Source organism: Hesperophylax consimilis, chromosome 5, assembly GCF_061612785.1.
Source record: "Hesperophylax consimilis isolate HC1 chromosome 5, BYU_Hcon_1.0, whole genome shotgun sequence".
In the NCBI taxonomy this organism is placed as follows: Eukaryota; Metazoa; Arthropoda; class Insecta; order Trichoptera; family Limnephilidae; genus Hesperophylax; species Hesperophylax consimilis.
The window spans coordinates 29065309-29188152 of record NC_142840.1 but is presented as its reverse complement, the minus strand read 5'-3'; the positions used below and the strand labels follow the sequence as shown (position 1 = coordinate 29188152).

Genomic DNA, 122844 nt, shown 5'->3' with positions numbered 1-122844 from the left:
GGTGTGAAATGACCTACTCGCTTTTGTAATTTCGAGTATTTTACTGTGAGAATTTAACATAAGATAAGATGTATAGGGGTAAGTATACGCATCTACAAAACTGTGCACGCTTACCTTAAAAAACAGATGAATGAATGAGAACTTACTAAAAATTGTCATGGATCCCACCGTTCTGACAAAATTAGTTATTCAATAGCACCAGTCGGTAAGAGAGGCGAAAAAAATAAGAAAACGGTGATAAAAAGTTATAAGACTGGCAATTTTTATTTTCTACGTAGTACTAAACTGTACACCAACTGGATGTAAGGTAACCGAAAGCACTTAGAATTGAGGAATAAGCGCGGGCGAATCGTGCACGAATTTGTCGCATACATCGCTGCGTATACTTTCCCACTGCGTACGGTTACCCCACGTTACGCCAGTGTACTATTTCACTTCAAAAGCATAGTGATAGATTATTTCTGGAAACTGGAGATTAGGGTAATGTGCTGTAGAAATTTCTAACATTTGGAATAATGGGCAGGAGAGTAAAATTATAAACGGATAAAACACAACTATAATATTATATCTTTTAATAATTTTGGCAAAATCTGAAATAGATGACTATACAAAAAAAAATTACCTTAGAATAAAGTAAAAATAACAACTAAGCTCTAAAATTCTAGATTAGCAGTCAGCCAGAAAGAAAACAAATTTAGAAAGCTAATTAAAATCTTATGCATTCATTATATAAACACCTAATATCGGAACTGTATATTATATAAACACCTAATGTCGGCACTGTATATTAAATAAACACCTAATATCGACACTGTATTATATAAACACCTAATATCGGCACTGTATATTATATAAACACCTAATATCGGCACTGTATATTATATAAAAATCTAATATCGGCACTGTATTATATAAACACCTAATATCGGCAGTGCATATTATATAAACACCTAATATCGGCACTGTATTATATAAACACCTAATGTCGACACTGTATTATATAAACACCTAATATCGGCACTGTATATTTTATAAACACCTAATATCGGCACTGTATTATATAAACACCTAATGTCGACACTGTATTATATAAACACCTAATATCGGCACTGTATATTTTATAAACACCTAATATCGGCACTGTATACACTATATAAAAATCTAATATCGGCACTATATTATTTAAACACCTAATATCGGCACTATATTATATAAACACCTAATATCGGCACTTTATTATATAAACACCTAATATCGGCACTGTATAATATATAAACACCTAATATCGGCACTGTATTATATAAACACCTAATGTCGGCACTGTATATTATATAAACACCTAATATCGGCAATGTATATTATATAAAAATCTAATATCGGCACTGTATTATATAAACACCTAATATCGGCACTGTATATTATATAAACACCTAATATCGGCACTGTATATTATATAAACACCTAATATCGGCACTGTATATTATATAAAAATCTAATATCGGCACTGTATTATATAAACACCTAATATCGGCACTGTATATAATATAAAAATCTAATATCGGAACTGTATTATATAAAAACCTAATATCGGCAGTGAATATTATATAAACACCTAATATCGGCAGTGTATATTATATAAACACCTAATATCGGCACTGTATATTTTTGAATCTGGTAAAAACACCATTTTATAAAATAATATGTCATATTACTAAATATTCGATAATTTAAAAATTATACGAATTTCTGGTTATAAAAACGCACGATTTAGGTTCTAATATGATGAATAAAATTCTGGAAAAATATTCTCGTTTTCGGGATGAGTAACAAAATTATGGACTTGGAAACGATATGAAATGAAACGATTATAATGCCTAAATCAGGAGTACTCATGTCCCGGTGTGATTGGCACATGGTGTATTGTAGATTGAGAACTTTGAGAAGAAGAAGGTTACTCCGGTAAATTTACTCAAATGCCTTATATAATTAATAGAAGTTACCATAATGTTATTGCTATTCGAGCTTCCTTTTAACGTTCAATAGCTTTTGTAACGTTAACTCATTTTTGAGATATGCTAAGAAATTGCGTTGGCACAATAATTGTTTATTAATTATTACCTAACGATTTGTCTTGTAAATAATGACAAAAACGAATGAAAATGTCATGTATCATTGTGATTAAGTACCTACTATTAAGTAATAACACAATGTTAATGTTTAATTACTCAAGTCCAATACATTATTCCATTAATTTAGAAAATAGTCACGAAGCAACCATAAATTTGTTGATTTTACTCATCTTGATTGTTATTCAGAAAATATTTCTATTTGAGAACATAACAAAGTGAAGGACCAGTTGAAACATAATTTTTGTAAACAAACTGTCAACAAACAACTGTGGATAGAAAACTGTCGGAGTAGCTTTTTATGTCCGAACGGATAGGTACATCTCGGTTATGATAACAAATTACGGCGTAAATAATACGGTAGCTTCTATGAACATTGAGTTAATACTTTAATCGCTATTTTTAATTTAATTAGTAAGTTTTTTGAATAAATTTTACGTAATTGGGCCCCTAGTTTACACATCACAGTTTTAACATCGGTAGAAAAATATATATGGACACAAATGACACATATATATGGACACACATATATATATGAACACATATTTATGGACACATATTTATGGACATATATATATTCATCTACGCATATATATTGACACATACATATGGACACACATATATGTTTAATTGTTAAAACTCCCGAGCATGGTCACAATGCCAAGGAACGAACAATAATTTACGGCGACTAAATCCTCTTAAATTTTTTTGTTCGTTGTTGATCTAAAATCGTACTTTATCGATTTGGTTATGCTAGTTTTCTAGAGAAGACTTCTTCTTTTAGTATATTAGAAGTGAAAAAAACTAAATTTTATTAACGTGAAATAATTGTGTTTGAGGTGTTCTCGATGGTACATACAAATTAAGAGAAAATTTTACTTCCTCGTGAATAACGATTAAAGATTAGATAACGATTTTCGAAAGTGAATGATAAGGATAAAATATATGTTTAAGGCAATGCACTTCGTCGTGTAATATTTTAAATCGAGCCGCCATCAATAACACTCCTTACGTAGATGGCGATAAGGCTTAAATTCCCGCTTAACACCATCCAGAAGCGAGAAAAAAATATGGCAAAAAAGTGCCTTTTATTTTATTTTGTGGATGTTCAGGAATAAATATTAAATTTTTTTCCGATCATTTTATAAATAACTTAATTTGCCAGATTATACGAGGACAATAAAACCATAACCGAAAATGGGTTCGTAAGTAGAAAATTTTGAACTTTAAATCTTATAATATTTTTTTTCTGGGCTTATAAAAAGACTTAGGGTAAAAAATACTCGATTATTTCAAAGGCCAAGAGTAATTATTTTAAAGCATCTGAAACATTTCAAAAACACATGATTTTGCATTGCTACGTAGTGCATCGCCTTAATGTTTTTTTATAAAAGAAAGACAAAGATTCCCAATAATTACAAAATCTCCTACTACCACCACAGTACGTGGAAAATGTTGATCGTCATGGGGGAGTCAACCGAGGAACTGAAGTCACGACTCATGACGCCTAGGTGGGACTCGATGACGCGATGCTAACTTAGCCACTGGCTAGACAATTAGTTTAATTACCGCACAAAAGTCAAATCCCGGAACCAGTGACACTTGGGGTAGGTATGTCGTTGGCTAGAGGAAGGGAAGGAGTTAGTTGATGGGAAAAATGAATATTGCTGTTTTATTCAAAATCTCTTTAGATAATTTGTAATCCGGTTAAAAACGGGACTGTAGGCCGTTTTTTGTTAAACTTTTAGTAAATTTGTAATAAAATCGGAACACAATTTCATCCAACTGCGTTTGTCTTAGGACGAGTTGTTTCGGAGAATTTGAACAATTCATCAAATTTCAACGTTCATTTTCAAGTTCTGTGAAAGATTTTTTAAAGTTCTGTTTTAATTTCAGTTTTGTCAAGCACCTAGCCTATGATGATATAATAACAGAACTTGAATAGGACTTTCACAGAACCCGGAAATGAACGTAGAAATTTGATGAATTATTCAAATTCTCCGAAACAACTCGTCCTTAATAATATACAATGAAAATGTTAGGAATTTTATGAACACGTGTTCCCATATCGTGAATATTCATTGGCATTTTAAGCACAAGGGCACCAGGGTAACTGTAGAGATTTTTCAGGTGGGAGTTTATTGAAAGACATCACTATCTCACATTTTAATCAGATGCCCGATTTGAGCAGCAAACTCTGTAATCAAATGCCCGCCCGCTAATTTATTAGCAAATCTGTGCAAAACGTGCACTGCGACACAATTATTGAATGTTTACATTTTGGTTTGCACAATTTCAATATGCTACTTAAATAAAATGCATAATTTTAAAAAGGAGGTAAGTAGGATTCTAAATAACACGTGATTTACACTGGGCATTGACATTAATGCGTCACCTGCAGCAACTCGTGTGAATTGGACTCTTTTCCGGATAAGGTTTCAAACCGTTCCTGCTTGCTAAGGACATTTTTATGGGTTTGAATCTGACCCGAATTTCATTTCAGTTACCAGGTTTTTGTTTTATCTTTCCGGGTCGGAAAACATACTTAGTGTCCCATAGTACCTATTCTAATTAAATGTTAACTAGCTAACTATACATCAATTCTATGGATTAGTAGGCATGGAGGATTGACCGCCTCTCTTGGTATATGTTCATTTCTCCATTTATGTATTGTGGTGTAAAAAATATTTATATTCTAACCTCTCGAGAATTTCGGAGAGTATGTCGAGAATGCATAAAAATTTGCGGTTTTTAAATTAGGGCAACTAATGCTTAATTTGAATCATGATCGTTGTTTTCCTACACTGCTGGATTTTAAAGGTTCACGATTATCATGAAGGAATTGTTCGTAACATGATGGAGTTTTTCAAAGAAGGGGAGGTTCTTGGGAATAATAATATAATAATATTTCAAGTAAATTTTGACGTGAAAAGCTCAGTGCAAGTTGTAAAATACAGTGAAAATACTGTGGATCTTCTATCTTTAAATAATTTTTTTACTTGATCAAAAATGCCAAAAAATGAATAATGTTGTAGCATTTTGGTAGAAATGTTATTTATATGTCGGTAAAAAATAATGACATCAATAAATGTACATTGCTTAAAGCAAAAGCATATTTAGATTTTTTTTAATTGTTAAAAAATATTTAAGAATGGACGCACTAAACGAATGTGCGTATTGTGGAGGAAAATAATAAAACAATATGTAATAGAAAATTGGCTTCATGGATAAACTTTCAGTACCCCGAAAACAGGTTGGCAGAGAAAGGATTTCAAGAGGATTCTAAACAGAGCTCAAAGCGACCACGACCATAGAGTTCCTCAGTTATCCTCGATATATTATTATGACCTCATTTTACCGAATACCGACTTTATTTTATTCTTACATCAAGCCTGACAAAAATTATTCCAATAAAAAAATGTAAGATGCGTGATCATATATCATTTAGTCCACTACTAGAAATTTATAACCGCACTCGAAACGCGAGAATGGTTTCCCTTGAGTTGCATCAGCAGATGAGTTCGCAAATCGCAAATCACAGTCTAAATGCAGGGAGCTACGTCCCCACCCGGTTGGGCAGCGTTGCGAGGCGGGTTAAGGTAGGGGCTTTAGGAAGGGATACAAGGGATTAATGCGGGTTTCGAAGTGGACTGGATTGTACGAAGGAGGAAAACTAGATTTAAGAAACTTAAGATTAGAACTATAAACTAAAATTTAAGCTCCACTTGGAACAAAAGAACGTTTTCAGCAGATCAATCCGCCACTGGACTTCTGAATGCATAATTCTGGAAACAAAACTGCGTTTAAATTAATTCAATCTTTGTGCGAGTCCCCAAATTTGACAAAAACTACGACTTTTGCAACACATAGTTTGCCTCACTTTATATATCTGCACTTCAAATGCGATAATGTTTTTATTAAATTCGTCAGCAGATGAATCCACAACTGGAATTTTATCGTTACATTTTGAACACAAAACTGGTTTTAACTTAATAGTAAATTCTTGTTCCCAAATTTAATTAAAACCACATCCAGAACACGAAAATGTTTTCCTCATTCTCCAACTAGAATTTTAAAACTACACTTCAAATACGAAAATGGTTTCCATCTTAGATGGGTCCACAGATGAATCCACATCTCTATTTTTTATATCTAAGTGAGTCCCTGCTTAGTTAACATTACATTACTCATGATTTATAAGAACACATTTAATTTATTTTGAGTTAAATCATAAGAAACTTAAATTACATTAAAAGGGGATGTTGGATCGCCTATTTATTCGGGCCTTTTTTTATTTTATTTTTATAGTTAATACTTCACAAGAGTCCCAACTGCTCCCGTCTGGAGCCAGTGAGACTATGGCATCCCCAATTGGGGGATGTTGTGAGGCTGAAGGTAGGTGGGGAAGGGAAAGAGGAAGGTGGGGAAGTACCTGGCTATTCAGATCTAGTCACTAAACACGGCTAAAGCCATTTGGAGCAACGTTTCAATTCTGAATGGTGGTCTTACACCAGGGCGATACTGGTAGTATCTTCCACTCTGGAACGTGCCGCAATTATACTATATATTATTTTAATTAATTAATTGTGAAATAACACAAATTAATCAAATAAAATTTATTTGCGCACGCCGGGTTCGAACCCGTGACCTTCGGAATGGCAGTCCAATGCGTTACCACTGGACTATGCCGGCCGTCATAGTCCAGTGGTAACGGGTCTAACTGCTTTCTAGTGACGTAGTAGCATACGTAAACATATGTTGTACTTCTCTCTGGGTTTTGTAATAATATCTTTAAAATGTATCTGAAACAAAGCGTTCTCGCGTTCTGAAAGTATTTTTTTATATAACTACTTGTTTTTGCAGTTTTTGCAAAGTATTCGCGGGTCACACCAAAAAGCCTCGCGGGCCGCAAGTTGCCAACCCCTACAGAATGCACTCTTCTTATATAAACATAAACGTAATGCAGCCTGCAAACAACTTTTGAAGTTACAGTATAAGTACAGGTAGGTACTGTACCGAGTACATATCGCAGTACCCGAGTCTTGTGCAAAACTCAAACTCGCCCGCGCGATCTGCCTGACTTCCCTCCCTCTCCACTCGTGGTCGCGAATGATAATGATTTCTCCTTCATTCCATCTGTCACCCCACGGTGGGCGGCATCGCAGTATCGCGACCGGTGCCGGCTAAAGCGTGCGAAATAATCCGCTTCCAAACAACACTTTTCAAACTTCGAACATCGGTCACTTTCGCAGCTTTATCCTGAGAATCATTTTTATATTCTAGGAACACAATTTAAATTTCAATAGATCATTTTAACAATGCTTTCGAACTAGAATTTCGAATGTCGGTCACTTTTCATAATTATCTGCTGTGGATCATTTGAAGGAGTATAATTCAAATTTGGAACGACGTCGGTCTTATTTCCCAAGTTTCTGCATAGGATCGATCATTGATTTATAATTCTTGAAGAATCACGATTCGAACTAAACGTCGCGTCGCGCGTCCGTTACTTTTTACAGTTTTCTCTTAAGGATCTCATTTACAATCAATCATTTGAAGGAATACTACGTTCGTCTTTTATAATGTGAAAATCTGAATAAAACAACTAAATTTGAATGAAACATGAATTAATTTGTCATTTGCATCGCGATCGCAAATTCAGCATCGAATTCTAAATACAAAGTTATTTAAAATATAAATTAAAGTGTTCTTTTTATTTCAACACGATGTTATTCTCTTAATCAACGAACGTTCTTCTTTTATCTGAACGCATTATCTTCACAGTTCTTAAAATACATTAATGCATTAGTACTGTGCAATTTGTGCAGGTTGAAACACGCACCTGAACCAGTACAAAATTTTAGATAAATAAAAACGAAATAATAACGAAAACCTTAGCAACTTCTGTTCTCCTGGTAGTGGATAAGTGTAAAAAGCAATTTGAAAGTACTATAACCATATTATTGAAAAAAAAGCTTCTTATATAAATTAAACATTCTAATTGAAAGTAATCTGTGAAACTCTGTGACATTTTCTCTGAAAGAAGTGATATTTTTAATTCAAAATGAATCCAGTTTTATTGTTTTTCTTAAAATGCATCATCTACGTTTTCTCGTTGATCTACAGCTTTGGGTTTTGCTGTTGGCTTGGTTTCTATACTTTGAGTCATCCGAAAAGGAAGTATTGGAGGATCAAGTCGCGGGATAAGCCTCCGCAGTGCTTGCAAGATCCTTCCTGGGGCACCCATGGATATGTTCAGCTACAGGTAACACTGATTAAAACTTTCGTAATTATTCAGACTAAAAATAAATAAATAGGTAATCTATGTATCGTTTTTTCGACTTTCAGCATTATTCATAATTTTATAAAATTAACAAAGATTTTTTAAATTTTTTTATGAATAGATGAATTTTCAAAGATACATTGATGGAAATGATGTTGCGTGGTAAAAATAGTTCCATTGATTTAGAAACTACGATTTGAAAGTGAAAATAATAATTTTTATTAATTTTTATTTTTATTTTTATTTAGTACAATATTTTTTACATTTCAAGTTTTCCAGTAATGTAGGTAATGTAATAATTATTTTTAATTAATTAAAAATTAATTACATTTTAGTAAAATTAATTGCATTTTAGTAAAGTTAATCACATTTTAGTAAAATTAATTACATTTTAGTAAAATTAATTACATTTTAGTAAAATTATTATAATTTATTTTCTTACGAATACGGCGCTATATATACAATTCTTCCAACTATTATTAAGGTGGTCGATAGTATCATGGTTAGAACGCTCGGCTAGTAGTCGGTCATGTCGGTTTTGAAACTCGCAAAATGTGCAGGCATACCAGCAATTCATAACAACTATGCATACATACTAATACACATATTAATGCTTTAAATTGTTGGATTCTAGATAACACTTTGACTAGTTAGTGGTGCAAATTTTTTAAGCTTTAACAAAACCCACGAATTAAAATAAAAAAAAAAAACAACAAAAATCACATAAAATTTGCGCTTACTCTCAATTAAAAACTAATTTATAAAACACCTTCAAAGGACATAAGCCAGTCCAACGACATCTACAATATAAAATATTAACTATACATCTTCTAGATTCTATCATACGCTACTTATCATAATAATAACAGATATTTAAAAAAATCAAATACCATAATTGTGGATCTTATCTTACTAGAAAACTTCAAACTTATACATATAAGTAATGAAAAAAATAAATTTCATCACCAAAACACGTAGTTTGTAATTAAATTTCTAAAATTAAAATTTAAAAAAAAACATTCTGAAGAAAAGTAAACATTACGCTGATCTGACTAAGCAAAATAATAACATAAGGTTCTATTAACCTCATTAAATAAGTGTGTCACATACTAACATGTTTCTATTTTTCAAGGTTTATCAAATATTTGTATTTTTCAAATATTCTTTGTGAACAAATCCCTTTATTATCTGTATACACACCTACACCTAAACAAACGAACTTATATTTTCTTGTGAATGCTTATGTTTTTTTTTAACTATTACATTACCTACATGCTTCTAATAAAATGGTTTTATTTTTTTTAAATAAAAAAAATATTTGCTTAATAAATAGTTGGCATTTGTTTTTCTCCAATGAGAAAATTATTTAATAGTAAGAAAGAACTATAGTATAGTTCTTTTTAAAAAGTCCTACTGAGTCTGAGACTAATTTTCTTTGAAATTATTTTTTTTAAATCATATGAAGCAGGTACTAGAACTATGATGTTATATTATAATTTAAAACTAAATAAGAACTTAGCAAAAAAATTGTTTTCCTTTTAACATTGTTTCAATGAAAGTTAACGGATATAAGTTCAGTTAACGTTTATGTTTGCCTTCCGAAACATGTCGATTAATTTGATTAAATAGTTTAGTGTAAACAAAGTATTTTATTTTCATGTAGTTAACACATTTATTTCACGTTTATTTCAAAACAAAAGTTGAGTATGAATATAAAATACAAGAAGCACTTCACATGAAAATAATTGATTATGAACGAGACTCGAACTCTGGACCTTACTCCATCCGGGAGTAACGTATTTTATTTTTTAATGTCTTCAAAATTAATAAACTTATTTTATCTACATAATATCCATAACTGGTATTTTTTTCTAAAATATGCATGGTACATGCCCTTTCGACTTATAGATTTATCAAATGTTATATATTTCGTACTGTATTTTAATACAGTTGGTTGGACTCTAATCATGCAGTTTGATACATTAACGAGAAACCACTTGTCCATAATACTAATCATTTATATCTACGATAAATAAGATGACAACAGTCTTATCGACTTCATAACTGCACGTAGTGCGTTTAATGTTATTTTAAATGGCAACGAAACCTGAATTAATATCAATAATACCTGTCGTGGATCTTTTCCAGCTTCTGTGGACTTATCTCATCAAAATCTAATTACTGGAATAATGATTCATAAACCAATTTGTATTTTCGATAAAATTGCAACTGCATAGCGTCAACGAATAAAATATTTATTTTTTTATTGTTTACGTCATATTTGATTCGCTCCAAAATAACTTTGATAGAAATTCGAAGGTCATTTCACAATTCATTCATTTAAATAATATATATTATACTTGCGGCACGTTCCAGAGTGGAAGATACTCTCAGTATCTCCCTGGTGTAAGACCACCATTCAGTATTGAAACGTTGCTTGAAATTGCTTTAGCCTTGTTTGGTGACCAGATATGAATAGCCAGGTACTCCCCCACCTTCCTCTTTCCCATCTCCTTCCACTCCCCTCTACATTCACTCTCGCAACATATCTCAATTGGAAATGCCTTAGTCTCATTGGCTCCAGACGGTTGGGAGCAATTGAAACTCGGTCTGGGTGCGGTATTCTAGTGCTTGAAACCCTAATAATAATAAAACTTATTAAACTTATTTCCTTTTGACGTAGATTTTTTTTAACATGAGTATCGCAATAATAGTCATAATTGTCTGGAACCGGTGAGACTGTAGTGAAGATAGTGGGGAGGGGAAGGAGATGGGAAACAGGAAGGTGGTAAAATATCTGACTATTTAGATCTGGTCGCCAAACACGGCTAAAGCCATTTCAAGCAACGTTTCGATTCTGAATGATGGTCGTACATCAGGTCGATACTAAAAGTATACTCTACTCTGCAACGTTCCAAGCGTGTAGCTATTCCTACTACATATAATTTCGAATGAATAAATACGAAACAAAAACTAAATCTAATAAATTTTACATCAAATATGTAATATTTATTCAAACTATATGAAAATTGGCGTGAATTGTTCATGTTTTCACTATTACGATCAACGCGATTTGCAATATAATTGGGGTCGATTGTTGGAGTTTTCACGATTACGATCAACGCGATTTGAAATTAAATTTGGAGTCAATTGTTCAAGTTTTATGATTAACGCGATTTGCAAAATAATGGACGTGAATTGTTCAAGTTTTCACGATTACGATCAACGCGATTTGCATTCAAATCTGGAGTCAATTTTTCAAGTTTTACGATCAACGCTATTTGCAATATAATTAGAGTCAATTCTTCAAGTTTTCACGTGTAATCGTAAGATCAACGTGATTTGCAATATTTTCCAAACCAACTTGTATAATAAGGTTTGAACCACTTATGTACATCTTAAGAAATACATTTACGTGGTTCAAACGCGCCTCGTTTATTTTATTTATTGTTAGAATTCGTTGATAACGAACGTCTGAAATTTATGCTGAAACCATTGATAATCGTTTTTTTAAATAAAAATATTTATTATGCAAACGTCAGAAGCGATTGCCTGCGGTTTTTTTCTTGATTTGCACGTTCCGTCTGCTTAAACGTAGTACGTGTTAAATCCACTTAAAGGTCCGTACAGTTAATTGTTTTTTTTATTGATCGCATTTATATCGGTTTACGTGTGTATTCAGAGAAAAAATAATTCGTTCGGTCGTAATCTCCTTCTTTGGTCGCCTGAAAAGTTAACTGTGTCATGCTGAAGGTAATCTATTAGTCGTCCACGTGTTTCACGCATTATAACCGCGAGATTTTCAAGAATTTTAAATTTACCTTGAATAACATGATAATTATCAATAATCATTTATTTTATGTACATGTTAGCAAATAATGACCGGGTATTTATAGTTTATAGTATAGGAAATATGAGGACATGATATATATTATATTGATTAAATATTCTAAGAATAGAATACATACTGCTTGATTGTGGCGATTTTTCGATAGTAACATATATATATATATATATATATATATATATATATATATATATATATATATATATATATATATATATTACACATTAATAAATCCCTTCCTAGAGCCCATACCTTTTTTTATTATTTTTATTATAGATAATAGAAAATTACATTTTTCACTTATTTAACTAAAAATAACAAATACATCACACATAAATATATTACACAACGATATTATTCACTTTCATTGTTTTGTTGATTGAGCATAAAACTGAACAATTTTTTTTTAAATCTACCTAGACTTTTTTCATTTATAATTTCGTCTGGGAGGCAATTATATATGTTGCTCCCCTCGTAACCAATGGATTGCTTGCCATAATTAGTATGTATGGTGTTTAAATGTATTTTATCGTGTTGCCGTGTAAAGTGTGTGTGTACTTGGGACGTTTTAATGAGTTCTGTATTTGTATGTATGAGTTTAATATTTTTAATTTTTAATATTTTTAACCCACCACACCACGCTGCCCAACCAGGTTGCGACATAGTTCCCCTGCTTTTACACTGTGCAGGCAGGGGCGGTTCAGATTAAATAAATATATATATATTTTATATTTATTTAATCTGAACCGCCCCTGCCTGCACAGTGTAAAAGCAGAGGAGCTATGTCACCACCTGGTTGAACAGCGTGGTGTGGTGGGTTAAGGCAAGGGCTGTAAGAAAGGATTTATTAATGCGGGTCTTGAAGAGGCCCGGATTACATGAAGGAAGAAAAATTAATGAACACTTGAAAAATTAATTAAAAAAATTATGGTTTTATATTTATTTCAAGTAATTTTTAACATATTATTCACTTATTACAAAAATCTTTATACATTTAACGTTGAAATGGAATGAAAAGAATGTAATAAAATTTAAGGTAGCGCAACTCATATACGAAGAAAACTTATAGATAAAAAAATATTGCTAATTTACTAAAAGTCTCTTCAAATTATTCGTAAGCCAGTTAAAATGGGATTGCAAGCCATTAACGAATGAATTTATAAATATCCTGATAAACTTTTATTAAAATACCAATGTTTTGTCAGATGTAATGTGACTAAACATTGTACGTGTTAAAAAAAAGCGTAACATTTTCGCATTTTGTCACTATATATATTATTAAGAAAACGCAGGTACATGAAAACGTGTTCCGATATTATTACGAATTTTCAACAAGTTTTTCAGGAAGGCATTTCTTAGTGTTCTCAGAGTACCGGAGTAAAGAGTACCTGTACCTGTAAAAGCATTATTATAATGAGATGGTAAAGATCAAATTAATGTATGAAGCAAATTATTAAATATATTCCCTTGTTTCTTTGAGTTCCTCACAAAGAGTCCCAACTGCTCCTAACTGCTTGAAGGCAGTGAGACTATGGCATCCCCAACGAGTGTGATGGTAGCTATAAGAAGTCGGGGACGTATCTAGAAATTCAGATATGGTCAACAAAGCAATCACGGCTAAAGCCATTTCACGCAACGCGTTAAGTTTCCATTTTGAAAACCTTTCACCAAAGCAACACTAAGAGTATTTTCCGATCTGGAATATGTCGCAAATGTATAAAATATTTTTATTTTTCCAATAACTCAATGAGTAAAACTTAAAATTGTAATATTTAATCATTGAATATAAGGCTAAGCTAAGGACCTGGGTTCAATTCCTGTGTTGAGAATCGTAATACTGCTCTTCATGAATAAATTGTGAAATAACAGAGTTAATCAAATAAAATTTACTTGGGCACGACGGTATTTAAACCCGTGACCTCCGGATTCATACCCGAGGATCGTAATTAGTCAACCACATTTTCTAATCATCTACAAACTGGAGTTTAGATAAAGAGCATACCTGCCTACAAATAAGTGAAATGAAATAATTATAAGCAATAATTATTACCCGGAAACACCCATACAAATTGAAAAAATATTCCGAAAAAAAAAATTCCGCCGACGGGATTTGATCCCGCCGCCTTCTGACTACCGGTTAGCTGCGCTATGAAATGTTAGAAATCGCAGAAATGTGGAGAAAACGTTTGTTACCTGTCCACCCAGTTCAGCTTGTTTAGTTAGTGTCTTGTTTTACTGATAAAGAACTTTCAGAGGTGGTAAATAGAAAGGTGAAAATACTCACTACTTTTTCACGTAGATACAGAAACGATTAATACTATTTTTGAAGATGTTTATCATAGTAGAATCAGCACGGTCGAAAATAAATAAACCATTGCATAAAGAAAAAAAAACAAAGCCATTTTTCTATAGTGATAATGATTTTTAGTTTGACTCAAGAACTGCATCGACAACTCTATTAACTTCGCCAAGTGCAGATCGGGTAGGACCGACATGTATTTCGTGTATTAATTGCAGTGATATCAATAAGTTTAATTAATAAGTAATATCATCCGATTTCAGAGAAATTCGTATGTGCGCGTGGATATACGTGATTGCCACCAAAAGTTCATAGTATATATAAATATAAGTATATATTCATCGATAACCAGTTTATTTGCCGACGAGTTTTAGCACGATTGGATGTCGGGCAGTGCATTAATTTTTACTTCCAAGATTTGCATTTATTCATTCATTCATTACCGAACACAAAAGTGAAATTCAAATAGATTTATCTAAAAATGTTTGAGATTAGGAATAATTTAATAAGGATGTAGAAACTTTTAATCAACAAGTTAGAATAGTTTTTCCTATTTTCATTTTAGTTTATTTAGGAAACACAGTTGTACATGATAATTAATGTTACATTTAGGAAGTTCAATTTAAAATAAATCAGTTAAGTTCCATTTGCATTATTTTTTTGGTTTCAGATTAGGTTAGATTAGGTTACAGACAGTTTTTATTTAGAGTAAAAAAAATGAATGAAAGAATAATAAAAAAACATTGTTTTGGTTTAAGTATATTGTAAGGTTAACTTCATTTTGAAAATAGGATATCGTATATTTTGGGCGAATTTCGATTTGAAATGTTGTATGTAAAATAAGGTATTGGATCTGGTATTGCGTTCAGGACAAGGAGCTGCAAAATTTTCTAATGAAGCTGGTGAGTCAATAAGGTAGTTCACGTTCTTATTTAGAAAAGGTACGTAAAAATTGTTTCTTCATTTGTAAAGATTAATAGGGTTACGCTGATGTTTTTCAAAGAGATGGGATAGATGTTTCAATACATGCATATTTTCAATTCGGTTAATATGAGTTTGGTATTGAGGATTCCAAACGATAGATGCAAATTTGATACGAGATCTTACGTATGCCATACTTAGTAGTTCAAGTGTAAAAGGTTTATTGCCATATATAGTATTTCAAGTGTAAAAGGTTGAAAGAATGAAGAATTGAACGAATTCATAACGATACTAACTTTTTGCTTAAAAATTGCTAGAATATCTCTGAAGACCTGATTACATTATGTGGTCGAAGAGTTTTGTAAAATGCTTCAAAAGTAGGCAATTTTTTTGTTTGTTTGTTTATGAATATCCATCGTAACACTATGATTAAGCTTACAGTAAAAAAGTTGTTAGTTGTTACAGGTATCTTCAGATATTTCTTTAACTCGTGACAGGCCAAGATGCCAAACAAAATGTGTGTAACCAAGTGGGTCTTCCAAACACCTCATGCATTTCTCTGTCTTATGGTGTTTTAAACTATACAAATCCCAATTATTCAGTCAATTATTATTGGTAACTTATTTCAAGTATTTAAGCTAATATAAGGAGGATAGTAATTTAGGGTACTACCTAATCCCCCACTTGGCTGCGGGATAGTATAGATACAATATTCAAGTCTTTGGAGTCTGCATGACATAATATAACAGTGGTATAATATTTTTCTTTATAAATCAATTTAACTAAATTTGTAAGAAGAAAAATAAAACCTAATGAAAAAATCACCCATTATTTAAAAAATCAATTAAATATGTGTGGGTCCGAATACATTACATTTGTATAGTTCATCTGTCAAGTTATATTTGACTCCAAGTATGCTGCGTATGTTTTTTTATCATGTGTTCAATCACCTCATTATTATGTGATTTCCATCATTCCAAGGGCAATAAACCACGTAAACATACAGCCATATTTTAAATATAATATCGGCTACTCAGAATGTTTATTCCAATATTGCCATTCAAAAAAATACATATTGATAAATTATTCAAATTTATGTTTTTCTTCTGTGGCCCAAATTATAAAAATATCATTTCTATGTTTCACGTGTCAGACTCAACTCAGACATATGATCTTTATCCACTCACAATGCTATTCTTTTACAATATCTAGACAACAAAGAAACATTATTTCTTATTTTATTATGTTTTAAAAAATTAATAGTGTGCATAGTTATTTATTATTTATAATATTCTAATACAATCATCTTATTGTATTATAAGAATAACAAGTTGCCAATCATCAGAGACACGTGGATGTAGAATAAGTTACTACCCATTTTTTTTTCATATTCTATAAATGAAAAGTCGGATTACTTGTTTCTACATTAAATATAATTTTTTTTCACTATATGTATAATAATACCAACTGATAGATCCAACATCGAAATCTCTTGTAGTGTTTGGCAAGTTGCATAAATTTGATACCCGCTCGATCTCTGGACATATTTTTGTAATAAATTGGTACAAACAATTATTTATTTATAAATAGGATCCTACAATTATTTATTAATAAATAGGTACCTACAATTATTTATTTTCAAGATTTAGTAGTACGTAAAAACTGTTTTTTTTTTTTCAAAAAAATTAGAAAGGTAAATACATTTGTATCGTATTATTTCACACGGAGAAAAATGAGTCCCTGATGAAATTAAAACGGATGTCCCTTGTGAAGTTGACTGATTGAATTTATTCTTTTTTTTCAGAGAAGAAAGAATTTATTGTTGTCAATGTCTATGATTGTATCGAAACTTAAATATCTTTCCTGTTCAGGCCCTACTATGGGACAAAATATTGATTCAGCATATATCTCACTCCGAGTATAAGAGGATAGTGGAACATGAGGGTTCAACTCAGGTTCACAAAGAATGCAGGCATGCTTGTTCCAAAACCTAATAATAAATGCGGTCAGTGAACCCTAGAGTATAACAGCCTTACAGAAGCTGGGTGTACCATACAGGGCCCGCAGATACTTTAATAGTTCACAGCTGATGACTCTGCAGACTGTAAAAATTGCAAGTGCGCCACACTATTGAGTTTTGCAGACACATCAGGTCCGGAATCCCAAAATACCTGAAACCCTTGACTCTGTGCAGAAACGGGCGGTCGTTAAATAGATTCCTCTATCTTAACATTGCAATTTTTAGAGCACAGGCTGTCCTTGTTCTACCGGTATTAGAATGGAAGATGTTCCGAGGAACTAATGTCATTGATCCCTTCGGCACCGGTGCATAATCGGGAAATACGCCAAAAGCGCGCCCAAAATTTGTACACGTTTGACATTTGTCACATGAGAACGGGTCGCTTCTACGACTCGTTCTTGAGTTCAATAGCTCGGGTGTGGAACGATTTGCCGGCCTTTGTGTTTCCTCCCTTCTTCAACATGGGTCTCTTCCAGACCATGATAGATGACAAAGCTCCTAAGGGAAATCATTATCCTCAGGACTCCTGTGTGGAGTTATTGTAGATAATTATATTAAGTAAATTAATTAGGGAATTTGAGACATTTATTTATTAAAGGGTTTTTTAGTGATTGGGGCGTAGAATTTATATGTATTGTGATTGAAATGTATTGTAGATAATATGATATCAATATTTGTGCAAATCGAACAAAAATATATAACTGATAACATTACTAATCCAATAACCCTGCAAAACTAGAAAATTACTGATAATGCTCCTAAAAATAATAAATTAATAAAAAATAAATAAAAATTCCATTGAAATTAGTTGAATAAAAAAATGATTTTTTCAGTCACAATGTTTACCTACAATCATAAAGGAGATGAAGAAAATGCACAAAGGTCATCAAGTCTCACACCTTTGCACTGTTTTCTCTGGCTGTAGGAGCAAAGATTTACTTGTAATATATACATCACCGAGTACTGATTACAGATGGAACCATGCAATAATACAGGCGCCAGAACCACAAAAGAGAAAATGATCGCACGTGCGGTTCATTATACTACCTACATAAACAACTCATGATGAAAGAACCACTGGAACCACATCTTATTAACATTTTGATATAAGTACCTACGTAAAACGTATATAATATAATACATTAACTTTATTTAGCAAGTAGCCGAAGTTACCGATGTTGCTCGAGTTCTATTTAGAGTTTTTCTAAATAGAACCCGAGCAACACCGGTAACTTCAGCTAATTACAAACTTTATTTAGTAAGTAGCTGAAGTTACCGGTGTTGCTCGGGTTCTATTTAGAGTTTTTCAAAATCAGATATCGAAAGTAATTTTCCTCTTATGTTGCATCAAGAAGTATCAAAATTCTGCTTTAAGCTGTGGAAAATTCAAAAGGAGTGGTTTTTCGAAATATTTTGGAAAATCTCATAAAAAAAGCTGTTATCAAAATATGTAGGTACTTAAATGTACAGCATTGATCCCTTGAATTACTGAAACTCAGCGAACACGAGCGAAAATGTGACTCATTAAAAATAGTAAATCGGCAAAGTTTTCAGTTTTTCGGGACCTCTTCAAGTCTTGTTTCAAAAATAAGACGAAGCTTAATGCTAAATCACTATTTTGATTAATCTCTACAACAAATTGGTGTACATTATGAATACCAAAAAATATGCTTTAGATAAATTGAAGGTTTTCCTATCGTTTCGTTTGAGTAGAATACAAATAAAATAATAAATTACTCAGTAAAAATATAAATGGAAACTACTAAAAAATATTTTTATCAACAGAAATGTATGAACGCGTAAAGGATACAACTTTTAAAAATACAATATTAGAGCTAAGATTATCTGCGACAGTTTCACTTGATTAAATTTTTTGCTTTTTTGTAAAATTATTTACAAAATAAGTAAAAACCAGTTTTTTGCTTGAAATCGAACGTTTCTAGACTCCGATTGTCTCCGAATGCCTATTACCTATAATATAAGGTATACCAAGAATATACACATTTTTGGCTTATAGCTTCCTCTTGATGTTTGTCATAACGTTGTTCAACCAGGTGGCTTTGTTTTTAGATTTAGTTTTTTAGCAATGTTTCTAGCATTTACAGTAATTACATTAGCTATCTAATTACTAAATGTAATTACTGTTTTTCATTTTTTTTATTTGAAAAATTACTTTATCTTTGCCATAATTTGTTTTGGCTATTTCAAGTTAACTGGCGAAAAGTTAAGTTATAAAAAAATTATTTTGTGTGTACATATTTTCACTGTTGTGCTGTGTCTTATTTTATGTTGTCTTTGATCTATGCAACAAACTAATCACAAGCAGTATGGAATTGCATAATTTATTATCATAATAGACATTATAATAATGGTAAATACTAGTTAGAAGGGTTGTGCCACGCAAGGTAAGAAGTGTGTTAACTTGAGGATTTTTTTCATTTATTTATGTATTTTTTAATTATAAGCAATAATTAGTCATCCGAAATACTAATACAAATTGAAAATATCTCCCGAGTACAATAAATGCCGCCAACAGGAATTGAACCCGTGCCTTCTGATGTCCGGTCAGGTGCTCTGTATCCATTGAGCTATGTCGGCTTATTTCCAACCCGCCAAATGATTCAATATGTACTAGTACCTCAATCAACAATTACTGCTTATTATATTTTTTCACCTGTAAACAACCAACTTTTTTTTTGTAGGAAAGGCTTTGTTAGTGCTAAATTTCTCACTAGATGGCGTCCAGACATATGATATCTTCATTTATTGGTGAAATACTTTTGACTTGTCAATTATTATTATTATTTTTTTTTAATGATAAACTAACGTTTATAAGACAAGGTTTTATGCATAGCATAAAGGATATCAAATAATTATAAGCAATAATTAACGGGTTCAATTCCCGTTGACGTTGGAGATATTTTCAATTTGTATTAGTATTTCGGATGACTAATTATTGATTATAATTATTTGTTATCCTTTATGCTATGCATAAAACCTTGTCTTATAAACGTTGGTTTATCATTATAAAAAAAAATAATATGTATTTTTTGTTTACGCTAATTTTCAAATTTCTTCGATTTATTCTAAATTATGCATCGTGTCAAAATTATACCACTTATATCTCTATGTCAAGCCCTATGGGCGTAAAATGAATAAAGTAAAATATGTATTTAGTATTTTAAAGAAAATAATATAGATCTTAATAATGGATTTCCGGTAATGTGTGCATAAAAAAGTGGGCAAGCGAGAAGGTATATTTGCACAGTTAATAAAATAGAATGAATGCGCGTCTCGACCTCTTTTCTACATTGTCTTTTCCCCCACAAACATCTGAATAAAACCTACCCACATCGCCTCTTTTTCAATACATGCGTTACAAATGTCAGATATGAACAGAAAAAACTACTAATATATGATATGCACATGAGGCGTATTGACCTTTCAGGCCTCTGGCATATCGATCGTTATATTTTTTAATAAATTATATGCACATAAAGCGTATTAACCCTTCAAGCCTCTGGCATATTGACCGTTATATTTCTTAATATATGATATGCACATGAAGCTTATTTATCCTTCAGGCCTATGGCATATTGACCAATATATTTCTTAATATATGACATGCACATGAAGCTTATTAAACCTTCAGACCTCTAACATATTGACCGTTATGTTTCTTAATATATGACATGCACATGAAGCGTATTAACCCTTCAGGCCTCTGGCATGTCGACCGTTATATTTCATAATATATGATATGCACATGAAGCGTTTTAACCTTTCAGGCCTCTGGCATATCGACCGTTATATTTCTTAATATATGATATGCACATGAAGCGTATTAACCCTTCAAGCCTCTGGCACATTGACCGTTATATTTCATAATATATGATATGCACATGAAGTGTTTTAACCTTTCAGGCCTCTGGCATATCGACCGTTATATTTCTTAATAAATGATATGCACATAAAGCGTATTAACCCTTCAAGCCTCTGGCACATTGACCGTAATATTTCTTAAAGATGCTGTCAGAAATTAGGAGAATTTGTGTGTATTTTTGCTTTTCAATAAAATCCAAATAAATGGAATATGTCTGATCTCATCCTAAAATTAAAAACTGTTTTTGAAAGTTGGTAAAATAATCTTTCAAAATTTATTATAAAAATAAACATTTAATTTTTATAATTTTATTATTCTATATTTTAGATCAAACACAAAAAACTTTGAAAAATGGTTCACCATACGTTATGTAGTCTAAACACTGAAATGAAATAACTGACAATGAAAAAAAACATTTTATTAGTGAGGTGTCATGAAAAACATTATTGCTACCCAACTTTCTTGTAAACTGTGAACAAAATGTCTAATACCCAAACACGTAGCAATAAATCAAACCTTGATAAAGAGGACAAACAAACTATGGATAAAATTTTTGATTACATCGACAAAAAGTTTGATTCTTTAAAAAAGGATATAATTCAAAAAATTGAATGTCAGAATACGGAATCTATAAAAAGTATTGAGTACATAAGTGCTCAATATGACGAAATTATTAAAAAATTGGATACAAATAACAACCAAAATAAATCAATCCAAAACGAACTTGAAAATATAAAAAAAGAGCAAGTGGGAAAAAACGCTACAATAAAAAAAATGGAACTAAGACTAGATGAAATTGAATATACATCAAATCTGCACTACCTAGAAATTGCAGGAATTCCACAAAAAAATGGTGAACAACTGGAGGAAATTATAAAAAAAGTCGCATCTGCAGCTGGAGTTCAAATCAAACACGCTGATATAAACAATGTGACCAGAACTACAGACCGAAGACTTAATGCTCCGCCAAAAATCCTAGTAAAATTTACAGAAATTAAACTAAAAGAAATCCTTCTATCTAAAAAAAGAGAAATGGACCTTAATTTACTAAAGGATTTGACAAACGAAAAAGTGTACATAGGTGAAGTAATAAGTCCCTACAAAAAAGAGTTGCTTTGGAAAGCAAAGCAACTAGCCAAAGAAAAAAATTATGAATTTGTTTGGATCAAAAATGGGAAAATAATGGTTCGTAAAGGTCATGATCAAAAAATTTTGTACGTAAATCATCTGGACGACCTCGATAAATTAATATAACAAATCACTTACTTGAACACACCAAACTGAAATACCTACTGAGAACATGGATAAGGAAACAATAACTACAAACAAACCAGATGAACTGCTAACTCTTAAAAACAATTTTAATATATTAAATAAAAATATACGAAGTATCAACAAAAACTTCGATGAACTTCAAATACTAATTAAGAATCTAAAAATTAATCTTGATATAATTATCCTCACTGAGTGCTGGATAAAGGATAAATATTCACCCTTACATATTAATAATTACACCTCATATGCAACCAATTTGAATTACACAAAAAATGATGGTGTGATAGTGTACATTAAAGATGACACTAAAACTGAAGTCAATGAAATAAAATTCCCAAATGCAAACTGTTTGAAAATCAAAGTGGGTGATGAAACCACTATATTAGCTCTGTATCGATCACCAGCTACAACTAATATTAATCAGTTTCTTGAAACGCTTTCTAATGAACTCAATCTTCTAAAAAACAAAAAAAATGTCTTCCTCATCGGAGATATAAATATTGACATACTAGAAAACGGTCATCCAAATAGAACTGATTATCTGCAAACACTGGCCGCCCACGGACTTGAAAGTTTGATAAATAAACCTACGCGTGTTACAAATGACAGCAAATCTTGCATCGATCACATATTCAGTAAGACTGTTAAACCAACCAACTCTATCATTTTCACCTCTACTATAACCGACCACTATACAACAATTTTATCTATTACAAAAAAGAAAATACAAAGATCGCAGCCCTACCCAATTATCGTGCAGAAGACAGAAACCATATGGAATGAAGTAAAACAACAATTACTAAATACAAACTGGATAAACCTACTGGAGAACCTTGATACAAATAGTGCCTGGAGTAAATTCATTGAATATATAACTCATACCATCATGTCAAATACCAAATCAATAGAAAAAAAGATTTCACATAAAAATCAACATCTTAAACCATGGATAACCCAAAGCGTTATAAATTGCATTAGAAAAAGAGATGAACTACACAGGAAAGTTAGTTTAAATCCTTGTGATATTTTTATACAACGATATTATAAAAGATACAGAAATATTTGCAAAAATGTTGTGCGCAATGTCAAAGAAAATTATTATAAGAAAAAAATAGACGAATGTAACAATGACTCACGCAAATTATGGAAGATCATTAATGAAATTACAAGTGCAAAATCATCCCATAACAAAAGCATAGATGAACTAACAATTGAAAATACCCAAATCTCTTTCGAAAAGCATCCGGACAAAATTCTCGAATACGTAAACGAATTTTTTACAAATATAGGGTCAAAATTGGCAAAGCAAATCAGACATCCAAAAACTAGCATTTTACCAGAAGAAAAGGAAAGTATGAACCAGATAGATAAATTAAAGTTAACTAATGTAACCAATACTGAAATCAGAAACGCAATTGTATCCCTCAATGTTAATAAATCATCGGGAAATGATATAATCTCAAATAAAACAATAAAACAACTCCAAAATGAACTGACCTTCCCTTTGACATACTTGGTCAATCTGTCTATATCTACAAATGTATTCCCCTCATGCCTTAAAAAAGCAACAGTTATACCTATACATAAAAGTGGTAACAAAAAGGATATATATAACTACCGACCCATAAGTCTCTTAAGCTCCTTTTCAAAAATCTTGGAAACTGTAATGAAGAAGCAAATTGTTCATTTTCTTGAACAAAACAAATTATTATCACCATTCCAATATGGCTTTAGGGAAAATCTAAGCACCAATGATGCCATAGAAAATCTAACAAGCATAGCCATAAAAAACATAGATGAAGGGAAAAAGTGTTTGGCTTTATTCATAGATCTTCAAAAAGCTTTTGACACAATAGACCATAAAATATTACTAACTAAGCTAAAAAAAATAGGAATGGCCGAAACAACAATGAACTTATTAGAGTCATATATAACAGGGCGAGAACAACAAGTACAAATTGGCAAACAAAAGAGCAAACTACTATCTTTAAACTATGGCGTCCCTCAAGGAAGTGTACTGGGACCGATCCTATTCATTATCTATATCAACGATTTAACTAACCTTACCATTAAAGGAAACATAATCAGTTTTGCTGATGATACTGTTTTATTATTTCAAGAAGAAAATTGGACGGATACATTTAATGAGGCTGAAAAGGGGCTTAGTGCACTTCAAAATTGGCTTAAAATCAACTCGCTTACCCTTAATATAAGCAAAACAAAATATATAACATTTTCAATAAACGCAAGGAGCCAACCAATAAAATCACTAGAACTAAAACTACACGAATGCCATGGAAATAATATACAATGTTACTGCCCCGTCATCGAAAAAACACAAAACATAAAATATCTCGGAGTAATAATCGACGAAAATCTTAGATGGGACCTACACATCAAAGGTATTACGGAAAAACTCACAAGCCTTATATATTTCTTTAAAAATCTAAGAAACGTATTAAATAAAAAGGATATGAAAAAGGTCTACTACGCATTATGTCATTCTCGAATTGAATATGGAATCATAGGATGGGGATCTGCTACACATACGTACCTACACAACCTGAATACGATTCAAAAAGGAATCATAAAGACCATATTGAAAGTACCAATTAGAACGCCTTCAATTGAAATATTCAATTCCTTTGACGTACCAAATGTACAGCAAATATATGCCAAAAATATATTATTGAAGCTCTTCAAAAATAACAAATCCTCTACTAGACTGTGTATGCATAACACTAGATCGAACAAAAATGATATAAAAAATATTCCAAGTTATAAAACCACATTCGGACAAAGAAACTATACATACTTTGCAACAAAACTCCATAACATCCTTCCCCAAGACATAAAACTAATAAAAAATCCTAATGAATACAAATCATTAATAAAAATATGGCTGAAAGAGGTCAATGAAAAAACCCTAATGAAAACACTAAAAACGATATAGAAGACACTAAAAACGACATAGAAGACAAATAAACCATATTTAAATAACTTTAGTCCGCCTCGGCACAGGACCCCCTAGTGAGGAGGACTAAGAAATACAATATTTTATACTTAATTTCACCATTATATTTTGTATGTAACAATTATTTTATATAGTCGCTAAAATAAAAAAAAATTAAAAAAAAAACCTCAAATTTTGTTGTTTCATATAAAAATAATTAATTAAAAATTAACAGAGTTTCATATTTCTTTCTGAAATTGCGGTAGGCACCTTTGGTTTAATATAGGTGTACATTTTAATTATTCTGTGGTTTACTTTTGAATATAAAGCTTGGTGTTTTTTCTTTCTAACACTGTTTAGTTCATATTTCTAACTATGCTGGTAAGGGAGACGCAATGATTTCTCAAAGACCATATAAAAAGAATCACTCTGCAGGTAATATCTGTTTTTTCCCAAGGCAGAACAATTTGGCCCAAGGGATAAACGAGATTAGCTTTTTTGTTTTACTTAATTAATGTTTTAATCTATTTCAGTGGGCAAATATGATTACATATTTTAAAATGTGTACTTTCAAAAACGCTTTTATCAGAAAGCACAGAGTGATTTTCTCATTTGTCAGATGTATAATTTATATAACACAGAGTGGAAGATATTGCCAGTATCGCCCTGGTGAAAAAACCCCATTCAGAATCAAAACATGGCTTGAAATGCCTAGTTTGACGATTTAAAAAGCCAGGTATTCTTCAACCTCTTTCTTCTCCATCTCATTCCCCTCTCTATTCTCTTCAGCATCATTACATACTGAAGTTGAGGATGCCATAGTCTCACTGGTTCTGGACAATTGGGACTCCTATGAAATGTTTACGTAATATAAAATTGATTACCTATATCAGCCAACCGTAGCGCAGTTGTATGCCGATAATATCGTTTGTTATCCAGTTTGAATAAGTTATGTAATGTAATGTAAATAGATGACCCGATGACAAGAAGACGTAGAGAAGTCGATCCTAAAAACTTTTGACTACACAGATGTTGTTATTGTTCGATGATTTACATTAGTTACCTAATCTCTTCAAATCATTGGTAATTCAAATTTTTAAAACGGGATGGAGGCCGTTTCCTGATTAACTTTTATTCATTTAATATATAAAGACGAAATGGGAAAATAAGAGGTTTTTCATGAACACGTGTTCACCGACATCGTATTTCAGTATTCGTCATATACTGAAAGTTTAACAGGAAACCTGTTGATTAATTCATTAAGACCTGCAACCTAGTTTTTAATATATTCACAATACTAACGTTTTTCCGTGTAGTTGACCGTGTACATGATCAGACATTGTAAGCGTAGGTATGCAAATACACGTTTACCTGCAAATTATCTTCTTATTTTTGAATTAAACCACACAGACGGACAATGGGGTGATCACGCATATATTTTAAATGAAAATATATTACCTTTATGTGAAATCAAACCAAATGTGCATAGTTATATAACCACCCTGTGCTGCAACACCACCACAGCCCAACAATTTTATAAATATAGTGAAGTGAAATGGTTTAATAAATTACCTCTAGATGTAATAATAATTAAAATTACAAAAAATTGAAATTCAAAAACACCATTAAAAATATAATTCAGTAGTATTTCTTTAATTATTACACTTTTAAAATAATATCATAATTCTCTAAAATAATATTAGTTATACTTTTTTCTGCTTTCTTCTTTTTTTTCTATTATTTTTTTTCAACGATTCTTTGTAATTTATTTTTTATTTTTCTTTATAAAATAATAACATAGATAAAATAGTAATGAATAACGTCTCTCCACATTTTTAACGCGAGAGTTTGCTCAAAAAAAGGTGTGTTACTTTACTATTTCTGATATTTAAAGTTAAAAAAAAACTTTGTAATTTGTATACATTATATCTGTACCTATTTAAAACATTAAGGAAAATTTAAAAATTAAAAAAAAAAAAAAAAAAAAAAAAAACATTTAAAGATTTTATAAGGACAGAAAAATTGGTTTATGGAAATTTCCAAAACAGCTTTCAATTTGAACTTTTTAAAAACTAGTGTAAGCTATAGGTACCCGTGACGTCACGAGTCACACATGGGTACAATAAATTCATAATTCTAATGGCAGTTACACGTATTACCGCGCCATATCTTTGGTCGCGCCGGTCATTTTGTGAACCGTGTTCCGAATTTCCGCCACATATCTTCGCTTCGGTATCATTCGTTTTTTTTTCAAAATTCAAAAAGTTTCATTCTTAGCATGTTCTAATTAATCTGAAATTTGGTAAATAACATGAAATTTCTTTGAATGACTCAATCTCATTCAAAATATACCTATCTTACATTATCAAGTTACCAGTGATTGTACACCAGGGTAATTAATACCTTAATCAATGTTTTCAAGAATTCTTCCCACGAAGCAGACGCCACGTGTAAAAGCCTCTACTCACAATCCGATTTGCAGGACAACTTGCAGGACAGCACGCTGGGGTTCTGCAAATTGGATGGTGCGTTGGTAAAACCGCCAGTCGAATTAATATTATTCCCTTTGTCGGACTGTCAGAAAATTATAAAAATAATTCCGTTGGCCGTTCAACATGTTATCATGCAAGTTATTCTGCAAATCTGTTCACGAGTATGGCACTTAAACTGGCCAATAGTTGGTTCAGTATTTACGATTAACACAAGAGACTAATAAAGGCACGAGATTGCCAAAGTCAGTCTCTCTTGCAAATTTTAACTTGCAGTTACTTTAAAGTAATTAAAACTGCCGTAGCGTTTTTTTGGCTTTTAATACGAAGGTTAAGGATTTGATTCAAGTGGAATGCACATTATTTAGACTGATTGTTCAAATATTATTCGACGTCATGTCAGTATTACGATGTTATTATTTGTAAAGTTTAATATGACTATACAGCTGTGAAGAATAATTGATTAATACGTAAATCATTGTTATAAAAATAAACAATATTACCTTCCATCAATTTCTGAAAGCAGCCTTTTGTTGGCAAGAGTCCGACGTAATAAATTATGCGACATACCTAATTATTATAATGGCCGTTAGGACAAACAGAATGATTAAATCACACCATTATATCGTGTCAAACGATTTCCATGATAATAGAATGACTGCACCTTTAAAAATCATTACAATGTTGATCGTTATTAACTACTAAATATAAAAATAGTAATAATATCACTGTTTTCGATTGAAAGTTACAAAATATATCATATGATGTTAATTCTTCAAGCTTGGTAACCGTAAATTGTTAATGATTAGAATCAACTTAAGCATAAAACTTAAAATTGGATTTTGAAAATACCCAACCAAACTGAGTAATGTTTTTTTGATCAAAGGACATAGCATATATCTAGTACGGACACTTCTTATTCTATTTATTTGTGTTTTGAGTTAGGCCTTTAAGGAAATCGATAACGGATGATTTTAGAAGAAACTTTGTCAATTATTTGTGAGTTTATGATAATTATTTAAAAAAATAATTTACTCCTACCTATTATGTAAATATAATGAAATGTTAAATTAAAACGAAAAAAATTCAATTAAAAGGCTTAAATTTAAATTACAAATGGGAAAATTCACATTGCAACACAAATTTTTATTTAACAAGCAATAATTATTCGCCTGAAACACTCATCCACATTGAAAATCTCCTGATAAAAGATACATGACGTCGAGTCCCGTTGGCGTCATGTATCTTTTATCAGGAGATTTTTCAATGTGGATGAGTGTTTCAGGCGAATAATTATTGCTTGTAAAATAATTGTTACCCTTTGTGCTATGCATAAAAAAATCTTGTCTTAAAAACATTAGTTTACCAAAAAAATAATAACAAATTTTTAGTTTATAATTTTAAATTACAAATGACCGATTCACATTGGAACATAAATTTTTCGTAAATACTTTCAAATTACAAATAACTGATTCACATTGGAATACAATTTTTTCGAATATATATTTAAATTACAAATAACCGATTCACATTGGAACACAAATTTTTCAAATCAATTGTAACCTTGTTCCCTATTGCAATATTTTTTGCAGGATATTCGCCTCCACTACGTCGAGAACGGAGACAGCACCAAACCTTTGATGCTGTTCGTCCACGGATTTCCTGAATTCTGGTACTCCTGGCGATACCAACTGCGAGAATTCTCTAAGGACTATTGGTAAGTTAAGATAATTACATAGATGTCACTAATTATTATTAACATAAAAATTTCTGTTGTCGGTGCCTGGGTAAGTGATGTAATGACATTCTGCATACTTATTCAAGTTTGATGAGCTTTTAATTTTCAAAATTGGAACTGATAAGTATAAAGTAAGTAGTATCACCCAAGCGTAAAGTAGGTACCAAAATTATTGTATTAATTAAAAATTCTCCAAAAGATGTTTTGATGAATTTACGTTACTTAGATACGTTACTTTACAACGCGCGTGGTTTCTCTGAACTAGGTCAAGTGGACATACTTAACGGCCGTTCATAGCTATTTAATTCGAACACATATATTATTTGAAAGGCTATCTTTTACATAAGCGGTGCTACATCTTTTTATTCGATTAGTAAGAATATAATGTGTCTTGTATTTTCATAAAGTCATTGGACAGATGTCGTAATTTTTCAAGCTTACTAACATTCGATAAGTAAATTTCTTTTGAAAGGCAATGATCCTGAGGCAAATATTATTTTTATTAATACTCTCACTTACTTAATGAATCAATTAAAATTTTCTTGGATTTGATCCCGTGACCTCCGGCTTGCTAGACGAGAACCTTACGAATCCTACAATTATAATATCCCGTGTTTTTTCACGTGTCCGAGCTAGTATTTTGAATTATTTCAACAATGCGATAAAACACATTTTGTATTAAAACCATTCATTAAAAATAAAATAATTTTTCACCATTCTTGAGATTAAGTTTTAAAAGGTGTTCACCGCCCAACTTAATGCACCAATTACGAATTAAAAAAAGATCTTCTTTTAATCGTCATTATCTACTAGTGTCAAATTATATTTTCTTTTTAAATTACGTAGGTGACCGAATAATTTTCTTGATAAAATAATTACCTAAATGACATTTCAACCCAATTGCTTACTTGATAACCCCGTGATCTATACAAAATAAATATTAAATAAATACTTATATTTGCGTACAACACCATTGTACCTACCTGCTATCTAGCAATGGTATTCAGCGAGTTTGTTTACAAATTTAAAAATTTTCACGATGTTTCAGAAAAAATATTATTCGAAAAGTGACTAAAAATGGAGTATGTGCTTCTTTCATAATAATTTCTGCCAAAACCACACATCGAGGTTTTGCTACCTTCATAATAATTCCTGCCAAAACCACACCTCGAGTTTTTCTTCTATCATAATAATTTCTGCCAAAACCACACCTCGAGTTTCTGCTTCTTCCATAATGATTTCTGCCAATGACAAATACAAAATTACAACCACATAAGGAGCACTATCCTGCATCTTACAAACATGCTCTATCGACGATTTCGCTATTTGGAAACACTTACAAGTGTGAACAGTTTTTTAGTCGAATGAAGCATATTATATCTCAAATGAGTACACGAATCACTTGGAAAGACAGAGCATTTCAAAAATTGTTTGCGTGTAGCAACATCATCAAACGTTATCAACATTGATGCACTTACTTTAGACAAACAAAATCAGACGTTTCAATAAAATTTATTATATTTTGTTTATTTTTTATTATTATTATGTTTAGATTGCTTAATTAATTACTCTAATCTAATAAATATGTTTGATTATCATTTTTGTTATAAATATCTTATTAAATAAACAATTTATTTCTTGTTTGCTTTGAATAATAAAAGTTTTTTTTGTACAGCCCGGTAGGAAATATCATTTCAAAATCTGGCCCGGCTGCTGAAAAGGTTGACCACCCATGAAGTAGAACTTGATCATTTCGGAGTTACCCGCTATTCGATAGTACCTACCTTATTCTTTCCTACTTATTACGCAGTATTTTCAGTAAACTATATGAAAATTCATTATTTGCCACATAATACAATTATTGCGTTGTGTAAATTGAATACGTCAAGTTGTGAACAAAAAATTATTTAATCTAAAACGATATAATCTTAATAACGTTATTATGGTACTTTTGGATACTTGTGAATCAGACTTATATATATAAACACACAGAACTCAGAATTTGTCCCGTCAAAGATAAATGTTACTACGAAAAAAACAAAATTCATAGAAACCGAGGCGAATTCATGTTATCTTTTTTTGTATCTATATCTGTGCAGACAGGTCTACCGAATAGTAAATTGATAAATACTATATAAATAATACATTCTGGAAAAGCTAGGAGCAAGTGGATGTGTTTATGTAGTAAGGAAATTCATTAGTTTAAACTGAATCTGTTTAAACTAATAACAAGTCATATGCCCTGATTATGGACAGTACAATGCTCTCCAAAATGATGGCTAAAGAAGGGCACGGCAGAATACCTCAAAATAAATCACGATAATACTTTTGACCTTGTACATCTCAAATCATATCTAATAACAAGTAGTCCAATGAAGCGATATCAACAGTCCATAGTAGAATTCTGGAACAACACCTAATACAGCAATTCAAAAAGATAATAATACAACAATACAATATTACAATAAAACAATAAAGAACAATGCAATAATACAATACATTAATTCATTATTAAAATAATACAACAATATTTTTTTTCCGGGTTAAATCTTCCCCACAGGAAAAACTAAACCCTTCCACACACTTTTCCACAAACGATCATGTAGTCAATCCACATTATGCAAGTGCATTATATATGCATAATTAATACAAAACAATACAAGATCAACAACACGTCAACTCACCAGAGATCAAATGGGAAAATAATTCACCGACTCCAGATATTTTCATATCAGAGGGTTCGGCTCGGTAGAACTCCTAACTGGACCTATAAATCCTTCTGATCACTCAATATGAATATTTTAAAAATCTTTCGTAATCATGCATGTATTTAATTAGACGGATTTTTGCTTTTTTATATATAAATTCTTTGATAGATCTAATACGCCTAAATTTTGGATAAGAGAGCTAGGTATAATGCTAGTAGCCGAAATAACAAATGGTAATATTGTTATCGTCTGAGAATGCCAAATTCTTTTTATCTCATTTCCTAAATCTGTGTTTTTATTTTATTTTTTTATTATTATTATTATTTATTCGACAATTTGTAGAGCGCCGCTTTTGTGAGGGCACCTCAGGGGCGCTTTACAGTTGATGCAGGTATTACAAAAAATATAGATTTACAAAAATAAAGTGAAGTTAAGTTAAGTAAAATGAAGTGCAGGAACAGGTGACACGAAGATAAAAGGTGGAAGCAAAAATCCTAGGTGGTGAAGAAACTGAAACAGCTGCTGCAGCGAGAGAGTCCACCGCGTCCACTAATAGTGCCAGCAAGAGGTTCGTCATCCGTCCAGGTATGTGTATGCTGCTAATAAAGAGCTGACACAATATCCTCACATAAATACCAGACCTTAGCAGCACCGCTGTGGCGTTCGAAGAAGATAGGAGATGGAGACTCTGCAGCAAGAATCCTAAGTTGTGAAGAAACTGGACCAGCTGCTGCAGCGAAAGAGTCCACCGCATCCACCAATAGTGCCAGCACGAGGTTCATCATCCGTCCAGGTATGTGTCTGCTGCTAATAAAGTGCTGACACAATATCCTCACGTAGATAACAGAACAGAACAGATATTGTTTAGTGAGTCGGGTAGCGCACATGATTTTGTTGATAACATTAAATAAAAATTAATAAAAAAATAAAATAAAAAAAACCTTGGCAGCATCGCTGTGACATTCGGCCAGTCCATCATTCATCTCCATATAATCCTGTTCCTGGTGATTGTTGAAGTGGTACATTGTACCCGCAATAAAAAGCGACGGTCGGGATAGTAAATTACCCTGGGCTTAGCGAAACACTTGCTAGGGCCTTCAGAGTTTCCGAGAATTCCGTTGAAAACATCTGCGGTACAGTTACCGATCCTCATCTCACGTTCCGTTCATCGGGAGCAAATTTAGAATATTTTTGAAAAAATTTTTCAATTATTCACTTTTAACACACTATACTCAAATCACATTACTATAAAGTTTTAATAACTGGTTGTTAAGTTTATTTAAGATGTTGATTAATTATTGATTTTTCAAATAATTTCAAAGGGATGTTGTCACATTTCCCTTGAAAAATGCCCTGTTCTCTTTTTTTGGTCCCACTTCTTTACTACGTGACGCCATTGTGGGTTTTCGTGTTTAACTAAAAAATAAATAAAATGACATCAGTATTACATAACTTTCGGAGAAAAAGATGACATGCTTGTAGTGCATTGTAAAAAATCTGTAATGCCATTAAGGATCTGATTCGGGCTAATTCATTAGTAACATAAAAATAAAGTAAAATACTAAAGAAAGACCTATTATTTTTTGTACTAAAAAACTTAAAAGTAGGTACTCAGACAAAAACCAGTGGTCAGCACGGTTGGTAATTTTGTTCGATACCCATAATTAAACATAAAGCGAAAAATAGAATTCTACAAAATTAAAGCCAAATATCAGAGATTAATTTAAAAACATAAAAGCTGGGTTTTCTTACCTTCACTGCACTTTAAAAAGTAGATAGGAGTCGGTATTGTATTAGACAGGATACTCGGTTATAGCAACTTGTATTCTTATCCATGTGTATTTATCAGCTTAACGTTGTGATTATTTGTATTAACACGTATATAGTATAGCAGAAATTGTCACGATAGTTTGATCAATGTACTGAGATACCTCCATAAATGAGATATGATACGAACGACGCACGTTGGAATGTCATTTTGGTGGTTTTATGTACACTAAAAGAAAAAATATGTGGAAATGCTTTGCGGGCCACAAGTAGACACCCCGTGGGTCACGGGTTGGCAACCCCTGTTCTAGTTGATACCTAACCTACACACCCTCACCAATTAATTGGTCATACCAAAACCACTTCGATCGCCAGCACCGAGTCGCTTATCATAGAGGAAAGTCGCGCAAGTCGTTCAAGGTAAGAACAGTTACATGTTTTCAACATGATTTAATTAATATTCATCACTTTATGTGGTGGTATTTTGTTCTTAATACGGTATAATGCTGTTACAATAAATTTATGAAGATGCATATTGTAGTGCTTCCAACATGCTAATTCAACTCAACAGGATTCACAACTCCGGAAATTAATTCCCGCCATACTCCAGATTCCTGCATCTAAGAACACTGGAGAAAATTTTTGGTCCATTCAATCTCGAGTAATGTTACTGACCATTATTGACCACCAGAAGTCTTTTAATATTCAAGATTATACAGGATGTATGGAATCGAACTCCCCATATTCCTGAATAAAATATATTATTATTACTTCGACCTATCAATGTCTTCAAGCAGTCAAAAAAGAATTCAAACTTTGTGAAATGGATTTATTTATTTATATATATATTTTTACGAATATTCGATTTTTTCACCGGTACAGTGGTGATCGTACGCCATTGACCCTAGTATGAACAAGTAACTGAATCACGTCTGTTTTTAGATGCCACGAAAATACACAAGGAATAATGAAAGAATATAATCTTTGGAGGACTTAAAAATGCTAAGAACAAGTCATCCCTTAAAAAAATTAAAAGACTGTTCAGTAATCATACAAGTATAAAAGTGGGTAGCTTGATAATACAGCACGAATGTCGTAATAATTTTTTTGTAAGCTAGAGTGGTAAGATAGAAAAATACGACATTGATGTTGTTGTTGTAGCTGAAAATGATGAAGCAGCCCCAAATTGAAAATCTCCATACAAAAAATAGATATTAAAAAAATATTTTTTTCATCCACAACATCATCATATTTTTCATATTTACCACGGAACGCCACAGACACAGAACAATTATCCCATTTGCCAAAAACAACTTTCAAAAACGAAAAACATAGCAGGAAATCTGCTCTATGGGTATATTTGTAATATTTTCAGAACACGTTATCGTTCACTAGTACCCCTTGCGCTTCGTATAATTCCGAACGGCTAGCATTTTGGTTTTTATTTTTTATTATTTTACTACTCTGTGTTATTTTATTTCAAAGAGAACAAACCAAAGATTGATTTATTTCTTTGATTTATCATGCTGATTTAAGGACGTGAAATGAAATAAGGCCACTGAAGAAGGACAACGCCAATACACAAAAACAGTTTAATCGACAAAGAAATGCAACATATAATTCACTGCCGGAAACTATAAAGTCTGCACCAATCAGTAGATTGAAGCTGAATTGTAGGAGCCATGTTAATTAAATAAAAATGTAATAAATATTAAAACCGTAATAATGTTTGTATGAAAGTTATAATATTATTATACATCTATAAACATAGATGTACAAATGGCTAAAACAATAAGTTTTTATTAATACGTTATGTTCTTCAGCTTTTTGTTTATTTTCCTTAGGTGTTCGCCACTACACTAATTTTCTCTATATAATCGATACGGGAATCAGTAGAAAGTTTTAGAAAATATTTAGTTCAGCAAAAAGTCTGGTTATTATGTAAACCAGACTACTAGCAGTACTAGCCACAAGTTATTTTCCGAAAGGCACTTGTTTCCTTATATTCCTTCCTGTTTTACCGGTGTCATAAATCTGTTGCGAAGGTTTAACATTCTAGTTATTATCGCTACAATATGTTGCCGCCCGTTACGCCGAAGATTCTAGCGGTCGCCCAGTACCTGTAGGAATAGCGCTATAGTTTCTAGTACCGTCCGGCGTAAGTGTCCAGTAGGTTCTACGACGGCCTAGGACCCGTAGCGCTTGTACTGTTTACTAAGTAGTACCCGACACCACTACAAATCGAAATTACCCAAATAACAGCAGGTGTATTTTTTATCAATCCATACATTATGATTTCAGTAGAAAGAAGGTGCCTACAAACTTTGTATTATTTTTTTTTCAATGTTAGAGTTTTTACGTCGGATGGACTAACTTGTCAGTCGTATATTCACAGTATACATTGACATGAACTCTGGTAGCACTGCGAGATGGGTTTAGGAGTGGCTTTAAGGGGAGATATGCTGATGCAAGTCTTAAAGGAGCACGGAAAAGAGGGCGGAAAAAAATAATACCGGTAGCTCATTCTAGTGACCGACCGAAAGAAGATTGTCAGTCGAAACCGATTTTCGGCTTCTGTTTTAAGTAACATAAAATTGTTCCCCCACATTTCCACAACTAAGGTCCAATTCTAAAAAAAATGTATCTGATGGCCTGGTATTTTATGAACGCAATGGCTTACAACTATGTTATGAATTTTGGGATTAATAAAAATAAAATAACAAAAAAGTCGATAGAGGGATACCAAAAATTCATTCTGAATTTACTCAAAACAATATCAGGAATCAGTGATTAAATAAGTAAAGGTCGTCCCATTCTGTATGTGAGCCAGTATTTCTCACTTCCTCATACTGCCTACAACATCTGTGAATGTCAACATCTGATGTTGCTTCAGAGCAGGCTCAAGTAAAATACCAGTAAAACTTTTTTTTTAATATATAATTTTTTTATGATTTCAGGGCTGTGGCGATTGACATGCGAGGATACGGAGATTCGGACAAACCAGAGAAGAAATCGCATTACAAAATGCACATTTTGATTGAAGACATTCGACAAGTCGTGTTGGCTTTAGGTACGTCCTTTAAAACAGATCTTTATATGCTAGAATTATGTGATTTTATCATCTGATCAGCAATGGTTCGTTTAACCGCTATTTGATAATATAATTAATGATTTAACGCGTGGGTTTCCATTTATTTCCATAAAATAATAATATTATCAGCCAGAAGGCATAATTAATTATCTTGCTAAAAGGAAAAATATGTGTGAGAATTTCAATACCGATTATAAATTGAGTTACAGGTAAGTACCTGTGCTTACTATAGCCTCGGTAATTAAATTTATACACATCATGAGTTATTGATTTTAAATTTGAAAAAAAAATATTGTTTGCTGTATTTCTAAATACAATTATATTTTTGGAGGAAATAATATACAAAAATAACAAAGTCTCGTTAATTTGATTTGGATGTCAGGTTCACCCACACAATTATTTTTTTCTGGGTAGATTAATTTTGAATCTAATTATTTGCTTGGGTGACATGGGATTATGAGGTAAATTTATTTACATGCTTTACGGGCCCGGAAATAACTGAACTGATTTCTTAATTTATAAATAATACAAGTGGAAACATAACGATAATAGAAGTACAATAAATGTAAAAGTAGTAGTAAAATAGAAAAATCACGAAATCTATTTAAAATTTTTAAAAAAAGAAAGGAATTTCAAATACAGAATTATTAATAAATACAAATAAAATAGTTTTCTGATTATAGGTAGGTGCCTATCTACTTCACCGCTTGTTGGAACAATCAGTTCATGTTTCCAAAAACGTTTTGAGCAATCGCTTGACATAATGTGCCAAATTTATAGAACCTTAGATTATGGGATAAACGGTGAAATCTATGTGGATTCATTAACTTTAAACCGCACTAAGCAGTTTTATGCATTTCAATATCAATATTTTGAGGAATGGTATTAATTAAATAATATGGTAAATACATATATGACACCAATCGCTAAAAAATGTTCTACAATAAAGGGAAATATCGACATATAATGGTTACCATCTTCCGCCAGATTCAAGCTAAATAGTTTTTTCGAAATTCCAGTGTTTTGAGATAGTTTTCAGGTTGATAAGTAGAATTGTTTGCATGGAAAAAATATAATCCTACCATGGAAAAAAGTAATGGCATAAAAAAAATGCTATTTATTTTTTGTACAGGGTTTTCCAATAAGATGTCTTATTTTGATATTCAATCGTAAAAGATCAATGGTTTCGTTGCTTCTGTGGCACCTAGCGCCGTCTTGTTGAAATTAAACGTTGTCCAGATCAATACCATCCAATTCCGGCTATGAAAATCATTAATCATCTCTCGATAGCGCAATCCATTCACCGTAACTGTTGCTCCAGCCTCATTTTCGAAAAAGTAAGGTCCAATGACTCCGCCGAACCATAAACTGCACCAAACAGTCACACGTTGAGGATAGAGAGGTTTTTCAACAATAACTCTTGGGTTTTCCGAGCCCCAGATGCGATAATTTTGCTTGTTGACGAAGCCATCGAGGTGGAAATGGGCCTCATCACTCAAGATGATTTGCATTTGATTCACTCAAGTGAATTTAAATAATTTCAATGCGTTGTTGAAGCGTGTATCGTTCCATTTTTATTAATGGAACGATACTTTTTCTACTTGTCAAATGTCAAAAAATAACAGCTTCAAAAGTAACATCTACTGAAATAGCGGGCTATTCAAAATAACACCTCTTATTGGAAAACCCTGTACTTGTACTATCATATAGAATCACCTCCCGAAGTTTTTTTTTTTTTTTTTTTTTTTTTACAGTAATACCGCACAAGAGTCCCAACTGCTCCCGTCAGGAGCCAGTGAGACTATGGCATCCCCAATTGGGGTATGTTGTGAGGCTGAGGGTATTGGGGAGGGGAGGGAGATGGGGAAGAGGAAGGTGGGGAAGTACCTGGCTATTCAGATCTGGTCACCAAACACGGCTAAAGCCATTTCAAGCAACGTTTCAATTCTGAATGGTGGTCTTACACCAGGGCGATACTGGTAGTATCTTCCACTCTGGAACGTGCCGCAAATATACTATATATTATTTTTAATTAATTAATTGTGAAATAACACAAATTAATCAAATAAAATTTATTTGCGCACGCCGGGTTCGAACCCGCGACCTTCGGATCTGTAGTCAAAAGCGTATACCACTAGACCACGCCGGCTCACTGGACACCCTGTAAATTATGGTAATGGAAGAAACATAAATAGTTACTAACGTATTTTATACTGGTGCAACCATCGACTATCAAAGTCATTGAATTGATATATCGATTCAACAGAACAAAGTGTTATTTGATTTTAATCGTGCAACTTTGAAAACCGTTTTTTTATATTCTTTATTAAACACGCTAAACTGCTAAAGCAGTGATGATAGTATAATCGTTGATCGAAGGAAGTTGGAGAAGAAAATAAATATGTTTATGTTAAGTTTTTTTAAATGTAGTGTGGGATACACAGCAATTAAAGTAAAAAGTTTCCTTTTGTTATTAGACGTTTCAAGTCCATTATTCATCCCTTACAGTTGATTATGATCAGAGATGTGCTTTATTTCAAATAAATCCATTTCAAATGGAAATGCAAAATGCAAAATGGGTATTTTCCATTTTGCATTTTAAATGCTTTTCTAAAAACCATTTTGCATTTTGCATTTTAAATGCTTTTCTCAATGCATTTTCCATTTTAAATGCTTTTTTGCAACATTCTTCGTACTATCTCCACTCATCTTTTTTTCATAAGCCCCAAATATCAATCGGTCCTCAACCTCGATATGAGAGATAATTTACATTTGTCAAGTTGCTCCCTGGTAGGAGCCCTGGCAATTGAGTGATACCAATAATATGTTATGTACAAACATAGAAAGCAAGACCGATATTAAGTACCTAGGCATAACAATAGACCAGCGTTTAAAATGGTCCCAACATATAAATATTCTGAACGACAGAATAAGGAAACTAACATATATACTTAGATGTTTAAGAGAAATATTATATTTTAAACGAAAAATTACTTAGAACCACATACTTCGCTTTTTGTCAATCAATTATACAATACGGCATTATAGGCTGGGGCGGTACATATAAAAATCAAACACAAACAATTTACATATCACAAAAACTAATAATAAAAACCATATTAAAAAAAACCCTATTCATATTCGTCCGAACTTTTATTCAAATAATTTAAGGTCATAAAATTAAGTGCATTATATTTCTACCATGCAACATTACAAATTTATAAAAACAATATTAAAAATAAAATTGCACCCTTTAAAAATAACAGAAATCTTAGATAAACGTCAACACTTCCTACTCCTAAATGTAAAAAAACAATAGGAAAATTCAACCATGAATATCTCGGAGTTAAATTTTTTAACTCATTACCAGAAAAAATTAGAAACATGAATGCAAATATAAACGAATTCAAAAGCAACCTTAAAACGTATTCCGAACAGTTGAACTGAATCATATCAAATATAAACCAATATAACAACACCCCCCATACACACAAGCCCTGCTTATTTATGGGGGTACATCAAATACTTATATTATATTATGTAATTAATAACTGTACTATATTGTGTAATGTAATTCGTGTATCTTTTTTTACTAATAAAAAAAAATAGACGAAAAATAAAAAACCATTACAAAAAATACTGATTCAAATACTGAACATGGCCATGACGCTGTAATATTAACTACTACGTTTCTATGTTTTTACGTTGGCAACATTAGTCCCGCACAAATTTTTTGTTGTCTCATAATCTGTAGTCGTGGTGTTTTTGTATTTACCATCATGTAATATGTTTGTTCTACATTGATATCCATTATTAAATGACAAAATTGTTTAAAAATTATATAATTATTTTAATTGTTTGACCTCAGAAACCATTGAATTTTGCATTTGAAATGCTTTTCTAAAAACCATTTTGGATTTTGCATTTTTAAATGGAAAAGTTTTGACCCATATCCATTTTGCATTTCAAATGGTTTTGGGTACCCATTTTGAACATCTCTGATTATGATGTATAGTTACCAGTTAAATTGTTTATATTTAATATTACGAGGAAATGAAATGATATTTTTGTGATATAAATAAAACTTTCTCGTTAGTCGCAAGTACCTACTAACTGTAGTAATTAGTTGCCTCGGGCGTCTGGTTGGGCCTTTATTTTTAGGCGTGGGTAGCGATTTTTATTTATAAATAAATACAATAAATGTTTTACAGTAAAAGATATCAATTTGTTTATCAACAAAATATAACAGTATCAACAAAAAATGTTATTGAAATACGTACGTTTTGTACCTCCATACTAAATATAATTATTAAAAACCTTCTATGTGTGAGGAAAATTGATTTTTGAAGGGCTTGCTTGTAATTAAGCTTAAGGCTATCATAACAGTCAATGGTAAGTACAGTATCTAGTCCCAGGGACAGGTCTTACGCACGTCACTGGCGATCGTTCTGTTCCTTCTCACACGTCTTATATGAAATCGAAAAAGACAGAAGATAATAGAACAATGACGACGCGTACTAACTCTTAGTAACCAACACACTAAATATTATGTACCTACATCAGGATTCATAATTAAAAAACACCAATTATTATTGCATTTATATCAGTGTAATTTTAAAGATTACAGTAAAATTCTCTGAAATGGGGTCATGATAAAAAATGCATGTCAATAATAAATTCAATTCCAATATCGATATATCGGGGTTCATAAAAAAAACATAAAGTCTTAGTATGTTGGTACATATATTATGTTGATAGGTGACCGGATAAATCATCAAAATGATAATTCATCACATCTTTAAAAAGTTATATACAGTCATGAAAAGTGATGAAACAAAAAACTTTATTAACTGGGTTAAGTAGGTTAGGTTATGTTAGGTTAGGTTAGGTAAGGTTAGGTTTAAAAAAAAATCCATCGTTTCTAATGACTTTATATCACTTGTAAAAGTTTGTTGAATTGTCACTGTGTTGAGTTATCATGGAACCGTGTTGATAATATTATACTTGCGAGGAAAAAACTATGAACTTATCGATTTTTAATGGTATGACCGGTTAAGTTCACTCATCTGCTTGTCCTCCATCATTGCACAAGCATACAGCAATACTGAACATAAAGTGTAAATTATTTGTAATTTTTCTCTTCAAGGACGAGAAAAGTTTGTTCTGGTGGGCCACGACTGGGGAGGTCTTATCGCCTGGAACTTCCTGGACTTCCACTCTGATATGGTGGAGAAGTTCATCATCATGAACTGTCCCTACCACAAGGACTGGATGAAGGCTCTGGTGCTTTATCCTAAACAATTTATCAAATCTTGGTAAGAATCTTTAAACTGTGTACATAATGGTCATATTATTTCTACTTCCTTTGCATCATTTCAAACTTTACCTGCATTTCCAATGCCAAGTCTTTTTCCCATTTTTACACTGATTTATAGAAGAGTCAACTGCGGCTGATTGCAGCTGTTTATTATTATTCCCCGCACATATTGGTGGTCTTTTGGCGCGATTCAATGATTGCCATAGACCCGGTATATCAGTTGATTTAAATCTAGGCTTGGTTGGAATGTCGAGCTTAACGTTGGAATGTCGGAAGCCTATATATCAGTAATGTTACACGTTTTGTCTTTGATTTGAATGGCGATGCACTACGTCGTGTAATATTTTAAATTGAGCCGCTATCAATAACAACCCTTACGTAGATGGCGATAAGTTTTAAATTCCCCCTTAACACCATCCGCCTGTTTTGATTTATGCAAGAAAAAAACATGGCCAAAGAGTGCCTTTTATTTTATTTTGTGGATGTTCAGGCATAAATATTTAATTTTTTTTCGATCATTTTATAAATAACTTAATTTGCCACATTATACAATAAAATCATAACCGAAAATGGGTTCGTAAGTAGGAGATTTTGAACTTTAAAGTAGTTTTCATAGGGCTTATGCATTATTTTTTTCCGGGATTATAAAAAGACTTATCTAAAAAATGCTCGATTATTTCAAAGGCCAAGATGTATGCTACTCGCAGTATTTAATTAAAGCATCTGAAACATTTCTAGGCGACCAAATTTTCAAACCAAAAACACATGATTTTGAATTACTACGTATGGCATCGCCTTAATTGTTCTATGTAAAACCAAATTACTGTATACATAAGATGTAAATCTGTGCTCTCTACTGCCATCGGGAGATCGAGAGCTTTCAAAACGTCAAATTTTTAGGCGGGATTAATTTGCGAATGAATTTAAATAGTGTCTGATTGCTGGAATAAATGCACTATTCATAAAAAGATGACGAACACACCGCTGAAAACACCGTCAGAACGTTGAAAAAGTCATTTTACTATAAGTTACTAGACTATTTGTCTATTTTAGACCCCGGCCCGGATGAAATCACAAACTTTGCTCTTAAAGCCCTCCCCCAAAAAGGCATCCTAGCCATAGTCAACCTTATAAATACAGCTTTCAGACTGCGCTATTTCCCCAAAAGTTGGAAACACGCGCACGTCATAGTACTCCCCAAACCGGGCAAAGATCCACTTTTCTGCGAAAACCACCGTCCAATCAGCCTCCTCTCCAACATTGGGAAAATTTATGAAAAAATCCTCCTCACTAGGCTCATCAAGCACATTAACGAAAAATCCACACTACCCGACGAACAGCACGGGTTCAGAGCCCAGCACTCAACCCTCCACCAACTACTACGGGTCACCGAGCAAGTCATCGGTGGCTTCAACTCCAATAGATCTACAGGCGCCTTTTTCCTGGATATAGCCAAAGCCTTCGATACAGTATGGATAAACGGCCTACTTCTCAAACTCCACCAAACAGATATAGATCCCCAACTGCTTGGTGTATTAAAATCATTTCTTCGGCACCGCACTTTTCAAGTGCGATACCGCGATGCAATCTCATCCCCACGTTTCATGACAGCAGGAGTACCCCAAGGCTCCTTGCTGTCCCCCACCCTCTTCAACATTTACACTCATGATATCCCCCTCCCAGACAACCCAAACTCAAAAGTAATGCTCTACGCCGACGATTCAACCCTCATGGTTACCCACGGTTCGCCCAGGATGGTTACACATCGCCTTCAGCAAGACGTAAACAGACTCCAAGAGTGGTATGACCGCTGGCGCATAGACGTCAATCCCTCAAAGAGCGTAGCCGTCTACTTCTCCAGAAGTGGACGAACTACAGCTCAGCGAGGGACCATCACGATGTACGGCCAAGTCATACCATGGCAAAAGACCGCCAAATATCTTGGAGTCACACTAGACAGGAGATTAACTTGGTCACCCCACATCAAAAACACTTTAACAAAAGCCCGGCAAACCGCCGGCGCTTTATCACCACTACTACACAAAAACTCAAAAACTTCACTATCCAATAAACTCCTCATATACAAATCCCAAATCCGCCCCATCATTACCTACGCTAGCCCTATATGGGCCAGCGGAAACACAAAGCGACTCGAGCAATTCCAGAATGCCTCACTCAGACGGTACACCAAAAGCCCTTGGTTCGTACGTAACAGCATAATTAATAAAGGCTCGAATATCCCCCCACTCCGCAAACACATGGTGGATTTAGCCATACCATTTTATAAAAAATTAACCTCCCATCCGAACCCTAGCATCTCGTGCCTAGGTAAACCTAGCCCCTACGAAAACCCTTCCTACCCCCACCCAGTATCCATCATTTACCCACCCTAATGCTGGCTCTAAAAAAAGAAAATTCAAGTACAACCGATACAAAAATATAGTATTCGATTAGTTAAATCTTAAACTAATACCGACAAAAAACTCAGTCAAAAATACAAAAATATAGTATAAAATACAAAAAAGCATAGTATTTTAAAGCCCCCAAGTTGTCAAGGCAGCCCAAGCATTAGGGCAGAAAAAAACCATCCCCCAGGTGACTTACCCTCAGGTCGCGAGACAAAGTCCTTGATTGGACTACACCTCGCAAAAGTGTGACAATATGATATAGTAGTCTATTTTAGATTGATTATCATCTTATAAAATCAACATCCCTCATCGTTCGATGAATACAATAGTCCATAATGATAAAATTGGACAATTTACATGTATTCCGGTTAGATGGAAGTACCTACTTAATTACGTAAACGTCATACGTATTTGACATTTGTTACTGCTAACGCCTCGGCGTATAAAATAGGAACTATTCTGGGCCTTACCAAGGCTCAAGATGCCGATTTAGGCCGCTTTAATGAGGAATGTGACACACTCAGGGCCTGTGTCATCTTTGGGGATGTTGTGTGGAGGGTCTTTTTAAGTAAATGAAGGTGAGGAAGTTCTGAGAAGGAAAAAGGGATTAGGGGTGGGTAGGAATCTGGAGTCGCAGAAGTGACGTATGAATCCATCCCTTCCACTGGGATGCAAGACGATTGGTCGAGAGAGTCCAGCTGAAGAAGTCAAAAAATTTCTCCCTCAAACGGCCTCAACCGATCCCACCCGTCACGTAGTTGGTGGGCAGATGCATCAGCCGTCAATACCATGACAAACCTCACTTCATGAACCCGGGCACTTTTGGCGACCTATGGCAAAGGTGTTGGTTATCCAATAAATGGTTCCCGTGGCGGCGGTACCCACACCCCCCTGCCAAATTTAATGTTCACTGCATTAAAATTGTGTAGTTATTACTACACACTTCAGATTCAAGAACAATCAAAATAATATTCCTACAGAATAATAAAATTGTGTTGATTCTATCAAACCGACCTGTAATACCTATTTATACTGTGGAAAAAGGGAAACTGATCTAAATGTGACACCTGCCATAAGCGTTCCGTTATAAATACCAACAACTTTTATGAAAAAATCGTTAAATATACATCGATCCTATTAAAAATATATGTTTTAAACTTTTCTTCATTCTTTTTTACAGAATTATTAATTTAGACTTCAAAATTTCCCACTATTTTATCAAAACTTGTTGAACGGCAACACATATCTTGTCAATTGAATATTATGCACTATTTGAAAAGGATTTTGACTTCACCGAGATAAGGTCAGAAAGCGAAATGTGTGAAAATAATAATAATGATTGATTTATAATAGAGCAATTATTTAGCTATTATAAAACTAATGAACTCATGACCCAGTAGTCTATTACCAGCTTATTGTTTATTTATCTAACACTGAATAATTATTATTGGCATTATGCAAAGTAATTAAAACAAGAGCACTTGACTCGTACTAGTAGTGGATTTCTTTTGTTCTATATCTTGAAATGTTGACATAACAATTTTACTATCGAGGTGTACCACAAGGATCTTAAATCAATTATATTAAAAAACTTCAAAATTTTTGTTGGACTTGACCAATTTTTAATTACATTTTTCTATGAATGTATTATAGACCTATGACTTTTTTTGAAGGTCGAGTGTGCGAAATTACAACAATCTCGGAATAAAATTGTAGATTTACTTAGCCCACCACAGACACTATTATACTAATTAGAAAATGTTTAATAAAGTCCTCAGTAGCGTCAAAAGATATTTACCAGAATTCCTAGTTTGGTGCTGGGTGTAATTAATTAAATAATTATGTTTGATGAGAATTTCTAAATTGGCTTAAGAAACATTGACTAGCAATCTAAAGGTCGCAGGTTCAAATTCCGGCACGAGCAAGGAAATTTTATTCGATGAATTTGCATTATATCACAATTTATTATTTTAAAATAATATGTATCACTAGCTGACGTGTACTTGGCGTTGCTGGGGGTTATCCTTAGGCGATAGATAGATACCGTTGCGGACTTTTCTGTTGGCGTTTTAAAGATGTACAATTCCGTAGTACATTATTTTGATGTATCTCATAATGTTTAGTTTTATTTCCTAATTAAATTAAAAATTAACTTACACCGATTTAGGAAATTAAATTTAAAGCATTTGGCATTCTCAGACTATAAAAATATTACCATTTGTTTTTTCGGCTACTGGCATTATACCTAGCTATCTCATTCAAAATTTAGGCGTATTAGATCTGTCATTCATGTAGGATTACGAAAGATTTTTTAAATATTTATATTGAGGGATCAGTAGGATTTATAGGTCCAAATAGAAGTTTTACTAAGTCGGTGAATTATTTTCCCATTTAATCCCTGGTGATTTGACTTGTTGTTGTTGTTTTTGTATTATTTTGTATTTATTATGCTTATATAATGCACTTGCGTAATGTGGATTGACTAGATGATCATTTGTGGAAAAGTGTGTGGAAGGGTTTAGTTTTTCCTGTGGGGAAGATTTATCCCGGACATAGACAGACAAAGACGGAAAAAAACCCTCCGGAAAAAATTCTCTAAATGATAGTGAAGACCCTATCAAAATCCGTTGCATTGCTTAGAAGAACTAACACTGTCTCTTTTGTTTATAGGTTTATTGTTTATTGTTTATTGTGGTATTTTAAGTAGGTACATAGTTATCTATGTCCTAATACAATCCTTATATACATATAAATATACATATAATTATGGTAACACATTTAAAATGAATCAATCACATATTTTCTTAATTTAATTTTAAATGTTTTTATGTTTTCTTCTGATTTTATTTGTTCTGGTAGCTTTCCAAATATCTTCAACGCTCCGTACATCAATGACTTTTGACTCTGTGTTTTTTTCCTGAAGGGGAGTCTCAATTCATTTCTTTTCCTTGTCTCATGTGTGTGTTTGTTCTGCAGTTTATCAATTTTTCTTAGGAATTCATTAGACGTATGGCCATTGATTGTCTTGTAGATTAAAAATATGGTATTAAAGTAAATAATTTGTTTAAATGACAAGATATTTAACTCCTTCAACATGTTCTTAATTTTTGTGTATCTATTTTTCTTCAATATGGTTCTCATTGCTCTATTTTGTAGAATTGTCATTTGTTTCATTAAACCGTCGCTGGATAAGAATAGAATGCTGCTACAGTAATTTATGTGTGGTACAATAATTGCGTTGTACACATTTTTACTGGAAACTGTGTTAAGGAATCTTCTTATTCTTCCCAACAGTGAGATTTTTTTGGCAATCTTTTTAATAATTTGTTTTGTATTTTGAGCAAAAGTTAATTTGGAGTCAATTATTACCCCCAAATATTTCATTTCAAATACTTCTTTCAATACTTCACCGTCTATCAATATGTCTTTTTTTGTTTGCGTTACTAGTTTTCCAATGTTCATGAATTTTGTTTTGTTTACAATCAATTTAAGTTTATTTTTCTTCAGCCATATTGATATATTATGTAGGTCTTCATTTAGATGGTTCATTATGAGTTCATAATCTTCTCCTGTTATATAAATCAGTGCATCGTCTCCAAATAATCTTATTTTACAATGTTTCAATACTTTTACCATATCATTAATGTACATTATAAAAAGAATAGGTCCGAGAACCGACCCTTATGGTACTCCCAATGTAATCTTTACTGGTTCGGATATTGTCTCACCCACTTTTGTGGTTTGATATCTATTACTTAAATAATCCTTGAACCATTTCAATGCCTTTCCTTTTATTCCATTTTTAGATAGTTTTTTAATAATTATATCTCTATCTATCGTTTCAAAAGCTCTCTGAAAGTCCAGGAAAACCGCGATCACATATTTATTTTTATGTTTCCAGTCCTCCAGAACTAGATTGAGAGCCATTTCACAAGATTGGTTATTTCTAAATCCACACTTTTCTTCACATAATATATTCCATTTTTCTATAAAATCAACAAGTTGTTTTTTTATTATATGTTCAAGTATTTGTTCATACTTAGGGAGCGTGTTAACTGGTCTATATTCTTCACATTTTTTTGTATTTTTTATTTTCGGTATTGGGATGACTCTTGATATTTTCCATGATTGAGGGAACTTTCCTAAGGTGATAGATTCATTTATAAAATTAAGTAAGTAATTCTCAATGATTGGTAATGATTGAATTATTAATTGTATTGCTATTCCATCAGGACTGGGTTTTGATTTCATTTGTTTCAGAATAACTTTTAATTCCTCCTTTGTTATTTTTTTGATTTCCAATTCTATATTTCTTTCTTCAATTTCATCATGAACACTATAAACAATTTTCGGAATACTCTCGTTAATATTTTCAATACTTTTTATAAAATAATTGTTGAATTTATTGGCTATATTTAACCCATCTGTTCCAGGGGGGAATATTATGTCTTCATATGCAATACTGTTATTTTCAGTAACGATTTTATTATTTTCCACATTTTCTTCGGATCTCTCCTTTCTTCCTCTATTTTAGTTCTGTAGTATTCTTTTTTTACACTTTTCAATAGAGTGGTATACCTGTTTCTATAGAGATGAAGTTTTCCCAGTTGTCCGAGCTCCTCGTTATTTTTGCTATTTTATACAATCACAATACTTAGTTTGTTTTTCTGGTACAATTTTATCAATTGAATATTTTATATTTTTTATGCGTGTTTCTACCTTCATATCAAAATCTAATTCCATTATTCCATTCCAATTTTGTGCTCTGATTTGTAATCTAAGTTCTTCTTCGTCATATTTTGCATAGTTCCTGTAAACTATGATTTTTATAAAATGTTTTTCCGTATTTCTATTTTGCTCTATAATTTGAATTATGGAGTGATCTGTGATTCTGGGTGAATCTAAAAGATTTACCTGTAGTTCAAATACATTTGTTATCACCAGATCAATTAATGTACTTGATGTCAGAGTCACTCTAGTGGGATCTTTTACCAGTTGTTTCATCCCATTGAACTCAATGATATTTTTTAGTTTTTTTGTATAAGTGTCTGCATTTTTATTCATGTTTATATTGAAATCTCCTACTATAATATTCGGTTGTCTTTCTTTGATGTTCTCTGAACACCATTTTTCGAAGTACGTTAAGAAATCCTTCATACTCGAATTAGGTGAACGGTATACAATACAGTAGACCCCTTTTTTTAGCCACTTTTTACTTTTATCGCCAACATCCACGCTGTTTTATCGTGTTGTTTATTGGTTATTATTTCAAATTTTATATTTTGTTTGATTAATAGAATTACTCCACCCGTATGTCTGCTATATGAGTTACATCTTATAGTATTGTACTGCGGAATATTGATTTCATTATCTTCTATGTCTTCTGTGACATGTGTTTCACTTAACATAACCATTTGTGGCTTTCTCTCCTCTAATAATATTTGGAGCTCTTAATGGTGTGATATAAGGCTTTGTATGTTTAGGTATAAGATCTGTTCCTTCAGCCTAAAAAATCGATTTATAGGTAAGCAATATTACAATAGGTAGGTACCTGTCTATCATTCAGATTACTGAAAATTTGTAATAGAGATACCGACGTTATTATTTATGCTATGGATTTATGCAAAGTGTCATTGTGTAATGAGGGTATTGTAAAAAAATGTTTACTGCTAAGTTATGATAAATAAATCTTCGACTTCGTGTTTTTTGGCCAACTAGAGTTCAGGCGAAGAATTTTGATATATCACGTGATCAAGTCAGTGCCATCGCTCAACACTGTTTGCAAATCGGCGATTATTTTTGATACTTGTTGTTACTGCTGATTTTTGTGCTGCTTTATTGCAAGCATATTAAATGTATAAGTTATGATTATGTGAGTTAAATAATTCAATTTACTTTGCGACATCTGCATTAACATCAAACCAGTAGATATAGCATAAAAGAAATCAGCGAGTTCTTGTGGATTTATTTATTTTTAAATTCTGTATATGTTTAATAACGTTTTACTTTTTTTAATATTGTATAGTTCTTTATTTGTACCAAGAAATTATGTCTCTGTTTCAGGTACTGTTTCTTTTTCCAAATGCCGTATTTGCCGGAACTGGCTCTCTACATGAATGATTTCAAGAAGTTTGACATCGTCGTCAACCAAAGTCACGACCCTTCCAACAAAACAGTTACAGAAGAAGACGTGGAGGCATTCAAATACATATTTTCGAGACCAGGTAGGCAATATTTTAGTAACAATATTTAATCAGAAAACATCAGATACCTACTATTTAAAAATCGTATTAATAATATAATAATTATTATTATTACCTCTATTAACGTACTCATTTGGCATAATTAAATGGTCTAATACAGATTTTTACATAGATACATTAATTAGAACTACTCTAACAAAGTTTAATTGCCATCATCCAAATTCAGCTATAGAACGAATTAATTTACCTAGAAATTTAGGAGGGAGAGGTATAGTCAAAATAACTTCTTTAAAACATAATCAGGTAGAAATGCTAAGAACTTTTTCCCATAGTAAAGCTCATAGCTCAGAAATGCACTAAATAATTTGCAAGGCAGATAGAAATATTACACCTTTAAATTTATACGATGAAAATGCCAAAATTTTTATAAATCCCAACCAGGAATTATTCGGTTTCTGGTCAAATAAAACTATTCACGCAAAACACTTATCTCAACCAAACATATGTTGACAAATTTTCGTCAAACAAATGGTTGAGTATTGGAGAGTTGAGCGCAGAAATAGAAGGATTTATGCTTGCCATTCAGGATAGAATCATTAATACTCAAAATTATAGGATGCATATATATAATCAAAAAATACAAATCAAATTGATGATTTATGTAGAAAATGTTTGGCTTTTCCGGAAACTTTAGAACATATTATATCGGGATGTTCTATATTAGCACCGTTCAAGTATACATTTAGGCACAATCAAGCTTTAAAAATAATTCACCAAAGTTTGGTAGTTAAAAGTAACTTGATTACTGCCGTAATATAATACCATATTATGAATACGAACCAAATTCATTTTTAGAAAACGAATTTTATAAAATATATTATGATAAAACTATACTAACGGACCGAACGATTAGTCATAATAGACCCGTTATAGTTTTACATGACAAAATTTAAAAAATAACTTATATCATTGATGTCGCTATTCCAAATTCCTGTAACATTTAAAAATCTGTTAATGAAAAAATAAGAAAATACACAGATTTAGGAAATGAGATAAAAAGAATTTGGCATTCTCAGACTATAAAAATATTACCATTTGTTATTTCGGCTACTGGCGTTATACCTAACTCTCTTATCCAAAATTTAGGCGTATTATATCTATCAAAAAAAAAATAAAATAAAATAAACCAAATTTCTAACGACGTTGTAAGGAAACATAGTTTTTTTAACGACTCAAGACCCTCAAATATTCCTGCATATGGGGTAAGCAAGCAATATGCAAATACTTACATAGTTAGTTTAATATTACAGACACCACAATCAGAAAATAGAAGAGTAACAAGAGATAATGTAAAAGACAAAGAAATGAGATCTAAAATCATATCTAAGTATACAAGGTTATGAACTTGTATCATCGCGTACCCAAGCAACCTAAAACTAAAGCGCTTTCGGCGGGAAGTCTCATTGAGAATGAACTCGGCGGCCAGGCAGACCTCAAGCGAGAACTTAGAACATGGGCGATTCAAAACGCTTTTGAATAGTGATATTAAGTCATGAAAAGTGGTGAAAAATACAGGTAAAAAATGTTGGGTTTTTAGGCCAGTAAATTTTCATCACTTTTAATGATTTTATATCACTTTTCAAAGGTGTGCTTAATTGCATTGTCCTGAGTTCCCAGGGCACCATTATACATATACATACATATCTAGGCTTCAAACCCTACATTACGGTAACTTGGAAACAAACCACAAACAGTGAGTTTGGTTTGCGAATTGAAATAGGAGAAAATATATCCATACACGGTGCCCGGAAACGCGTAGCACAAGCGGGAAATTGGTGGGAGTCGATTTTGGTGTATAAGTTTTTTTATTAGAAAAAAATCTGCTGCCAGTGGGATCATGTCAGCTGTTTAATTTCTGTTAAAATGCGTTGAAGCGTAGACCCGGCTCCAAAGGTTTTTTTAACCCTTTAGATGCCGAAAACTTTCACCATCCCCTGATTATTAAAAAAATGTACCTGCTAATAATTATTTTGTAATTTTTCAGGATCATTGACCCAAGCCGTAAACTACTACAGAATCAACTGCGGCGTCCTTTACCTGGGGAAATCGCCGGAAAAGTATCCACCGGGACTGCTGCTCTTCGGTGAACTGGACGATTATCTGGGAGTGGAGTTCATGGACATGGCCAAAAGGTCTATCGGCAATCTGCAGACCTTCAGTTTGAAGGACGCCAATCACTTCGTTCAGCAGGACCATCCCCATAAAGTCAACAGCGTCATGAGGGCCTTCCTGGAAGGACGAAATCTCAACGAGACACATGCGATAGTTTAAAATATGCCTCAACAAACGTAAAGTCGACCCCAGCAGAAAGCCGTCGAGTCGCGTCGTAATTCATCGATAAATAATGTTTTTCATGCAAAATTCGTCTATAATTTTCTTCCTTTTCACACACATTGCATGGAAATGAAAAAGAGAGAAAAAATTCTATACGAAGAGATTGTCGAATTTTTCCATTAAAAAAAATCCTACGCATAGATATTGAAAAACGTTCCTTGGTGTTCCAAGTTACGTAAAATATTTTACACAGAAGTCTCGTAGAAAATATTGTTGCAGTACTTACCCTGAAAGGAAGGGGTGATTTTTTAAGTAGTACCTACCTGCTAATCTTCATTCAAATACTTTTGTAGGTAGGCACTAAATTCTTCTAAATTTCACAGTGCAAAAATGAAGACTGGCAAATATTGCAAAGCACTAACTCATGCATTTTCTTACTAATATTTTGTTATTTTAAAGTAGATACCTATACGAGTAGTTGGTATTGGTAAAGCTACGCTTCTTAAAGTTTTAATATTACCTTATAAAACTGTGATACATCTGTTTTTTTTAAATTTATGGTATACAATCACATACCTTTAACAACTTAATAAATTACATGTGGTGGTACGTATGGATGCAGCTAAAATGGCATATAAATATGTATTACAAAAAATAGGTTAAAGGTTATATTATTATGTATACAATATAATTAGTGATTAACTAAAATAACGTAATTAAAAGTGACAAAAATATTGCGGTAAAATTACCTAGCTTTGAAATAACGATGGTTTTTATCAGGGTTATTTTGTGGTTATCTGAAATAATATGCATTCCTGATATTAGAAATCAATATTTTTGTGTCAATCAATATTCTCAAAATACTCACATTTTTTATCACAATATATTTCATTAATAATAATATTTGGATAATTTATATAGCGCCGTTTTCGTGAAAAATCACCTCAAGGGCGCTGTACACAGAGGCGGATTTGCCCTTAGGCCTATGTAGGCCCGGGCCTAGGGCGGCCAGATATTAGGGGCGGCCAATCGTGACAAAAAAGTCACAGATGATAACAAGAAATTACTTCCTAAGTACCTAAATATTTCGATAAAAGTTGTCAATCAAGTAAATTCATTATGTAGTCTATAGTCTATATCAGGGGTCTCCAAACAACGGCCCGCCAATGTCATCAATCCGGCCTGCGACAATCGACAATTATACAGTAATTGAACTAGCGAATTTAGCAAGTGTATTTTTTTACATTAATTCCACACAGGAGGCTTTGAGGAAAATATTTTCCCTCACGACCTATGTCATCTTAGGTGATGCTGTGTGGAGGGTCTTTTTAAGGGAGGAAGGATAGGAAGTTCTGAAAAGGAAAATGTATGAGGGGTGGGTAGGAATCTGGGGATTAGTGTGTCCAGGAGTGACATACGTATGAATACATCCCTCCAACTGCGGTGCAAGGCGATGGGTCAAGATAGTCCGGCTGGAAAGGTCAAAAGGCCTCCCTCACCCAGTCTCTCTCGATCCGGCCCGCCACGCAGCAGGTGGGCAGACGTATCCGCCGCCAAGACCTGGACAAATCTCACCCCATGAACCATGAATGATAATGGCAGGAAAATTAAAACGGTTTTGACCCTAGGAACTTAGGTACTGAAAAGTTTGGATACTCCTGGTCAATATGATGGGTACTGAGAAAGGGGCGGCTACATGCTCTGGGGCCTAGGGCGGCCAAGACTGCAAATCCGCCTCTGGCTGTACAAATATATTAATTAGTCCTAGGTCGTCTATCATAATGCTGGGTTCTAACCATTTCATAGAACAGTTCATTGAGTCCATTCAACTTTGGGTTTATATCGCGTTATAACGTCTGTTCTAGGTCAGTGGTCCCAAACCCACGGGACGCGGACCGGTACCGGTCCGTGGATCAAATGGTACCGGGCCGTCCGAGGCCCTTCTTAAAAATTAAAATTACGTAAAAAAAATCGAACATACCCAGTAAAAATTTAAATAATTATCGACAAAATATAATAATTCACTTAACAACCCCTTCAAGTTTCCACCGACACAATACCTTCGAAGTAAAAAAACAAGACAGGGCTTCTATCAGTGATGCCATACCGCTAAAATTAAAAACTGTAGATTTGAATGAAAAAAATCGGTAGATCTGAGACAAAAATCGGTAGCTCGTCAAAATATTTTTAAGAGCTAGATTAGAGATGATATACCAAGAATTTTAGAATCCAGAATAATTCCCCATATATATTAAAATCCATAGGAAGAGGAGAGGTAGTTAGAGAATTACGGAAAAAAATTCCCCACATCTGTTCAAAACCATGGGAGGGGGATAGCTGGAGAGAATTTTGGAGATTTATTGCTTGTCCAAATGCAAGTGGAATCGTTTTATTGAGAATACGTGACATGCTCACACGTGTGTGATTGTATTAGTGAACTTTTCCCGTTTTTCAACAAAATACTTCTATTGCGACCAAAGAGATTTTATTATTATGTTTATAATTATTTTAATAAATTCTTAAATGTATAGTGAGGGATTAGACAAAATCTGAATCATGTATTTACAGTATTTTAAGAGATACTTACGTATTTTTGTGTAACTGTTTTTTTTAAAGGCATGTTTAAATACAATTAAATTAAAATTATTAAATGTAAACAATCAACGCCCCCCCCCCCCCCCCCTCAGCGGGCCGTGGTAAAATGTTCAAACATTGACAGGTGCGCGGCGGTAAAAAGGTTGGGGACCACTGAACTAGATAATAGAATAGATCAGTGGTATACCAGCTTTATAAATAAAAACCTACTTTTGTTTACAACATCTAAAACCAAAATCGAAGATTTAAACGATAAACATTTGTAATATTTATTATTATCCAACCTAAGTATAATTATTGCACATAATATTATTATTTCTAAGTACAATTATTTGCATTCTACTAACATTTATAAACAATTGGTTGTCTAAAGGAAATCAATAAATTGATATAAAAAACTGGGCTTATTTTTATTTTTACTAGACACGTAGATAAGTACTTTAAGTACCTACCACCTACCTTAAAACCAAAACCCAAATGAAAATAACGGGATATACGAGTATACTATAGCCCAATCCTAACGAGAAACTATTTTTACTTCGCCATAACCAATATTATCTACATAAGCGATACCCCAAACTAAAAAAAAGTTTGTTCATCTATAATGCTGCGTTCAGACCTAATCTATTCTATGAAAATCTATGGTCATTTTATAGAACGAAAGTCTGATTAACTTTGAATTCATATTCAATAGAAAAGTCTGTTCTAACGGATCAATTTCATAATATATCAAATACTATTTAAATCAAGAGTGCCCGACTAAGGTAAAAATTATCCTAAGGTGGTAAGCGGTCTTAAGGCGAAATAGGTAGACTTGACCTGAAATTTGGCATTTTTGAGGCCACTTTTAGACGTATGGACACTTTTCTAGAAAAAAACACAAATTGATTTCGAAATATCGTTATTTTATCTTGTAAAGTAAGATGTAAAATTTTGAAAAATAATATTATTTTCATATCATAATAAAGTGTTACCGTTGGACGATGCGCAGATTTGTTGCATTTTCAAAGGTGAAGTTGTATTATACAACAAATATTTCAAATCATATAATAATACAGTATAAACAATCAATAAATTATCTATCATAAGTATGTACAAGAATTTTGTTTTTATTTCAAATAAAATTACTAATAAATAAATCCGAGCACGCGTTTTGTAACGAAAATCCCTCAATTGGACTATTTATTTATGGTCTTACAAATTGGTATAGTTCAGATTTTATTAGAAAAATAATTTACCAAGACATTATTGAAACATTAGAAATAATTTATGACCAAAAAATATATTCTTAAAGTATATAATAGTAATTAATTTCGATTCGCGTTTGTTGTTTGTGATTACCCCAGCGCAAGCCGAAATTTTATCATTCCCCGCTGCGACAGGGCGGTGAGCGGATGTCTATCAGTGTTGCCAATTCAGCTCCTTTAGAGCTAGATCTGGCTCTAAATCGACGTCGTCAGCTCCAAAAAAAGTCTTTTAGCTTCTTAGCTCGTTTTTCAGATTTTTCAGCTCTTATTCACGTGAAATAATATTAAAAAAACATTATGTTTGCAATAATATTCCAAAATAACGAGAACTTCCCAAAAGAAGAGATTCCCCGAACTCCTGCACAAGTAAACAGTTACTAAAAATAGCGCCGTTTACACGCACACTTCGGAGCGACCGAGTCCCGCGACACTTCAGGCCGCCGCGCAAGTCTCACAGTGAACTGCGCTGTAAACCTATCGATCTTAAATTTCTTTCGATCGAAAATTATGAAGTTTTACGGAAAATAGATCAGTTGCCAGTTTCGAACACTTTAAAACAGCTGAAAGAAAGCATCGCACCTCTGATGAACGGAATGGGCATTTCTGCAGACATCATTGCAAAAGCCGAAGTCCAATGGTTCAAGATCTCTCTAATACCCTGGAGAAGCACATCAGGCACAGTCAAGTATTGGGCTGAGGTTCTAAAGTATTGTGATGCCGCTGATGAAAATCCTTTCCACGAAATCAGCTCTTTCGCAGTTTCGGTACTTGCTCTGCCGTGGTCAAACGGAGAAGTGGAACGAGTTTTTAGCCAGTTAAATATAGTCAAAAATAAAACTAGAAATAGACTTGGCAATGACATGGTTAATTCGATTTTAACAATTCGATCGGGGCTCAGGCGACACAACAAATGTTGCAAGGATTATGAACTTCCCTCAGAAGTTCAAAAAAAATTGGAACAATGGCTGTATATGAAAAAAATCCTGATGAAGCCGGTCCTAGCAGTGCGATGGTACAGGAACTGGAACCGGATGACTGCTTAGATTTTTTAGAGGACTAGTCGCTGACTAACAAAAAAAATATAAAAAAACAATAAAAATATCCTGAAGACTTCGATATTATCAAAAATAATTCTGTTTTGAAAATTATAAAAACAAACAAGTGTATTGTTGAATGTTTGTTATGAGTTGTTCAAAAGCAGCCTCTGCAGTCCGCCCCCGCATTTTTCTTCTCTGAAATTCTCTAACAACCCCCCCCCATGCTTTAGGTCACTTTCAAAATTTTAGCTCCTTTTTGGCTCTTTTTTGGGTTTCGCCTAGCTCTACTTTAAAATTCGACTTGGCAACACTGATGTCTATTTCACGCCAGTCTACTTGATAACATTTTAAAGAAATTCCTCGCTTAAAAATGAGGAGGAAAATACCCTCGAAAAAAAGTTTTATTAGATAGCACAAATTACGACATCAAAAACGTACGTGGGAGATATATTTTCAGAAAAAACAAAGGTTAGTGATATTTAATTATCCGTGTACATTGTACGTACTTATATGCTACAGAGTCGTTCGAAATAATCAGTCAGAATAAGCACATATTTTTTATAACATTTGGCGATAGGAAAAGAATCAACTATGGACAGGAGTTTATGTCTGTCATCGTTTTTTCATGTATAAATGTTAAAACTTATGCCAAAGTACGTGAAACTGTTTGTGATTGGTAGTCAAAAGGTGACACGAACCAAATGAATTTCGATTCGTGATGTGCGAGTCAAATCATTTTATTGTCCATAATTTCTATTTTATTGTCCAATTCACTATTACATTGGTATAATTCAACATATTTAATATTTTTTGTGTTACTTTTTGTCAGTTTCATAATGTCATATTGTAAATTGAGCTTCTTGTTTTAGGAAAAAAAAACAAGGTTATTTTTGACATACTAACCTATGATTTTTCAATCGAAATTTATTCGTGAATTTTATAACATTTCGAAAATTAGACGAGTCAGGTCGCTCCGTTAATCATGAAAACAAATACATGAAAGCGATACAATATTATGCAATCGCATAACTACATATATGTAGGTAGGTACCGTAGAAAATAGTTGGAAATAAAACCTAGTTTTAATATATATACTACTTCAGTTGTAAGGAATAAACCCTCTTTTCAATGTCATACATATCAAATCAAGTAATACTTTAAAGATAAGTATTAGAAATAAAACTTACCGGTAATACCTTTCGGACAAACGAATAAATAAGTAAAACAAAAGATTTAAAAAAAAATACAAACTAAACAAATATTTGAATTTTTTTAAATGTATATTCATATACCTACATATTTTATATCTACCATGTCAGCAAACTGCATTTGAATTTATTTATGTTTACGCACTCCGACGTATAATTTGCAAATATGTATGTAACTACTTATTAAGAAGAAAGCTACAACCAAGAATTTAACAACAATAATTGTTATTTCATCGGAACCATACTGTAGTTTTCACAGCCGCGCGAGTGTACGGCTTGAATTCGGTATTTTTGTCTCGGTCTAAAAAAACGTCCGATCGCGAGACCGTCTTTTAACGAAATTTGAATTTTCGTCCGCTGGACCACTTTCTGAAAATCGAACCCAGGATTTTTGTTTTACTGGGACAGCGGTAAGATTTATCATTTATTTATTAGTTATCGTCTTCATCAATGAAATATTAGATCGCTGGGTATGAAAAAGTTATTCAAATTGTACTTTTTAAGCCATAAAATTTTTCACTGGAGTTTTTTATTTAAAATTACCGCTTCGTTAGCCGCTCTCCGAATATAAAACAACCAACCCCGACTTTGCAGCAGAAAGTACAAGAGAATCTCACGAATAATAAAATGACAACATGGCATTACCGAAAAGTAGTAAGTTGGCTATGGATTTGTCCATAAACAGCTGATTCCAAAATCGTTGTGGATGCTGTGTGTGAAGTGTCGAACAATGTGCTTGTTATAGAAATATAAAACACAGTTCGACTGTGTGTTTTATATTTCATCGTTAAGACCAAGGTACGCATTCGATTTTGACATCGTTACAACAATGTACTCGAATTGGAATCTGTTTTACATAGCCAACTGTCACATTCTTTTCAGATGTCACTGTCGATTCAGCAAATCATTTTAGATGCAAAAAGACTGGCAGGTCGCCTAAAAGAACGCGAAAGTGTCGCAGATTCGCTTTTGAATGATACTCAAGCAATTAATAAACAAATTGAATCAATGAAGCAGGTAAGGACCACTATTTGTTCACCCATATATACACCCGTACGGATAATTTTATAATATAGACAAAGATGTTACGGTGCATGATTTCTAACGTTTCAGGTAGCGTTATTCATTATTATTAATTAAGAACGCAATCATCGGGCTTGTAGATACAAAAAAAATACGTTTGGCGTGTTAGGTCTGTGCTCAGCAATCGAAAAAAGTTTCCGAAAAGGCCCACATTGCTTACATTAAATATTTGAAAATTATCTGTGCCAATGGTCGAAAGTGTGCCTTGCATTAATTTGATTCGCTCAGCAAACCGTCAATCAAGCTGAATTGAATAAAATAAATCTATTTGGTGAATAGTACAAGTTTATACCTGTTGAAATTGGGACCTTGGTAATTTACCAGACCCACCTTTCAATGCTTTTTAAAATATGAAAAATGTGTGTGTTTACTTTTTGTTAATAATCATTTTGAAATATTTATTTCTGTTTACTTACAGTTTTTTTCGATTCTTTTCAATTTACATATTGCCCATAACCCAATTTTTCAATTTCTCTTATAAATCTGTGTTTAGTGCTTTTGGTCAAATAATTATACTTTTTAAAAAACATTGTTCGCAATAATATTGCTTTATCACCATCAGTGGCGGCTCGTGACTTTTGGGTGTTCTAGAGTGCTAATATTACTAAAACTCCATTTTCGAAAAAAAAATTCATTTTCATCTTCAACAACATCAATAATGCCATTTTTTGTAATATTAGCACTCGAGAACACCCAAAACTCACGAGCCGTCATTGATCACCATTCTTATTAACCCTTGAATTATAATAAATACAGTGAGCGCTTTAACCATTACGTATCTGAAGGTAAAAATCATTAATTACCCGAAGGGGGTCACTAAGGTCCCCCATATAGTGAAGCGATTGTGTCTCTTAAAATTCCTTTTGCCCTTTCCAGTAATTATAATATTTATATTTTCCGGATATTAGATTAGTTTTCTTCGCCCAGCAGTTAATCATTAAGACTTGCAAAACGGTAAAAGAGATAGTATGAAATCGAGCGAAACTCAATTACTTACTATTGAAAATAAAAATAACAGTAAAATGCACCTTTTATGCCCGCGCTCGCGGCTTGTTTGCGCTGAATAATTTTTTATAAACAAAGGGGATGAAATGGGGGTAAAATTTAACCAAGATCATAAAGACAGCCTCCGTAGTCAAGGGTTAAGTTCCTTGACTATGAATCTGGCGATTGCGGGTTCGATTCCTGGCGTGCGTATGTATAATGTGCCCCTGCATGTATAGTAAAATACTTGCGGCACTTTCCGGAATAGTAGATACTGTCATTATTGCCCTGGTGAAAGACCACCATTGAGAATCGAAATATTACTTGAAGAGGCTTTAGCCGTATTTTGTAACCAGATTTGAATAACCAGGTACTTAATACTAATTGGAAATGTCATAGTCTCACTGGTTCCCATGGGGAGTAGTTAGGACATTCACATTAAAATAAATAAAAACTTTAAAAGGCCTGTTTCTTTGTTTCTTCCACAAATTGTCATCAAATATTAAAGCAATTTGTGTTGTTTGTGTGGCTCAGTACCAAGAGGAAGTGCAGGCCCTGAATGAGGGCTCTCGCCAGCCACACTCGGTGCTGATCTACAGCACCCAGGAGATGAGAGAGATGCAGCAGGAGAACCAGCGGCTGCAAGCGGCCCTGGACGACCATCGCCGCGCCCTGGAACACATCATGAGCAAGTACCGCCAGCATGTGCAACGTCAGATATGGAACTCGCGCATCGACTTTAAGGGGATCATTAATAAGCGACAACAAGAGGTAAATATCCACCTGAATTTATGATATTCGCTATGTCATATTAACCTTTATAAGAAAGCTACCCCTGCTTTAAGAGACAACAGGAGGTAAATATCTACCTGAGTTTATGTCGTTCTTAACCTTATCTATGCGACTGTCGAAGTTTAAAGCGGAGACGGTTTTCCCACGTATTGATTCCCTCGAGGATGCCGTAGCGGTTTGGGTTTTTCCATCGAAAGTCCCCCTTGTTTGAGTTCCCTGAAGGCCCAACGAGGGAAGAGTCACTCCACTCCCCCTTGGTTCCCCGAAGGTTTCAAGAGAGAAGAGTTCACTAAGGTGGCCTCAGCTCTTCTTTCCATTTCCCCTAAATTTCTCAACGGCCACTACTTTTTGTTTGAGTTGTCCATTTTTGGTCCCATGATTATCTAGGGAAATAAAAGGTCTACCCCAGCAGAGCCCCGAATGCTGGGGTACAGCCTAAATACTCCATCATCCGGCTTGAGCACGGTAGCTCACACTTTGCTTGGGTTGGCTTTTGCAGGTCATATTTCCACTCCCTATGCTTAGATTATTACTCGTTGTACTAGCAGGAACCTGGTGAATCTACATCACACATGTGTTGCTAACGGAGAAAAGTAAAATTAGAGGAAATTCTTTCTCCACCCGAACCACTACCCTCTCTTCCGACAGGTGATCATCCAAAATCTAAAACAATTCATGCTCAATATACGCCGATATAACAATGCTTTTCAAATTGCCTCTTTAAAAAGTATGCAGGTGGTTTAGCGGAGTTTCAAGCCTACATTTGAAATTCAGGGGCAAGTATATCATTAAGTAGGGAGCTTGCTACCATATCGGCCCGATGATCATAAATTTCTGCAAATCTATATTATATTAGATCCAGAAACAAAAGTATCAACGAAGAAGATCCAAAAATGAACGAAATCGTAAAAAAACACATGGTTTAAAAATAATATTTAAGGCCCTTGCGGAGCCTGCGAAGCCGGGGCGACTCGCTAGTCATAAATAAATTTGAAAAAACTGTTGCATAAGTTTTTGTTTTCGTTTCTCTATTTCCCAAATGCGACGTAACTAAGTATAATTTTAAAAACATTCACACGTTTTCTGTAAATACCGGTAGGTACTTAATATATTTTAATCTTCAAAGCGTTACACACTTACAGCATAGGTGACTGTGTAAAGACCAGATTTCTTACACATACAAGCAGGTTGAATGTAACGAAAATGCACTAGAACTAACAGATGTGATGTTTGTTCGATATGGTGGTTTATGCACTTTAATATATCTTTTTTTGTGTTTCAACAATTTGGCTGTCAAAAATACATTAACCTGTCATAACTTACGTATTTATAGAGTTTTTGTCAAACTTAATGCATTTTTAACTTTTATAGATTATTATGTGAATCAAGTATGCTTCTTTTTGAGGCAATTCTAAAACATTTTTATCGCATTTTTCAAAGATATAAGTGGTCAAAAACAGAGTAGATACTATCTCTTCCAACGCCGAGGGCTCCTCTCTCGGGATGATAAAAAGCCGTGACATGTGTTTAAAATTATGAAAAATATTGTCTAAAATCAATATTATTGCGATAAACTATAGATCGAAGTTGCAAATGTGGGTTTTTTTTTGTATCAATGTTTAAATTTATTGTTTATCAATATTTGAGTTTGTTGTGGTTGAATACCTAAATTAATAATGAAAAAAAAATTAGGAGTGTGAAAAACAATATGTAATCCATTATTTGTTAATAAAAAATATTAAGTCCGGGAACAGCATACGAAAGGTAGTTTTAGTCATTTTAGATAGCTGTTTTCTATCAAATTAACCATTTTGCCTCTCATGTTCCCTTACAGAGCTGATATTAACCCCTCAAGTGTCCAATTATTTTCAAATTTGACTTAAAACGTTTCAACTTCGCACTCGATTTTCTCGACAAATGAAAGCTCAAATCAAATAAAAGTTATATGCATCACAAAATCGACTCCATGTATAACCTAGATTCACCAGTTTCCCACTTGTACAGGGTTTTCCAATAAGAGGTGTTATTTTGATATTCAATCGTAAAAGATCAATGGTTTCGTTGCTTGTGTGGCACGTAGCGCCGTCTTGTTGAAAGTAAACGTTGTCCAGATCAATACCATCCAATTCCGGCAATAAAAAATCATTAATCATCTCTCGATAGCGCAATCCATTCACCGTAACTGTTGCTCCAGCCTCATTTTCGAAAAAGTAAGGTCCAATGACTTCGCCGGACCATAAACTGCACCAAATAGTCACACATTGAGGATAGAGAGGTTTTTCATCAATAACTCTTGGGTTTTCCGAGCCCCAGATGCGACAATTTTGCTTGTTGACGAAGTCACGGAGGTGAAAATGGGTCTCATCACTCAAGATGATTTGCATTTGATTCACTCAAGTGAATTTTAATAATTTCAATGCGTTGTTGAAGCGTGTATCGTTCCATTTTTTTTAATGGCGTAGTTTCTACTTGTCAAATGTCAAAAAATGACAGCTTCAAAAGTAACATCTACCGAAATAGCGGGCTATTCTAAATAACACCTCTTATTGGAAAACCCTGTACTACAAATTTCCGGACAACGTGTATAACTTGTTCAAGTTGGTACGTGTCATAATGGTCATCATTGCCAGTGTAACATAGTCAGAATTTTACTTTTTGATACTTTATAACAAGAAGTGTCAGGAAAGACTGTTATGAAGATGCTTCTGATTAACTTGAATTGTATTATATTGCCCGTTGAAAAAGGTATCCCCTTTTTCTAGTCAGGTTTGTAGTCTATCGCTTTGTCGAGGTGTCTCCAACAGGCATATGTCATCCATACTATTATTTTTTTTTGTAAATTCTTCTCCTTTTTTTTTTTTTTTTTATAGTCGGAGGCGGTTTACTTACGTTCCCCGCGAGCACTTAGGCCATAGGCCCATTGTACTATCTCCCATTTTACCTCATTCCCTTGCCAGTAACCCGGTCCCTTTTATGAAGTTCACCAGGGCTGTCATTGGATATGTGGCGATGTCTTCTGGTTCCACACTGTGTCTTCCCAGGTATCTGAGCCTTATTCCCAGCAGAGCGGGGCATTGGCACCATAGGTGAATTGGAGTCTCTTCCTCCTCTTCACATTTCCTACAGATGTTGGTGTTTTCCACTCCCAACAGTTGCATGTGTCTCCTGAGATGGCAGTGTCCCGTTAATAGTCCTACCAGTTCCCTCAGTGAGTTTCTGTCCATATCGAGTAGTTGCCCTGTTCGGTTAGGGTCCGGTCCGTTTATGAGTACTTTAGATTGCCTCATTCCGGGTGCCTTCTTCCATTCCTTCCAGTGTTGGGATTTGACCCACCTCTTGATATGTAGTTTGGTGTGGCAAGCTGCTACTCCTACGGCCGGCTCAGATCCCACAAGTGGTGCTTTCGCCCCTTTCCTTGCTAGTTCGTCAGCCCGCTCGTTGCCCTCAATACCTTTATGTCCTGGTACCCAGAGCAGGGTTACTTTATTGATGGTCGCCAGTTCTATTAGGATAGTCCTGCATTCCATCACCAGTCTGGAGTCGCATCGGTTACTTTCCAGTGCCATTAAGGCCGCCTGGCTATCAGAACATATGTTTATGTTCTTATTTCTGTACCCGATACTCATATTCTCCTGTGCGCAGACTAAGATGGCTTTCATCTCAGCTTGAAACACAGTGCAGTGCATTCCTAGAGGTATACTGAGTTCCCTCTTAGCTCCCTGTAGACAGACCCCGGCCCCTGTTCCTTCCTCCATCTTGGACCCGTCTGTGAACCAGATTAGTTCCTGTTTGGAGTTTGGACCTGGGACCGTGTCCCATTCCTCCCTTGTGGGGTACGTCACTTTAAACAGCTGTCCGAAGAAGTATTCGGCTTGTTTGCCGTCCTGCTTCATCCCAGCCGTCGGACTAATTGCCCTCAGTCTTATTCCTATCTCCGTGTGACTGTTTCTGGGCAACTCTCCTCTCCATTGGCCATTGCAATGTAACCTGTAGGCTGCCGCCATCGCCGCCCCCTCTATTTCTATGTTTAGTGGGGGTAGGTTCAGCAGCACTCCCATGGCTAGTATTGGAGTGGTTCTCATGGCTCCTGTGATGCTTCTGCATGCAAGTCCCTGTATGTGATTGAGTGTGACCATCACTGTTTTCAGTGTTGTTCTCCTCCACCAGACCAGGGCTGCGTGCATGATCCTTGGTTTTACAACGGCTGTGTAAAGCCATTGCATCATTTTAGGTTTGAGACCCCACGTTCTGCCGCAGATTCGCCTAGTTGCCCACATCAGAGCACAGGCCTTTCTGCCTACAGTTTCCACCTGGTTTTTCCAGCTCAGTTTGGCATCTATGATGACTAATTCTTCTCCTTTGTAAGCCTTCCGTTGTCCTGCTTTGGACATAAGCCTCCGTCAAATGTATCCAGTTACTCCAATTCTCGGTGGCTCTCATCCATCTAAAGCTGTGTGAAACAATGTTCCTATCGCCTACTCAAAATTTGAATTAATGTCCCGTGCTCAGTGCATAGCCATAACATCAAATTCACGGTACTTGCTTTTCATACATATATTTTTACCATACTCATTAGTTACACGAGTACACATTTGCACGAGTTAATTTGATTTATTTTAAGATAAAAATTCTTGCATTTTTTACAACAAACTTGTTCATATCTTATATATGTTAAAAACAATGGAGATGTACGGTTGGCGTGTTTTTTTTTTATATGTACGTTTTTGTTTCTCTTTGCTACAGTTATTTTTATGTTGTTCCGTTCTTTTACCTCTGTTAACTAATTAAAATTTTATAAAGATGGCAAAAGATGTGACACAGTATTTACTAAATTCAACAAATGATGCATAACATTATATCATTAAAGGTTCGACCAGTTAGTGACAAACATCAGTTATTATAACCGTTGTCAGGTCAAGGCTAGAGTTGACTGCAATATTCTCATTATCAGTTTGACATACTCGATTAGAAGAGAAGATTTTATCCAGTTAGAAGTTGCATAATGCTCAGGTCCATTCAACTCCTACTTATCTTTTTGCCGGTTAGTTAAACATCAATTCCACTCTCAATTATTTGCTTATCATTTTGATATTAAAAGGCTTCCTCGGTAGAATGCGACTGCGATGGCTATCGATTATGTATGTACATATTGTACATTTATTGTGACAATTTTGCTGTGCAAGGTTATTTATTTATTAAACAGTGGGCTTTTATATTATGTTTTACAAGTTGTTTGTATCACTGAACAGTAAATTCTTACAAAATTAAAATAATTTAAGAAAATATAAACATAGCTTGGTGGTGCGCAAATCTTTCGTTCGCAATTGTGCGGGGGGCGGATGCGGTGGTGCGATAAAGACTAAGACAAACAAAACGAATTGAATTTTGCCTTAGTGTTTGCAAGAGGAAAATGAGTGGGAAAGGCCAAAGACTTACCCTGGTCTCGTTCTCCTTAGCCGCTGGTTTCTTTTCACTTATCAGCTTGCAATTCCCTTTTAACATTCGCTCACTTAACACAAAACAAAAAAAAACAGTGACATTCACTGCGGCGGGTAAAACGTTTCACTGGACGATGTGTGCTCCAAAACAGTCACAGCCGAGTTCAAACATATGCGGGTTTTCAAGATGACACGAATGTTCGCGGGTAAGATGCAACGATAACAATGCTCCTTGTCTTTGGGCCCGGGTCAAGGAAAGGGGACAAGGAGCAAAAGGGGGGTGAAGGGTACACATTTTAAGGCTATTCAATTTTATTCATAATTACATACAGACATACCGTCTAGAATACATCGAAATACACTCCGCATTAAAATTGCCTAAACGATAAGGATTTACAAGTTAATCTAGTACAACGTTTTTAATAATTGAAATCACTTGGTGTTCGACGATTACAGTCAGTTAGATTTGTGAAACAAAGTGTGTAGTGACCTGTGTGGTGATTAAAAAAAAAAAGCAAAAATTATAAAAACATTTCTTAGATCGTAAACAGACTAAACACGCAGGCGCTAAGATCAAGTGTTGTCATTATATCGCCATTGGTCGTAAATGTCGTCATCTATCTCGCTATTGGCCGAAAGTGTCTGATTTTGAACTGTGCCCTACGGATTGCGGCAAACAGGCGCTAGTCTGACAGGAGTAACTTATCTACTTATCAACACTATTTTCGATCAAGTGACAGTTGCTGTAATATCCAGTGTTTATCTGTGTATAAAATAAACACAATTTGGACCAGTCAACATAAGTGAACCGACTATAACAACATTATGAAGCCGTGTACGCGTAATGCAGCCCGCAGTGGGTCTCCAATTGTAACTCCAGCAGCGTCCTCACAAACGGTACCGGCTAGTTCTCTAGCCGAAATAATGGAGAAGCTCAACAAAATCGATGTCGAGCTCACTCGCATCAAGCCCATGTGGGGAGAGATATCTGACATAAAGAAGAGCCTCGAGTTTGCTCTAGCAGCTATGTCCGATACGGAAAAAAGGGTGGAGGCGGTTGAGAAGAGACTGGAGACTGTCGAAAAGTTAGTTTCGGAGGTTGCATCCATCAAGAAGAACATGGAAATCTTCAGATACGAACTGGACGAGCGCGATCAGCTCTCCCGTGTGAAAAACCTAGAAATCAAGAACGTGCCAATGACGAAGGGAGAAAACTTACTCTGCATAGCCAAGAAAATAGGCGAACAGATTGGCTTTGAACTACAACCAGAAGATGTGGACACAGTGACGCGAGTGGCTACCAAGTCCGCCCAGGTTAAGCCGATAATCATCCGTTTTGCAAGCAAACGGAGAAAGGAGGAATTTCTTGCACTATCTAAGAAGGCCAGGAAGATCACCAGTACCGACCTGAAATATTCCGGACCAGAAGCAATAATTTATGTTAACAACCACTTAACAATCAACAATAAGATTCTGCTCTCCAAAGTTAAAAGCAAGGCACGGGAAGCAGGCTACAGATTTGTATGGGTAAAGGACTGTAAGATCTTAGTGAGAAAAAACGATAATTCACCAGCTTTTTTAGTCAGGAGGGAAGACGACCTCCAGAAAATTTCATAAGAAAATACTGCTCATTCTATTACTATTGTTTACTCTTCCCTCTCCCTCTCCCTCCACACGCCCGCTATCCTCCCTCCCCCTCCACACGCCCGCTACCCTCCCTCTCCCTCCACACACCCGCTATCCTCCCTCCCCCTCCACACGCCCGCTACCCTTCCTCTCCCTCCACACGCCCGCTACCCTCCCTCTCATGTTGCAACTGCATTACTATTATATTTATTATACTCTCACAACATTACCTTATTATATCATCATGTTCACAACTCCTGTCAACTGCAAGATGTTCTCACTTTCTGTACACATCATATTATTATGTACTTCATATTTCAAATGTCACTCGATAATTTAACTCGGAATTCTGTAATACTGATGTGCGAATGGCTCATTAAGCGTTCATTTCCAAGTGCACATGTTACTCACAATGTATTATGCTTCTATAGGATCCACTCCTTTTCGTAACGAACAATTACTTAGAGATATTACTATTATTTTATTTTCTGCAGATAATACTATATTGTACCTCACATTCTATTCACGCATTCTCTGTTATTGACACTCAACTGAAAAAGAGTCACTGCCTTTAAGTATTTTTCATCAGAACGTACGCGGTCTGAGGACTAAAACTGACACATTTCTTCGTAGTGTTACGAGCGGTGATTATGACGTTATCGGCATAACAGAGACTTGGCTTACAGATACTATTTCAGATGGTGAGCTTTTTGACTCAAGATACAACGTATTCCGACGCGACAGAAGTATCGAAGGTGTAACCATGGGTGGTGGTGTGCTCCTGGCTGTCAAAAAGGAACTCAATGCAATTTGTAATTACTCATGGTGTTCTACGGATGAGGACATATGGGTTACTCTTCGCATCCCACGTGCAACTGGATTCACTAACGTTCATCTCTGTTGTACATACCTGTCAAAAAGTTTCAACTTCAATGCTCGAATCACCGCCTTCTCGAATGATCTAGGTATTAAGCTTTTGAATCAACCAGACGGCAAGTTTCTTATCATGGGAGACTTTAACCTACCCGATATTACCTGGACTCTTCCTGTGGGTGAGGTTAACCTGAGGTTAACCTGGCAACTACACTTCTACAATAAGCTCAACATTTATCGACAATATTAATTACTGTAACCTCCACCAATATAATGGTATTCAAAATACATTAGGAAGAATTCTTGATCTCGTTCTCTGTAATTTTTTGGTACGCGTAGCTCCCGCGAACGATCCGTTGGTTCCTGAGGATGCTCATCATAAATCCATCATTATCACTGCTGAGTTCGTTGAACCCCCGGTCATAAAGGAAAACTCAATTAAACGGCCCTCATTCCACAAGGCTAATTATGATGACATAAGAGATAGCCTGGCACAAGAAGATTGGAACGCACTTAACCTTACCGATTCCGTCAATCCTGCAGTATCGCATTTTTACAATATTATTAATAATTTGATCGCTGATAAGGTTCCATTGAGGCGTACTGGTAAATATTCCTACCCCCCGTGGTATAGCTCATCATTAATAAAACTTATTCGTGAAAAGCAGAAATTTCACAGACTATATACAACCTACAAGAACCCTTCCGATTACATTACTTTTTCAAGGCTACGCACCAGACAGAAAAAAATGGCAAAAAAGTGTCACGAAGACTTTATTAATAATGCTGAAGAGAATATCGCCAAAGATCCCAAGGCATTCTGGTCATATGTTAAATCAAAAAAACTATCAGCATCTATTCCTAGCGTATTAAATCTTAAGGATGTAACAGCCGAGGGTGGACAGGCAGTCTGTGATTTATTTGCTGATTACTTTCATTCTGTCTACGAACCGGCTGACCCTCTGGGGATTTCCTGCGATGACTCTGTAGTTAAGCAGGTTTGTGCGATGGGATCAGTTTTTATCGATGCTGACCTCGTGTCCAAATATTTAAAACGGCTCGATTCTAGCAAGGGAGCTGGGCCGGATGGTATCCCACCACTGTTCATTACCGAGTGCGCAAATCATTTGTCACTCCCGCTATCAATACTGTTTAATATATCGATCAAGACTGGTACATTTCCAGATATATGGAAAAGAGCCTACATCACACCAATTCATAAATCGGGAACTAAGTGTGAAGCAGATAATTATAGACCCATTTCCAAGCTTTGCATTTTTTCAAAGGTGTTCGAAAACATAGTCTATGACCAGTTATTCCCTGTGGTAAAGAATTCGATCAACGAATTTCAGCATGGATTCTTTGCAGGTCGCTCTGTTGCTACTAATCTTATAACTTTTACAAACTTCTTGTCTGCCTCCATGGATAAACGTGTGCAAGTTGATACAATCTATACCGACTATAGCAAGGCTTTTGACAAGATCAACCACAACATTCTGCTTAGAAAACTTGCTAATCATGGTATTCATGGAGATCTCCTTCGTTGGTTATCCTCATACGTAACAAACAGATCCCAGGCTGTGACAGTGGGTGGATTTTCCTCGGTCTGGAAAATCATTACTTCCGGTGTGCCTCAGGGGTCCATTTTGGGTCCTTTGCTTTTCTCTATCTATATTAATGATATTACGACATGTTTTCACAACGCTCAAATTTTACTATTTGCTGACGATATGAAGATATACCTTCCTATAAGCTCCCCGGACTGTTCTGCGCGTTTACAAGCAGATCTTGATCGACTGACGGATTACTGTCTCAGAAATAAGCTTTTTATCAATATTTCTAAATGTTGCAAAGTCACATTCACACGTAACCGTGTGAAAATACTGCATGATTACACCATTTCTGGATCGATTTTAACAAATAAAGACTATGTGCGTGATCTCGGGGTTTTCTTGGACTCTAAACTTACCTTTGATAAACACGTTGATAACATTGTCACCAAAGCATCAAAAAGTCTAGGTTTTGTACTGAGAACATGCAAATTTTTCAAAAATACTAAGACATATCTGACTCTCTACAATTCACATGTTCGTCCTCACCTGGAGTACTGTTCACCGGTTTGGAACCCGCGCTATATTGTTTATGTTAACAGGTTAGAAAGAGTTCAGGAACGATTTCTCAAATTCCTCAATTTTAAATCATTTAACATATACAACTCTTACGACGAAATCGAGAAACATTTTCGAATCACGAAACTACTCAACAGGAGGATTGTCGCTGATCAGATGCTCTTGTATAAAATTATTAACTCTAAAGTTGACTGCCCGGAGTTGCTGAACAAAATAAATTTCCATGCGCCAATTCGATACAGCAGACAAAATACCCTTTTCTACATTGATAGATGCAATACCAATTCCAACCAAAATGAATTTATGCAAAGGACATGTAACTACTATAATAATAAATTTGCAAATATAGACACTCGTGCTGACATATTCACTGCTAGTTACTATCACTACAGAATTTCATTGTATCACATTCTAACTCATATTAACCACTGTTAAAATGATTGTACCTAATATTTTAACACACTTTGATCGGGTTATTTTTTCGCCGGCTGACCGCTGAAAACGGGCGAAAATAAAGGTCCCGCGCGAATTTGTGTAATTTGTTTTAAATCGCTATATCTTCTTAAATAATGGAAATATTTCAATAAAATTTTCTACATACTAACTCAGCATACCCAAGCTATAAAATTTCTAGCCGAAAACCAAGTATTATTTCTAATGCAACATAATAAATCGAAAACAAAGTCATTGTTGTGTCATTAGGGCTCAATTTTTTAAGTATAAACTAGGTTTCAATTTAATAAAATTACAAATTATTATATTTTCACCAAGCCCAAATCATTATAAAAACAAAAACAATTGCCACTTCTCTAGTATCGTCAAAGTAACACATTATTACCCATTGAAATACCACGTGTACAATTGCTCCTCGCACGGTACAGCGGACCAAAACCATCGGAACATGCTAATAATATTGGTTATTTTTTCAAATGAAATTTAAAATAATCACTTACGGTAGAATGCTTCTCGTATTGCTCACGTAATATTGTTTATTGTTTTTCACCATACACTATTAGGTTTTAGTTTCTAACCACTTTTATCTAATCAGTTTCAGTTCACGTCTAAAAATTGTTCATCTAATATTTGGATACGGTGTGATACTTAGTGAAACATTCCCCCCTATGAAGAGGGACGTCGCAAAATTGACACATATAACTCGTCAGACCTTTCGTTTTGTGCGCAGAACACACGCGACATTGTCTCTGGGGATATTTCTTTTTACCGCCGGTGACAATTTTTATCGCTTTATGTTTTTTCGTGTCCATTGATAATCTCCCTGGAGGATCTTTTTTCAAGACTTTCCTTTGTAATTGTGAAGTGGATGGTCTCGGTTCCTCAAAATTTGCATCAGTTTCAGAAATCTCGGTCATTATCCAATATTTGGCAACATTAAGTAAAAATTGTTTATAAGTCAGTCTTTTGGTTGCATTCAAGGCCTTGTAAACTTTGTAGGAATTAAACAGAGCACAATTCAATAAATACATCACAGCTCTCTTAGTCCATTTTTTGGTTCTTCTTATTATTGAGTAATACGAAAGATACTGATCTGCACGATCAACTCCTTTCATATATTTGTTATACTCAATAACACTCTGTGGTTTCCAGATTCGTAGTTTCGTCTTCCAATCGATATTGCCGCTTTCAAGTATGATCGAAGAATGTATAGTTGAAATCATTCTGACGTCCCTCTTAGATTTCCAAATTTGCAATAACACATCATTTTTTCGACGGAAAATACTTTGGCCTGGATTGAGTTTTACGTTTTTAAGGCATTCGGGAAAACCTCGATTAATTCGCATTGTTCCGCACGTTCTTATTTTATGTTTCAACAACACTTCACTAGTTTTAACGCTATTATAGTAATTGTCCATATATACATGATGCCACAAATATAGGTATGGATTAAGCAATGTTTCAACTGTATCTATTAGTCGCTTTCCTTGCCCACAGTATATTTCCAAATTGCAAATATATCCCGTAGGGGCTTCACTAACCATTCGCACGAGAATACCATATCTAATTATTTTTGACGCATTGTATACTTTAAATGCTAGCCTTCCCCGCCACGGTATGATGCTTTCATCTAGAGAAAGCTCCCTTTGAGGCTTGTAAACAGAATTAAATTTTGGGATGAGATATGTCAAAACGGGTCGAATTTTTTCAAGGCGGTCGCTGGAATCGGTAATGTTTTGGTTATTTGAAAAGTGCCAAGATCTCCAAATTTGATTGAAACGATCACGGCTCATTGTTTTTGAAAATATGGGCGTCTCGATACATTGGTCTGAAGACCAATAATCTTGTCTCGTAGTTTTTTGCACTTGACCCATAAGCAGAATCAATCCTAACATTTTTTTCATATCTGGAATGTTTATGGGCTTCCACTTGATGGATTTGTTCGTTTGTTTGAATCTTGATTCATTTTGAGCATGGTAACGATTGCTTTCTTCTACCATCATTTCAAACAAATCATTTCCAATAAATAGTTCTACTACTTGCATAATACTTTTGGAATCAGCTGGTGTTACGCAAACACCAGGATGACCTAAAAATGATTCGATATTTGGCGGATTATCTATTCGAGACCACTCTTCTCCTTCTTGCTCCATATCACTTTCTTCAGAATCACTAAACTGTAATGGCATCACTGACATTCTTCTCCTACAAGGAATTTCTTCACTTCCACTAGATTCTTCACTTTCACTATCGAATTCAGGCAAATAATTACTAGAACAGGCAGATAAATTATCTGCAACGATTTCGTCATCACTTTCGTAATTTTCAGAATCCATTTTGAAAGGTTTGAAAAAGCTAATATAAATATTATCTCCTCAGAACACAACCGTACGACAATTTGCGTTTTAAAAACTGACATGCACTTGTCTTGTAAATATTTATTAGGGTCCGCCTAACTGTGTTTGCCGATACCTGCTTTTGTTAGTCGCGTCAGACACTGTGCGCTCGCTCGCACCTAGGAGTTGAGTGGGTGCGGAACAGAGATAGAGAGATTTGTTTCGGGTTTCATGGTCATAAAAACCCTCATTCCAAGAATTGAATTATTAGAATAACAGAATATGTCATCTAAATTACTTATTTCGTTGATCTTCAAATGAAATACCTATCAAGTGTCAAGTTTTAAATAATATAGGTCATTTTAGTTGAAATATCGATGTACACAAAAGACTCCAAGATAAATATTAAAAAAAGACTTGCATTACAATTTGATAATTATGTACGTATAGTTGGGACCTTTACAAAGAGATTGGTATATAATATTCATATAAAGACATCGGATAATTTCTTCTTTTCTGCCATTGAAATGAGGCGGGCGCAGAAGGTAGAACTACCCTTCCCGACGTTAAGCATCAATCGACCGAACGGGTAGAACTACTCTTCCCGATTAAAGTGTGTTAATATTACCTGCGTGGCAACTTTTCCTCATCCCTCTCCTCCCCTTTCCCGTTCCAACCCAAGTCTATTTAAGTATAGTTAAAATCACTTTTATTTATTGCTGTTTATGGTAGGCATATTATAGGTTTATCGTTTGCAGGTTAGTTTTATGTTTCTATATATATCTGTGAACATTAATAATTGGTCTGTTTTTTGTTATTCTCTTATGTATATTATATTACTAAGACTGTTAATGTTCCTAAAATAAATAAATAAATAAATAAATAAATAAATAAACCTCACGCGCAACTATAGCTGAAAAAATAAACAACAAAACATAAAATACAATACATTTGTAAAAATGTGAATAGAAACTAAGAATAATAATAAAACCTAATGCTACATATACATACACGAGCCGAACTGCCAAGCTGAACCTTGACTTATGGGAAGGGAACGAAGCAATTGTAAATGGTGCGAAACGCCGCTTGCAGTTGCTTCGCGTGACTCGGCTCGCGTTTCGGCTCGCAAATGTATACATACCATAAGAGATCACGTTGACGTACATCACCCCTCACATAAATTATAATAAAACATAACTTTTATGTAGCGCAGTTTTGTGTTACTTCACTTCAAGTGCGCTTACCTATGAACAACACCAATTTTGATTTACTCTATAATTCACCGGTTCTGATGTTCAAAATAACAAAACTAGTAGAAGGTAAATATATAGGTCTATTTGTGTCTAGAAAAATAAAATGAATGGAATAAACAATGTTTACATAGACTGAAGACTCAGAATCAGAGAATTTTTATAAGCTAGTTTCCTGGTGTTGTTAAAGGGTAAGAAATGTCGGCAAGATCTTTTGGGAACACGGATATTGATTAATTGAACAAATTCAGGCAGTCAGTTTTGTAATGCAGTATTTTATGTACCTATAATTAAATAAATAATGTAATACCTAATACATAGTATTAAATCTGCTTATTCTGAATGTTTCAATAGTGATATAATTAATGTTTTGTATAGTACAATGAAGGATAAACCTTAGGAACTTTTGTTGACATTACGTTATTGAATTTCAAGGTTATACGACAACAGGCAGAGAAAATAAATGAAATGGCCTCAGTCATGCACCGAGCTGCATACATTGATGATGAAAACGCCCCCAAGGAAGAAGAATTGCTTTCACAACTTGTCATAGAAAACAAGGTAAACATTTTTTGTTTGTTCATTATTTTCTGAAAAATCAATTAAAAAACAAACATCATTGTGAATTGATAATTTGAGATTATCTTATACACATTTCATTATCAAACATGGACCACGGTGAAAACATATCGATATACATTTTTATCAAAAAAATATATTTTCACAAAGCTTTAGTGCGCTTTATTTAACATTCAAAGATCAAAAATACTTTAAAAAGACTTTTGTTTTTTAATTTAAAATTATCACAAAGTAACCGCCATATGAAGAAATCATATTTTTTTTTTATTTTTTTTTTTTTTAAAAAGAAAGACAAACATTTAAAAAAAAAAGACTTTTGTTTTAATAACCACTCAAACTATTTGCCTAAATTTAGGTCACATTGCTCTGACCCTTAATGAATACCTACATTTGGGTAGTTAGTTTCAACAATTAAAATTAATTTTTTTTAAGTTCCCTGTTTAGTGTTGATAATTTTAATGATTTTGTTTTTTAATTTATAAAACTTACAAAATTGGATAAATTATGAAATGTAGGAGAATTCATTGGCTTTAAATCAGAGTGAGCAGTTTATATATTTCCGTATAAATATTCGGATGCTTAATTTATTGAATGAGCACGGGTGAATTTAAAATTGAACGCCCGGGTACAAGGCCGGCCCTGAGCCTGACGGCGCCTGGCGCGAGTAAAATTTTGACACCCCTAGTCAAAACCGGTATATGCCGAAGGTAGAAGATCGCTGTAATCAATAATACTCTGATGATTTGTATTTTTGTGCAGCACCATTTTTGTGAAAAACAATGTGTTAGGACTGTTAGTTCAGCGCCTTGACAATTCAGCGCCCGGAGCGGACGGCTCCAATTGCGCCCGCGTAGGGCTGGCCCTGCCCGGGTACCTCCTATCGCTCAAGACATTTTTACATTTACGCAATCGTTTGAGTATCTAAGCAGAAGAAATCAGATTTGAAAAAATTGTTACTTCTGATTAACCGCTTCTGTGCCAAGAGCGAGTTAACTCGCATTCTTGGCCTGCTGTGCACAGCTACACTTCTACCTACTGGCATTTAAAAGGTTAATGTTTAGGATATTATTGATTTGTATTTATAACACTTTTTTCTAAATGTAATAAAAACAATAAAATGTATCAATTGTATCTAAAATAAATGGATCAACAGATATTAAATAACAATCTGAAAATGATAGCAAAATTTTGTTGACATTTGTTTTGCACGTCCACTACTTTTCTCAGTTGAATTATAAATAATATTATATTAAAACTTATTACAAAAATTTATGAAAATTTAAATTTTATATTTTCCTCCTCATTCATGGCATTCAATTTTCTTGACTTCGTTCTGTATTTTTAGCCACTCCAGCGATCGCTTTAATAATCGAAAAACACGTCGAGCAACCGTGATTTGGAAATTTCCCGCCCACATTAAAAAAAAAACATACCTCCGAATTTTAATATGGAGATATAATCTGAGTATAGTGCCATATAGCCAATGAATCCACCTATATTTTACCGTCTATCCCGTATTTTTAAGATTTAAAAAAAATCGTAAACTTATAACATTGTAAATGTGTAAATTCTGCGCATTAGTTCCTACATGAAATTACAAATTAATTTGCGAGGACTGATTTCGGTCAACGTTGGATATTTTCTATTTTTGTATGTTGTCTATGGCCTACTTGACTGTGGCCTATATAAGAAGGCTCAATTTTTAATCATTAACAGCTGTTCAAAAGTTTTGTATGAATTTTTTTTTTATGTAATGTTGTTATCAATAAAAATACAATTATCAATAAGAATGGTCTCGATTCTTGCTTTTTTCGTTTAACAAGCGCTTGTTCGAGAACAACTTTTGTTAACTTGAGAATTAACAATATTGGAATTTATACGCATATAGAATCTACCACAGAATATCGATTTGAGACGTTTATTGATAAAATGTGAAAGTATTATACTAGCTTTATACTAACGTAAACTGTAGATCGCAAGGTTTTGAAAAAGTTTAAAAAAATGTTTTACGATTAGTAGATAAATTTGGCAGATTATGACAAGCAATCACTCAAAACAGTTTGCAAAGTTGCCATAATAAGCCAAAAATGTCTTGAGTGATTAATATTAAATTAATAAAAAATTTTATTTACTGTGAAAAACAGTGAATCCAATTACATTTCAGAAAATTTACAATTAATGACATCACATTTATTACATCATTGATGCACGTTAACCCTGCCTTGTCGGTGCTGTCAACTGATTTGAAATGTCTAAAATTATTTCAATATCTCTGTAAATATACTAAACACTGAGTTCATATTTTAAGTGTTCCTCAGCAAAACATTTATTTTTATATATTGCATAACAATTTTTTTCACACATTTTATATATTATTGAGGAAAATTGTATTTATCGAACGAAACTGAATAAAATGTTTTGTCAAGAGATTGGGAAAAAATTTGTTATCAGTGGTGTGGTATGTAGTGAGCGAGAGAGGTACGTGGTTTCGCTCACCGTGCTGTGGTTGTCAGTAGTAGCCGGCGGTCTGCCTTTTATGCGTGGCTTTTTTTTATTTCCTCATTTTCAGCACTAATACATAATATTGTACTGATGCCCATATGTCCATATGTTTACCTACTATTATTAAATTAATACAACAAATGACAAAAATCTAAATGTGTATTCTATACACTGAGTAGGTACACAGCACCGGAGCTCGAGTTTTCAATTTTCTAGCACCGTAAGGAAAGGGTTAATCTAAATTGTTGTACATATTAAATATCCCTCAAAGTAAGAAAGTGTAATGACCGTGCAACTTACGTCTAGTCTAGTATGAGGAGCTAGAAGAGAGGACTAATAATGACTGAACGATTGTCCTATGGCTCTTTGTTACTCGAGATAATATGTTAATTACTCAGACTAATATGTTTGTACTTTGCAGGGACTTAGAGAAATGTTAGGACTATCCCGGAAGTATGGCTCCAATGGGACGCTCCTGAACTCGGGACAGGGCCCGGCATCGCAAGACAAGGACGTGCAGACTGAAGCCGTGTCGGGCTCCAACCCTAACACGTGACGCAAACATAACTCGCCTAGCTCATGTCAACTTTAAGACACCGACTGTCTTTATCCTAATGAACCCTTTAATCCGGAAACAACCTGTTTGAGTGTTTTTTTTTCGTATAATTTTACATCTTCGTATATTATATTACATATTATACAATGTTGGCGCTGTATTCCAGCCTTTATACTTCAGAGCATACTAGCTTTAGTTAATTACATACCTTTCTTTCCTGTAAACGGAATAAAGTTAAATGATAGAAAAACTTCATTCTGATATTACGGACATAAGAAAGTTCATATTATTATTATTATTATTATTGTATTTAAATTAGGGTAATCGATATAACTCTTGTAAAACGTCTAGTTATCTAGAAAGTTCTTCAATCGTTAACTATGGTGACGTTAATTTTTGAAGTTTGGTGTTATTATTTTGATTAGTGTATTAATTTTAAAGTTGAAGGTTTTAACCAAATTTATTGAAATGTAATCAGTTGGGTTTAAATTCTTATATTAGATACATCTGATTAAATAAAATTTAACAAGCAGCTTGGACAGTAGATTACATTTGATGTAATTTTATTATATTGTGATTATTTGTATATTCATTTTCAGTATGTATTATTAAATTGAAAACTTCATTTTTTGATGCTTGTTATTGTAAAAGATTCTACAGAATATCTTTTCTCACCTTATAGCATAGATTTGTTGTAACAAATTATTATTATAATATTACGTCCTCTATTTCCAGTTACATTGACGTTTTTAACTGAGCCTGAAACGTAGGTACCTTTACAAAAGTATCATAATATACCAGAAAAACGTTGGTTTATGTCTTAAGACTGGTAACTGCTAAATTAGTTCAGCATTGAAGGACACACAAATTTCTAACAATTAACTTTCTTGACAAAATCATGTGATTTAAGATGTGATTTATCATAGACATCCAAATTAATAGACTTGCCCTAACATAAAATCTGAGTATCATTTTGACGAGCTAGAGGCAAACAACGTAGCCATATTTTTGGCACCAGGAAGATTGGAGAATGCTTTGAATAATCTATCAGTCCTAGGTTGTCTCCCGAAGGGCGCACATTGAAATAACTACACCCTTTGCAGAAAAGTAAAGTTTGCTAAAGTAAGGCAATCCTTTGTAGCCCAGTCCATTGTGGGACTTTTTTGTGCAGGGTCTGAATGTTCATTTTTAGCCGAAATGTCTATAAATCTGGTTGACGCAAAAATGAGTGAGATAAGTAATTTATTATGAGGTGGGTAAATTATAAGACATTTGTAAACTAAATAGTTTAAGAAATATTTGAATTTTTAAACATGCCTGAATTTTTGTTTACCCAATGTGTAGTTAAGTTTTCTACACAGTTAGTGATTTGCGCACCATTGTAAAAAGGGATAGTAATTCGACAGCGGATTTTATTTTCGAGGACTAAATAGTGATATTACAATGCGAATTGCCTGTATACTGTCAAATTAATTTATTGACAAATCAAAGAAATGGAGATGGTCAAGCCACCTCCCTGCTCCTAGCAACTTGGTTTGTTCCCCTTTCCCTGATGGGCTGGTCTATCAATTTGTATGTTTATGGTTGCTATTAATACATTTTTTTAATATTTTATTGCCAATTGTGCAATTAATTTCTCCACACGTGAAGACTTTTGTCTTCTACATTCCCTCACACTGAATTTGAAAATATACCAACAGTAACTGCCAACACAAATGTATTGAGAGAGTAACGTTATAACATATTTCAAATCTGTTACATATTAACATAATATTTTCCCACACATTGAGAAGTATCGTTGAATTCAACCCATTCAGCTTGCATATTATTAACTTCATTGTGATGTTTCAACAGCGTTATTTCATAAAAAAATAAATCATTGATCAATTGGACTTAGAACTTAGAAGGTATTTGAAGTATTCATTTTTTTATTGAAAATACTCATAACATACTTTTTTTAAATCAAATTTTATGAATTTTCTTATTAGTAAATTTAAAAAAAATAATGTGGCAACTGTCTAACTTTCACAGTTTGTGGCTGGCAAGGAATGTCTAAAAAAAACTCTGGTATTTTGCCAATTTTCGTCAAATCGTTAAATGAGAAACTTGAATTTTTTCATAAAAATTATTAGTTACCAATTGACATTGTTAGTGGTCCCAGTTTTGAAGAGCAATGGAAATAGAACTGTCCTGACAGTAAAATACAAACTATGTATATACTTACGTAATATTGTATTTTCTCATGTGAACTTATGTATGTACATGATTTTTTAAACAATTGTTATGAACATACAATGAGAATTACCAATATTTTGTTGAAATTTTTATCTTCTAAGAGTTCTGTAAATCAAAATGTTTTGTATTTAAACATCACGAAAAGGCTACAAATGTGTCTATTTTTCTACAGAAATTGTTGAATGGTCACAAAAGTATTCTAGAAATGTATAATTACTATTAAACATAGCGTGCACTAAGCTGTTAGGTATATAATACTTATAATAAATAAAGAAATCTCAAGTTATCAGATTCATATGTGAAATGATTCTGAGAGGCGTCTATAATAATACTATATTGTGTAGTTTTATTTTAGCTTTGAAAAGTATATGCATAAAAGAATGTAATCAACCTAAATCAATAATTCTATCTAAAGTTAACTAAATTAGTGCTGTGCACTACGTAAAACTAAGGTAATCCCTAAAACAACATTGGTTTTTAGGGTGTACAATATTTAGCAATAAACCTTGTACTAGATAAAATTAAATAGGCGTACATCTACATTTCACCAAGTTTTCTACTTGATTTGGCTTACTTTACCTGGGACTGTTCCAAGTCAACCCTCCCGACACATGCTGATTTGACGCAGTGGTATGTCAGTGTATGAAACGCCGATTGTGTATGATTCGGCCACACAGATATATATATAATGGCAACCTAGCCCTAAATTATCAGTTGAAATGCGTTAAATAAATAATTTAAGCAAACAATTACAAAAGATCTGCACAATATGGCTTCATCTGTTAAATAGAGCCAGTTGTGTTGATTTTTTCGCAGTAATAACTTAACTTGTCAATTTAACACTTTTTTAATCTATGGGCAGCTTGCGTTGGTATCCCTTACTTTTTAGATTTATGTATAGTATTATGTTACCCATGTAGGCGGTAGAAATACACAACTTTTTTTTGCTCAATGATAAGAGTTTGTTATATTATGTATCTTCCAATAGAATCAAAGACTAATTTGTCTTCATTTCTACTAATCCAGCACATTTTGACCAAATCACACAAACATCTTTGTTTGGGTTGTTTTTCACTAACTGATAAAAGACGCTGTTTAAAAACTTAGGACGAAGATGTTAGCCAACTATTTACATATTACAATTACAAATATTGAAGTTGTATACGCCGCAAAGCCTCGAATTAGCTACACTGCCCTACGCTCTCCGATTGCTAATAAATTTTTCCGCTGTCGAATTTTAGTACCAAACCCATATTGTAGTTTGATACTAAAATTAAAGGAAATATGTATGTAGTTCTCATTTGAAATAAACGTTTCTTTGCATTTGTTCATCCAAATCATCATTGTAGAGAAAATGCGAATTAAGAAGTACAAAAACACACAATGCAATATTTCAGATACATAATTGGAATTTAAGATAGATTGTAACTTTGAATTAATGTTCGAGATAGGTACATAGTGATGTATTCATAATATGTGTTATGGCATACAAGTATTTCTCTATCTAAATAAGGAGTAAGTTGTATATTTAGTTGGCGTAGAAATACTTCACATTCAAGACCCGTCTATTTTTTAAAGACTATCATCTAAATTATCAGCATAACATTGAAGTTTTGGCCAGCTGCAAAATGTTTTCTGTCAGTAAATATAGTCAGTTGAGCAACCACTTATGGTCAGCAAGTAGACGAGATTTATCAGCAAATAATTTCCTCTTAGGAGCTAACCACATATTGAGTTGCATTTTTTCACAGTCGACAAAAACACGTCCAGATTTAATAAATGTCTTTTCTAGATAACCCAATATTTAGGCTAAAACCAGGCTACTGCAACACAATTTGCTTCCCACCAATCTTAGAATGCCGATGCCAAACTATTTTGCATACAATTTACATTATAATATAATAAGCTATAGTGAATCGAAATTGTAGGTTGATATTGAAACAAACTAAGAATGACCTATTTATTTTCATGCCTCTTATGAATTCGTTATAGATCAATGTTCATAATGCATTACTGTAATAATTGATATATTAACAGATTTTTGGCGTGAGACGCTTAACCTTGTCTTGCATACTGTTGGTAGAGAGCGAGAGACGCTTTAATGCGTTATTTGTATTTTCGTGCTATTGGTAGACGGCGGGAAACACCAAAACGTGTTGTTATTCTGTGAAGTAAAAATTAGACTCCAGATCTCGTGAGACGTGTACTAGGTACCGGGCAATTCGTATAATTATTGAATTCGTAGAGTTATTGCCGGGTGGCAGACTGTGGTCATAAAACATGCAATTGTGGTCATATAACATAGCGGTAACATTTCGTTTTCATCTTCATACATTTCTTCAGTGTTGTAGCAATATTCTTTTGATTCACGACATTCTCCATTTTCATTTCTGCCTCCATTCCGCTATTACAAATTAAAATTTTTTTTTTAAATTACGGATATCGTACAAAATATCTATCATTGTGAAACGTAATTTCGCCAAGAATCTGAAAAAATTGCCCACTTTACGGAGTGGATTGATAAAAAACAACCTGCAAACATTGTGTTAAATACATCTATTATTTTTTTTAGATCATTATTGCTGCCTCCGAAGATATTAGAAGAACGAGATGTGCTATGAGCAGTTTATACTGTGTGGAATTGTTTTGCCCAGTGTCGCCGGTTTTGTTCACCAATACTACTGCACACCTTCGCTTACGCTAAGGTATCCGCACTAATACATAGAACAGATTTCTGTGCGTACACGTCCCGATGGTTTTCAAAGTACCCTAATTAGGTAGTACTCCGCCTACGGTCCTGCGGCCAACATAGCATATCTCGTTCTTCTAATATCTTTGGCTGCCTCTGTACAAATATTAATCCTGTTGTTTAGTTTTGTTTTATGGATCTTTGAAGTGAGTTTTGTAAATTGACTCGGTCAAAGCTGATGAATTCAACAGGTCAATTTTATTCACTCCTTGATTGAAGAGATCATTTCTCATTCTTATTTACTTTTACATAAATTGGCACTGCTGTTTGTATCTAGCTTAGAATTCAGATACTTAGCCGACACCTACTAGAGTTGCTCACTCAATAATTAACTAGATGGTTTTTTTCAATGTCATTGAATACAATCCACACTGATGGCGACTCTGTAATGTCGGCCTTCAAACAAGCACAAGGGATAATTCATTATTAGTTTTGGATTTAACTTAAAATTTGAGCAGAGTAAAAAAATCTTTGTGTTTCTTAAAACACGAAAGCTACTCTCATTCTCTATATTTAGAGATGTACATAATATTATTGTCACTCGTAATTGAAAGATTAATCTGTTCTTTGTTTTAGATTCATTATCCCTCGATTTGCTTCATTGTCATCTGAATGTTGTCCGTTAGTTGAATGTACATTAGGCAAAATTAGGCAATTATGTTAAATATATATTATTCTAACAGAATTATTATTCCCAATAATTAATCCAACCCTTATAAATATGGTACTTAAATTTCCTTTTTAATATCATCAGATTCTGGCTTAGAAAACTTAAAAAATAATTCATATGGTGTCTGTTTTTTTGATTCTTTAAAATTTCAAAATGAACATCTGTATAAAATTAAGAACTATTTTCGATTTTTTTTCCAATTAATTGATGTTATAATATTATTAAATACTGTTGTTACCCATGATTTATAGCAATATATGAATTGATACCTTTTAGTAAATTGCTCTCTAACTAATTTCTTTATAGCTACACTTATTATGTAGGGAATTAACCTTCAACGTATGTATTGTATTGTATTGTACATGTGGACACATTTTAATAACTCTTCTATCAATTTATTTTACTAATACAAGTTGGGTTTTTGGGAAACAATATTATAATACGTAGCTTACGATCTTTCTGTTCTTTTGTGATCCACATTTGTAAATATTTATGAACATACATAATATCTAATGCAATCAAAACCCTTTTTTGTATTAATAATTTTTTACGTTATATTTTTAATCTTTGTAGTTTTAGCCAGGTATATTTGTTCCACTTTTAGTAATTCATAATAATTATTTCACCTAAAATATTTTATTTTATAGTTTAAAAATTATTGTAATTCAATGTATTATAACATAATATATCTATAAAGCATTTTTGTGAGTAATAGAATTCTGTTTATTTTATTTTAGCTTTAGTCAACCTACCAAATATTCTCTCCATTTCATCTGTGTTTACAGGAGAGGATCCCACAGCTTTCCACGTGTCTCTTCTGACACGGCTGAGTACAAAACTGTATCAATCAAATAATGTTAGTTTGAAATCAGTTGAATGGATCAGATAATCAATGGATGAGGCAAGGAAATCGTAACACAATATAATACCACAAAAAACAACCAACACTGTATCGAACGTTATCAGCATCATCAATATAAAATGTACATCAATTATAACAAACACAACAAAATGCCATCATACCACTGTCGAAAACTATGTAAAAACCTTCCATAAAACTAATGTTGATAAACCTGCCCTACAAATAGGTAACTCATGTTTAAAAACCTGCCCTGCCGTTTAACGGTAAATTTTATCACAACAATTGGAAGAGCAGTTGTCTCGCCTTAACTCATGCAACTATCTTGCTCTCGCGAAGCAAACACTCATTGGTTGAACGAAAAAGCCGGCTCTCCCGTCAACAGGCAACGAGAGATTTATAAAAAATACTAGAATTGCAAGCCCTTCCTGTAATAATAGGAGACAATGTTAACTAAATAGTTATATACAAAGATACTTACATGTTAATTAAATAAGCTCGAATAGAAATAAAATATGTTACACGTAAGATAATTATGAACTCAGCGAAACTCTGAAAATGTTACAGAGATTTGACCACTTATCTTGTAGAATATGTCTTATTATAACCAAATAAAAAATATTGCGACGACGTGGTTTTGGCAGGGCGACAGAAGCAGATAAGGTATAATATTGTAAAATATTCATTTGTTTTTGAGATAAACTTGGTCCATGTAATAACACGGCAAAACTCACGCCGAAAAAATAAGTTCCTAAAACACAAAACGAGCAAGCGACGAACCGGGCCGGCCACGCGGTCTTGTAGCGCGTTATAAATAGATCGCTCACATTTGTACCGGCCTCTTTCGCTTCAGACCCTGGAACCGTCAACACCTGCTGTCCGCTCTGCCAGACCATTCCGCTACAAGCCCTGGACCGAGCAACATCTACCGCTGTCTGCTCTGCCATTACTCGTTTCGCTACCTGGGAACTAACTCGCCGTGTTTGATTTCAACCCGGTTCCCCCCCCCGCTCCACTTCCGCTGTCTACTGCACCTGCCTGCTAGCCAACCTTGGAGAGGGGATCTACTGTTGGCTACTGAGCTGGCCTGCTCACTGGTCGCAACGCCCCGACGTCGCGGCGCCTCTGCCCCGGGCTTCCTCGAGCTCGCCAGTGACCAAGGCCTGCCCCGGTGGAGATGTCACCCTTCCCAACAGCCAGCCTCGGAGAGGGGATCTGCCATTGCCTACTGAACCAGCCAGCGCCCCGCAGAGCCGTTACCGACTGAGCCTGGAGGAATACAAGGAGTTTTACCCGCAATAAAAACCAACCGTCTTTATTAAGGCGTTCATTTAAATGCAAATTACAAATGTCGAATATATCGTCTTTCTCAAGACGCATTCGTTGATGCAAACATATTACAAGAGTCGATATTCCCTGCATTTTTATGAACCTCTGTAACGGTTCAAATGAAATACCTCAAGTGCTTTATTTGAATCATTAAAAAGGACAAAGGTAAATGTGTGCCGGTGCTTATAGTTTACAGTTTTTTCTTGGGCAGGTGAACACGTCCCGTACAAACACTGTCAGAGTGAAATATCAGAATCCTGCCCACCAGTCTAGGACCTTCAAAAGATGAATAAGTCATTCAATTGAATGACGGCGACTATAGGTATGTAGGAAGTTTACTGGGAATCGTCATACCTATATGGCTTATCTTATGCTCACATTGTAACAAATTTACTTTCCTTTCAAAAAAATACGGCGAAAACAAAAGCCTAAATTTTGCTGTCTTTGCGAGGTAGCGCAGGTCCTGGGGGTGCGCTGAGGTAGAAAACTCGGTTTTTATATCACTGTGTAACCCAAATGAGATTTTGCTATATTGACTGTTATGTAATACATATTACTAAAATATAAAATCTGCTCACATATCTACCCTACCAATGGATATATATCTCAGGAACGTTTTGGCACACAAAGGTCATCTTCAATGCCGAAATTCTTGCAAATTTATTGTAATAAATCGCTGTTTTTTTTTTCAAATGTATGTCGGGAATCGTCATACCTATCTCATTGTGTGCTCAAATTGTACCATCGTATTCTACTTTCAAAAAGGAATGTCTTTTTCGACAGATGTTTATTTTTTTAAATATATGGTCAAAATGTAAACAAGTGCCTAAATTTTACTGATTTTGCTGGGTAACGCTAGGTGCGGGGGTTCTCCGAGGTCAAAAAATTCAAAATACCCAATTTCTTGCAAGGAATTTTGCTAAATTGACGGACTATTCATAATTTATGCATAGTTGCATTCTGACAGAAAGATTTTTTTTAATAAGGAATTTTAGTAAAAAATATATTCATGTAGATCAAAAAACACCCATACTGAATATATATATATATATACAGGGTGTATCGGCACTAACCCGACAAACTTTAACCAGCTATTCCTTAGCACATTTGGAGTAAAAAATGTTATGGGCACTTTGCTGTCCGGTAGCATTTTTTTTTCAATTAAAAACAAAAAAATTTAAAATTTCCACACTACATCACTGTCATTGGCATTGCGTTTCGTGTTCAACAGCTGTTATAAGCAAGTATGTCAAAAAGCGACTTCGCTCTTTCGCACACACTAAATAATAATAGTTAAAAATGAGACGAATGGTGCCGTGCCATTTTGTTGTGATTGTAAGTGTGCGCCAATATAGGTACACACGTGCATTATTCAACGGAATTCGAATAAAATATTTGCCAGATGGGTTTTCTAACTTTGACAAAGGATAAAACAGTGGTGAAAATATGAATGATAAATTTTTTATTAAAAAAAAACATTACCGGACAGCAAAGTGCACATAAGATTTTTTACTCCAAATATGCTAAGGAATAGCTGGTTAAAGTTTGTCGGGTACGTGCCGATACACCCTGTATATATATATTTTTACTCTCGGAATTAATAAATCGTTCGTGAAAAATGATTTAAAATTTCTACTGTGTATACGCTTTCATGATTGGTCGAACGAAATCTGATGTCAAATGCACTCCGTGTTAAGTTTGTACAACGTAATAATTAAACATCTCTTTCTGTTATATGCGTACTTTGATAATAAGAGGGAGAGGTCGCTATACAGTTTTGAATTGTGTAGTCAGGTATGTTGATCTAAGTTTTTAAGATGATTTGTGTTTGTCTTTTTACTTATATCGATTGTTTTAACTTACATCGTAAATCTCCCACATTTTTAGAAAATTTTATTAAATTCAAAGCGGTCAAATTGAAGCTATTCCATAACATAATGCAACTCAAATAACTAGCGCGACCGCTACTAAAATTACCTACAGGCCAATTTGACATTTTTATAAAAATGTGTAAGTAGGAACTCATTTCAAATTTACGTAAAAGCAATGACAATAACCCGGCTGGCGAAGACCCCCCTGTAATGCCGCGACGTGAGCTACCTAGGTACATCGCTGATACCGTGTAGACTTCAATGTACAAGCTTTTTCTGGCTATGTTTTTGACGAGAATCAGAAATTCTAACGTTAACAATTGATTTCAGAATGAAATTTTGATATTAAAAAAAATACCCTTAATTTAGTTAAACATTGATTAAAATAATATAATAATTAATCGCTCTTTAGTTCATACCATACACCAAGCTGGCCTTTGGGAATAAATACCACAATGTATAAAATTATTCATTAAAAATAAACGATTTGTTGTTCAATTTTTTTAATTATTTATAAAGATTCATTAATTTAACAAAAAACAATCGACAGATGACTCAGTTTTTGGCCTGACAAACTCTGGGCAAAGTATAAAAAAATAAATTGCATTGTCCTATACCTCCAACCTATAAAACATGCTGAAAGAGACAGTTTACCAAACAGAAATTGAAAACTTTACCGGCAGTTTACCAAACCAAGCCCAACAATAATTAAGGAAGTAAGGCTTGGTAGACACACACCGAGAAGTAATTAAAACATTCATTAGTTTAGGAACCTCATACGTTGGAAGGTATCATGGATCCATAAATTTGTATTGGCGTTAAAAGATGTATAACGTGTTGGAATCAATGAAACTAGGAGTCTATCAGACTCGCGAGTGGGTGTACTCTGCAGGAAAACTGAAGGAGTGAGATCCATAGGAAGAGACACTTGGTAATAGTCCAGCATTTGGAATTATGTTCCAAGACAGTGTCAATGTGACGTTCTTGTGACCCCTGAAAAAATATGTAAAACTTAGAACACAATCGTTTCAAATAAGCTTTTAAGCAACAAGGACAGGTTGTTTTGGAGAATTTGAACAATTCATCAAACTTCAACGTTCATTTTCAGGTTCTGTGAAAGTCCTATTCAAGTTCTGTTATTATATCATTATAGGCTAGTTGCTTGACAGAACTGAAATAATAACAAAACTTCAAAAAATCTTTCATAGAACTTGAAAATTAACTTTGAAATTTGAAGAATTGTTCAAATTCTCCAAAACAACCTGTCCTTAGTCTGTCATCTCACGGGTCGGTAAGGAATCGACATAAACCGAATACTGCAAGACCATACGCGCAGAAAATTAAGGTAACGGTCTGCAGCGCAGTTCGGTGTGGAACTTTTTGGAAGTTACTGAGGCACGAGTAATACTGCGCAGTACTCATGCAACAAATCGTTTTGATTGTGCAACATATCGTCCATGTTCAGGCAAAAGTCACTAAACCACACACAACTTTTGACACATTGAAATTTGTATTTTGGGGGAAAAACTCTTATTTGTGCTTTTACTTTTCTTTTAATATTATTATGCAGGTAGATAAAACTCTTCAAGCACATTCCATAAATTAAAAAAACCATACAAATCTGATTTTACCATCATAACCTAATTTATAAATTACACTAACTGTGTGTTGTGTGATTTGGTGACCTTTGCCTGTTGCCTTATAGAGGACATCAAAATTGCTCAATTTTAAAGTAAATAATACAGCATATCTTTGCAATAACTTTACGCTTGCAGTTGGTTATGACCACCACAGAACTTCATAAAAATGAATACAACAAAAAGTTTTAGTTTCTAGCAGTTTGCTAGAAAGTTCTCCTTACTTCAAACCGTTTCCATCATCCCAGAAGTAGTATTTAGTGTTCATGTTCTTGAAGTCCAGAACTGCATTTTCACCCCTGAGGATAATCTTGTCCCATAAAACTACTTGGTTCAGTTCATTGCTTGGTGTGCTGTATTCAGCTGTCAGATATAAAAACAACTGCTTTACATTCCAGTTAAAGAGATGTGACAAGTCAGTCTTCATGTCGAAAGTGAGGAACCCTAAGTCGTTTTTCTCCCTAGATGCACCATAGTCTGGAACATTTTTTCTGAAACAAGTTTAAATATACAGGTAAGCTACAGTCTTAGTATTAAAATTGAAATTCACTGGTTAGCGAGAAAACGAAACTCACACAACTACTTTGGCGATGTTCATAGCAGCATCGGTTCTATAATCAATGAAAACAGTCGAAATAAAACAGCAAAATGTCAAACAGGCTAATACACTTAAGGTGTATGCTAAAATGCCATTGCCCCTGGTTAAAAAGTTATGCATTTTAACGGATTTATATGAAAACGGTGTTATTGAAAAGTTGGCCAAGCAAAACACAAGCCGGCCAGATGTAAAACGGACACGTCAGGAAAGTGTCAAAAATCTTCGGTACCATAAACAATTTGCGCTTGTGTTCTGTGTTGCCGGTAAAGAGGATTTCTGTAAACCATAAATATTAGGGCGATTTATATCATTGGATGTGGGGCTAATTTCATAAAAGAAAATTTAAATTTATGTAGGTAGGTACTTTCCGTGTACAATAATATTGTTAACCGCTTCATTATTGGATATTACCCAAATAAAAATCATTAGTTATAATATAACAGGAATTTTTTTTTAAATTTAACAAATCATCTCTTATATGCACTAAATTGTCAATAACATTAATTTATAAAAAAATAAGGCAGAGCGTTTCATGTTTTGTTATCTCAATTTGCAACTCATTGATTGGTAATGAGTTTATTGGTATGAATTTTTAAAGATTACGAGATAATAAGACGGAAAGATAACACATTCCTTTAGATAAATATGATTTAGTTTAGCTGTTCATGTCAATGAAATGCAATCGCTATAATAAATTGTTTATTATGCTGTTTTTTAACAAAATTATTAAAATACAAAACAGTGAAAATGTCTAACGCTAAATTAAATTTGTTTGTGTTTTGTTTGATAACGATTTCCACGAGTAAGTTAAAGAATGTCGCTAGTGAAATATCTTAAAACAATACAACTTTCCGGATTAATAAGTATTCGAACGGTTTTAAAACTTTGTTGCATATACAGGTACCTTAGCTATAAATAATATTATATTGTAATCTTTGCTTTAGCACAAATACACGAAAGCAACGCGTGTTTGTTCTTTTTTATTATTGCTATGTTAAATGAATAAAAAACTTTTTCTCAATGTAATACTAAAAATCACTGTTATTAGTCATACACACTTAGACTGTTTGGACCAATAGCTAAAGTTTGTTTTTCCCGAAACGTTATCGTTTATTGATAATGCATTAATTTTCCACAAGGAAAATTGTGTAAAACAAACTTTAAAGCGGAAAGGCAAAATGAAATTTGCACAGATTTTTCTGTCTGAAATTTCTAGGTCAACGCATCTATTTTTTAGCTCGTAACATAATTTGCAAGGATCTATAACTCTTCGATACATGTCATATCAACTTATTCAAAAGAGTTTAAAAAAATCAGATGCAATACCTATGACGCCATTATTATTGTTTTCCTTGTATTTTTGTCGTTAAAAAAGAGTGTAAAGACGCGTAGTAACTATTATTAGTTAGTGCCTAATATGTTATGGGATTTTGTATATTCGTTACCAATTATAGATAAAGGCATTACGTACGAAATCAAAAACATGAAACGTAATAATTCCAGTAGAATTTGTATGTTGTCATCAAATAGATTAGTATCGATAAATAGAATGTTATAATTTAATATGATACGTCACTTATTTTGATTTGCAGTATCAGTCCTTGCTCAGCAAAACTCTACAAAGAAAAGTTACTGCTTCAACTTTTCTTGGATTGGACCCAAGTACTCCAATGAATCAGATATAAACAATGCAACCTGCGATGACTTTACACAGTTAGCCACAAATGTTCCTTGCAGATTGCCATTGGTGTACACATGTAAGTTCCTACTTTTTTTTTCTATTACAATATCACAACGTTTGAAAAAATATACCTACTTTAGAAACAAACATGGATAAACTGAGTGTAAACAGTTCACAAAGTTTTAGAAATAATTATAAAGATCTGTAAAACTTTTTGAAATTAAGTTTTGTGACAAAATAGATAGGTATCTACCATCAATTCGCCTTGGACCACAGTTATGTTGTGTTAAAATTACACCCATAAATACCGTTTTACCTCCAAAACAGGTTCATGAATGATATGTAGGCAAAAGTGAATGAAAAACATTCCGCCTGGAGTGGCAAAATATTTACTGTAACCGGCCCTCTGCATCGTAAATCGGCCAATGGATTTAATAATTCGGGAACAGTACAACTGTTCAATTTCCTTCATAACTTAGGTATGTTTTCCATAACACAGTAAAATAATAAGCATGTTCTTTTTATCCCTTTCTTTAAGTTGATTCGAGCTACCCAGACATAAATTACATTTGGGAGAATCACTTTGACGACACAACTTGCCAATTGACCGAAGGGGAAGTGTGTGCATCGTACACATATTTATTTGATGATAAAAGTAAGTACCTATTACTATATAAAGCAAATGAAAGGTTCATTTGAAAAAAGGTTTTTAAAATAAATAAAGGTATCAATTCTTTTAAAGCCAACGGATTGTATCTATCGATGGGAAGGAAGTGGATAGATAAAGTTTTATAATTAAATTGATTTATTTCAGTGATAACAGTTTTACAGATTAAAACAAAAATCGCGAAAGAAAGATAACATACCGCGTACAATCATAAAGATATTTTATTATTAGCGGAACACATGCGCAATTATAAAAAAATGTTTGATTAATCTTTTATATTTCTCAATTGTCATTTTTTCCTTTGTGATGTGACGCAAAGAAACGTGTTTGAAGAGACCCAATATAATTTTCCACCCACAACAAGGATTTATGAAAATTTGGTGCAATATTTCACACATTCTTCTAAAATAAATTATTTTGATATTTTTTAATAAAGTTGCTTGCATATAGGTAAAAGCAATAAAAAAGATGGAGAATTTTATATAAAATTGTTGAAACTTACGCATTTTCAAGAGATTGGATTTGAAATAAAATCGAGTTATCTTTATTTTTTATTAGGTACTCTACGTAGATACGTAAAACCTTGAACTCACTTGCTTAGAAATTTTTTGTGATATCAGTGATATGCAGACAAAGGCTCAAGCCTTGTGGTTGGAAATTCGATTTATAACTAAATTTTTACGGCCGTTATATGATTGTAAGCATCGTCCAGCAATAATATACCGACGATTGGAAAAAAATACGAATTTCTTGAATTGGAAAATTTTGAAAAATCTTGATCGAAATACATAACATTTGTGGTTCACCAGCTTATGGGGGAGTCTATAAAACTACGAAAATCTATTTTCCGCCATTACTGATGGACTTTCACAGCAAATAGCAATCTGAAGTTCGCGGGTTCAAATCTCGGCGTGTGCAAGTAAATTTCGTTTGATTAAGTTGTGTTATTTCACAATTTATTCGTTTAAAAATAATATGTTTTATATTTGCGGCACGTTCCAGCGACGAAGATACTGTCAGAATCGCCCTGGTGTAAGACCACCAGTCAGATTTGAAACGTTGGTTGAAATGGCTTTAGCCATGTTTGGTTACCATGGTGACCTTTCTCCATCTCCTTGTCCAGGGTCGGCCGTGAGTAAGATTCAGGCGCTTGTCAAAACTAGTAGACGACTTGGTAGGTGATCACTTTAATCAATAATATTCGGATGATTTGTATTTTTGTGCAGGGCCATTTTTATGAAAAATAATCTCAAGGGCGATGTGTTCCGTGACCGAACAGTTCGGTGTTAGTTATTATCAGCGCTTTGGCGCCTTGATAGTTCGGCGTCCGGAGCAGACAGCTCCAATTGCGCCAGCATAGGTCCGGCCCTGTCCTTGCCCTCTCGACTACCTACAGCCTCACAACAACTCCAATTGGGCATGATATAGTTTCACTGGTTCCGAACAGTTAGGAGCATTTAGAACTCTTGTGCGATATTCACAAAAAAACGATTAACAAAAATGAAGTAATATGATGCATGGTGTTTTTTTAAAACAAAATAATCTTATTTACTGTAAGAAACGTGGCCTTTAGTGGAAGAGTGTACAAAATTATACATAACATATACGTATATAAAAAAAATGATCAATTAAAACTATATTACAAGTAATTCAACACTCGGCACATTCCAACACTACACTCTATTACAATTACGACGTACACCAACACAACACAAGAAATCACAACAAACTACATATACCAAAAATCAAATCAACAAAATATGGACTAAGATCCCTAGAATACATAGCTCACACAAAATATAATCAACTACCCAACGAGATCAAATGTGCAAGTCAATGTAAAAAGACCCAAACTAACATGCTCAAACTTCATCTTATTAATGACTATCTGAAATAATAATGTTGTTTATGTCCCATCATATGTCCATTTAATACATACAGCTATATGTTTCATGTAATGCGTATCATTCCCGCAATGAGTTTATTAACTCCTGGGAGTACAATGCTTTATATAATATACTATATTCTGTATTGTATACTTTTAATAAATAAAAAAATAAATAAAAATAATTAAGGCTTCGTAGTCATAAATTCGAATATTCTAATGAAATTCAAATACAAATAAAATCGCTTTCTTTAATGAACATTCCCCTATTCTTCCAGTTCAAAACGTGACATTCATGTGCACCAAGGTCACCGACCAGGATGAAAATTCCATAAACTCTGGCTGCCACGTGATGAAGTCAGGCAGCAGGCAGGTCGACCTCTGCGTTTGCCGGTCAACTCCCGGAATGCGGCCCTGCAACGCCGCGGTGACGGTCAACCTTCTGCCAACCCTGCTTCTGCTCGCCCTCTCAGTGTTGCTAGTGGTGTACCACGATGTTTTAATCAATAGTTAGATCGAAATTGAGATACTTATCTTTGCAGGAATGGGCACCGCATATTTTGGATACCAAAAACTATAGTGATTTAAAAATGTGTGGTAGGAAGATAAATGGGCGTCGAAACTACTGAATTTGCAAACAATCAAAGGTAGTTTTTGTAATTTGGTTTTATAAATCTATCGAACCCATCACATTTAGAACTAAGATCCATTTGACCTTCCCATAAAGGTACCATTTTTCTACATGGATAGTATTGAGTACTGAGTATTGCTAATTTATTAAGAATCTTTTGAAATTATTGGGAATTCGGTTAAAAACGGGCTTGCAGGGAGTTTATTGATAAAATTTGAGTAAATTCCTGATATATCGGAACACGTGTTCATGCACCTGCATTTGCCTTGTTAATATATAATGATGAAATGCGAACATATTAAGATTTTTATTTTACATCCGTAGTTTACTAAAACCCACTAATTCATTCTGCAATCTGGTTTTTAACTAGATTACCAATAATTTGAAGAGAATTCTTAATAAACTAGCAATACTCATTTTTCGATAAGTGGTGTGCGATATGCCTATAAACCTAAATCTGCCTGTAAAACACGTTCTCAAAATCTTAGAATTATCCATTCATCCGTTGGTTTCCCTTTTGGCCGCCTGCAAAGTTAAGTATGTCGAGCTATAATCAGCTGTTTAGGTACTTATTGTGTATGATTGTTAAAAGATCAAATTTTATTAGATTCCCTGTGATATACCCTCGCCTATCGCACTTGTGAATTCAATATACCTACTTATTATGATCAATGACTAGATACCTACTCTAAATTCTATATTACTTTTTATTATACTTATTTGATCACTCACACGAAACATAGTCTTTTTCTACTAACCCACATACTTTGTAGGTAACACCTTTTATTTGTTTTTTAATTTGATTTTTTTATGTGACACCTCACAAGAGCGCCCCTGTCTGTACTCTGTACAGTGTAAATGCAGGGGAACTAAGTCGCCACACAGTTGGGCAGCGTAGTGAGGCGGGTTAAGGTAGGGGCTGTAGTAAGGGATTTATTAATGCGGGTCTTGAAGAGGCCGGGATTATATGAAGGAGGAAAAACAGATGCTGGTAGCTCGTTCCACATACGACCCGGCTTACACAAAAACAAGACGAAGAAGCGGCCCGTTCTCAAGAAGCCGACATCAACAGTGATCGGGTGTTCCGCTCGTCCGCCGGGGATCAATGCCACTATCTCCTTAGAGGAGGCTACATTGAAATACCTGTAGAATAGACTCAGTATGCCCACATTGCTTCTGTGCATTGGATATAGCAAGTGCTCTGTTAACAACGGATTGTAAGTATTGTTGGACTCCAGCCCGGAGGTGGCTCCCAAGTTCATTAATCTGAAGTACGATATTAGGGCGTAGTTGAGATTTGTATAGGGATAACAGCTGGTCACATTGAAAAACATGCTAGCCCTATAAGGACGCCTAATGTTTACCTAGATTGTAGCTGTCACATGTTTTTAAAATAAAGAGTTCTTACCTACGTTATATTATTTGAATAATATTTAGTTATGGTTTAGGTCTATCATGCATCTTGACACCTTGCGCAGTCTAGTAATTTATTGTTTAATCTCAAGTGTTGAACAAATATTGATCAAGCACTGAGAACAATAATTCATTTCTCAGAATATAATGATTATAAAATTGCCTCGGCTGCCTACAGTGCCTACGCAGTCAGAAGCTAGATAAATTTCACGGTGAAGTAATCATTTCACAATTTGAAATAACATTTGTTCGATTTTTACAAAAAAAACTGCACAATGTTTCACAAAAGTAAAATTGTTGTTGTGGTTATGTGCTTGCTGTTTGTGTGTGCAATGGGCCACCCTACTGCATATGAAGATGGCAAATTCGGCGCCCTTTTTCTAAGACCAATTCACCTTTCGAAGGCCAGTTCGCATGTCATCAACAGGATTCGAACCAAAAGAGGAAATCCAGACCCCATGAATATCATTTCAATACCATCGTTGTATAGACAAAAATGTCCCCCTAATTACAGAAGAGTTGGGAGAACATGTAGAAGAGAGTTATAGTGAAAATTAAAAAAAATATATGTGATTCTAATAAAGTGTGCAATGTTTTTTGAATCAATAAGGTTTCGTTGGTTTTTAAAACAATTTTTGAGAATTTTTAATCATTATGTTTTTTAATAGTTTTCTTCAAAAGTGTTTTCTTGAGTTATCTATCAAGCAATGAGAATTTTACATTACCTACTATTTATAAGATTTTAAACATTTTAAAGCAATAAACTAAAGAAGCTGCCAATATGTATTATAAAAAGGTGTTTTTAATCAAATAATAGTAATAGTTTTTAAATATTTGTGTTCAATCAGATTGAATTTTTAAAATAAATACATATTTTTATACAATTGGAAAGATTGTTTGAATGAAAAAGTGAAAATTTCGTAATGTGTTGTCAACAAAAAAGATAGTGTTGTCAACAGTAAAGATACTTTTAAATTTAACAAGAACCTCAACACTAATTATTCTATTTTTTCACCAATTCCTAGAATTCACAACCTTGCGAATAAATACTGTGAACTTATAGATATATTTGGTTTTGACAATTTTGTGAGCTTTAAAAGGCAACTTATTTCGATTCTATCGGCTAATAATTAACTTTTATAGCTTTAATAATTTTATTACATCTTCTCCCATTCGAAACCTTTCAAGTAAATTATATCCATATTTGTTTGTTTTTTATTTGCTCTACTATACACTTATAATTGTATGCATATACCTACTAACTACTTTTTATACATAACACTATGTTCCATCTCAGATCTTATTATTTCTTATTCATGTCGATATTGCTAAATTCTATTAGTTTTTGCTTTTTACAGGTGCAACTCTTATTTTGTTATTTTTTTTTTTTTTTTTAAATCTCTGTTATAATGTTCTTTACCTCACGAGTAAGTTACACTCTAATTTATATTGGTTTATCGATTTGTTAAACACACAATTAATACTGGGTTTAAACACACCCACTTACTTACTTTTTATGTTGAACTTTCTTTTACTTACTATTTCATGCTTGGGTATATTTTATATTGAATCCATCTTATTAGTGTTTTGCTAATTTGCACAAAATTTTATTATATGTGTTGCTTTCTTACAATTAACTCCATTTATCTTCTTATGTTCAATTATTGTAATCAATGTAAATGTATATTTTCATGTAAAAGCCCATTAGGGCGTAAATAAAATAATAAATAATAAATAAACAAGGAAACAAAGATAATATTAAATATTGCCGCCATTTTATTTGCGGTGAAAACACGAACTAAAATTTAGGTTACTAGTTTAGTACATTATTTTACTGTACGGCAACCTCTTGATGGTCGAATGGCAAGGTTTTTACACAACACTACAATTGTATGGTAGATGTGCATTTTTAAAGGACGCTGAGAAAGCAGATAAAATTATAATATTCTGTTTATATCCTGGACTCGAACCAAAATTATTTTTTCTCTCATGCTCTGCTGAAAAGATTCATTATACCTGCTTAGAGCTAGACACAACAGAGGTCTCTAGTCATGCTGAAACGAATATAATGTCGCGTAATGGAACACTACACCAATAATAATATCATTATGTAAATAAATGCTTCCATTAAGATTATTTGGTGGCCAAAATACAGAAGTAAATATAATTTCAGAACATTTTAGACCCTAAGATTTTTTTTTTACTTCTCTGGTATAAAAAATTAGAACTGTTTTTAAAAGAATAAAATCAGCGTAGCGTTCAAACAGCCCTTAGGCTAATTTTATTAATATTAATATTGTAATTATAACAACAAAAAAATTACGCAAGCCAAATAATTTATAAATCTAAACAAAACAAAAATGATTGACGAAACAAGGAGCGTAAAATAATATTACTTAATTGAAAATATTTTCATGAAAAAAGTTTCCAGAATCTAAAATCAACCTTTAGTCAGAATTTTTCTCAACTCATCAGATAAATTACAGAAAATAGACGCTTCAATATTTCAGCATCCCTTTATCGCATTTTTCTCAATTCGATAGAGAGGTTTTCGTAACAACAGAAGCGGCTTCCCGCCAACCCCCCTCCCCGTCCCTGCTCATACATTGTACTCGTACGTTTTCTCTCATGTATGTAGGTTTTTCTTATCCGGTATAATATTAGAAAGTACTAACAAAAATGTCTAAGTAATATGTCTTGGTATTCTTCAATAATCATATTGAAACTGGGATTATAAAACTGTGTTCGGAGCAGCTCAATGATGAAGGCGTTTAAAAGTGGCACGATGAAATTTTTAAATAATTACGTCTTATGCATGTATGTAATAATGCTGGATATGTTGAAAGAATTTTAGATGACAGGAATTAAAAAAAATGACCAAGTGGGTACGGTATGGAAGATATTCAGAAATATTCCAATAGACCCCTAGGATCTCCTAGTGATCAATGTAATCAATAATATTTGTAGGATATGTATTTTTGTGTAGCGCCGTTTTTATGAAAAATAATCTCTATGTGTTAGGGCTATTGGCGTTAGGTATTATCAGCGCCTTGGCGTCTTGGCAATTGGGCGTCAGGATCGGCCTGCTCCAATTGCGCCCGCATAGAGCCGGCCCTGGTGGTGGCATGTTCATAATCCATTCCATGTCAGGCTATTGAACTTTCTGATCTCCCGCACTTGACCAATTTCAAAGACACCCACTGCTCTTCAACCGGTAAATGAGCTGTTTTGTAGCAGCGACTTGAGAAAAAACTCCTAGATCTTTTGCTCAGAGTAACTAACAATATCTCCGGGAAACCAAACCACAACATTAACATAACGTCATTAGAACCCAATTTAAAAGATACTCAATATACCTATTGAAAAATTGTCGGTCATGATCACGCAATATGCTTTCACTTCTGCAAAACTTGTAGGCATCAACAATGTAATCTTTTTTAAATATTTTTTTTTGTAGAAAGCAGTCACTTTGTGCTTTGAAATATTAATGAAATAAAAAAAACAGTAAAAACTTGGTTTATAACCCACTGACCGGTTTCGCTTAACACACGCATTACCAGGGCATAAATGAAAATAATAAAAAAATCATCGTTTGTACATACCTACATATCACAGAGTGACATAAAATTAGAATTAATAATTAATTAATAATTAAAATTATAATCAATTTTACAGCATTGACATTTTTGGTAATAACCTAAAGAAATATCGATATGAAGTAATGCGTACGATCGATTATTAATATAAGAGTATGGAATGTATCGGGAGCATCTCCTATCCTCTTCCTATTTTCCCCTTCTTCTCCCTTTCCTAACACCAAATTAGTTTTAAGATACTAAAACTTCATTTTTAATGCACTTTAACATAAGAAACTTCTGTGGCTTGACTTCAGTTAACTTGTATATTTATATCTATCATTGTATATTATATAAAAGCTATTTGTTTCTTACAAAATAAATAAATAAATAAGTTACTTTGTTTGCGTAATTGCTAAAACTATGCTTCGTTGTCATTGATGTATTATACTAGATTAGCCTTGTCTAGTTAGGTAAATTCATTTTTAAAATAACGCCACGTAGCGTACGTCACAAATATGGAGATGAACTTAACAACCCAACTCTGTTTAAACTCCTTGTACAAGCGTTCAAACTCGTAAGCGAAACCACGGAGAATTTGTTGTCAGAGGTGTTGTAATATGGACATAATTCAAATTTAAATATTTGGAACTCGGTTATTTTTGTGATTGAAAAGTGAACTTGCCCAGCATAGCTGAGAAGCAAAATAGACCAACAAAAGGTAAAACGCAATGCACTGCACAGTGCCCATTTCGCATTGCGACATAATGCGTGGGCCTTTTCATAAATGTGCATGTGAACCAAACCAAAATTGTGTTGGGGTTATTTTTAAATGAATATGCCGTGTCTAGTCTAATTTAGTCCATGTTCGTTGTACACTAAACATCTATCTATATAAATAAAAATGTAAATGACGTTTGTTCAAAATCTGAAATGTCCAAAAGTTCTTCACCGATTGTTTTGAAATTTTGACATAACGTTGGAATCGAATCAAAACCAAAATAACCCCACTAAAACCTGGAAAATCATAAACTCTATTCTATCAAACCGAACACATAAACCAACTAACGAAATAGAATCTCTCGTGGTAAATGACTGCGTAATTAAGGATCCGAGCCAAATAGCATCCGCATTTAATGAGTTTTTTCTCTCAATAGGAAAAAAGCTAGCAGCTACCATTCCGTCATTCCCGGATGACTGTAATACCGTATTTGTGGAACCGAAGGCTTGCCAATCCTTGTACATGGCTAGGACAAACAAAGATGAGGTACTGAGGATCATCTCTAAAACTAAGCTGAAAGCAGCACCGGGACTCGATGGAGTAACACCATCAGTTCTTAAGACTTGTAAAGAAGAATTAGCGGGTCACCTTACAGAACTTTTTAATTGGTCACTGTCCTCGGGAAAGTTTCCAAATGAATTAAAGTTAGCGAAGATAATACCTATACACAAAGGAGACTGTAAAACATGTATCTCTAACTACCGTCCTATATCACTTCTATCGGTTTTTTCAAAAGTATTTGAGACCATAATCAAAGATAGACTCCTAAAATACATATCTGCGAATAATATCCTTACACCACAACAATATGGCTTTCGGAAAAATTCTAGTACTCAATGTGCCGCCTTTGATTTTATCTCCAACCTTCAACAGTATATAGACCAGGGTGAATATGTGGCAGCCATATTTATAGATCTCAAAAAAGCCTTTGATACGGTCGATCATGAAATACTCTTAAAGAAATTGGAATATTTGGGAATTGTTGGGAAGCCCCTAAATCTCCTCCGAAGCTACTTAGATGATAGATTTTGTCTTGTTGAAGTCAAAGGTGTCTCGAGTGGCTTAGGTAAAATCACATGTGGAGTGCCACAGGGATCAATTCTTGGGCCTCTGCTTTTCTTGCTATATGTCAATGACATAACTAAATGTGGTATCTCTGGAAACCTCCAACTTTATGCGGATGACACTGTAATCTATTATCACAGTACAAGCCTGAGTGACCTGGAGTCTCAAATGAATGTAGATGTCTCAATTCTAGCTAATTGGCTGCGTATTAATAAATTGAGCCTCAATATAAAAAAAACGCACTACCTAACTTTCGGTAATAAGGATTATGTGCCAATGAATATCACACTTGGAACTGAGAAGCTCCAAAATATAGAAGTCACGAAATATTTAGGGCTATTAATAGACTCTAAACTTTCGTGGAATTCCCATGTTGAGCATGTGAAATCTAAAATATCCCCAATAACCGGCGTACTGTACCGACTCCAAGGTCTTCTCTCTACATCTCTACTAAGGGCCACATACTATGCAATGATTCACTCCCATCTGAGTTATTTAGTTAGTATCTGGGGCACTATTACTAAAAAACAAATATCAGAAATACAAGTGATTCAAAATCGAGCAATAAGGAATATCTACCCTCTACCGTGGGATATACATATCAAAGATATATATTTAAAGACAAACATACTTCCTTTTACGGTTCTACCTAAATACAATATCACTTGTACAATATTACAAATCATACATAGATCCTCACACACTAACATCAAACCAGCATTTAATTCAGACATACACCAGCACAAAACACGGTCCCAAAATCTAATACACCTAGCATCGTCTACCCACACAACAAAATTTGGTATTAACTCATTACAATATATTGCATATAGACAATACAATGCATTACCTAATGAAATAAAGCAATCAGTAACTAACAAAAAAATATTAGTTAAAACGCTTAAAGATTATTTCCTGAAAATGTTTTTAAACCAGTGAATTTTCGCTCGCTTTCATATGTTGGTTTACTATGTTTCATGTGTATAGATGTCTCTCAGTATTTCTAAAATCTCTATTCTTAACAATGTATTTTTCCTTTTTTATTTATTTTTCTTTTCCTTTTCAATATGTTGTATTTTTTTAAAAGTGTAATATCCTTGTAAAATGTATTTTATGTGTCTGTACTTCCCGTAATGAGTTTTATCTCAACTCATTGGGAATAATGTGTTACTTACCATTTTTTTGTAATACATTATAAATAAATAAATAAAAAAAAAAAAAAAAAAAAAAAAAATAGGCATATGTTTTTGTATACTTATATTATAAAGATGTCACCTGTAACCTGTGTTTTTTTAAACAGCGCTATCTGTTGGACGAGAAAGCAAAACGCCATATTGTTTCTCTATCTTACTGAGACTGGGGTTACAGCTAGTTTTAAATAAAAGCCCTCGGTGCTTTGTAAAAATAGTAAACAATTATTTAAGCTGAGTATTGTGTGGCGGTATAAAAACATTTTGCCTCGTGCCAGATTAACATATCCGTTATAGTTTTTTTGGATTGATCTGCTGATGTCAATACAGGTTTTTGGGTTAAGTTATATTGATAATCGGGTTGAGAGGAAGGACATATACAACACAATGTACAACCATACAATGAAGATATTGAATTCAAAGGCCGAGGATACATTAGTACGTACTAGATAATCAAATACGTATGATATTATCGTAACATATTTTAATTCGGTTGTATTATATCAATAACATCATTATTTCAACCATTTTTCTGGTGGTAATTTTTTAATCAGAGAATTTTGAAAATCTGAAAAAATGTCACTAATTAATAAATTGATCACGTGATCAAGTCCTTTAATTGGAGATGAGGTAACAATATGATAATAATATTTGGATGATTTGTATAGCGCCGTTTTTGTGCAAAATTACCTCAAAGCGAATAAGTAGGTACCGCAAAATAAGATAAAAAATAAGAATTTTTTTCATAATATGAAGGTATTTCTTTGAAATAACACTGATTTAGCAGGTTTTATTCGCAAATAAGGTAACATATAATATTTGTTCCTCCAACGATGTGGCCTACATATCCTTTATTTAACATTTTTTTGTGATTTAAACTATCAAGAAATATTGTTCAATTAAAAATAAAACACCTTTTCAAAAATGAACTATTCATTTTGGCTATTTTTAGGATTTTATTAATGGCATCCAGTACAAATATTTGAGGCAAACTGGAAGATATTATTATTTCTCTTTCTAATGTCAAAAAAATTATGTATTTCCAAATGATAGAAAAAAAAGATAAAAATACTTTTATAAAATATTGACGCCAGGTCATATATGACTCTAAAATACTGGAGGGGTTTGATCACTGACTACGCATGTTTCTTCTGCCAATCCTTCACCCATAATGTATTACCTACATCATATAATGAATTACACCCAGCCACTGACCGGTGGCAATTGCTTTTGTTATCTTAAAAATGTCAATATCATTTGTGTATTTGTTAGCTAAACTTTAGTTGCAGACAACAGTTGTTTGGCAATATTTGTGTGGAAACAGTTGCGTGCACCAAAATCCATTTTGGTATAATAGTATGTGAGGGTGCACACAAGGCGGCGCGACTGAATCAATTTGGATTTTGTTTTTGTTTTGTTAATATCGCCGCTACTAAAGTTGCTCGTGTATCCTTAACTATTAGATTCTTAAATATATATTGGTCAGCGATGGTATAGTTTTGCCGGCTGTAACCTCGGTTTAACGCCGTTTTAACCATACGTACGCCGGCGTGATAATTAGTCAAGTTTTTCAATATTCCGACCTTATTATCTGTATTATATATACACCACAATTTTACAAAACGGGGATAATGTTTAGATCCTTAAATAATTCACATTGTAACTCTTAAGAGTGATGTGTTGTGTGTTCTACTTACAATGTGGCACTTAACACTTGTTTCAAGATTGACAGACGTGAAATACCGAGGTTTTTCATAAATATTTATCAGCTCGTTATAATATTTGATCTATATTATTTTTGCATGACAAAGGATCATTTTTTTAAAGCAGGTACAATGTCAACTCTACTAATCAACCAGAAAATATGTTCCGACCGGAATCATGGACATACATAATAATATCATCATCATACTTACAACCTTCGGGACGTATTAAGTATCTATCTAGCGGCGCCACAGACCAAAGAAAGAATAGACATGAACTGTAATAATAATAATAATAATTGGATAATTTGTAGAGCGCCGTTTTTGTGAAAAATCACCTCAAGGGCGCTGAATGTAGTAAATTTGATGCTGAAAAAATATTTTCTAGTTTTATTTTCTTTTACTTTTTTGGACACATCGGATTAAAAAAAAATGATACAACAGATAATTATCTTAAAATACGTAAGATAAACATATTGCAATTTCTGATTCTCCCCTTATGCGGTGATAAAGAATGTAAGACTTTCTTTACTAGGCTGAAGTTTAACTGAAATTTATTGTTGTATTTCTGTAAAAGGATAGTAATGAAAAAAAAAATCCACAATTGGGACACAATTAATTTAAAAAAATCTTCTTTATAATAAAAATAATATTTGGATGATAGTATAGCTTAGGTTTTATCAGCCTGCCTACAGCTGATCTAAGAGTTGACTGCCTCAGACTAGTGTTTTCCGGGACGCATAGTTCAGAGATGTAGGGTGGGGCCATTTCATTGATGGATTTAAACACCATCCAGCACAATTTGTACTGGATTCTTTCAGTGATGGTTACGAAGGTGTTTTGAAATGTGCGAATATTTAGAAATTCCGGTTATGAGCCATGCTGCTGCTTTAAACACAGATTGAAGTTTGTCAATTTGATATTTTGGATGGCTGGCATAAATTGCATTGCAGTAATCGAGACGTGAGACTACGTAAGAGTTGATTATTTATTGAGTTGAAGTAGTTTTGTTGCTTCTGTAGGAAGGTTTCTTCATACAGACTTGAGAATGTCTTAGGTGAAAAAAACCGGTGCCTACAGTCCTATTTATTTGACTTTTAAACGAAAAGTCCGAATATAAATTGACACTGAGAAGTTTGACTGTTGTTTTTGGGATGCTATCGCTGCCGGAAATAAGTGAATCGTCTATGAAATGTTGACGTTTGTTTGTGGCCGCCCAGAAAAACATGGATTCAGCACCAACTTGTTTGAAGACATCCAACGAGTTATTGTTTCTAGACATTCAGTTATACGGATCTTGAGACTATTGATTTAGTTTGGAGCGCAGTAAAAATAAAATTGCTGATAGCGTAGCAGTAAGACAAGAGACCAGATGACTCGATTATTTATTTATTGTGAGATTTCATTTACGAAGAGAGAATACTTTTACTAAACGAATATTTTTCTAAACTATACATATATCTCTATCAAGCAGTGATGATATGCTAATTATTTTCCCCTATATTTCAGATCAAAATTTCCTTAGATTTCCCTAGATTTCAGAATGAGTTTGAGAAGTATTCAAGTACTGAATGCATTTCCCTAAAAAAAATATCTTCTATAGATCTAGGGAAATCTCAAGAATCTCCCTTGTACCTTTCCCCTTGATACCACCTTCAACTCCCTTCACCTTAATTGAAACTGTTTTGCTTCTCTACGAATATTCATAACTCTGTGTTTGTAATCGTTTTAAATCATTCGCTGTTCATATTTATTGTACCAAACAAAATTCATTTGAATAAGTATTTCAATAATGACAATCATGTAAGTTAACAATGGTCGTAGGTCAAAGTCTTTGCAGTACAAAATCTGTATATGGTATTAATATTTTCAAGGTGAAATCATTGAATTGATTTAATGTATTTTCGATAATGGCAGATGACGACAAATCAAAATCGTATCCAAGACAGTTTCTCAAGGTTGATAAATTAAAATGAATGATTTATTCGGTAGATTCAATTATGTAGTGATATTTCACGATGCTGCCAACATGGAAATACATTTTCGTTTAACCTCAATGATATCATTTTCATGAGGTACCAAGCATTTAATATCTATAGTAAAACATTATACACATTAAAATCATGCAAGGTTTTATAAAGTTTCTTATTTTTTTAAATTGAGTGAAGTAATCACACAAAGTTAATATAAGAAACATGCATTCTTAACACCTTTTTTAAAAACAATAATAATCGTTTTATGTATTTTGTAAATCAACACTTTCATAACTCTTTGTTTATTGTGCGAGCGTATGCATGTAATCGTTTTTCACCACATGAATAATTAATTTCAAAATAAATCAATGATTAATATTATTAAACGTCTTTGAAAGTCGTATTAGTTTCTCTTTCCGAAGGTAGGTATAACCCCACAATTGATTCGTGACCAGATTCTTTATTTAAATTTAATAAATTAATGTACCGCTGTTATTGAAGAACATTAATTATTTACTTAAATATTTTCCTTACGGCAGCTGAGAATTGTGACCAGTGACTCCTTTATGAAGGTCAACAATCAACATCAATATGGCTTGGTACAGATGCTCCACACAATGCACGTGAGCCGTTGCCAACTAGCAAATATATAATTAAGACAAGACAATACCGTTTAATAAAGATAGAATCTTAACGACGTAAGTGAAGCAGCCGTGCACAAAAAAATGCGACGCGCAGACCTGTGTATTGGATAAACCTGCGGTTGAATTTGCCCTAACAAATCTCTAAAATAAAGTGGGAAGTCGTGTAAAAACAATATTTGGCACGCGGTCCGCTGTAATGGACGGAACTACGGTCGACTTTGCCCTTGTGACTTTTAGGATTATTTTTATTATTTCCGATGAACGTATTACTAAAATCTCAAATGTTTCTAGAGGTAACCTTCCGAATGTTACCAATTCATCGCCTAGAAAAATAAAATCAGGAGCTTACAGCTAATTTTATAGTTCAAACAAGTTTTTTTAAATTTTCAAACCGTTGTTCATGAAATATTTTAATGATTAGGTCTTCTTTTATTAATATTTAATATTAATATCCTTCATTCGTAAGAATCCCTGCGAATAGAAACATTTGACATTTTAGTAATGCGTTCATCAGAAATAATTAAAATGTGAGCGTCGAGCAAACCCCTGTTATTAAAGTCTCATGTCGCCAAGAAGTTAATAGGGCAAAATTAATTGTGACTATAATAGTGGGTTAGGCCCTTCCTAGCAAAGTATTTATTAACTTACTTGCTAGTTGGGAGCGGGTCACGTGTGTTGTGCGGGCCATCTGTATGAAGATAATGATGTAAATTGAACCTGCATCATTAAGGCATTGCATTAATGTTGTTACCATGACGCATTTTCACAGAAAAAAAATGAATGTACTTTTTTTAATAATACTCCCATATATTTAATAATAAGTGATATGTATTTTTAATTTATTTCTTCAAACCACTGATTAAAATAATTATCTTATTATGTAAGCTTTTGGTTATGATGGGTGGGTGAACAACTTGAGTGGGCCAGCTACAACCCGTTTTCGATATAATTTCTAATCAGTTTTATCGTTTGTTTAATAGATAAACAATTGAAAAATTTTCGTCAGAAAAATTTATGTAATATATTTCAGGATGAAGATAATAATGCGAACTGGAAGTAGATGTGGTGAAATCTGTACAAATTTTAAGAAATACCCATTTCGAGCAACTTCCAAAATCGTTAGGATAGCATCGGGACTGGAATGCAGCTTGTATCATATTAAACATGTATTATAATACACCTCCCCAGGAATACGATGTATGCACAAAAGATAAAATATTTACCCTTTGATTTGATAAAGCAGTCGGCCAGCTAGAAAACGAAAACGAACTCGGCAATATGCCAGCCGGGTCCGGGCGCTTCCTCGCAGCGAGCAAAGATCAAACTAAGGGAGAACGCGTTACTAAGATAACCGAGGAAACTCTTACACCAAAAACATTTAGTAATTGAAAATTTTTGTTACATTGTAACAGTTTTAAAATACAGAATAATCTAATGAATATACGAGGAAATGTAAAACATAAGCGTAAACAAAAAATCTAACAAAAGCAAAGCCTGTGTGTGGATATTGTAATACTTTTTAACATATTTCATTGATTTAAGATTTTAAGAATATACATAAAATATTTACTATAAACACAAAGCTTTAGTTTTCTAGGAAAAAAATATATGAGACGGAGTTATAAGCAACATAAAATTTAAATTATAAGAAAAACGTTAAAATTCTGCCTAGGAGTAAATACTATAGGTACTATAGATTATGACTGTTAAAGATTTTTTGTTTTTATTGATTTCAGCGAATTTTTACCACGATTTGGTAGATTTTTTATAATTTTGACGTTAAGTGATCTGTTTAAAGGTTGCAAATAATGAATTGTACATTTAAGTGGCAATAATTTTTTTGTGCCTTTGGGTTAATCTTGTTTTGCAATGGGGTACTGCGTATACATACGTGACATGTCTTTGGTTAGAATGGTTTGAATTTTGTTGTGAAGTTTTATGAAGGCGTATTAACCACTAACATTCAACAAATTTTATAATCAGTTTAATCCCCATTAGATCGTTTTTATTTATTTTGGTTTTATTACTAACTTTCTTTAAATTATTATTATTATAAAAATATTCAATATCATTAGACTTTACCTGTTTTAATTTTTTATCATTCTTTGTATTTACGCAATATAATCCGCCACTTTCATTAATTTGACACTTTTCGGGGCGGATTTGTGGCAGAGTAGTGTATATATTTTTAATTGTTTTTTTCTAGAAATTACATTAATAAATTATTTGTACATGATTTGAGATTCTTACGGCCAAAAATATTTTCGTGGTTTATTTTTGGGGTATTACATATCTGCCATGGTGATAAACACTGTTACGATCTCAAAAAAGTTGATTGATTAAGGAGGCACGATAATAGATTATTTATTTTCTTTTTCAATTTCACTTAAAAAATGTTGTTGTTTTACTATTTAATCATTACCTTTTTTCATATAATTGTTAAAAATATATTATCTCTCAGAATCGCTCTTTTACGAGACAGAAAACAGAAAATAAACGTAGTGCGTTGCTTAAAATTACTATAGTTATGCTTATTTACCAGATCTAAAGTCACGTTATCCTTACCTTTCTATTCCTTTAGTTTCCACTTCCTTCAGCCTCATAACTGGATGAACAAAATATGTAATAATCATGGAGGAAAACTTTACTCCATAGTAATAATACATATGTATGTATGATGCAGATCTGATCCAGCAAAAGGCAATCCAATTTGGAATTCGTCTCGTATAATTAATATGTAACCAATAAATAATGAATAGTAAACGGATATGCTGGTACGTTAAATTACATGTTATTACCTACTCGGACTAATATATTTGTACGTTGGTTAGTTTAGAGTTGTTCATGATGGTGATTGAGCGATTTTATTTCTAACAAGGTTGTCTCCTACAACGATATTTCATGTTAAATATTTACAAACCTATCATATTAATTTACGCATTGTAAAGGTATACATAATAAGGTTCAATGTAGTGGAATTTATACGGCAGAGCAGAGACCACAACTCAGGATTATGGGATTAGTTTTCTGTCAAGTAGGTAGGAAATCATTAAATACAAGAGGATGAACTTTATAAAACTATAATTTAACCATCCAAAAGAACAAAACATGGGAGTGTAAAGTTATACCAATGTAACATTAAGAAAACAAAACATAAACATACCAGATGGACTCCTGAACACACTAAGCTAACTAAACGAAGCCGAATATTGTAGGAAAACAACGAATGACGAACGAAAACTTGATTCTGGTAGAGGGGAACGGACCCGGGACGGGACTACGGATCTACCGGGGACGGCGTGGAATCCAGGGAACCTAGGTCATCCTTCTCTTTGGGGAAGGAGGGCGCTACACCTCCAAGGAGCGTCTCTAGCCACAGGCTGGTTCTGGTAGAGGGGAACGGACCCGGGACGGGACCACGGATCAACCGGGGACGGCGTGGAATCCAGGGAACCTAGGTCATCCTTCTCTTTGGGGAAGAAGGGCGCTACACTTCCAAGGAGCGTCTCTAGCCTCAGGCTGTCTCAAGAATCTCTATCCGAAAAGCACGTGGTCCAACCAGTCTCCAAGACTTACGGATTTCGGATTTCGGAACTGCAGAACTGCCATTCGGACTATGAATTATCGCACTGCGTGCGTAATGTCGGGATACGTAATTGTATGCATTTTACCGATGATCAATTTGGGAGGCGGGCTTGGTTACCGCCGCCCCTGGAACCATTTATTGGATAACCAACACCTTTGCCATGGGTCGCTCCAAGTGGTTCTCTACGTTTGGTGATATAGCAGGGGTGCCCGCCGGGCACTCCCTGGGTTCTTCGGGTGAAGTGTCTTCAGGATGCGCCTGCCCACGAGCTGCGTGGTGTGCCAGATTTGGCTGATTTGGGCAGATCTTTTGATCTCTTCAACTGGTCTCTCGACCCATGGCCTTGCGCCGCAGCGGGAGGAATATATTCTTACGTCCATCACTACTGGACACAATGATCCCTAGATTCCTACCCACCCCTTATTCTCCTTCCTTTCCTTAAAAAAATCCTCAACACAGTATCCCTAAAGATGGGCCTAAAGTAAATAATTTTGCTCATGGCCTCCTATGTGGGGTCCATTAAAAAAAAGAAGTTCAAAACTTACAAAATTTTTGAGATATCGAAAAACTAATTTTACTGTCGTCATTATCTTTTTAATTAAACCTTACACATTTATAAAATAATATTTATAATAACAATTTGTTACATCCTCTTTATGTTTATGTCATATCTGCATTGTGAAGGACAATGACCTTGTTTGCCGACATAGAGACATTGTTTGATTAACTTCTTTTTATGGATTTAACAAGGCGTACTTTAACCTTTTCAGCCCCAGTGTTAATTCAAATTAAAACGAGCTTTGTGATTTTTTTTACCGTAACGGTAGCAATTTAGAAAAGTCGTGTTTTTGTTTTCTTATACCTTGTCATCTTTTCTGTGCCGTCTATTTTTTCCGCTCGGTTGAAATCTTTATTCCCGCCACAAAAACGATAAATATATTGACATCTGCTGATTGTGAGTTTCGTCGAATTTCTGCCATCATTGATTACTTCATTATTTAAGGTGAGATATCAATATTTTGTACTCGAATTACAAATATTTTAACGCGTAAAGATGTGTTCTTTAATAATAATATCAGTTTAATTCACCGTTCAGTAATTAGCCACAATACGTAAATGAATTTCAATGTTCATTCAAATTAACACTGTAAGGACAGGTTGTTTCGGAGTATTTGAACAATTCATCAAATTTCAACGTTAATTTTCAAGTTCTGTGAAGGATTTTTTCAAGTTCTGTTTTTATTTCAGTTTTGTCAAGCAACTAGCCTATAATGATATAATAACAGAACTTGAATTGGACTTTCACAGATCCCAGAAATGAACGTTGAAATTTGATGAATTGTTCAAATACTCCGAAACAACCCGTCCTTAGTGATGGACATATTTTCGACTAGTATGGTGAATTTTTGAAGATTATCCTAGATTATTTCTAAATGAATTTTAGTTAAAATATTTGTTTCAAACATTAGAGATTATCACTACATTGTAAATGTGCATTTTTGACATGAAACAGTTATTTGTATTACTTTTGTGTTATGTTAATTTTACATTACTATTTATAAAATACCCTCCGACGTCCAATGTTAAGCCAAATTAACGTAAAATCAATTCTAAAAAAAAATTCAAATAACTTTCTGAGGTATTTATTATAAAGCATTACATATTTTATATATATGGAAACAATAATGCGGGTGTGAAAGGGTTAAGTAACTTTTACTATTATTATTTATGGTGGCACGCGTTCCACTATTTTTTCTAGTTTTTGCAACTCTTTTTAGTGACTTCCGTTAAAACAGACAATAGAAAGACGCAAAGCCCATGAAACTCAAAATCATTCCCGCACATCGATTTCTTGATGCCACACTTATTTATTAAATAAATAATTATAATGCTGTAAATTATTTATTTGGCGAACCAGAACAGTTTAGATACAATATGTTACTGACTTGTTGTGTTATTATAAAGTGCAATTTGTGGGTTGAAAACGATTTTTTATTCTTGAATAATTAAAAAAAGTGTTTCTATTAGAGAAAATGTGAAATATTTGCAAAAAATATGGTAATAGCTTGGTAAAATGCTAATATTTCTGTCAGATAGACATTTTCTCTTTTTTGCTTCTTTTTACATATAGGAGCTTTCATTATCGGACTGCAACCACAGTTTTTAAATCAAAGAGCAGAGACTTCCAAGTCAGAAGGTACGAGAATAGAACCTTCTACCTCTTAGCAGTCTACCTTAGGGAGGCGTGACCGACGTTTGGGAAATGGCAGACTATTTGAAATCGTCCACCGTTCCACAAAGGTTATATTATGAAATATCATGTGACAGAACGAAGCGTCGGCCGACATCTTGATTTGACAGCCATTTTGGTAAATTGAATCGAGCGGGAAATTCGATATTGATTCTTTGCTTATTTTTCACGATAATATTTGAAATTGAATTGTGAAATTTTTATTAAATATTTTGATGGTAATAAAACATTATTGGATACATATTTCGTATTTGAAACACTTACTGAAGAAATAAAACGATAAAGGTTTGTTGTGGATGAGTCCGTGAGCCAGAAGTATACTCAGTTGTTCCAAAATGGCTGTCAAATGGCTGTCAAATGGCTGTCAAATCAAGATGTCGGCCGACGCTTCGTTCTGTCAAACATTTTCGAAAATCATGTTCTTTGGCAGATAAACAATTTCGTTGCACTGTTTGCTGAAATTGAACAAATATTTTCAAATACCGTGTTCTTGGGCAGGACAATTTCATTGTACCATTTGCTGAAATTGAACAAATATTTTCAAATATCTTATTCTTGGGCAGATAAATAATTTAATTGACCTGTTTGCTGAAATTGAACAAGCATTGTCAAACATCATTGTGCGATAATCGCGTAGACTATCGATACGTGGGTTAGATTATAATGGTAATAATCTAGGCAGATAATCTATGCGTTCACTGAACCAAAAGGATAGGTATTCGCAAATGTGACTTACGGAAGAGTTGGTTGTGATGTTCGATGATTTGGTTCTTTTGGCAGCGCTTGTAGAGTGGAGGAATTCACAGGAACTCGTATAAGATTGAACTAATTATAACTCCGGCTAAAAATCGAATTGACCCATCGGTTGTTTTCTCGGTACGGTGTTTTCGTCAACTGTCATTACTGACGTTTTCGCTAGGGAGCGGGCGGATCAATTCAACTCATTTTATTGTTTCAATTTCATTTTTCGTTCTACTGTTTGTTGAAATTGAACAAACATTTTCAAATATCATATTCCTGGGCAGGACAATTTTGTTCTACAGTTCGTTGAAATTGAAAAACATTTTCTTGGGCAAATTTGATTGTCCTGTTTGACTTCTAATAGTCGAAATGTTTATTCTACTTCGATTTTCTTTCAAATCGGTATTACACTTCTAGGAAGCGTCTGGTGGATATCACGAATTTTTGAAACATTGCAAACAAAATATTTGTTTATGTAGTGTCTACGTACAATAAATTTAACTCCCAATATTGTTTATAACTAACTAACTGACTAACCAGCTTCCTGAAGGATTAGGCAGAGAGGATGAACCGTCAAACAACTCGGTCTTGGCACACAATCCATGCTTCATTCAGATTCATACATCGTTTCACGTCATTTACATACATACCCTTCTGTTATTCTGACTCTTGACATGGCCCGACTCATCTTCCTGTGACGTCCCCGACTTCTACCATTCAAATTAACTTATATTCTAATTACACTCCTTTCTTTGTTCTTTCGTTCTAATTCAATCCATCTAAACATCCTTTTATTAATCTTGGGTACTCGTTACGCATATATCGTCGTCGTATTCTTTGCGAATCACCACATTTTTCACGCGCTCATTCGTGGTTATAATACACATAGGTACGCCTCGGGGATATCATTTCTACAGAATTCAGTTTAATTTAAGCCTTCCTCTACCAGCTCCTTGCCTCACTGCCATACAATCGGGTAGGTACCAGCCTTGTGGATTGCTAGTTTCACTTCTTTGGACAATTTTTTGTTCGTGCCAACCGCGTCCTGTCCTTTATTATTGGAGTTTCCTGCATTTAACTTTTTTCAATGTCTGTATCAACCTTTCCATCTTTCGTAAACATACTTCTCAAAAATACAAACTCATCCACCTGCTCTTAGTATTAATCATTAATAACTATTTGCACACCGTTTTCGCACTCTTGTCTTTTAAACACCATGGCTTTGGACTTGCTTACAAAATCATCATGAACTCATTCTTCATTCTACATATTTATAAAGCAAGTATACACACACCTTCATGAGACGTTATACGTTATACCGCACAAGGGTCGTAACTGTCAGGAGTCTGTGCAACTTTAGCATCTCCACTGGGGGAGGAGAAGAAGAAGAAATTTGAATCCCACTATTTGATGTCACTAAACTAAACTGAGGCCAATGAGCGATTTCAAACAACGTTTCGTTTCTGAAATATTTTTTCTTTCCATGGTGATACTGAGAGTATCTCCCATCTTTAAACGAGGTGTAGTCTATATAGCCAAATTAGCACTGCCTACCGAACGTACTCGAATAACAATATCAATAATACTAAAATTATTGCAAGAAACAAATTTACAAATTAAAAAGTACGCCCTAAGTATAACTAAGAATTGTAGCGCTATGTGCGCCGTACCGAGCGCTAAAAGGTATCAAAAGCGGGTACTAAATATGCAAACGACAACACGTCATATTAAAAAAAATGTTTGTTCGTTCGACATAATCTGAGAGCTTCTTCTTCTTCCGTATGGTGGGGGGGTCAAAGGGGGACATCTAGGTCTGCGAGCCATTCTAGGGCCTCAGGCGTCGCCATGTGAACCTCATCAATCCCGCCGGGGAATGAATGGAGCGGGCATTCGTTGACCACATGAATAAATCTAAGAGCGATGTTCATTCAAGGACGGCTCGTTCGTGTAAGTGTCGAGAAAGGCAGTGCCTTTTTGTGCAAATCACAAATGTAGCAATCAGTGTCATCTGTTGGTACTTCTATTAATTAGTAACGAAATAACTATCATATCATATTGGTTTACTTTCACGTAATTTTGCGGTCGAAAAAAAGCGTAAATTTTATATAATTCAGTAATTGTAATATGCATAAATGAAGCGGGTATTTGAAAATTTGGTATGGCTTAGGTAATCCCAACCAACAACATTTAAAGCCAGCCATCCTATTTTTCCCACTACCTACTCTGATTAAAAACTTTGTGCACGCCACTGTGTATACATAATTTATATGTTGAATTTATTATGCCATGAGTTGGAAAAACATTATCTCTGTGAGACTCGGTCTTATGGAATTTTAAGAAGCTTTTGTCGAAATAAGAAGATTTGAAACGAATTCAACGAAAAGTTCATAAAATTTTCATCATGGCGTAATTGGGTTAAATCCGAGTACTTAAGCTTAAGAAATACGATATTTCTTTAAGGTACCATAGTTCACAGTTTACATTTAATAAAAACCTCTAATTAAAGTTTTTGTTCCTCGGAAAACGGTTACAAAATTGAAATGAGTTTTTTTTGTAACTTTCCCTCTAATTTTGAATTAATGTTAAAATAAAATAACTGTACAAAAGTTATTAACGAAATTATATATTGAAGCAATTTTTTTTTACTTATTTAATGTTTTGACCATCTTCAGACTGGTTAAATTATGGTTTTCTATCAGCAGGTATAATTATCCATGTAATAACAAAATAATAATAAATTTAGCTGTGAAAAATGACATAAAAAAGAAGATAAGAAAATTCATACAATTGTATTAAAATCATTGTACACCAGCCCTGTTAACCCCCCCCAGAAATGTTGTGTCTACCAAATTGTATCATTTTGAAGATGTCCATAATAGACTAAAACCGGCAACGGTTAGAAAATATAACTAATGGAAATTTTTTTTTCAATATAATTAATTATCATTAAATGGAACTCCATCGCAAATTGTCAGAATAATAAATATTTATATCATAAACGAAAGCTGCGTAAAATAAAATATAAGAATAGGTATATTTGTTGAATATTGGGACATTATTCAATTCCCAAAATAGCTTGATTTACAAAAACACATTGTATTTTAGTGTGTTGTATCCTGATGAAGAAACCATTTAAAAAACAATGTTTTATTTTTTCTATTCAATGTTAATTTTTTAACGTTAAAATTTTTAACCTCACTAGGACAAGCCTGTGTTGAGGTTAATAATTTTACAAAATAATAAAAAAAATAACACAAAGAATATATATTGAGAGAACAATATTGTTACATTAATGTTTCTAAGAATTGGGTACCTACATGGCACCTATTTATCTAATTCCAGCCAATTCATTACAGTATAATGTAGTAAACATGTAGGGTGACCAATGACCATGATATACATTGATATTTGATTGTAAAAAAAACTATTATTTTCAAAAGGATAAGAGAGAAAAAAAAACATTTTTTTTAAAAGAACAAGGTTGAAAAAATATACATATACAACATATTATGCCATTAATTTAAAAGGACAAATATGAAGAAAAAAAGTTAATTAAAGTTAATTAAAATAGTGCCACAAAGTTATTTTTAAATTATTGAAGAAGTAAATAAAGTAACGTTCGAAATACTCATAAATTACTCCACACATACTATAATCCTGTTTCTAAGCTAATCCCCAAAGCAGTTTAATATTCATACAAATTAATATAATTATTTTTTTTATCTTTATAAACAAGTACGAAAATGTAAAAATATTATATAAAAATTAAAAGAACCAAGTAATCACAAGTATGCTACGCATTCTAGCCTTTACATTATGATTTTCAAATATTTATGGTTATTAACATTCAAAATAGAAATGTTAAATTGTTCTCATTGGAAATTAAATTAGAGGTAAATTAAATTGTTATTAGGTAGGTATCTTTATAAATAAAAATGTTAGTTTGTTCAAAATCTTACTTCTCCGAAATCTCTTCACCGATTGCTTTGAGATTTTGTCACAACGTTACATTTGAATACGCGTGTGTTTTAATATACCTTTATTATATAGACGACACATTTGACATTTTGATTTTTTTTTAAATACAGCGCCATCTATTGGACATAAAAATAAACAGACTTAGCCACAGCAACGCGAGGCGTGGTAAAGCTAGTTTGTTAATGAATACGAATTGTAATTTTATTTGGAAGTAAAATCTAAGATCACAATTTCGATCGGACGTTTATATTATTATTTGATATCAAGCAATATCAACTACGACTGTCATTACATACATGCTAACCTAAAATAAACCTAATACAGAATCAAGGGCCAATCTAATGCTACTTATGTCTTGTAAGTTTTTAGATTATAACGGCAAAAAGTATTTTTGTTGTTTGTTTTTGGGGTGTTATGCCGTGTTGCGCTAACTCCTTCTTTAGCCGACGTTTCGGACAGCGTTGCAGTGTCCATCAGGGATCTGCCCTGATGATGGACACTGCAACGCTGTCCGAAACGTCGGCTAAAGAAGGAGTTAGCGCAACACGGCATAACACCCCAAAAACAAACAACAAAAATACTTATGTCTTGGTTTAATGAATATTTTCGAACTAAAATACAATATTGTATAAGACCATTAATGTTTCACAAAAGAGAAGCTGACACGAAGACAGTTGTTCTTGTTAAAGTATTAGTAAAATTGTTAAGTATGTATCTTGTCCTTTTCAAAAGATGGATTAGAGAAAGCACGTTGAAGGCTAAAGTTAATTCATTTGTAGAATTCCTAATATTAACAAAAACTTTTTTAGAAATAAATATCAAGTATCATAATGTTTACTCAGAAAGATGGGTATTTTCCAAAAGTTTGAACATTATTTCATTAAAGTTATATAAACTAAACGAACTTGTAAAACGATTAATTTATGAGAAGTTTTACTTACTTATTTATTTATTCAAGGCTCAGAGAGCTTTTAAAGATAAAAACCACGTAAAATATCTTGGAAATAGAAAATTTTTGGTATTTAAAAAAAAAAGTAGCTACTTAATCCCAATCATAAAATTGTATTCAGTTGATTCACTATTAGTGCGTTGTAATTTTCATCGCAAGACTTCGAGAAGTTCAATTTCCTAAATTTATTAAAATCTCTGACAAAACTGATGTTAGCGATTCTTAAACGAAAAGTTGAAACCGAAAAATTGGAAAAAAATACAGTCACATCTAGGACTTAAACCCAGGACCGTTGCCTTGCTGTTTCTGATTTTTCTGTTTCAAGTTTTCTTTTAAGAATCGCAAATATTGTCTTCAATAATTAAATTTTACAATTTGAGGACTAAATCATTAAGTTATTCCAAAAATAAAATAAAAACTCAAACTCTGTGTCAAAGATGGGTAAAATTTCATGAATAAAATCCATACACATTTAAGTTTCGCAGTCTGAGTCATTAAACACCGTGTAATAGAATAATGAAGCTGTTTTTCAAAATCTGTTGACCACGCGATACCTTAGTTTGCAAGAGGTTCAAGCTGATATTGTTTTTCAAAAATGACCTTTGAATGCATTTTATAACAATCTCAGGCGAAATTACGTAATGATATTTTATGGACATACGTAATAGGTACTACAACTATGTAATAACTAAAAATATCTAATTGTATCTAATTGTACTGTGTATGTATTAACAAATAAATAAATAAATAAAATAACCATATAAAATAAATAAATTCGTAGCCATCGGTGTTGTATTTCCGTAGATACTTTGTACGACGAAGTTCTAACGTCAAGTTTTTAAATCTTCCAGTTATATTACAAGGATCTAACGTCACTTTGAGCCTTTTGCAATTCCCATTTTGTTTGTATCTGAGAATTGATCGTTTTACGAGGCGCAGTAAAGTTCGTCACTTTTGGATAGGGTTCTAACTTCGCCTTACCATGGTTCTGAGGTGTCAAAGTTTGCTAAGACGTTTTCACATAATTCTGATTTTGTGGTTCAATCTTGCGTAAGACTTTTAGTTTAATTTATTTTAAAGGGATTTAAATATTTAATTTTCTATTTTCCCCATCTTCTTGTTTATATCTGAGAATTGTTCGTTTTTACGAGGCGCAGTGCAGTTCGTCACATTGGTTGGATAGTGTTCTAACTTCGCCTTACCATAGTTCTGAGGTGTCAAAGTTTGCTAAGACGATTTCACATAATTCTGATTGTAAGGTTCAATCTTGCGTAAAGTCTTTTAGTTTAACTTATTTTAAAGGGATGTAAATATTTAATTATCTAACTTCCTTGTCTTCGAAATTCAATATAATTATGCACTATCTGGTTGCATTTGGTTATTTCTGCACGTTTATAATATGTATATGTTCTATTTAAATATTTTCCTTTATAATATGGACACCCTTATAATAATGTGTCATTTTAAATGGTATATTATAACCATTTAATTTAGACTCTTTACAACACATCATACTTCTATTGTAGGTAAACTAACATAGTTTTGCTTACAAATGTTCAATATGTGCACCTTTAGTTATACGGCACACATCCAACCTAAAGACCAATTATTCCCACACTTTGGTTAACAAATCAGTAGTAATGAAAGCAATAGCCTCTTCAATTCTGTATCTCAACTCTGGAAAATAATTAAGTCATAGATTAGGAGACATCGTTTTCAAACTTTGACACCTCATATTTCAGTATAAGTTAAAGTGAAGTCAGAACATTGTCCAAAAGAAGTAACGTATGGTTGAAATCAAACTGCGAAATATTGTGTTTTTTACCACTATTT

The 122844-nt window shown here is 33.5% G+C and overlaps 4 protein-coding genes across 4 annotated transcripts; 3 read left to right on the top strand and 1 right to left on the bottom strand.

Annotated features, from left to right (window-relative positions):
• The first annotated feature begins 7283 nt into the window (after positions 1 to 7283).
• Positions 7284 to 56345, top strand: LOC149423741 (epoxide hydrolase 4-like). The gene is made up of 6 exons (XM_089632094.1): positions 7284 to 8391; positions 29689 to 29813; positions 37267 to 37379; positions 42547 to 42715; positions 51189 to 51349; positions 53373 to 56345. The coding sequence occupies exons 1-6, from the start codon at positions 8191 to 8193 to the stop codon at positions 53657 to 53659; spliced, it is 1056 nt and encodes a 351-aa protein (XP_089488220.1). The 5' UTR covers positions 7284 to 8190; the 3' UTR covers positions 53660 to 56345.
• A 4079-nt stretch (positions 56346 to 60424) lies between these two features.
• Positions 60425 to 87823, top strand: LOC149423740 (FGFR1 oncogene partner 2 homolog). Its single transcript, XM_089631786.1, has 5 exons — positions 60425 to 60547; positions 60632 to 60766; positions 62351 to 62587; positions 77149 to 77274; positions 80216 to 87823. Exons 2-5 carry the CDS (start codon positions 60632 to 60634, stop codon positions 80348 to 80350), a joined length of 633 nt encoding a protein of 210 aa, XP_089487912.1. The 5' UTR covers positions 60425 to 60547; the 3' UTR covers positions 80351 to 87823.
• Positions 87824 to 90549: 2726 nt separating this feature from the next.
• Spase22-23 (Signal peptidase complex subunit Spase22-23) lies at positions 90550 to 92519 on the bottom strand. The gene is made up of 3 exons (XM_089632093.1): positions 92276 to 92519; positions 91925 to 92191; positions 90550 to 91056 (listed from the first exon to the last, which is right to left on the bottom strand). Exons 1-3 carry the CDS (start codon positions 92416 to 92418, stop codon positions 90927 to 90929), a joined length of 540 nt encoding a protein of 179 aa, XP_089488219.1. The 5' UTR covers positions 92419 to 92519; the 3' UTR covers positions 90550 to 90926.
• Positions 92520 to 92959: 440 nt separating this feature from the next.
• Positions 92960 to 97916, top strand: LOC149423738 (uncharacterized). Its single transcript, XM_089632092.1, has 4 exons — positions 92960 to 93100; positions 93891 to 94055; positions 94518 to 94634; positions 96810 to 97916. Exons 1-4 carry the CDS (start codon positions 93046 to 93048, stop codon positions 97043 to 97045), a joined length of 573 nt encoding a protein of 190 aa, XP_089488218.1. The 5' UTR covers positions 92960 to 93045; the 3' UTR covers positions 97046 to 97916.
• The last annotated feature ends 24928 nt before the right edge of the window (positions 97917 to 122844 follow it).

What these genes read in the sequence shown, in the direction of transcription:
- Spase22-23 (XM_089632093.1), bottom strand. Translation starts at nt 92,418, where the DNA reads ATGCATAACTTTTTAACCAGGGGCAATGGCATTTTAGCATACACCTTA. An exon ending in AACATCGCCAAAGTAGTTGT is followed by an intron (nt 92,192 to 92,275) that starts GTGAGTTTCGTT and finishes AACTTGTTTCAG; the next exon opens with AAAAAATGTTCCAGACTATG. An exon ending in GATGATGGAAACGGTTTGAA is followed by an intron (nt 91,057 to 91,924) that starts GTAAGGAGAACT and finishes ATATTTTTTCAG; the next exon opens with GGGTCACAAGAACGTCACAT.
- LOC149423740 (XM_089631786.1), top strand. Translation starts at nt 60,632, where the DNA reads ATGTCACTGTCGATTCAGCAAATCATTTTAGATGCAAAAAGACTGGCA. An exon ending in TTAATAAGCGACAACAAGAG is followed by an intron (nt 62,588 to 77,148) that starts GTAAATATCCAC and finishes TTGAATTTCAAG; the next exon opens with GTTATACGACAACAGGCAGA. An exon ending in AACTTGTCATAGAAAACAAG is followed by an intron (nt 77,275 to 80,215) that starts GTAAACATTTTT and finishes TGTACTTTGCAG; the next exon opens with GGACTTAGAGAAATGTTAGG.
- LOC149423738 (XM_089632092.1), top strand. Translation starts at nt 93,046, where the DNA reads ATGTCTAACGCTAAATTAAATTTGTTTGTGTTTTGTTTGATAACGATT. An exon ending in ATTGCCATTGGTGTACACAT is followed by an intron (nt 94,056 to 94,517) that starts GTAAGTTCCTAC and finishes CCTTTCTTTAAG; the next exon opens with TTGATTCGAGCTACCCAGAC. An exon ending in ATATTTATTTGATGATAAAA is followed by an intron (nt 94,635 to 96,809) that starts GTAAGTACCTAT and finishes CTATTCTTCCAG; the next exon opens with TTCAAAACGTGACATTCATG.
- LOC149423741 (XM_089632094.1), top strand. Translation starts at nt 8,191, where the DNA reads ATGAATCCAGTTTTATTGTTTTTCTTAAAATGCATCATCTACGTTTTC. An exon ending in GAATTCTCTAAGGACTATTG is followed by an intron (nt 29,814 to 37,266) that starts GTAAGTTAAGAT and finishes TTATGATTTCAG; the next exon opens with GGCTGTGGCGATTGACATGC. An exon ending in ACAAGTCGTGTTGGCTTTAG is followed by an intron (nt 37,380 to 42,546) that starts GTACGTCCTTTA and finishes TTTCTCTTCAAG; the next exon opens with GACGAGAAAAGTTTGTTCTG.